Below are 103,850 nucleotides of genomic sequence, written 5' to 3' on the forward strand. Positions count from 1 at the left end.
CTTATTATTATTATTATTATTATTATTATTATTATTATTATTATTATTATTATTATTATTATTATTATTATTATTTACTCAAAGAGTAACAATGAACATGAAATGGACTAATGAAATCTTTAACTGGTAAATGAGTCCAACTCGGACCTTATCACAAGGCCTAGAAATCGACTGAAGATCATCGTAAGATGTAAAATGTCTGTAAGAGAGAGGTTTTCTGGAGTTCACATGATGTTATATCTGGGAGGCCCAGCTTTTCCATTTCATAAATGCTCTGGACATTGCTCCTAGAGCCTTATGACAATTGGAATTGTTGTTGTTATTTTTATTCCAAAGTCCTTGAATTTCAATCTCCATATCTCTATACTTGGCTAGTTTTTCATGCACTTTTTATCCCAAAGTATTGCTACATCTAAACTAAACGTTGTTATTCGATTAGAGTGATTTCTTATGCGATTATAAAACGTTGTCAGCCTAAGGTACTGACTTAAGGCTGTTTTCTATTTCTTAATTATTTATTATTTATTTTATTTTGTATTTTTGTTTATTTTTACATAGTCTGGAAACCATACTGTACAGACCAAATGTGGACCTTTTTCAATATCTTTCAGGCCACTAATAAGCAGGGCTGTAGTCTACATTGGGTAATTAAATTGGAATTTCACTTAAAGATGTCTGATATATTATGTTCCTGGTGGCTATCTGGCTGAATTTGTAAGTTCAACATATCGTTGTATTTTTTTTCATTCATTTTCAACTGTTTGTCTCAAAGAGGGTTTTGCAAGATTGGAAACAATATTTCCTACAGAATCTCCATGTATCCCATCAGACTTTTGTTTATAGTCTGTACAAGCAATCTTGCAGGAAGTAACTGGGTCCGCTCTCTCTTCTTTATCTCTGCGCATTTGGCATTTCCTATAGTGATAGACGGTTTCAATCTTCGCCTTTATTTCATTCCTCACAGCAGCAAGTATCCGACCTTTCGAATTTTTCTTGCTATTACACTATTGAAGCCATCGCCAGGTTAAGCGGCTGAGAATTTTCTTTTCAATATCTTTCAATCATCGACCATGAAAGTGCTTCATTTTCCCAAACTTTTGCGCTTTTTGCCACATTTGTTCAAAAGTAGATTTTCCTTTTTTTTTCCCTTTTCAATCTGTTTGTGGTCATTATTCTTGTATGTTCGAATTTCAGAAGGATAATGTCTCTGCTGGTGACATCTGATAGCATGAGATCGAAATGCATGCTATGACGATTATCAACCGTTATGAACACACTCTCTCTCTCTGCTATAGGACGAAAATGCTGCAATCAGTGGCAGCACGGCTGCAACCGGGCGATAACAAAGGTTATCAAATGGTAGACAAAGGTTCTTTGTGTACCATACCATTGTTTTGTGCCCCTTGCACTGGGCTGTTAGTAATTGTGAAAGTTACAAGGAGTATATATATTGTGACTAGTGATATTAAAGGCATGATAAAATTTGGATAGACATAAATTGGCAGCCGCTGCTCGCAGTTCAAGTTAAGATGTTACATCATTTTTTATGAAACATTCAAAAGGGAAATTAACTGATGAAAGTAAATGTCTTGCAGCTCAAGAAGGGCTGTCTGCGTTTCATGCAGCGAAACATAAGGTCAATGGACTGCACCTCTGCAATAGTTAAAAATTCATTTAAAAAAAATTTATATGTGGGCAAACAAAGCGCCAATTAATTTTAGTGAATGTCCGTACGCAATGCGCGAAAGAGCAATTAAATTGAAACAAGCCAAATGTGTCAGTTGTGGTAGACACATCAAACCACAGAAATTGGAAATCGGCACTTCATCCCGAATAAAGGTATTCAGGTTAAAGTGATGGATTTTCAGAACATAACAGGAGAAACAGCAGAACTGCTTGCAAATCATATATTGGATATTCTGCAAAATGTCCAATATATGATTTAGCAGCTGGCTGAGAAAATTATTGAATTTTCTGCGGATAACTGCAACACCAATTTAGGTGGGTATAAACGAGGTGGTTCCAACAATGTATTTTCATGACTTAACAAAGGATTAAAAAAGAACATTCATGTTATTGGCTGTGCCGCTCATGTTGTTCATAATAGTGTTCATAATGGTGTACTATCGATATCGAAACAATTGTAAATAAAATATTTCAGTGTTTTCACATTTACACTATGAGAGTAGAGGGATTGAAGAATTTCTACGCATTTATAGAAATTGAATACAAGAGTGCTCTAGGTAGTGTACAAACAAGATGATTATCATTACTATCAGCTGTGAATAGGATTCTTGACATGTATGATGGACTCAGATCTTACATTTTTTTTTTTTTTTTTTTATCACAAGTGCCCTACATTGTTAAAATCATTTTTCAGTAACCAACAATCAGTACTTTGGCTCCATTTCATGTAAAACCAGCTGAAAATATTCTCAGCAACAATAACGAAAATAGAAAGGGAAAGTATTTCGGCAACTGAAGTGGTAGAAGAATTACAATTGCTTAGACAGAAAATTACAAATAGGAAAGCTGAGAACTTTCAAACATTTAAAATGTCATCAATTATTTCACAGTTCAAAGATGAGAGCGTCTCTGATGAAAAAGAATTTTTAGACACTAAAAAAATTAATTTTATGATACTTTCCTTGAATATTTATTTAAGTAAATGGACTTATCATTTCCAGCCATTGAAAGCATTTCACTGGATTAAGTTGCAAACTCCACTAACTTGGAGTGAAGTTGAAAGCAGTCTAAAAGCAATCAGTGATGTTGACAGCAAAATATTCAATATTGTTCATGAAGACGAATTATTCTATAACGTTAGTCATATAAATAATGTTGTGAACTCCAGGATGGAAGAAAAAGAAGAAGGATACAAACGCCGAAGTGGACAAAAATGCGGTGTGATCTATTTAAGGTGCTCCAAGAAAAAAACAACCACTACAAAAATCATACTGCCAATTGTTGCATTTGTATGGCGATCCCAGGAACAAACGCAGATGTAGAGGAAATTTTTTCTCTCACGAGTTCTTTGTGGTCTGATGAAAAGAACCACTTCAACACCAACTGTGAAAGCAATAGTTAATATCAAGACACACTCTGACATTTCGTGTATTGACTTTTATGAGTGCATCTTGAAAGAACCAATACTTTTGGAAGAAATAACGTCTTCATATAAATATAATAATACTGTAATGATAATGCTGATACTCCATAATTATAATGCACATTTCAGTCCTGTGTACAGTAATTATAATTATATGTTATTCCATTTTTATGTAGAGCATACTAGAAGTGTCCCGTTTTTGTACTTTTTTTTAATTGCTAAAAAATACAAAATGTCCCCTTTTCTTGGTTTTGAAAATCTGGTCACCCTATGCTAACTAGTAAGAGAGATCAACTAACCTACCTTAAGTTAAAAATAACTTATAAAGAGTTTGGCATATTAGAAGCCAGGTTTTCAATCAAAGGCATTTAAATGACAGAATTTTGAACAAGACAGGGGACACTCTCTTTAAATCTTTAATTTAAAAATTTTTGCCTTTGTGTGAAAGACGTTTTCTGTACAGAAGTAGAAAAGCAAAATATACAAATAATAAAGTGCCAAATTAGCTCTAGAAGTGTAACAATATTGTATGTGGGTGTGTACTGTATATACATGTTTTTGTGTGCCACTTTGACATTTTTTTCAATATGGCCAACTTCATTTCCTGTCAATCAATATCACCATACACCGGCCTGATCAATTTAAAGCAAATGAAACTCAGCCAGTAGAATATACAGCTTGCAATTTTTTCAACCTCCCAAGCGCATGCTTTACATTTTGCTACGTTGATTTCATGCGCGACTACTGTAATCTGATAACTCACATTTTCTTGAATAGAATGGCAAAAATGTTCTAATGAAATTATTATTATTATTATTATTATTATTATTATTATTATTATTATTATTATTATTATTATTATTATTATTATTATGTGACGCCTCCAGGAAGTCAAAAGACTCATCGAAGGAGAGCGTGTCAACAGCATCGAAAGATTGAACCCCTTCCAACTACTAACCGTGCTTAAACTCGCTTCATTTTTGCGAGCCATTAGTAGCAGAGGCTCTACCAATGGCTCTCAAACCTTTGTTCATCAAATCTCCAAGGCCTGTGTAACTCAGTCGAAGTTGTGCTTGCATCCTCTGCACTTGGTCGCTCAAAGTTAGACATAAGTTCAAGTCTAGTCGCCGACTGGAGAAACTTTTTCTATGCCTTTCTTCGGCTGGTTCCCGAATTATTAGATCTCTGGCACGCTCAAGGGGGTTTTTATCTTCGGAAACTCGAGTTTTTCGTCCCGTAAACTCAAGTAAATCGACTGTAAAACCCACATCATTTCAGACAATAGCATATACTGTTAGAGTTAGGTACCAAGAGATTGCACTTCTTTGTCCGTCTCTTCATCGGTGGTCGCCTATAATTACTGACACACACGGGAAGCTATCTCTAATTGCTACTGGTGGAGATGGAACTACCATTCAGTCTTCAAAAGCTAGAACAGGATTTAAAGGCCTCGCCTGCTTCCTATAAGGGAATAAAAATTGTGTTAGCTTATTTTTATTATTTTTTATCAAACCTCTGTGGAGCCAAGTGACTCATCGCGAGAAAATTCACTCTCACACGCACATCTCATCATACCTTGACTTAAATGCATTCACTGTCTTTGCACTTGCAGGAATTGCATTCCAATCATCCACCACTCGCCATGAAAGAATTTATTGCTCACACTCTCCTTATACAGCTTTCAGGGATGACCTCTTGTTTTCCCTCTGTCTCCAGAGATTCTATGAAAAATCTCATCCACATTAATATGATAATGCCCTCTTACCAACTTATATGTTTTGATCATGTCCCACCCATCTTCCTTGTGTCCACTAGTCTCTGCAATTTGCATTCTCGAAATCTATCTTCATACATACCTACATTCCAGAGATCCAAAACCGACTTAACCAGTTTTCTCTGAACCATCTCTAATAACCCATCATCTTTTTTAAAACCAGGTGGCCAAATTTGTGCACAGTGAGCCATATGCAGTTTGATCAAAGCCTTGTGCAATGGAATAATACCAATTTACTTCTGCATGTCAGTAGATTATAGAAATTCATTTCTATAATCCTCTGTGTTTTCTTCACAATTTTAATAAAATGTCGTGAAATTTCAAGTTCATATCCACCATCACCCGAGATCTTTCACATCCCCCTCTTCTAAGATATCCTATGAATCCTATATGCTGCATCCTATCTTTGCTTCCAAACTTTAAAACCTTAGTCTTTGCAACATTAAAATGGCAATCCCACACACAGTCGCATTCAGCCAGTTTATTTAGGTCCCACTGCAAAGCTACAACGTCTGCACTACTTCTCATACCTCTTCACAACTGAGCATCATCTGCAAACATCTGTATACTACTGGTTAAACTCCTTCCGATATAATTTGCATAAAAATTAAACAATAATGGTCCCAAAACACACCCCTGTGGCACACCAGTATTGCCGTTTCACTTCTTGGATATTATTCTCCCATACACAACCTGCTGATACTTATCAGATACCCAATCTTCAATCCAACACAGTAATCTACTCTCCAACCCCATCTGTTCCAATTTAACCACTAGTCTGTCATGTGCCAATTTATCGAAATTCTTTGAAAAATATAAATATACTACTGCATAATGCATCTCCATTGCATAATTTATTCGTCACCTTTTAATAACAAATAAGCATATTGGTATAAACAATCTTCCTTTAGGAAACCGATGCTGTCCATTAATGAGAATTCTGCTGCTGTCAACCAAGTTCTGAATCCTTATCTACACTAGCTTCTCCAACACCAGGACCACAACCCCAGACAAGCAGCTTGACTTATAATTCAAAGCCTTAGTCTTATCACCTCCTTTATGAAGCAAAACAATTTTGCCATATTTCCATTACTTTGGCATCTGGGCTAATGGAAGACTCATGTCGAAAATGTACATTAAAGTTGTTCTTAACTCCCTGGAACATTCCCTCAAGACATTCGGTGATATACCATCAAGTACCATGCCTTGTTGACATCAAGTTTACTCAATTCTTCATATACCTCCCGTGACACACCATCAGTGGTTCCTTCCCCGTTCCATTCTCTGAAGTTATGCATTATGTTACAACCACAAGGATGAAATTCTTTAACGAACTGCTCATTTAACACCTCCGCTATATTCTTCTCATTGTTTATCAATCTTCCATTATCCCTATCATCATCCTCTCATCACCATTCTGTCTTTTATTGACTACATATTGAAAAAACTTGCTAGGATTTCTTTCAAGTTCATTTACTAACTGCTGCTCAAACTGCAATTTTGTTGCCCTTACCAAGCAAGTCACCTTCATTGCTTGCGCTTAATACTCCTCATGTAACTGATTATTGCCACTTATCTTGTGCTGCCTTTTTCTTCAAGATTGCATGCTTCACCTCTTCAGTCATCCATTTTACGCCTACCTTATTTAATCATCTGACCTCTGGAATACACATTGGCTCTGCCAGATAGTTTCTGAGTAGAGATTAAGCAGTATTGATTTCTTTCACCTTCCAACTGGAGGAAAATGTGACACTTCATTGACAATAATATCTTCTGATGAGATAATCAAATCCAAGACCCTCGATCCACGTGTAGCCTCTGTTGTGTACTTCTTAAGATAATTATTACTCACAAACTCAAGGAATTCATTCTCTTTGATTATATTCATTTGTCTTTATTAATCTATATTACTATAATTAATGTACATTACTATGATTGAAATAGCCCATAACGATCACTCGAAATCTGTAAATCACATAATTGTATAAGTTTCAGAGGGCGCGTATAGAATACCAGTCTGCAGAGATGTGCTTAGTCTGCACTTGACACTTTTGTTGACATTCACGTTGTGTGAATGATTGATTTTTGAAAGGTGTTATGCTGCTCCCTATGCAGCGCAATAGTTAAATATCCAATTTATCAATATGCGAAATAATTTATGGGTTTATGAGGCAGGTAGGAACTTCGGCTGTTTTCAGTTTGTATTAGAATCTATAGAAAATTTGTAAACATCTATGTAGTTAGCTGAAAATTTTTAGATTAACCTTTATTTATTTATTGCGGTGGGGTGAAACTAGTGAAAACTTCGTTATTTCAATTATTTTTATTCTCAATCACTCCCTTTATTTATTCTTGTTGACCAACCATTAAAATGATGTCTTTAATGCTTGGCCAGTATAGAAATCATTTTGTATTTCTTAGATGAGTGCTACAATATGCATTGCAGTAATCTATTGTAGTAATCATTCTATCGTAATCATGCTCCCTAACTGTATGTTATTCCTATCATTGTTTAAACTACTGTACTGATGATGTCCTAAGATACTTAGGATGAAATATGTACATTAAATAATTTTCACTGTGGTTAATACGTATGTTTCTTTTAATTATGATCTCACCACAGGTTTCGTTATTTATTATTATTATTACGGGCAACTCCAGGGAAGCCCCAAATCATGTCCATCACAGCTATTTGACATTCATACAGTATCTATCATACCTTGCCTTAAACTCATTCACTGTCACAGCACCTACTACAGACTCTGGTAGCTTATTCCACTCATTCACCACTCTAAAAGTAAAGAACTCAGCCCTAACACCCTTATTAACCACATTCTTGCCCAGCTTCCATGGATGTCCCCTAGTCCTCTCACCATCAGCCCTGTTCTCAAAAATTTCCTCTGAATTAATCCTATAGAAACCCTTCAGTAATTTGAATGTCTCAATCATATCTCCCCTCCTCAACCTATCAACCAATTTCTGCAACCCACAAATCCTTAATCTGTTCTCAAAAGGTTCATTCCACAGACCTGCTATCATCTTGGTCACTCACCTCTGGATCCTATCAACCTCTTCCCGTTCAATAAGAAACTTAGGTGACCAAATCTGGGCACATTAGTTGAGATGGGGTCTTATCAAGGCTCGATACAGAGTAACAATAACATGCTTGTCTCTGCTCGTCAAAGTATTCTTCAGCAACCAAGTGATTTGATGAGCTGATTTGGCCACTTTTTGCAATGTGCCCACTAAACTTCAACTCCTTATCCACCAACACTCCCAAATCTCTGGCCTCATCAATTTCCTGGAGTATAGTTCCACCAATGTAGTAAGCTGCTGCTAATCTTTTCACCCCACAATGTATAACCTTACATTTTGCCACATTAAATTGACATCCATTCTCCTTAGCCCAGACCTCCAATCTGTCCAAATCATCCTGCAAAATTTTGACATCATCTGCATTCATTATTGCCCTACCCAACTTTGCATCATCCACGAACAAATGAACTGTGCCTCTCAGATCCTTTCCTATATCGTTAATGAACATATTAAACAGCAGTGGTCCAAGAACAGATCCTTGCAGCACACCACTAGTCACAGACCTTCTTTTGGACTCTACTCCTGAATAAACCACTCTCTGATATCTCTCCATCAACCACCCTCCTATCCATCTCACCAACCCTATATCCATCCCCATATGCTGCATTTTACTGATTAGAATTCCATGTGGTATCCTGTCAAAGGCCTTAGCAAGGTCCAGTAGAATCACTGTAAACCCATTACCCTTATCCAGTTCAGCTGTCACTGTGTTATAATACATGAGCAAGTTACTGAGGCATGACATACCCTTCACAAAACCATGCTTTCCCCAATACAGTATCCCATTTTCATCTATCCAATCTTGTATTTTCCTCTTGACTATTTTCTCCAAGACCTTGATAACGATTCCTGTTATGCTAATCGGCTGGTAATTTTCAACAGCAGCCTTGGAACCAACTTTATGCAGCGGAACTATTTTCCCCTCTTTCCATCCCCTGGGGACTGACCCACACCTGAGGCTCAAATTAAACAAAATGGTCAAGGGCAATGACAATTCTTTAGCTGCTTCACGTACGACACGAGCTGGTATACCATCCAATCCCACACAGATGTATTGACATTGAGGTTCTGTAATAGATTATTTACCTCCACTTCATTCATTACAATTCCAGTATAGACTGTTGGTTCTTCCATTCCTGCAAAGTCATCACATGGATGATATACTCTTGCAAAGTGCTCGCTCAGTAATTCCACTATATCGTCTGATTCGGTTACCTCCCTACCCTCAGCATTTTTGAAAATCATTCTGCCATGAACATTTTTTCTTTTACTTGCAACATATTGAAAAAACTGTTTGGGATTGTCTTTAGCCTGCATGGCCAATGTTCTTTCATAATCCGCTTTTGCTTTACTTACCACCCTTGTTACCTTTCTGGCCTGAGCTTTATACTGTTCCTGCACCTGCAGGTCACCTTTCTCTTTAAATTCCCTCCACAATTGTTTCTTTTTTTGCAGCTCAAGCTTAATGGTGTTATTCATCCATTTAACCCCTACTTGATTTATTATTCGGACTCTTGGTATACAGTCAACCATTGCCTCCTGCAAACACTTCTTAACCACTTCCCATGCACTATCAACATCGAGCCCTTGCAGTTTTACATGCCATGGCACTGAACCAATCAAACTCCTAAGCTTGTCATACTTACCAGCCCGATAATTCCACATGTACCCTGTCTTAATTGTAAATTCCACTCCTTTAGCCACCTCCGAAGTAATGACCCTATGATCACTCTCACCAATTGGTGGCAACATGGTCATGTTTGTTACAGCCACATTCTCTGATGCGATTACTAGGTCAAGCACTCTCGGGCCCCCCTAGTATTTTCCATTACATGCTGTCGCAGATAGTTGTCCTTTAATAGCCGCATAAAATCCAATTCCTTCCTCCCATGCGCCCACTCCTCCTTCCAGTCAATGTTACCATAATTGAAATCTCCCATAATAATTTCCCTCCTTCCACTCATTTCTTCTATTTGCCTATGCGTACTATCCCCACCATCTATTCCATCACCTGGTCTATAGCAGCACCCAATTGTATATTTTGTTCTGCTAGCCTCTATCTCACACCAAATAGCCTCAAATGTACTCTTTTGTCTATCCTGCAGTTCAACTTCTATTCTCCTTGGCTGCAACTCATCAGCTATCATCAATAACACTCCTTCCCCCATTTTATTCCCACTGTCACCTGGACACACTATACCTGTCACATTCAATCCCACTAGCTTTATCATCTTCTGTCAGCCATGTTTCACTAATACCAACAACCTGTGGCCTGGAAGTACCAACCAGGCCATAAACTCCTCCTTCTTGTTCCTAATTTAAAAAAAAAAACAAAAAAAAAAACAATACAATGTGTATATTGGTGAAGTGCGAATGAGCATGCGTTTCTTTTATATATGCATGCATAAAACCCCCTTCAAAGTTCATAGTGTCGCATTCTATAATTGATTCTAAATTAAATCGCAGATTTGATTTTTATCAGCTAAGATTTCTGTTTTGAATACTTATTTTTAAACTCGATTAGTTTATAATACTTATTTTTAAACTCCATTAGTTAATACATCCTGAATTTTATAATGTAGATCTGCTGCATGTGAAACATTTCTTTAAAAGGAAGCTTATGCTCTGCGAAATATTTTCTGAATGGCACAATCAAGGTATTAGAGGGTGTATTTCTTTACATCAATTCACTTCCCCTCACTTACGTGTTAGACTATGTGCTAGTGTCTCTTGATTGCAGAATTTGATGACCTTTGCAGAACAAGGAATGAATGGTATATTGCCATTCAGGTGAAAATCAGAGGCAGATATAAGCCCAGATTTCATTAGAAAAATAGAAAGAATCATGTACAGTATAGTTGAAAAATATAGTCCACATGGTTAGCCTAGTGGCTGTGCACTTCGCAACCATATGCCTGGGGAAGGAGTGTCCTGAGTGTCCTGAAACTTATGCTCTGCGAAATATTTTCTGAATGGCACAATCAAGGTATTAGAGTGTGTATTTCTTTACATCAATTCACTTATGTGTTAGACTATGTGCTAGTAATGTCTCTTGCTTGCAGAATTTGATGACCTTTGCAGAACAAGGAATGAATGGTATATTGCCATTCAGGTGAAAATCAGAGGCAGATATAAGCCCAGATTTCATTAGAAAAATAGAAAGAATCATGTACAGTATAGTTGAAAAATATAGTCCACATGGTTAGCCTAGTGGCTGTGCACTTCACAACCATATGCCTGGGGAAGGAGTGTCCTGAGTGTCCCGTCGTCAACATGTGGAGCTTAAGGATCTTTCTCAACCATAGCCAAGTTGGCCAGTCTTGGGCGTGGACAGCAGAGTTTTTTCCTCAGTTTATCTGGGGTTTTTCATCCTGCAAACAGGCAAACCGACCCCATGAACACACACTGCTACAGTCAAGAAATACATTTTCTCCTCGCCGACAGGCTGGCTGGCGATTGTACTAACAAACGTATCTACGTAACACACGGACCCTGCAATGGCAGTGGAAAAAAGCACAGAGGAAGAAGAAGATAGTTGAAAAATATAGATATGTGGTTAGGAAACTGATAGTTGAGTGTGGTAAGTGGTTTTGAAGAGAGAAGGTAAACTTCACTGTAGCTGGAAAGACTGCATGTATTAGAAGAATGATATGGAATATGAAGTTATAGATTTTTTTGCCAGGGTGGGGGAAGGATGCATTAGATATGAGGGTATCAAATTTAACCCTTTGTATGTGCAGCCTTGGCAATATCGCTTGCTGTGTATCACTACAAACAACTTACAATAAGTCCTGGTGAAGAAATGGGCAGTGAGAAAGCACTCGCCCAGAAACATCTGCAAAGCAATACTTGCTACTTGAGTTTGTCCTAAATAACATATTAAATATCAGTACTTCAAGGACTTAAACATTTTGTGGAGATGTTCTTTATGATTTGAAAATGCAATAATTTTAAAAATAATTGGAAATGTTAAGGAAATTAACATTCAGATTAAGCCAGTTATAAGTTATGTTATACAGATACGCTGCTAGTAATCAAACAATACAAAGACGACTTTCAAAAATTACTAAAAAATTATGAGTACATTGATATTAAAACTAAAATGTATTTATGGAATAGATCTTGTTTCATTATAACTTAACCACTAATCTATGCACTGCATTCTGGCCATATGTAGCAGCCCGTAGAGCATATTCCATGATGTGTAAATAACTTGTTCTATTCTGCATTCTCATGTTGGTTTTCCTTTTTGCAAGTGATAAAAACCTTGCTATCTCTATTTGAAACTGGGTAATGTTTACTTGAAAAGTCCTTTCATTCCAAAGAAATATTGCTATGTTAGCAAATCAAACTCAAGTCTTTTTCAATTGAAGGACACATACCACATAAAGTCCAGCTGTTAACTGACATCCAAAGTACTCAAAATTCACAGCTATATCAGCCACCTCCAATCACTGCATCCTTTTTTTCCCATTGAAAACATAATTCTAGGTATATAATTAGCCATTACTATCTTCAAATATTTTTTAACTAGTTCTCAAACCTGCTGATTGGCATCAAAGATGCCCAGTGTTAACCTACCCCGAGCCATTCTGTTGAGATTACCTAATCGCCTGCATTATAGTTCTACACATATGCTGTTTTTCTTTAACCTCTTTAAGCCAGAAGATGAGCAGATCACATGATAATTTTCCCCACCTACGAATAAGTTGATACCGCATTTAATAATAATCAGGTTCTTCGATGATTCACAAGTCCAGAATCTCTTGACTAACATTGTTACTTCTTACATACTTCCCATTTTCCAGCTGTGTATAATTTAATAATAAAATAAAATAAAATAATAAATTGCAGTCCTTATTCTTCAGACTTGTTCAACCAATTTGCCTCTTTAGTATCTTTATCCTCATCTCTATTTTGTACCATATGCTCTCAAACTAAATTCTGCCATCACCATCTTCCTTAATGATAACTACCCTGAGCAGATATAGCTTCTGTTTGTACTAACAATATACTCATACCCATTTTATCCCAGTATGCCATCCTCTGTCAGCTGTATTTTGGTCAGCAAAGCTATGCAACAATAAGATGGACAGGTAATAAACTTTGTTTTTCACAATTTGTAACAAAAACAAAAGTTTTTGTTACAAATGTGAGTGATATCTATAAAATGTATCTGGAATTTTTTTTTTACATTTTGCAAAATAATGAAAAAAAAATATCCCTGGAATATGCTAATGTTATCACATTGAAACATCAATTCATTTACTAAAATTCTAATTTGAAAATGAGTTACTAGATTTGCTGTTGACATTCTTAATGAAAATAACATTAAATCCTACAAAAACATGTCAATTGATAATGATTTCTGGAGCAATACAATATAAAATCAAAAATCTTGAACAGAAAAGGATAGAAGATACATTCTGGAAGAATGAGTGATAACAAATTTATGAAGGTTAGAAGAATCAACAAAGCTTCTTCTAGGTAAGAATGGTAAGAAGTCAACTGAATAAATTTATATGGAATAAGAGAGAAATTAGTTAAAACACTAAATTAGCTATATGCAAGACAGTGTTCAAACCAATTTTAATTTATGAATCTGAGAGCTTGGTCAGAAGTAAAACACTTGACCAAGCTCTCAGATTCATAAATTAAAATTGGTTTGAACACTGTCTTGCATATAGCTAATTTCAATGGCAATATCATATTAAAAACAAGGATATTAGGAAAGAACTTGACATTGTCAGCATCCAGGAATGCATTAGCAGAGCTAATATCAGGTGGTATGGTCACTTAATGAGCGAGGGAAGATTAGCAAAACAAGTGTTATCTGCCAGGTTGGCAGAAAAAAGACCCAGAGGAAGACCAAGATATAGGTGGATTGTTCAGTAAAAAGTGCCTTAGAAGATAGAAATATAAGATCTGTTAATGTTGGAGTCTTGACAGGTAACAGACTGATTTGGATGAAAATTATAGATAGGAAGTTAGTAATGATGTAAATTTTTCATGTAGTACTATCATATCCTCTACACCCCCCTTGAAGCTACATGGCAGGAATTTGATGATGATGATGGAGAATTAAAAAACGAAGAGAACAATGAAAGAGAATCGATGGACAACCAAAGGAAGTGTAAAATTTTTCACTCAATAGATACTACCTGCTGTTTGAAAGAAGAGGAAGAATTTGTAACTAAATGTTACATAATTTGAAAAAACATTGTTACAATGCAGTGAATGTTACTCATGCATAATGTGTTACCTCATACAAGATCAACGCACTTTCCATTTATTAATTTTTAAATTTTGAATATACACATATACAGAGATAGTGCTTCTAAAGCCAAAAAAAAAAATGTTAGAAGTGAATAGATGCAGTTATCAGTTAATATCTTTCTGGAAGTATCACATATGCACACAGCTTCTTAAATAATCACTATTTGGATTATTCAGGAAATTATACCATCTACCAATAATTGTCCGGACACTAGCAATTTACAGTTAATACCAGCAGGCAAATTCTAATAGCAGGTATGTCTGCCTTTGGTTTTGATCACCTCCTGCACCCTTTGAGGGAGGCTTTCCACCAATGTGCGGCAGACATCAGGTGGAATTTGTCACCATTCATCCATCAAAGCAGCACTGAGTTCAGCGACAGATCAAGGACATACTGCTCTGGACCTCAATTGCCACTCCAATTAATCCCACAGGTGTTTGATGGAGTTCAGGTCAGGACTGCGCAGGCCAGGGCAATCGTTTAACACCGTCTCTTTATACCATTTCATAACAGCTGCAACTTTGTGGCATGAGCCATTGTCATCTTCATGGTGACATGGGTCTGTTCCTTAAAGGCAGCTCAGCACCTGATTATTGAGAATATCAAGGTACTGATCTGCCTTTATGGAACCACGAGCACCAGTGGTCCCACTCCAAACCAGCTGACTGCACTCCACCACCAAACTTTACTGTGGGTACAACACACTGCACTGTGGTAACTAGCATTACCAGCCTGCCTCCACATCCTGTCATCAGACTGGACACAGGTGAACTTTGATTCATCGCTCCAGAGTACCCGTTTTCCACTGGTCAGTTGTCCAGTTCACACGCTCTTTGCACCAGGCCAGACGAGCTGTTGTTGTGATGTTCGGCTTGTGTGCTGCTACTCTTCTGTGGAAACCCAGTAAATGGAGTTCTTTTCATACAGTATTAGTGTTTACCATGGTATTACTAGTGCTTTGGAACTCATCGTGGATGGTCTGAGCCGATTGTAGCTAGTTTTTGCATGCCATCCATTTTAACACCATCCTGCCTCTCTCAGTCAGTTTTGGTGGCTTCCCTGGGTGTTTTCCTGCACTAGTGATGCCAGAATGTCTCCATTTGTTGATCACATTGCCAACCATTGATTTTGGATGCTCCAGTTGAGTGGCAATGGCACGTATGGACATGCCACCAATGTGACAGTCCATGATGACACCTCTCTCAAAGTCACCGAGTTCATGTCATGTTGCCACACTGTCTGTTCAACTGCTATGATGAAACACTGCTTCCTACTATCTGTACAGTGGTTTTTATGTTATTAAATTGGAATTGTTTTATTACTTCAAATAACAGGGGTGTCCAGACAATTATTGGTATACATTATATAATGAATGAGTGGATTTTCTATCTAAACTCCATAGAGTAAATGGTCTACTATTGTAGTGATTCATATGAAATGGGGGGGGGGGGGGCAGGTTTTTATTTTATTTATAAAATCTGTTACATGAAAGGTTATAAACTCATCGCATATTAGCACCATGGATTGGCTAAGGCTACAACCGCCAATGTTTTAAAAAGAATATTATCGATTCCTTCTTTCTTAACCCCTGCCTACATACAACATCAATTGCTATAAGTTCTGCAACTTCTTATGTATGGGATTTTACATATATATGGGGTACATCCAATAAGTAAGATCCATTCAGAATTTACTGCCAAATTAGATTTGGGGGTCACACGTGTGGTAGTGTAGTGTGACTTGTTAACTAACTGTTGACCATTTTACTTTTCTTTTGTTATTGTTGTCTTCTGCAAATAATTTATATTGAACTCGCTGATAAAAAGTCCTGCCAGTTGCAAGGTTCGTTGTGTGATAGGGTTTTTGTTGGCTGAAAACAATAGCGCTGCAGAAATTCACTGACAACTGTGTAAGGTTTACGGGCCTAATGAATGTGTGACAGTAAGGTTAGGCAATGGTATTATTTATTCCAAAAAGAGCACAGTGACTGGCCAAGTGTGGCGACAGACAATTTATTGGAATGAGTGAACACAATTTTTTTTTAAAACTTTTGGAGATGATGAATGGCACCACTGCATCATTGATTGTTGTTTTGACTCAATGCATGTGTATGGAATCCATGTTTTGTCACAGTCAGGATACGAGAAAAAAATTCATCTTATTCATTTTCGTAATGATCCAAAAATTTCCGAGCTGATTCCACTCGTTTATGCATGTTGGTCAGCAGTTTTGGAATTCATCTGGCACACAATTTCTTATATTGCAGCTTTTCTGTCACAATTTCATGAATGACTGGAATTCAAAAGAAAGTTCTGAAATTTGGAAACTATGATTTTCTCACAAATTTTCGTGTTCATTCTTTCCACCAAATTATCTATCACCACACTTAGCCAACCATTGCATTCTTCATTGTGAACATTATTGCATCTTTCTGTAAACAGATGACACCATTGCCTATCCTTAGTTATCAGTGAATTTTTGCAGCACCATTGTTTTACGCCAGTGAAAACTGTATTGCACCACAAACCTCACAACTGACAGGAATTTTTATCACAGCACTCAATATAAATTATTCATAGAATACAACAAACAATAACCGAACAAAAGTAAAATGGTCAACTAACAGCTAATGAGTCACTCTATGCTACCATGCATGCATGCCCCCCCCCCCCCCTTCGTATCTTATTTGGCAGTAAATTCTGGCTACAGCTTATATAAAATCTCTTACCTAACTGGACTGTTAATGAATAAATGTACAGGGATGGGCTAAAAAAATAACTTCTTAAATGTTGCTCTTCTGTATGTATCATATATTTTAATGGTGGCCAGTCCAAGGATATATAAAGCAGCATAGCAATGTTTAAAGTGCTGAGAGAAGAGACCCATATGGATATTCATCAAAACTGTTTAGTGGACACGATGCAGAAATTATCCGTAGTGTCTGTGTCACTGTGAAAGAAATTAAGTTTTAGGTCTTCTGGAATCTAAATATAGGCTCTAAGTGGTGATAGGAAGGCTACAATACTGGAAAATGTGTTACAGATGGGTACCACAGATAATCTGGAGGTGGGGTGGGGAGAAGATTTTGATTAAGATTTACTCTTATCTTTTAGATGCCTATTTCAAATAGTACTTCATATTTCACAAAGGTGCCATCACTGCCAATGAGAATCAAGTCACTTTGAGCCAGAATTCCAGAGCCAATCCTTAGAATGGAAACAAACCATCCCCTTCACACAGGGATTCAAATGTCTAGTGCAAAACTGTGTGATCATCTTTTAGGAGAGCAGAGGCAAGTTGACAATTTTCTTTAAATCTAGATAAGTATTATAAGAAACCAGTATTTAGGCATAGGTGCTGGTTTACACTCATAATTAGGTTTAATGGAATTAATATAGCACCAGAAATTAAACACAAGTTGAATCATTCTTATATTTGTCTTTCATAGAAATATCAACAGTGATACAATATTAAAATTGTAATAACACAACAATAAATGAAGCAGTTAGGCTAGAAGCCTAAAGACCTATTAGGGATTCCTTCCATGGGTGCTGTTGGCAGGTTTGTTACCTGTCAAGACTCTAACATTATCAGATCTTATATTTCTCTCTTCTAAGGCACTTTTTACTGTATCATTCTGCCTATATCTTGGTCTTCCTCTGGGTCTTTTTCTCTGCCAACCTAGCAGAGAACACTTGTTTTGCTAATCTTCCTCTTCCTGTGAGATTAGTTCTGCTAACACATTCCTGGATGCTAACAATGTCTAGTTCTTTCCTAATATCCTCGTTTTTAATATGATATTGCCATTGATGCCATCTGTTCACTACTCTTTCTCAGGACTCTCATCTTATTCCATATAAATTTATTTAGTTGACTTCCTACCATGCCAACTTTGTTGATTCTGTTGTCTATTTCCATATTTAAATTACCATCTTCACTAAAAATCGTGCCTAAGTAGCTGAAATGTTTTACTTCTTCCACAGGTTCTCCATTCACAACTCAGTTGACATTTTCAATGCTTCTCCCTGTTTTCATTATCTTTGTCTTGTTATTGCTGACCTTCATATCATATCTATTACAGCAGTTATTCAATTTAGTCAGGGAATCTTGCAGACTTATAGCAGATTTATTTAGAAGTATAACATTGTCTGCATAAAGCAAAGAGCTGACATCTCCAATTTTGATATCACGTTTAATACCACTTTCCTTCATAATGTGATCCATATAGATAATGAATAACAGAGGGGATAATGTGGGTCCTTGTCTGACACTAGATTTAACATTAAATCATCTTCCTGTACTTCCTTCAATTCTAACTGCTGACTTACAACTCAAATAAAGACTGAGTATTGCTTGATATAATGCCCCATTAACACCATAAAACTGCAGCATTTTGAATAGCTTTTCTCTTTGCATTTATCATATGCCTTTTCCAGATCTACAAAACTTAAATACAGATATTTGTTATATTCCCATGATTTCTCAACTATTTGTCATAAATCGATTATCTGCTGACAGCCTCTATTTGGTCTGAATCTAGCTTGTTCTTCACCAAGCTTCCCTTCCACAATCCTGAACCGTTTCTCAAGTGTACTTGCATAAATCTTACCAGGAACACTCAGTAGAGAAATACTTCTGTAATTCCCACATTCACTTTTATTTCCCTTTTTATGCTTTTTATTTCCCTTAGAGCTTCTGAGAGCTCTACTCCAATCATCTGAAATTTGTCCCTCTGTCCAGGCTTTCTGAACTATGCACTGCAGCCACTGTAAGACTTTTATACCTCAATACTGGAGCATTTCTGGTTGAATATTATCTACTCCAGCTGCCTTTCCACATTTCAGGCTTCTGGTAGCTTTTTCTACTTCAAGTATGGATATGAATTAATGATTGCATGCCTGTTGAGTGTTTTTTACCACTGTGCTGTCATTGGTGAGGGTAGCTAAAGAGAGGTATGAACAGCAGTTAGCTAATGAAGCCAAAAAGAACCCTAAGGAGTTCTTTCGATATGTAGCCAGCAAAAGAAAGAATGATTATGGAAGGATGACATTGATTGGATAAAATGGTATAAAGACAGCTGTTGTGGAATGTGTGGTGGAGATACTTAATGAGCAGTTCATACAGGTCTTTCAATTTTGTGAATGTGACTTCATGGAGAGATTGAGAGCAGTAGATGATGGGGAGGAGAGACTGACTGTAAGTGAGTAAGAGGTGTATGGGGGAGTTGAGTAAACTAGATGTTAATAAGGCTGTGGGACGTGATAATATATCACCACGTATTCTGAAGGAATGTGCCAGGGAATTGACACCTGTCTTGACATATTTTTTTTAATACGAGTCTTGCACTCGGTCAAGTCCCTAAGGAGGACAAGATTGTGCCACTTCATAAAGGAGGTGATCGAACTCAAGCATTAAACTATAGGCCTATCTCTGTGTCAGTTGTTGTGGTTAAGTTGTTGGAGAAGCTTCTGAGAACTAGGATCCAGAGTTGGGTTGACAAAAATGGTATCATCTTTGATGGACAGCATGGATATGCTAAAGGGAGGTCATGTTTTAGTAATCTACTTACTTATTACAATAAAGTGACTGCTTCCTTGGACAGAGGAGAAGGATACACAGTGATATACTTGGATTTCGCAAAGGCTTTTGATAAAGTACCTCATGATAAATTGATAGTCAAACTGGAGCGGATGGGGTTGGATATTAGATTGGTGCATTGGATTAGCTGCCTGATAGGTATCAACAAGTAGTGTATGGGAGAGCGATGTCGAGGAAAAGGAAAGTCACTAGCAGAGTGCCTTGGGATCTGTTTTAGGGCCATTACTGTTTAACTTGTTTTTTAATGATATAGGTGAAGATTTGGAAGGAGATATTCAGTTGTTTGCAGATGATGCAAAGTTGGGACGAACCATGAAGAGTAGTGAGGATGTTGTGACCTTGCAGGAAGACTTGAATAAATTGAGTGATTGGACACGGAAATGGGGATGTGAGCTCAATGTTGCAAAATGTAAGGTTTTAAAATTTGGAAAACAAAGATGGGATGCAGAATTTATGCTTGGTGAGGATACATTGTTGGAGGTGGAAGAAATAAGAGAGCTGGGGGTGATAGTGGATAAGGATCTGAAATTTAGGGGACACATAGCCAAAATTGTGAAGACAACACAAAAGCTTCTGGGAATGATGCGGAGGACACTGCCGTGTAGAAGTAGGGAGATTCTTGTTCCGTTGTATAAGGCTTTGATTAGACCACACATGGACTATTGTGCCCAGATTTGGTCACCTGGTTTTCAGAAGGATGAAGAAATGTTGGAAAAGGTCCAAAGCGACTGACTAAGGTAGTTTCTTACCTCTGGAATGTTGAGTATGAGGAAAGATTGAGGAGATGCAATTTGCAGAGTCTGGTGGACAGGAGGAAGAGGGGAGATATGATAGAGACCTACAAGTTGGTAAGGGGTTGTTATTGCATCAATGCTGGATTAAGTTTTACAGAAAATAGTTGGAGATCAGGGGAGAACCAGAGGTCATCCATGGAAACTGTATAAAGAAGGTGTGAGTAGGGGAGTGAGAGGCAGGTTTTTTTTGTGCAGAGTTGTAAATGATTGGAATGCCTTGCCTGTGAGTGTGGTGTCTGCATGGAGTTTGAATGTGTTCAAAGCACGGTATGATGAGCTGTGTGTGTGATAAAAGAACCTCCCAGATGACTCTTTGACTCCATTATTATTATTACTCTTTGAGTAATAATAATAACAATTTAGCAACTTTTCTAAGTAATTATTCCATACATCCAGGATATCTTTTTCTCCAGTTTTCATGTCACCTTTATCATCTCTAATTCCTTTTACAGTACTCTTTCCTCCATTTCTGAGGTTTTTCAACAACCTCCAGAATATCTTTCCACCTTGATATTTATTTTCTATGTTCTTATCAAACCCTTCCCATGACTTTTGTTTAGCTTTCTTACATTTGTAACTGTATTCTCTAAGAGCACAAGCTGACTTATTTGCCAGGAACTTTCAATATGCTTTCTGCTTTTCCTTCACTTCCTCATTATCTTCTTGTGTCCACCATGGAGTTCTGATTTTTTTTTTTGTATCCTTACAGACAACCTCACCACATGCCTCTCTGGCTGAATTAGTCAGTGCTTTCTTCAGGGCTTGCCACTGAATCTCCAAGGTTTGGTTCCTGTTCTCAAACTCTTTTATTTTTTCTTCAATCATGTTTGTGTATTTTAGTGTACAGTTAACATCTGAGAGCTGCTCAACTTTTATTTGCTTTAAAACTTTCTTACATGTTCTTCTTTTCAATATGAAATTCAATTTTATCCTGCTCAAGACTAAATGGTGATCACTTCCAATTTCAAATCCTCTGTACACTTTGATGTCCTGCATCAGGGAGAAAACATCACTATTGACAATAACATAGTCAATGAGACTTTTCTTATTCCTTGCCTCTTCTCTCCACATGAATTTGCGCAAATTTTTTGTTGGAACATTGTGTTAGTAATAGCCAGTCCATGTCCTGAGCAGAAATCCAACGGGTATTTGCCATTTTTATTAGCTTTGCTCTTTCTCCAAATTTTCCCAATAGCATATTGATCGCTCCATAACACAGCGTTCCAAGCTTTTACATCCCACTGTACACGCTCTTTCCACTATGCAGACGATGTTGCATGTTGGTTCTGGTAATGTGCTGTCATCACTGATTGTTTCATTTAGCAATTTTTCAAAGTATTTACTCCATACTTCAAGGATATCTTTTTCTCTCAATGTCATGTCGCCTTTATCGTCTCTAACTCCTTTTACAGCATCACTCTTTCCTCCATTTCTGAGCTTCTTCAACAACCTCCAGAATATCTTGTCATCTTCTTGATATTTATTTTCTATGTTCTTACCAAAGTCTTCCCATGACCTTTGTTTAGCTAGTTTTACACAGTGTTTAGCTTTCTTACATTTGTGTCTATATTCTCTAAGAGCAAAAGCTGACTTATTTGCCACTAACTTCTGATATGCTTTCTTCTTTTACTTCACTGCCTCTTTAACTACCCGTGTCGTCCACCATGGAGTTCTGATTTTTCTCTCCTTGCAGACAACCTTACCACATTCCTCTCTGGTTGAATCAATCTGTGTTCTCTTCACACCTTGGCAATGAATCTCCATGGTTTGGTTCCTGTTCTCAAACCTTTCATTTTTTCTTGAATTGTGTTTGTGTATTTTAGTCTACAGTTCATATTTGAGAGCTGCTCAACTTTTATTCGCTTTTAAACTTTCTTATATGTTCTTCTTCTCAATATGAAATTCAATTTTATCCTGCTCAAGACTAAATGGTGATCACTTCCAATTTTAAATCATCTGTAAATTCTGGTGTAATGCACAAGGCAGAAAACATCACTATCAACAATAACATAATCAATGAGACTTTTCTTATTCCTTGCCTCTTCTCTCCATGTGAATTTGTGCACATTTTTATGTTGGAATATTGTGTTAGTAATAACTAGTCCATGTCCTGAGCAGAAATCCAACAGGTATTTGCCATTATTATTAGCTTTGCTCTTTTCTCCAAATTTTCCCAAAATATTTTTGTATGTCTGACAATCATTTCCTACTCTGCTATTTACATCTCCCAACAAGGACTAATTTTTCATTGTGTCAGTTGCTTTCTCTAAAGCCTTAAAAAAATTCCTCCACTTCTCCCTTAATAGAACCTTCTGTGGGACCATAGACACAAATAAGTCTCATTATCCAGTTCCCCATTCTGATATTTGCCTACCATCATTCTACTTGATATTGTTTGCCATTCAAAAAGATTAGCTATGTATTTAGTGTTGCATAGTATAGCTACTCCTTCTTTTCCCTGATTTTTCCTTGTTATTGCCTGAATATAGCATTTTGTATTTATTGCTTAGAAAGATCTCACCAGTTTTTTTGTCTTTTTTGTTTTAGTCACCCTAATTATGTCAATCTGCTACTTATCCATTTCCTCAGCCAGTTCCATTTCTTTGCCATTCAGACTTCTTATGTTGATAATACCGATCTTGAACTCTGATGTTGAGTTGGGGTGTGTTTCAGGATTTGTTCCAGTAACTGACTTTTTGCTTCACTTTGGTTTCCTGGCGAAAACAACAGGAACCTTGTTTAACTGGGCGATGCCCCCAGCATGAAATTCTGTCTTCTTGTACTATCATATTATATTGTGGTTTGAGCCGATAAGAATACAATTTTGTCGGCTAAATCCCAAATTGCCAGCCATCCTCGTTTGTTCAGTATCCAGGCAGATCTAATAGGGTGCATCATGAGAAGGTGAGAATTGGACATTAGGTTAAAAGCCCTGGTCAGTTCTCTGCATTCCTTTAAAGGCTGGAGGTCTCCTCTCAGTTATACAGCTTTGAACCTTAAGCACCCTGGCACTAATGTTTTTCAAATCTTGAAAAGTTTAACACAATCATAATTATTTAGATATTCGAGTAGTTTTTTCAGTTTTGTCATGTGCTAGGTATTCAAGGCATGGTCATCTAGAACTGACTGACCATGGTTGTGGCAATAGATGTATTTCTTGTGTAGTCACCAGATCTTCCAGTGTGACCATAATATAAGCTGCTCCGTGTTATTAAACATTTGGAACATAGAGAGTGGAGTAAGTGGACCTTTAGGAGATTAGATAAGGGCAGCCTAGCCAGCTTCAAATGAAGTGTAAAAACAGTGTAGAGATTGTATTTCTTTAAAGTCTTGGTCTTGGCTACTTCTTCTGAGATGCTTTTGATATAGGGAGTAGTAATAGCATTACAAATCTGTGTGTTGAGAGGGATGTGAGGAGATTAGAGAAATATAATTTTGTTAATACTTTTGACATTGTATCCATTGGAAAGGAAGGTCTGATGAATAAAGGAAAGTTCAGCTGTTAGGGAAGCCTGGTTGAAACAGAGGTTTGGCAGCTTTATTGACAAGGGTTTTAATAATAATATATGTTGAGAGGGATGAGAAAGTTTATCTTTACCTATGTGAGTAGGATTTTTGTAAACTAAACTGAAAAAAAAAATGGTGCATTGGGAAGATGTGTGATTAGAATATCTAGAAATAGGCAGGCTTTTAAAACCTTTGTTACTAGATCTTCCAACCCCTGTTCTAACGTGGTTTCCCTCACAGCTGAAGTCTCCTTTATTTGCCAGACCTTCTTGTCCAATAGCTATGATACCAAAAAGAGTAACAAATAATTTCGTTGCATCTCTTCACATCCCTCTCAACATACAGATTATAATAATGCTATTTCCTATATCTAGGGGACTTCAGAAAAAAATAGTCAGAACTTTAAAGAAATCTCTACACTGTTTCTTCTTACATTATGGACAAACTGAGAGATTTGCCACAACTATGGTCAGTCAGGTCTAGCTGACCATTCCTTGGATACCTTGCACAGGATCAAATGGAACAAAACTATGCTTCATTGCAACCAATACAAACTTGAAAGACTATATTTAGAATAAGTAGTAAGTTTTTAAAAACTAGCCTAATCTAAATAAATATGGTTTTTGAACTTTCCAAGATTTAGGAAACATTAATTCTTAGGCCTCACATCCAGCAGCTAAGGCTAGCTAATAGCACCTGTAGAGGGTATCAAAGTCCTATGATACCCTGTAGAGGATATCATAGGACTTTAGGCTTTTATCCAGTTTCTTCCACTTATTGCGTGTGTGTGTCTCATTACAGTTTTAATGTTGCATCCCTAAAGATGTCTTTGTGATAGACGAAATAGAGGAACAGTTAAACTTTTTTAATTATTTCCATCTGCTGTATTCATCAACTGGGAAAATCATGGAAGCTATTCCATTGGTCCCACATGCATTATCAGATGACAATAAACTTCAAAGGTTATCAATTCGTTCTTCACTTTTTTCACGTCATAAACACAAGCCATTTTTGGATTACTCACGTGTTATGAAAAATGGATCTTGTACTCTAACAGGAAAGCAAACTTATCATTGGTTGTCACTAAATGGTCCAGTACTGCATACTTTAAAGGCATTGCTTCATCCCCATAGTCTTCATCCAGAAGACTATGCTTTGTGTGTGGTGAACTGGAGCTGGTATTGTCCACTATGAGTTTCTTGCTGCAGGCTAAACAATTACAACTGAGATCTAGTCGATGCAACTTGAGCATGTGCAGGGTGCATTACTTCAGAAACAGCCAGGACTAGTTAATCAGAAGAAAGTACTATTCTTACAAACAGAAAACCTCATACTGCAAAACTTACCTGTGAGAGGATTTGTGCTATAGGGTAGGAGGTATTCCCTCATCCTCCATATTCTCCTGACATTTCTCCAAGTGATTATCACCTTTTTTTTGGCACTAGACCATCACATGCAAAATGGGCAGTTCCACAATAAAACAGAGATTGAAGTGGAAGTTGCTAGGTTTATTACTTCTAAAGACAAAACATTTTATAAAAGCGGAATTTACAAACTTGTATCTCTTTGGGAAAGTTGTCGAAAAAAGAGTTGTAGGTTGTGAAGGTGCTTATTTTAATGAAATAAACATTTTATGACAATTTCTGTAGTTTAATTTTTATTATGAAAAACTGCATGAACCTTTTTTGGTTACCTGATACCTATAGAACAGGCACAGCCCTGAAACAGAGTGCCTATGATAAAGTGACTGAAGGGAGTCAGTGAGGGAGGCTCATCTGTTAAGTGGATTGCCCTCTTCTGAATATCATCAAGAATTCTTAGAGAGGTGAGGTCTTGGGTGCCATCCCAAATGTGGGAACAGTACTCCAAAGTTGGATGGATCTGAGATTTATAAAGTGATAGGAGTTAGGAAAAGTAAAATGAAAAAGAACCTCAAATTTTTCTTAGTCTATGGAGGCTATGTAAGTAATATGTTTATGCCAGGATGTGACAGTCAACCCAAGAAGAAGTTGATCTTGAAAGGAAACTGGAACATTATCAAAAAAGAGAGGGGATGAGGTAGGATTTTTCTTGTGGGTAATAAGGCAGGCTTGAGTTTTTATGTCATTCAAACTTACTAAGTAATCTTCACCTCATTTCAGGATGTGAGGAGGTCAATGTTCAAATTACTGGTTATGAAATATCTTGAGGCATCTAATATTAGGATGCTGCAGGGTTTATTAAATGAAGAGGAATGAAGAGAACTGTCATCACTGAAACTGTGAATAGGATTTGAAGTCAGACAAAGGAAGTCATCGATGTAAAGGATTCGAGAAGGTCATCGAGAAAAGATTGACAATGCATGGAAATTCACAAGGCAGTATCTAACACAAGCAATGTATAACTGTGTATCAAGAGTTAAGTGAGTAAATAGAATAGGAGTGAAATGGATGAACAGTAAAATCAAGCAAGCTGTATTGGAAAAGAAAATGCTATGGAGGAGGTACAGGAAAGTCGGTGGTGATTGGATCCATGAAGAGTATCAAGTGCAGGCTAGGAAGGTGAGGAGCATAGTAAGGAAAGAAAAAGGTGCAGTATGAGAGGAGATTGGCTGGTCAGGCCAAGGTTAACTCAAGGGAATTTTACTGCTATATGGTGAGAAAGAGTAATTATGGCAGGCTGATTGGGAAGGGATGAAACAAGAAAATAGGGTATTATAATCTCAGTGGTGGATAGTCATGGCAACAGAATAACAGTTACAAAGGATATAGTGGAATTATTGAATGAGTGCTTTATCAATGTATATCATACGGTGTAAATGATGAAATGGTGCAATATATAGAAGGTAAGCAAGTATGAGGAGAATTAAAGGTGAAAGAATCATTTGTATCGAGTATTGATTAGGTTAGATGTTAATAAGGCTCTGGGAATGGATGACATATCACCACTTGAGGGAGAGGGGGAAGGTCTGATAAACACCTAGAACAAAAATTATATTAAAGCAACTGATATAACCACAAGAAAACATATACTAGCAGCAGAGTTATGAAGGTAACTTATGTTCTTATATCCTCATTTGTTATATTAGTTGCTTTAATATCATTTTTGTTCTAGGTGTTTATCAGAACTTTCTAGCCCACCTCCTCGTATTCTTAAGGAATGTGCACAACAGTTGACTATGCCCTTGACCTGGTTATTTAATGAAAGTCTTGCAGTGGGTAGGGTTCCTAAGGAGTGGAAAGAAGGCAAAATAGTAGCATGGTTCTAGGACAAAAGTTTCCAATTATAGACCAGTCTGTATAATTGTAGAGTTGTGGTCAAAGTGTTGGAGAGATTGGTTAGAAATAAAAATGACTATAATGTATTGTAACACCTTTACAATGGTAGCTTAAAAAAAAACAATCTTTTATCTGCAGTGAAAGTATGCTACTTAAATATTACACTGTAGGGTATAAATTTGCTTTAGCTGAATAAAGGGGCATCGTTTGAAATGCTATCTCTGTTTGTGCATGCTTTGTCTCTATTAAAAAGATAAGTTATTTAATTAAGAATTTATCATTAATATATAGTCATTGGATTGAAAGTTACTCTGAAGTAGATAAATTAATCAGTAATGGCAAATGGAAATAATAAATACCATAATTGAATAACTCGTTAATACTTTGTAAAAAGTCTAAAACAGATTTGAAAGGTTTTAGACAGAATTAAAAACAAAATATATTACATAAAGTTGAAAAACTTCTTGATCTTCATGATAAATACTACGAACATGTTAAGTGTTTCATTTATCAGAACATTTCGAGGGTTCAAGGATAGATAGTGGTTGGTCAGCGAATTTAGTGCTCCTGTAAAGTTGGTGATTTTTGTCTGTTTTTATTGTGTTTTCCCTTAGAAAATTAGTGTTTTGTAGTATAGATTTTAGTGTTTTATAGTGTATTTAGTATTTTATCATATATTTTTATTAAGATATTTTAATATTTAGTATATGTTTTAAAATGGCACCAAAAAAAGGGCAAGAAAGGTAATGCTAAAAAAAAGCACTGCAGGCGAGAACAAGAAGGTTAACCCTGCCAACACGGTTATTGTGCACATGGAGGAAGTTAACAAAAATGAATTAGCTGCCAAAATAGTGAAGTTGAAGCAGATCATCAGGGAGACAATGCAGGAATTGCAAAAAGTTGAGACATTTAAATGAGCATAGGGAGAAACAGAAAAATGAACAGGAAAATAAGAAACAACAAAGCAAGGAAACAGGTAAGTCAAGAAATAACTAAAATCAGTAAGTGACATTGTTAGTAAAAAGAAAGAAGTTATTTGGTATGGTGACTATAATAAAACATGCTATAGATGAGAGAGTTATAACATCGAGTTTTCCTGGAGTGAAAATTAAAAATGTAATTCAAAATCAGAAAAGAAAAGCAAACAAAATCGTAGTTGTAGTAGGTATGAACGATTTAAATGGCGATAAGTTCAGTATGAGAGAGGACATGAAAGGGTTGCTGGAAGAGGCAAGAGTGAGAAAGTGAAAATCGTTAGTATTTTATCTCGCTATGATAAAAATGAATTAAAAAGAAGGGCTATGATGTCAAACAATTCGATGTGCAGGCTGTGTAGAAGGAATGGATGTGAGTTTTTGGATGTGTGGAGTGAGTTTGAGGGAAGATTGGATTTGTATAAGAGGGATGGCCTACACCTGAATGCGTTTGGTATCAGGAGTCTAGAAAAACTAATAACTAGTATGAGACCTAACACAGAGAGTCAGGGAAACTAAATTATAAAGGGAGGAATGGTGTGAATGTGAGTGTAAGAGTGACAATGGTATATAACTGTGTTAATGACAGGAGTGGGCTTTGTCATGGAAATGCTGACGAGGCGAGAACAATTTCGGGTTTGTGTTCGTCCGGTTCGGACCCATCATATGTGTGCAAAGATGTCTACATGTGTAAGGCATTAGAGAAGAATAGAGATCTGCAAGTTGTTCAACTGTATCAGGCAGACTGCAAACAAGAGTATACAAAAGAACATGCAAGTAGATTATTATGTCTGTACACGAATGCTAGGAGTATCAGAAACAGAGGAGTAGAGTTTGTGCCTTAGTCAATATGTTGCAACCACAAATTGTAGGAATTAGTGAGACCTGGCTATCAGAATCAGATGTACTAACTGGTATCGAGTGTCGTGGGTACAGTATATTTAGGAAGGATAGAGTGGATAGGAGAGGAGGGGGGACGTGCTGCTGATGATAGTGGATCACTTAAACCCAGTTAGAGTTGGGACCTATGAATGTAGTAATACTACTAACAATATTTCATGTGGCAGTGAGTTTGAAGCCATCTGTTGTGAGGTGGAATCTAACAAGACAAATTACATAGTGGGGTGTTGTTACAGACCTGGTGGATCGTTTGCTGGTGATGAAGAAATGCATCACCAAATAGAAAAGATGAGCACGAAAAGAGTAATCATAATGGGAGACTTTAATTATCCAACTATTGATTGGGATAGCAGTAGAATCTCATGAGAAGAATGAAAATGCATTTATTGAGCTGTTGCGGGACAACTTCCTCAAGCAGCATGTGACAGAAGGAATTCGAGTTCAAAGAGCGTTAGATTTGATTATAGTGTCAGAGGGCATTTCAGTTTCAGCAGAATAGTTACGTCTTAACTGTTCTGCCTTCAGTTAACTGGAGGCAGAACAGTTAAGATGTAACTATTCTTCCTCCAGTTGGTGACAGTGATCATGCCGCACTCACTTGGGAAGTGACTAAGTTTATGAATGTTCCATTCAGAAAAGGTTACATACTGAACTACAAAGCAGGAAATTATGACCAACTGAGGAGTATACTGAGTTCAGTGGGATGGGATCGGTTGCTAGATGGGAAGAATATTGACAGTGAATGGTAAGCATTTAAACAATACTTAAATGATGCATTATCGGAATGTGTCCCAAGAGTTCAAAGAATAAATAGAGTAGGAGTCAAATAGATGTGTAATCTTATTAAACAAGAGATTCATAAGAAAAGGATGATGTGGAAGGAATACCGTTTGCATAAGGATGATGTCCGTTATGAACATTATGAGCAGCAGGCTACAATAGTTGCAACTGTTGTACAGAAAGCGAAGTCTGATTATGAAAAGAAACTGGCTCTGCATGCTAAAGACAACCCATAAGAATTCTATCGATATACTGCAAGTAAAAGAAAGAATGAATATGAAAGAATAACTCTTCTAAATCCAGATGGCTTGAGAATTACAGATGCAGAAGAAGTTGTTCAGTTAATGAGTGCCCATTTCGTTAAATGCTATCAACCTGGTGAACACAACATTGAGCCCACTGTTACCTCTTCAATAGATGAAGAAACGCAGGTGTGTGAGGCCAAGGTATTAGATCTGTTGCACAAACTGAATAAGAATTCAGCAATAGGGACTGATGGAATATCAGCACGTGTGCTAAAAGAGTGTTCGGCTGAACTGGCCATTCCTTTGACCAGGATGTTTAATATGAGTCTCAGAACAGGGAAGATTTCGTAGGAATGGAAGGAATGTATGGTAATTTTATTGCACAAGGGTGGTGCAAAGACCGATGTATCCAACTATTGACCAGTTAGTATCTCAGGAGTGGTGGTGAAGATTTTGGAAAAATTAGTTAGGGCCCGCATTCAGAAATGGGTTGACAGTGAATCTCTACTTTGCAATGAACAACATGGGTTTACTAAGGGAAGGTCATGTTTTAGCAACTTGCTCACATTCTATAACAATGTTACCATTGAACTAGACAAGGGGAATGAATACACCATGATACTTTTGGATTTTGCTAAGGCTTTTTACAGAATACAGCATGGCAGACTGCTGCATAAATTGGAGAAAATGGGTTAGGGTTATACAATATTAGCATGGATAAGAGGATGGCTGACTGACAGATATCAAAAAGTGGTTTACAGGGGATCTGAGTCTGCAAGGTTTAAGGTAACAAGTGTACCACAAGGATACAAGGATCAGTGCTTGGTCCACTGTTATTCAATCTGTACATTAACGATATTGTGTAGGATTTGACAAGCGACGTACAGTTATTTGCTGATGATGCAAACATAGGTAGGGTAATCAAGAATGCTACTGATATGCAGCTTTGCAGAATGATTTGAATAGGCTGGAATTGTGGGCATGGGAAAACGGGTGTCAATTCAGTGTCAGTAAGTGTAAAGTCATTCACTTCGGCATGATTAGATATCCAATGTCATATTATATTGGTGGGATTAGGCTAGAAGAAACAGATGAGGTTAGGGATCTTGGAGTGTTAATAGATAGGAAGTTGAAGTTTAGGGGCCATGTTGCAAAGATTGCAAATACAACTTAAAAGATAATTGCAATGCTGAAACGAATGTTCACATGTAAAGATAAGGATGTTATTTTGCCTCTTTACAAGGCCTTGATAAGACCTCACTTTGACTATTGTGCGCAGGTCTGATCTCCTGGTTTCCATTGTGATTCTGATATATTGGAGAGAGTACGAAGGAGAGTGTTAAAAATTATATCAGGATTGTGGAATACTGATTATGAAGACAGACTGCAGACACTAGCAAACAGGAGAAAGAGGGGTGATATGATTGAGACTTACAAACTTCTGAAAGGGTCATACAGCATTTCAGTTGATGGAATTTTTCAATTTATGGAGGGTAGGGAAAGGAAGAGAGGGCATTCTTCGAAGCTGAGAATGAAGGCTGCTAAGAAGGGTGTGAGGGCTAGATTTTTCTCTCAGAGGGTGGTGCATGATTGGAATGGATTGCCATTGGATGTTGTGAGTGCAACCAGTGTGAATGAATTCCAGAATAAGTATGATAGCTGGTGCATATAGTATGTGGCCTCCCTCGATGAGTCTCTGACTCCCTGGTGGTCTCTCTTAATAATAATAATAATACATGATATATTCTGCTCATCTTTGGTAAGTGGCTTCATCTACTTTAAATTGATCTTAACATTTTGTTCATGTAACTTGTACAGTAATGATGTTTACATTAAAAAAAATGCTTTTTTTGTTATCATAAAACTCCCTTTATCCCATGATACAGTCGGTAGCATGTTGAAATAATGTACTGTAAACATCTTAGTGTGTATTATGGCCATCGTTAAATTTGATACATGAAAATTTGAAGATTCATCACCAAAGTCCCACTATCCACACACAGTTCATGCCTTAAATTCATTGTTTTCCACTGACCATTCTCATAACAATGCATTCCATTCACCTGCTCACACTCCATGGAAAAAAAAACTCGCTTCTTACTCCCTTCCCACACCCTCCTAGTACAGCTTCCAGAATGGCCTTGTTTCACACCTCGCTCCATGAAAATTCCGTATTAATTCAGTGACAATCCTTACCAACTTATGTCTCAATTATATTTCCTGGTTTCAACCGTATGTCTTCGAATTGCATTTTCTCAATCCTCCTGCACACCCAGTATTCAGAAACAAGAAACAAACCACTTTAGTTGTGTCTGGACCATTTTCAGTATACCCTCATCCCCTTTGAAAATCAGGTGACTAAATCTGTGGACAGTTATTCATATGTAGCCATCTTGTCTAAGGGAACCATAGCCTCCTTATTTCTACATGTTATTTTTGGCATCATTGCCATAATTTTACACCCTCCATGGAGTCAACAGACTCATCATGAGAGGCTCATTCAACTGACAACATATTTATCATATAGAATCTTAAAGTCCTTAACACTCCTTGCATTACAACACATTCTGGTAATGCATTCCATTCACTGATAATTTTCCAATGTAAAAAATCTACTCCTCACACCCTTCTTCACCACACTTTTACACAATTTCCAGGAATGACTTCTAGTTGTTCTCCTCTCACCTTCTACGCTTTTTATAATCCCCTCTGGATTAATCTGATAAAATCCTCTCACTAACTTAAATATCTCTATCATATCACCTCTCTGCCTCCTATCCACCAAACTCTGCAATCCACGTCTCTTCAACCTCTCTCCATAGCCAGCATTCCAAAGTCCCATTATTCTCTTAGTCACTTGCCTCTGGACATTCTCCAATGTCTCCACATCACATTGAAAACCAGGTGACCAGATCTGAGCACAATAGTCCAAGTGTGGTCTGACTAGTGCCTTATACTGTGGCACAACCACTTCCTTATCCTTGCATGTTAGAGTACTTCTTATCATAGCAGCACTACGATGTACAACCTTTGCAACCCTAGCAATATGCCATCTAAACTTCAGTCTACTGTCAACTCAACCATTACTCCCAAATCTCTAATCTCATCCACTTCCTGCAGTACGGCATCATTGATATAATACACAGTCTTATATTTCTGCAATCCAAAATGCAATACCTTGCACTTATTGATATTAAAACTCCACTCTTTTGTCCGAGTAAAAAGTATTCAAATCTTCCTGAAGGGATTCAGTTTCGGCAGTGCTACTTATAATTCTTTCCAACTTTGCATCATCAGCAAATAACTGAAGATCCCCAGTCAGTCCACATGATATATCGTTTACAAACAAGTTAAACAGCAGAGGCCCATGAACAGAACCCTGGGGCATGCCACTGGTTACCCTTTTTTATTGAGACACTGCTCCATCATACACAACCTGCTGGTATCATTCAGAGAGTCAATCTCTGATCTATCTAACCAATATACTGTCTATTCCCATCCTCTGCAACTTGTACACCAACTTATCATGTGGTAATCTACCAAATGCTTTTGCAGAGTCAAAGAATATCACTGTATATGATTCTCCCTTATCTAACACATTCGTCACCTTATCATAAAATGCAAGTAAATTACTTAAACAGGACCTACCCTTTACAAATCCATGCTGACCTTCATAAAGAATGCCATCTCCATCAACCCAATTCTGAATTCTATTCCTTACCAGTCTCTCCAACACCTTGACCACAACTGCAGTTATACAGACTTGCCTGTAGTTGGAGACATCTGTCTTAGAACCATGCTTGTGGAGTGGTACTATTTTGTGCCCTCTTTGTTTAAATAACCAGGTCAAGAGTATAACCAACTGTGGTTCACATTCCTTAAGCATGCGTGGTGATATGTCATCCATTCCCACAGCCTTATTCATATCTAACCCAACCAACATCTGATACACCTCTGTTTTTTTTCACTTCGAATTCTCCTAATACTTGTCTCTCTTCTATATATTGTACCGGATGATTTATAAGAGTAAGATATACACTGATAAAGTGCTCATTCAATAATTCCACTATATCCTTTGCAGACTAACCAATGTTAGTCTGCCATAATTATTCTTCCTTTTGCTTGCCATGTAACGGAAAAATCCCTCGAGTTAACCTTGGCCTGACCAGCCAATCTCCTCTCATACTGCACCTTTTCTTTCTTTACCATGCTCATCACCTTTCTGGCCTGCACCTTTTCTTTCTTTACCATGCTCATCACCTTTCTGGCCTGCACCTTATACTCTTCATGGATCTGATCACCACCAACTGTCTTGTACCTCCCTCCATATCATTTTCTTTTCCAGCACAGCTTGCTTGATTTCAGTGTAATGAACCCTTTTCTTCCATTATTTCTATCAACAAGACACCCAGATCTCTGGTCTCAGCAAAATGATTTCCTCTTCCTTCTTGGGATAATTATGTCGGCCTGGTTGCCCGAGTGGGTAGCTTATCCGCTCTCCAGCCAAAAGGCACCAGGTTCAAATCACGGCGTGGGCATGGATGTTTGTGATTGTCTGTGGAAATACCAGTGGTGGTTGGCGGTAGATGGTGTTGGTGCACTTGTGGTCAGTTGGTGATTGACTGGTGGAAATGGAGTTGAAGAGCATGTGTCCTCTCTCGATGTATCCTTGGACTCCCTGGAGGTGTCAAATAAGAATAATAACAAAAAATTCTACTTCAGTGTTCCTTAGCAGGAACAGATTATGGATATCTCCTCTTCAGCATAATCCATTGTATTATCATAATTTGCAGTTTGTTCTTTAAATTTTAAGCTCGTACCTACCATACCCTTTATCTCTTCCACTTCCTGCAAGATATCCCCTATCAGTTGTATATTCTGCATTCCATCTTTACTTTCTTAAAATCTCATGTCTAATTTCTTACTGTAATGAACCATTTTCTTCCATGCTTACTTTCAACAAGATACACAGATCTCTGGTTTAGCAGGAACAGATTATGAATATCTCCTCTTTAGCATCCAGTAAACTTGATTTTTTTTTTCCTTTCATCCAAGGTGTTACTTTACCTCAGAATAGCTGTGAACTCTCTACAAATTGCAGATTCATCCAATCAGTACCTGCTTCCGAACAGTTTTGTTGTTTTTGTTTGTTGTAATGTTCCTTTAAAAAAAAATCAGTCATCCTTCTCTTTGGAAAAATCTGCCTAGCCACTTTTCCATTAAGTTGCTGATTTTATACTCACAGGTAACTAAGGTACTGTACATTAAAAAAATAAAAATTGTCTACATTATATATATATATATATATATTCATTATATGGTAAATATATCGTAAATATATATATATATATATATATATTCATTATATGGTAAATATATCGTAAATATATATATATATATATATATATTCATTATATGGTAAATATATCGTAAATATATATATATATATATATATATTCATTATATGGTAAATATATCGTAAATATATATATATATATATATATTCATTATATGGTAAATATATCGTAAATATATATATATATTTACCCACCTTTACAATGAGTTGCCCTGGTGTTGTACCATCTTTAGACTTGAACTACGTTTCAGCCGCAAACTTAACTGTTTGCTTACTTGGGATTAGGAGTAAAAATAACCAAGCTTATAAAATTACTTAGTTATCCTAATACACAATATCCCCAAGTTAAAAATTCATTTTCATTCATATATATATTCAGTGTACATAGCAAAAAAAGGGGGGAAAAAACATAATTTGAGTAGAACAAATTATTATTTCATTTCTAGTTACAGTAGTACTTACTCCTTCCTCTTTATTTTGTGTCTGTTTCTACAATTGTATTTTAAAACCTGTTTTAGTTGCTGTTATATAGTAGTTTCTTTTTATAATTTCAGGCAAAATTGAAATGGATCTTCACCAAATGTTCATTCATATTTAGCTGTAAAACTGGTAATTATTGAATTTTGTTAAGCCTATGAAGATAGCAGCAAAGAAACTTAAACTATTCAGTATGAAAATTATAATAAGGCATCCTTTACGTGTAATGACCCCTTTGGGCACAACAGGCCCACATACAGGCAACCTTAAAGTGCAAGGACTGGTTCTTGGTAAGAGGAAACCTTTTGTCTGTAACACCTGTGGTAAAACATTTCCAAGAGAAGAAACGCTTAGAAATCACAGAAGGATCCACAGTAATAAGAAACTTTTCACATGTGAAAACTGTGGCAAAACATTTTCAAAAGGAAGCAATCTTAAAACTCATAAGAGAGTGCACACTAAGGAAAAACCTTTTACATGCGAATTATGTGGGAAGTCATTTTCAAGAGCAGATATCCTTAGAATACACCAGACAGTTCATAGTAATGAGAAACCTTTTAGTTGTGAAACATGCGGAAAAAAGTTTTCAGTATTAGGAAATCTTAGGCGACACAGAATAGTTCATACAAGAAAGAAACCTATTACATGCGAAACTTGTGGAAAGACATTTTCGAGGACTGATAGTTTCAAAATGCACAAAAGTGCAGTTCATAATAATAAGAAACCTTTTACATGTGAAATTTGCAAGAAGACATTCTCACGATCAGGCAATCTTAAAACACACCAACGAATACATAGTGTAGATAAACCATATACATGTCAGACTTGTGGAAGAGCATTTTCACATGCAGGAAATCTTAAAAGGCATGAAAACATTCATAGTAATGCAAATCCTCTAACATGCAATATCTGTGGCAAGTCTTTTATGCAAATGAATAGTTTTAGATTATGCAAAGGTAGTCATAATAAAGACAAACTTTTTACCTGTGAAGCATGTAAGAAAGCATTTTCACAAACAGTAGATCTTGAAGGAAACAGGATAATCCAGATAAATGAGGAGCCTTTTACTTTAGAAATTTGTCAAGATATTGTCATTGTTGGAAATCTAGAAAAAACTGAATAGCTTGTAGCAAAAAAAAAAAAAAAAAAAAGTCATTGTGTCATACCAAAGAAGTATTTTTTCTTTCTTTTTTGAAGACTTAAATAAAACAAGAAATGTATTTTTCAAAATTTTGTTCAAACAAAATCTTAATGAATACTCATAATGAAAAGGAATGGAAAAACAACTTTTCACATGGTAAATTAAAGTGTATGTTAATTGCAGTAGCTGGTTTGAAGCAAAATAGATATGAACTAAACTCCCTGTAACAGTAAAATGGTATACTAAGAAACCATTTCCTTAACAAATATTAAATATTCATAGTTGGATACACTTCATAATATGACACTACTATTTTGAGACACTAAACTTTACTTATGGCAGAAGAACACTCCATTTCTAGACCTCTGTAATTGATTCTAAATAGCTAGGATTCCAACAAAATGAGCATTGTATGATGCTTAGGTAATGAACTCTTATAGAATGGTAATATGAATTACCATAAATTTTGCATTGGAATTTTAATGCAGGATGACTTAATGTTAGATAACTTGTGCTTTCTTTTGTGTGTTTGTGATATTTTTGTTTATTGGAAATATATGAATTGAGTAAAAAGTACTGGAAACTACCACTGTGTGATATATATTAGCTTGTACAGTTTTAAAATGTTTTCTAAATTGTATATAGATGAGAGATTTAGCATTGGCTATATGCATAGTATAGTATTACTACTATAGTCAGAAAGAGTGAATATTATAATAGCATGTGAAAAGAATTTAACTGACAAATTTTGTTGTTTTAATCCACTGTTAAATTCATTATAAATGTTTTGTTTAAAGTCATTCAAATGATTAAAGTACTGTATTTTTCAGAGAAAATTAATCATATGCCATATGACAATAATATTCTTTGAAATGCAGCATTGTACAGAAAATAAAGATGTTATGTACATTAGAAATTAATGTGAACAAATTTTATTATGTATCACAGTGCATGTCTAAGTTGAAAGTACAGTGGTATCTCTGGAAAAATGGAGTAAAACCAGGTTTAAAATTGCTTGGTATCTTTAACATAACTATACCCAAGTTAAAAATACTTTCTACTTTCTACAGTGGTATCTCACTAATCCGAACTAATAAAAACGTGATTGTTCAGATTAGCAAATTTTCCTCTAAGAGACAACAATAGCTAGTGTTTAAGACAGAAATAATCAGATTCTAATGGTACATCAATTTAATTCTGTTAATAAATGAAGTAACTGATAGAAAAAAGCTACTGTACTGTAATGTAAAACTTAAAAAATAATATAATGCACAAGTTTATTTTAGTAAAAAATTTATTTTGTATGTACCTGTATTGTTGAGGATTCTGATTTAATAAAATTGCTTAGTTTAGTACATAACTTAATTTAGATAAAAAATATCACTTTCTTGTACACAACACATAAAAAAACGTTTCACAAAATAACACACAAAAAAGTTTTTTTTTTTATATTTTTATTATTATTATTACCTTACACCTCCAGGTAGTCCAGAGACTCATCAAGGGAGGACACCTACTCTACATCTCTCTCTGTCTCCACCACTCAATCCACCAACCTCCCACCACCGGCAGGTGGTTGGTATTTCTTTGTAAAAAAACTCGCTGCTGATTTTCTTTTGATTCTTGGAAGCTAAACTTTTTTCGAATGCTTCTTCTCAGAGCTGCATTAGCAATAAAACTTTGTGGAATGGTGTATCATTGTGCTTAGCCCATTCTATACACACATTAAAACTGTCAACTGCCTCTTCATGTTTCACTTTTTTTTCTTCGAGTTCTTTATCGTCATCATTTGATTTCGAATTCACTTTCGGTTTTACCTCTGATCCATTCCATAACATCTGTTTGTGAAATTTCAACATCTGGATTTATATTTTTAACCAAATTATGCACGTTTTGAATTTCCTCTTTTTGTGTATCATCGTAGTTATCTTGGTAAATTCTAGAAGGCCACAGTTCTTTCCATGACCCTCGAATTGCTTCAGGTTTGACGGTTTCTCAAGCAGCAGCAACTGAGAATGCTACATGCTTCAAATTTATATTTTTTATCGATGTGGTAACGTCATAATTGCAGGAAATTACATTTATAATAATAATAATAGTTTAAATAATTATTAAATAAAAATAATAGTACACAAAATAATAATACGTAATAAATAAAACTTTTTTTTTTTTTCAAGCCACAGTTCGGATTACCGGAGGGTTTGGATTAGCAAGATATCACTGTACTGTAAAATACAATCTTGGTTATTCTGAGATTTAATGGCAATTCATAGCAAGTACTGAAATGGAATAAATCTTTTTTTTTTTTGTCTTTCTTTCTTTTTTTTTTTTAACCAGTATTTTCCATTGTTGCTATTGCGTTTAAACTGAAGGATATTGGTACATAGCTATTTACTATAGTTCAGTGCATGCACACACCACATTCTGTGTTGACTCTGCATTATTTACAAATAATCCAATACTATTCAGCAATCTCCCAAATCTTTGGATTTATAAAACTGCTGAAAAAGTTGGCTCATCTGTATTTATTAAGATTAGGCATGTTCTCAATAGCTCAGACTCCAGGGGCGGGGGGGGGATCCTTTCTACTGTTAATTTGCTTCTTCAAATGTGTGCTGTTCATTTTGTGGTCAAACTGCCAATAACACTAGCAATGATGATTCCTTTGTGGGTAACTATTTTAAAAAAAATTACCATCTAGCTCAGGGGTCGCCAAACTTCTTCGACCGTCGACCCCTTCAAGAGTTTCTCGACTTTTTATCGACCCCTTTATTTTACTATTACGTAATTATAATAGAACAAGGAAAAAAGACGCTTATGTGAGTTTTTAGATTGTTTATTTTATAGTTACAGTATTCATTGTATGTATAATATAGTATATATTATTATATTGGCTTAACGTCAAAGGGATATGTTTTTGACGTCCTTCTTAACATTACATATTTGATAGGAGGATAAATAATATATAAAATTTAATTTAGATAACAAAATAACAATAATACAATCTTCCTTACATATATGAAAATAAGACTTTTATTAACTTAGTATACAATTTACTAACGTTGTCAATGTTAAGGTGTGCTTTGTTGCCAGGCGGGAACCACCGACATCCGTTTATTGGTAAATATGTTATTTTGGCCTACTCGATTGGCTTCCGTAACTATTTTCATGACCTTTCTCCATCTTACAGGTCCTATTCATGTCACTGTTCCCACGATTCACTCTTAATTGCGTTGTCATTCAGGATGGAGGTAATCCAAGTTAACCGAATTAAATATTACCCGTAGATTGATGTCTTATATTTTTCTATCGAACCCTGAGCCTGAATCGACCCCTAACAATGTTATATTGACCCCTGGGGTCGATATCGACCACTTTGGCGACCACTGATCTAGCTGGTGGGCCAAGTGGACAGCATAGTCACTCTCTGATCAACAGGCTGTGAGTTCAAATCCTACTGTGGGTATAGACTTTTGTGAATATCTTTAGATGGTAGATGAATGCCACCGTGAGACCACCACCCTGCTTATTTAAAACCTGATGTAGCTTGAAAACTTTCTGTGTCTATAGAATAAGGAACCAGATTATCTACCTTTCATAGGTAGGGATCTAGATAGAAAGGAAAGGGGGAAAAATTAAATTTTTTTGCATACTACTTACGAAATATCTATGTATATATCATACTTACTACATTTTATATAATATGTTTTGCTTTTCTTATACTGTAGATGTCTCAGATAGGACATAGTAATGACTGATTTGCAATGACAAGGAACTTTACGAATATGCAAAACGGATTTAACATAATTGGGGTGACCTAAATAAGTTGCTAGCTTATCTTCACTTACTTTCCAAAAATGGATAGCTGCTTATTGGTAGGGGAAGTGGAGACTTTAGTGAGATTAGGTCTTTGATCAGAACATGGTTGTATGCTTCCTTCATTTAAGATATTTGGTCTCCTGATTATCTTTCTGCAGCTCTTGAGCAACTTCATTAAACATTGTATTATCAATCCTTAATTCATTACATTCATACATTTATATGTATTACAACATATAAACTACAAAATGCAAGAATTTAAGACCCACTTCAGTATATATCTATAAACATTAGATATTTTGTGAGTAGCATGCAAAAAAATTTTAATTTTTTTCTTTCGTTTCTTTCTAGATCCCTACCCACGAAAGGCAGGGTAGATAATCTGGTTCCTTATTCTCTAGACGTGGAAAGTTTTCAAGCTACTTCAGGTTTTAAATTAGCAGGGTGGTGATCTCACAGTGACTTCAACTACCACCTAAAGATATTCACAAACATATATGCTCACAGTAGGATTTGAACCCACAGCCTGTTGGTTGGAGAGTGGCTATGCTGTCCACTTGGCCCACCAGGCTAGATGGTAATTTTTTTTTTTTTTTTGTTTTAAATAGTTACCCACAATGGAATCATCATTGCTGGTGTCATTGGCTTGAGTTGATAATCTGTATCTACTCAACAGATCCAAATTCACTATGAAAAGTCTTAAATGATATTTGACTTTCAGTGCCTGAAGTGGCTGAAAAACTTCTGTATTTGGTCTCTAGTGTTCTTATATTATCTAACTCCTTGTATATACATATCTAATATAAGTTTCAGCCTTTATTGGGTGGTTATTGCATTAAAAAAAAATAATTCAGCATATTAATTTACAAAGTTGTTTTTTTTTTTTTTTTTTTTTTTTTTTTTTTTTGTCTAAATCTTTCTATAGCTAAACAACTTACATAATTTGGTATTCCTAAATCTAATTTTTTTTTCTGGGGGCTAAGAGTGAGCTAGCATTTAACTAACTACAGAGCCTTTTATGCTAGTTTTCTTTTTCTTTTTTTTTTTTTTTTCAGTTGGGTAGGATAATTTTCTGGGAGGAAACTCTTTCTGCCTCTGACAAGGACTGACTAACTGATTTTACTTGAAAAGTCTGATTAACATTCCTTGCATCATTAATGATAAGATTCAAATGCAAGTTTACCAAAGGATATGTGTCATGCCAATTGTGCAATGGAAATATCATGTGGACATCTTCATGAATCCCAAATCTTGAAGTCTGAGTCCTCAGATTTCAAGATTTGGGATTATAACATTAATCCTAAATGCTTAGAGCAGTCCTAAGGCCTGCTCTAAGCATTAATGACACAAATTTATTACAACTTTATTACCTCTTCTTAAACTCATTGAAAACTCACTCATGGCCACCAATGGCAAACCCATTCCATTCATTCACTACTCCAAGTTAAAAATTTGTCCTGAAGTTGTTTGAAAAAGTTTCATGTGTGGTCTATAAGAGGGTTTCTGAACTACATAAAAAAAAAAATAAAATAAAAATAAAATTGTATTTTTATGTAAAAATTCCTAAAGCCACCTGTAGTAGTATACAGGTGTTTACAGAGTGGGCGAGACAAAAAAATTCCATGGTTACCCCCCCCCTCCCACACGCATGCATTTATTCTCATTTATGGTGTGTAATTTATCAATACATTTATTAAGAAAAAGTCTTAATAAAAGCAAATACTAATAAATTTATTGTGAAAAATGGCATTTTTAAATTGTATAATTTGAACCATGGATTATTTATTATAACATTTGCATATTAATTTTCTTAATCTTCCTATTATGTAAAATTTTGAGTTAATAGAATTGAAACATTTACAATTAAAAATTCATAAACATTTCAACAGTTTCATTAAAGTAAACAATATGAAGTTAAAAAATAATACGATTTGCACAAAAAGATGAATCTTTTTACTAGTGCAAATATAATACATGCAGGTGTCTGTGAAGCCTTGTGCTATTTGAATTTTTAATAACTTCTGTATGAGATATAAGCAATCTGCAAAATGCAGTGTAATTGGAGGAAAGTTAACTATCCTATCCATCATTTCTGGATGTAAAGCATAGTGTTATTTTGTAGTATCCTGAGTACATTCTGCAGTTGTGTTTGAGTTATGGCATTAATTGCATTTGTCATCCTAGCATGAAGATTGTTTATAGAGTGAAGTCTTGTTGAATAAACAACACTTTTAATACATCCCCATAGGAAAAAATGTAATGGCGACTTATGTCCTTATATTGCTATCTCTCAATCTGGTTGCTTACATAAGCTTAGATGCCGGCTTACATTCAGTTAAATTTAATGGAATAAATACAGAACAGAAATATTAAACAGCAGGTTTAATTGTCCTGATATTTTGTCTGTCACAGAAACAACTTCACGAAGTTGTTTATTAAAATTTAAATAACACACACAGACACAAAACTAAGTAGAAGAAATAGGCTGGATTAAGGAATGGTTGGCTGATGAGATAAAGGACTGTTTACTGATATTTCACATATTGATTGACCATGATGCATGAAATACTAGAATTCCAGGAGAAGATGTTATTGTGGGAGACCATATACCACTTACCCATCTGCCATACCCTCTTTTAAACTCATTCACTAGATCAGGGGTCGCCAAAGTTATTTGCCCGTCGACCCCCTTCAAAAGTTTCTTAACTTGTTATCGACCCCCTATATTTTACTATTACATAATTATAATAGGACAAGCAAAAAATGATGCTTATGTGAGTTTTTAGATTGTTTATTGTATGTATAATATAGTATATATTATTATATTACTACTACTATTGCTATCACTAGTAATATCACTGGTATTACTAGTGATATTAATAAACTACTGGTATTAATATCACTGGTATTACTACCAGCGCTGCTCAACTCTTCAACATAAAGAAGTTTAGTTCTTGAATGAATAACGATTGAATTATAATATGTATGTTGATGAATTTTAGAACATTAATGCTCACTTGTATGTCGATGCGCAAAACTGAGACTGGGATCGAATACTTGTATCAGTAAATAAGAACCACGCACGTGTTGCAATCTTGCTCCCACTGCGCCGGCCGGCAGGAAACACCATCAGTTTATTGGTAAATACGTAATTTTGGCCTACTTGATTGGCCTCAGCCTCAGGTACTGATCCCACGATTCACTCTTAATTGCGTTGTCATTACTTCCATGTTTTTTGTCATAGAGATAATCCAAGTTAACCGAATTAAATATTACCCATACAATGATGTCTTATATTTTTCTGTCTTATATTCTTATATATTTACCTGATTAAAACCAAGAACACATATCGACCCCTTTCGCAGCCACTGCACTAGATGCAGTCACCACTTCAACGGGGCTCATAGCCCTGAGAGAGAAAAATCTAGCTCTCACTCCTTTCTCAGTTCCAAACAAGCAGTTCACATAGATTTGCCCTTGTACCATCCTCACTTTCCATATAACGAAAAATTTTCGTTATATGCGGGTTCAAAATTACAACAGAGCCACTAAAAAAAGAAAGCATCGGCAGGACAATGCTATAGATGCCCAAAAGCTCTGTAAAGCAGCCTACAGAGGTCTAAAATGTGGCGAAGAACATTAGACAAGCACCAAGCCGAAAACAACACCGGCACTCTGTGCTAACTGCGGAGGACCTCATCCCGCCAACTACATAATGCACATACAACTACGTATTGCACAACTCTGCCATCGTGGTTGGACCTACCTATCCCACCCATCACAGCCCAACAGGAAACCCAGATGTTCTGGACATCGCAATACTCAAAAATATCCCATACCAATATCAACTAAAAAAAAATGGAACTTTCATCAGACCACAACCCCATTCAGTTCAGGCAAGCAAGACCAACTCTCACCCCAGCGCTCCTTTATAGCATGGGACAAACTAAAAAATTCTATCAGAATACATCGGCCGACCGCCCCAAAAAAGAAGAGATAGATATAGTCATAAGCTAACAAGCCAAATGCAAAAATCCGTAACCTCAGTAACGCAAAACACTGTCCACCACTCGACCAATAGGTTTCCAGAAGAAATCATGGACCTGATTAAAACCAAGAACAAGCAAGAAAGAGATATCACAACTCTAGAGCCCCACAGGACAAAACAATACTAAATCATCTCAACAGAAAAGTCAGAGAAGCTCTACAAAACCGCAGAAATCAAGAATGGGAAACCAAATTAGTCACAATCAACTCAGAAGATCACTCATGGAAATTCCTAAAAATCCTACGCACCAAAAGTCAACCTTTACCTCCTGTACTAACCAAACAAGGAACAACACACACACACACAAGGAAAAGGCAGAAGCTCTTATAGATAACCTGGAGGAGCAGTGCAGCCCATCGAACAAAAACCTAAACATTAACTTCATCCACAAAATTCATCGCCAGGTCAGGAAAACAACTTTAACAACCATTCCCAATATATTAATTGGTCTGTAGTTTGCAACCAGGCCAAGACCCAGGTTGCAAACTACAGACCAATTAATATATTGGGAATGGTTGTTAAAGTTGATGGCAGTTTTTTCGCTTGGCTATGCTACCAATTATATATTTAGTTTAATCCTTTATCCGATTGTAAGCAAACAAAGTTTGCACCTGAAGTATTTTCAGGACTGGACGCCACGAGTTGCCTCAGTCCTGAAAATACATCAGATGCCAACTTTGCTTACATTTGGATTAAGGATTAAACCAAATATATAGTTGGTACTATAGCCAAGTGAAAAATACTTCCATCAACTTGTCTCTAATCCAGAGAATTTTAATAATAAGGTGCGACACCATTTGGCAACTGATATATGGAAATATGACTTCTCCATTACTTCTACCTTAGTATCACCACCTCTGGGTCTTGCTCCCACTGATGAGACCTCAATAAAGGTCGAAACCGATCTGGGTAGTGACCTTTCCCTTAATGCATAGTATTATACATGTCCACAAGGAGATGTGCTTTGCATTACGGAATGCTAATGCTAAGGCAAGGGATGAGAAGTTATATCACCTTTGCCACGAGTTGTCCCAGTCCTGAAAATACTTAAGGCACAAAGTTTGTTTGCTTACACTTGGATAAAAGATTAAACCAAATATATAATTGGTTGTTAAAGTATTTGAAAAGTTGGTTAAACGTAAAATCTAACATTGGGTGGATAGGGATGCAATATTTGTGGTTGCCAGCACAGTTTTGTAAAGGTCAAGTCCTGTCTTAGTAATTATTCATATTTTATAATAAAGTGACAGCAGAATTGGATAAAGAAAATGTCTACGCATGATACTGCTGGAGTTTAAAAAGGCATGTAACAGAATACCACATGGAAAACTATTACAAAAGATGGAGCAAAAGGGAACGGAGGCGAGGCTAATACTATGGATAGGACAGTGGCTGACACACAGGCAGACACTAAGAGAGTAGTATATGGTGGAGTGGAACCTGGGAGAATGATGGTGATTAGTGGAGTACCTCAGGGTTTGGTACTAGGGCCACTACTCTTTAATTTCTGTAGCAATGACACAGAAAAAGTTTTAAGAGGGGATATTCAGTTGTTTGCTGATGATGCAAAACTGGAGACAGCCATAGCAGATATCTGTAGATAGATATCTTGCACGATGATTAAATAAATTGGCATTGTGGGCAAAGAATATTTGTTGTCAATTTAATGTTGCAAAAATATGCAATTCGGGTTGAAAAGGTTGCATATGGAGTATGATATTAACAATTGACATTTATGTCTTTAGGGGTGAAGCAAAATGCTTTTCATATTCCCCGCTATCTGTTGTGGTTACAGTGAGAGTAAAATTTACGAGCAATATGCTCGCCCTGAATGGGCATGGAGATTATGCATCGTTATAGGAGGCTAATATAGCTTTGGTCTTCTATATTTGAAAACTGTTCTTTAGGGAGGATGTTTAGGTAATTTGCTGAGGTTTGGAGTCCGTTGGCTCGTATGCTGCAGCTTGCTGAACCAAATCGTTGGGATGTGTGGACGTCTTTAGGAAAAACTTGGGTGCTAAGGATTGTAGAAATGAGAAAATATAGAGAATATTTGTGTCTCTATGGAGTTGATTGTTTCTAACATACCACAGGGCGTTCAGAATCATTCTCAAGCACTTGATCTGCACTCCCTGTCTTTTGATAATGTTAGCATTAGAGGTGTGGCTCCAGGCCAGAGAGGCATAGGTGATTATAGGACGAATCGTCATCTAGTATAGTTGCAATTTGATTCTGTTGCTGAGCTTGCTATTTCTATTAATTAGCGGATAGATCTGAGCAAAGGCCTTAGATGCCTTTGCGCACGTAGACTTGATGTGTTGGTTGAAAGATAGCTTTTTTGTCGAGAATTACACCCAGGTAATTTGTTTTTGTCTGCCAGGGAATTTTAGTATTGAATAGTAACACATCTCCTGCAGGAGAAATTGGCCTTTTTGAGAAAAGAACGGCTGAGCTTTTCAGGGGGTTGACTTCCAATCTCCACTTGGAGAACCAACCCTCCAGCTTTAGAAGGTTTTCTTGAAGCTTTCTGTAATGAAATGGGGTCTGAGAGATCTGGTTAGTATTGCCGTATTGTCTGCATACAGGGCCAAAATGGAAATCATTGGATTGTGTGGGATGTCTGACATGTATACAGAAAACAGCAATGGAGCCAGTAGAGATCCCAGCGGCACTCCAGCAAAGATATGGCGCAGGGACGATGTAGAATCGTTGATTTTAACTTGCATTGATCTATTCTGAAGAAATGAATGGATTAGATGAACTATTTTTAGTGAGGTACCTGCTGAGATAAGTTTGTGCAGGAGTTCAAAATTTCAGATTTTGTCAAATGCGTTGGATAGGTCTAGGAAAACAGCTCCTGTACACTGGCGCCAGTTGTAACTGGTGGTGATGTATTCGACAATTCTGTGGATTTGCTGGGTAGTACTATGGTGTTGCCGAAAACCAAACTGTTCTTTAGGGAGGATGTTTAGGTCATTTACTGAGGTTTGGAGTCGTGAGAGGGTGACTTTCTCTGCTACCTTACCCAGATTGGAGATGAGACTGATTGGATAATTTTGTGGTAAACGTGGGTCTTTGCCTGGCTTATGTATATAAGAATTACATCAGCCAGTTTCCAGGTGGGAGGAAAATAGTGAAGTCTTAAGATTGCATTTATTATACTGGTCAGGTGCACTACAGCTTTTCGAGGCAGCAGCTTGGTCACCCTGTTTGAGATGCCGTCTGGTCCAGGAGCTTTATTGTTCTTAAGTTTTTTAATAATATCATATAAATCAACAGGTGATGCGGGTGCAATATGGTCCGTACCGATTTCTGGGAGATTTAATGCATGCCTGACCTGTCTGTGGATTTTGTACAAGTGATTGAAATTTAAGTTGTTATAAGAAGGTTTGCACTGCTCCTCAAGATTCTTTAGTATTGCTTCTGCCTTATCTGCATCTGTGTGGACTAGGTCCTGGTTTGAGATTATGGGGAGAGGGATCTGTTTTAATTTTGTTTCTCAGTAACCCCCAGATAGAGTGATCAATAGGTGAGATAGAGGCTAACCTTTTCTCCCAAACTTGGTTTCTGTGAGTTTTAAGTGCACCTCTTACTGCTACATTCAATCTATTAAGCACTGTCTTGTCCTAAGGAGCGAGAGTGTTACAAAATCTCTTCCTAGCTCTGTTCTTCTCTCTGATCAGGTCCATAATATCCTCTGGTAAACGACCAGGCTTGGGAACAGGTTTCTGGAAGGTTGCAACCGTTATAGCGGACTTAATCTGTTGTGTGCTTAGGGATTAAGTGCACTTTAGACAGCACTTAGGGATTAAGTGCTGTCTAAAGCACTTAATCCCTAAGTGCTTTAGACAGTCTCTCCCACGATATGCCTGAATGAGAGTGAGGAGACAGGCATTCCTGTTCTCCCAATTGCAGTAGAATTGGGTTGTGATCCGACAACATCTCGTTTAGTGATTTAAGGCTGTACTGTACTTTAATGTCTTGCAGAATAGCTATATTCAGGATGTCAGCAGTGCCAGACATCCTGAGTCGAGTTGGTTCGGTGGGTCCAGCCACAACAGCATAGTTTGATCCTGTGTAGCGAGAAAGGATGCGACCATTTTTATTGGTAGTTTTACTGTTCCAAGCAGGATGTTTTGCATTGAAGTCTCCAGATGACGACCTTTCCTTTTACTCCAAGGATGGCATCCAGATCTGAGGTTAATAATGTCTTTAATGGAGGGTTTTAAGCAGAAAAAATTTTTAAGTTTCCAATTGAGTTTGTGAGGACATTAACTCCTGTGATTTCGAGATTAGTGGTTGTAGGGTTGGTTATTGAATGATGACTGATATAGTTTTTGATAAGGGTGGCTGTACCTCCACCTCTATACCCAAGTCTGTCGTTTCTGTAAATCTGATACCCTCTGATGTTTAGGGTGTCAGCAGGCTTCAGGTGGGTTTCATTGATTAGTAATATATCTGGGTTGTATCTATTATTGAAATCCTGAACTTCTAACAGTTTATTTTCGATACCGTTGGCAAGCAATAATCCTAAGAGAATTTTGGGCGACTTTTTTTCCTATTCATCAGAGAGTGCAGATAACATGGCTTGGGTTTGCTGTAAGAATCTTTTTGTAACACTTAGTGATGGATTTGAGTTGCTGAAATCCTGCAGCATGTTTGCAAGAGAAGAGGTGATAATAGCTGATAGATTCGAATGTGGATTATTCACATTCGAATTGGAGCGGACCACATCAGCATATGTTCTCGCTTGATGTTGAAGATTCATTTTCTTAAGGGGCTCAGTTAATGATGGGTGAGCACCTGTTGTCATGATCTCACTCTTGGAGGACTGAGGAGCCTGAGCTTCAGGAACTCTCGCACTAGATGACGAGGTAGACCGATGATCTGGATCGCTTCATCTGTTTTTGCGGTGATGTATACACCCTCTATAATTAGCAGGGTGAGGACCCCACAATTAGCGCACTTAGCCGGGGTTTATTTTGGCTTAGCACAGGTGTTTGTGGGGTGCTTTTCACCACATTTTAGGCATCTGAACTGAGCTTTGCATAGCTTCTGGGCATGGCCAAATTTTTGGCATCTGTGGCACTGCCCAGAAGATTCTTTCTTTCTCAATGGTTCTGGGGTTATTTTGAGTCCATAGATTGATTTTAGATTATAGATGTCTTTATAAATGTTATGAATTTCTACTAAGACTAAAGGCATAGGTGTCTTATATGATCTAAACATTCTATTGACCTTTATGGGAGGTAGATCCTGTAAGTTAAGGTCAGTAACTATTTCATCCATGTCAATATCCTCGGAGACTCCTTGTAGAATACGTTCAGATATTTTTGGAGGCAAGTGAAAATGTGTGATATTGAGTTCCTCTTGCGTCCAGTTCCTTTGTAAGATTTCGATAATCAGCCACCATGGTGGGCTGAATTTTTATGCCTTCGTCTACATTTTTAGCAGATCTATAACTTATTTGTAAGTTAGCCATGATGGTTCTAAGTGTTGTCCATCTTTGCATTTCCCTCAGGATAATCGGTGGCACCTTTTCATTGGGAGAAGCAGAGGGATCTGTAATGGGAACGTCCTCGTCCATACCAACATCATTTGTTGGCTCAGCAGCGAGAGTTTTTCTCTTCTTACGAGCGTGGATTTCTCCTTGATCAGAAGGATTAGAGGTAGAGAGAACTAGATTGAGTTTTTCCTCCATTTGAGGAGAGTCTTCATTTTCCTCAACGTCGACTTCAGGTGAAGAATATAAGTTTAAGTAGCCGGGCCAATCCCGTTCAAACTGTTTGAGAAGCTTTTTAATAAAAGTGAGTGCTAGCCTTTTATCGAGTGACTTGATAATGATGTCGGGGTCGATCATGCTAGTAGGCCATGTCAGCCTGAACTTCTTTTGGAGTTTATCAATAAGTATAAGAGCTGGCTCTTTATCGAGCAAATCAGTAAATATGTCAAGGTCAGGTACGCTCATATCGTTTTAACTGCGTATGAGTGTTAATAAAAATCTCGCAGTTCTAAAGACCTGCCAGCAGAAATTTTTTATAGAATATCCTGCAGCTGCAAAGGACTACCAGCAATACCAAGCATAGGCTAAAGAAAGCATCTAATTGCATCTAATCAAAGTCTTACCTTTATATTTCATAAAATGAAGAACGCTTCGAACATTACTAAAACAACTTATCCATGGTACGAACGCGAGTTCTAAACTCTTCCTCCTTTTTACATTCTGCTCCTTGTTTACTCCCGCCTTCCGCTTATATACCTTCTATAATACTGTACTTCTTTCTCATTCACATTTATAGTACTTTATATCAGCACTTCCCAAACTGTGGGACATGACATGTGGCCCAAACATGGCCCCCTTGGGGCCATAGGTTTTGTTGAGGGGGCCATGAAATAATGAAAACAAATATAAAATGTTTTAAGACTAAGTAGATTTTTTTTATTTTAAAAGAAACGTATTTAACTATTATTATTTATTATTTCTTTTTTGTTATTTTTTATATTTTAATGGAAAAATTCACACGTTGGTGTTGGTTCACAAACTTTGCTTCCTGCGTATTTCGGCGCTTAATGAATATTAGTAAATATTGCTTATTCATATGTTTCATTTCAAAGCAGTGCTTAATTGTATTTACTTCGAATGCTCTCCAGGGAAGCTCCGTCATCACGCGTTCGTAATCAGGGACTGTTGATATTGACTTTATATACATATCAAAACTCGTTTTATATTATCACTGTCACCCGAGCTAGTTTTCTGTTAGCAATAATCGCATATACTTCACACATGAAAAAAAAAGCAGGATGGAGGATGGTGTCGAGGCTAGCTGGTGAAGGGACGTACTGTCAGAGAGCTCCCGAAAGATTTGTGATTTTTGTTGATTTATTAATATTTTGTTAGATTTAATTGTGTAATTTTAGTAAATTATTGTAGTTTTATTAGTGTAGTTAGTGTTCTAAAGTGTTTTATAACATAATCTATGTCGGGAAGTCGTCGCTAGAGGGATTCGTAGTGTGTAGTGTTCGTGAAAGCTCCTCATAAGATAAGCGTTATTTTCAGTTATCGTTGATAAATTTACTTTAATATTGCGTAGTTTTGTTTGCCTTGCGTATCTTAGTGCTTCTGTTTGTGTGTTTTTGGTGTTTATAATTTATAATTTGATAAAATACGTTACTAGTAAGTATGGCTTCAGTACGAAGGAAAATGGCGGCCAGTAATGATGGTTCGCCATCTTCTTTCAAGAACGGTAATGTAAAGGAGATGATTCAGTGTACTATCTGCGAAATGTACGCTTTGCAGAGTGTGGTTACATGATAATAAAGGAGTGAATGTGTGTAGAAAATGTAGGGAGAATGAGGAATTGAAGTGTATTTCGGATCATGAGTGTGATATTTTTGTCAAACTTCAGAATGAAGAAAATAGGGATATGACAAGAAACGGCGAGGTTGTACCAGAGAATTGTGAGAGTGTGAATGTAGAAAGTGTGAATGATAGTATTAATGGTTTTACAGAGAATAAAAAAGATGAGATAGATGCAATGGGTGAGATCGCGTTGTTGAATGGTGCGATACAAAGGGCAAAACAGCAGCTAGAGCGTATGAGCAAAAGTCAACTGAATGAACCAGCCAATAATAAAAAGTATGACAGGAAAAATAGGCGTATGAGTATGAACATGAACAAAATGAAGGATAGAGTGCTGTATGGAGACTCGTTAGTACGAGGTGTGTTAGTAGAGGATTTCACAAAATCGTACCAACCTGGTGTGACCGTAAAGGATGTAACTGAGTCTATTAGAGAGCAAAAGGAAAGGGTGAAAGAAATGATTGTTGTGGCAGGTACGAATGATTTGAAAGGAGATAAAATGGAAATGATAGAAGACCTGAATGAATTATTTGAGGTAGCAAAAGAAAAGAGTGAGAGAGTTAGAATGGTTAGTCTTTTGGAACAGTATGACAGTGAAATGTTTAAAAGGAGGGTCGTAATTGCGAATGACTTTATGCGTGTGTTATGTATGACGAGTGGTGTGGAATTTGTTAATGTGTGGAGTGAGTTCGATGGGCGAAAGGATCTATATAAGATGGATGGCTTGCATTTGAATGGTTATGGTGTAAGGAGACTTGAGAAAGTGTTGCTGAATGTAGTGGATGTGCAAATTCAGGGAAACTAGATTTATTAAGGGGGGAGGGTAGATATACAGTCCTTAGGGAGGCAGTTGAATGTATGAATGAATATAATATGCCTGAGCGAATAAAGACAACAAATCAGAGTGGGACAGTTAATATAAGGCATCAAGGTAGGGTCGGGGCTAATGGGGGTTCTTAAATTCATGTACACTAATACTAGTAGTATTAGGAACAAGAAGGAAGAGTTTTTGGCCATGGTTGGCACTTCCAGACCACAGGTTATTGGTATTAGTGAAGCATGGCTGACTGTAGATGATATAGCTAGTGGGATAGAATGTGATGGGTATAGTGTGTTCAGGAATGACAGGGAGAATAAAATGGGGGGGAGGAGTATTGTTGATGATAGCTGATGAGCTACAGCCAAGGAGAATAGAAGTTGAATTGCAGGATAGAGAAAAGAACACTTTTGAGGACATTTGGGGTGAGATTGTGGCTAGCAGAACTAAATATACAATTGGGTGCTGCTATAGACCAGGTGATGGAAAAGATGGTGGTGACAATATGCACAAGCAAATAGAAGAAATGAGTGGAAGGAGGTTAATTATTAATGGAGATTTCAACTATTGTCACAAGGAATTGGATTTTATGCGGTTATTAAGGGATAACTATCTGCAACAGCATGTAATGGAAAATACTAGGTGTCAGAGAGTGCTTGACATAGCAATTGCATCTGAGGATTTGGCTGTAACAAATATGACCACATTGCCACGAATTGGTGAGAGTGATCATAGGGTCTTGACTTGGGAGGTGGCTAAAGGTGTGGAATTTTCAATTAAGACAGGGTACATGTGGAATTATCAGGCTGGAAAGTATGACAAGCTTAGGAGTTTGATTGGTTCAGTGCCATGGCATGTACAACTGCAAAGACTAGAAGTTGATAGTGCATGGGAGGCAGTTAAGAAGTGTTTGCATGAAGCAATGGCTGACTGTATACCTAGAGTCCGAATAATAATAAACCAAGTAGGGGTTAAATGGATGAATAACACCATTAAGCTTGAGCTGCAAAAAAAAAAAAGAAACAACTATGGAGGGAATTAAAGGAGAAAGGTGACCAGCAGGCATATGAACGGTATAAAGCGCAAGCCAGATGGGTAACAAGTGTGGTAAGAAAAGCAAAAAAGGATTACTAAAGGACATTGGCCATGCAGGCAAAAGAGAATCCTAAACAGTTTTTAGATATGTAGCAAGTAAATGGAAATATGTACATGGCAGAATTATTTTAAAGAATGCTGATGGTAGGGAGGTAACTGAATCAGTTGAGTTACTGAGTGAGCACTTTGCAAGTATATATCATCCAGGTGGTGATGTTGCAAAAATGAATAAACCAGTAGATTGTACGGGATTTGTGGTGAATGAACTGGAGGTGAGTAGTCAATTGCATAACCTCAATGTCAATACATCCATGGGATTGGATGGTATACCAGCTCGTGTCGTACGAGAAGCAGCTAAAGAATTGTCAGTACCCTTGACCATTTTGTTTAATTTGAGTCTCGGGTCTGGGTTAGTCCCGAGGGGGTGGAAAGAGGGAAAATAGTTCCACTGCATAAAGGTGGTTCCAAGACTGCTGTTGTAAATTACCAACCGATTAGCATATCAGGAATCATTGTCAAGGTCTTAGAGAAATTAGTCAAGAAAAGAATACAGGATTGCATAGATGAAAATGGGATATTGTATGGGGGACAACCTGGTTTTGTGAAGGGTAGATCATGCCTCAGCAACTTGCTCACGTTCTATAACACAGTGACGGCTGAACTGGAGGGGGGTTTACAGTGATACTACAGGACCTCGCCAAGGCCTTTGACAGGATGCCATATGGAACCCTAATCAGTAAACTGGAGCAGATGGGGATAGATATAGGGTTGGTGAGATGGATAGGAGGGTGGTTGAAGGAGAGATACCGGAGAGTGTTTTATGCAGGAGTGGAGTCTAAAAAACGGCTTGTGAGTAGTGGTGTGCTGCAAGGCTCTGTTCTTGGACCACTGCTTTTCAATTTGTTCATCAATGATATAGTAAAGGATTCGAGAGGAAGTGTTCACTTGTTTGCTGATGATGCAAAGTTGGATAGAGCAATTGTGAGTGCACATGATGCCAAAATGTTACAGGATGATTTGGATAGTTTGAAAGACTGGGCTAGGAAAAATGGATGTCAATTTAATGTGGCAAAATGTAAGGTTATGCACTTTGGGGTGAAAAGAATAGCAGCAGTATATCGCATTGCCAGAACTGTACTCCAGGAGATTGATGAGGCCAGGGATTTGGGAGTGTTGGTGGATAGGGTATTGAAGTTTAGGGGGCACATTGCAAAAGTGGCTAAATCAGCTCATCAAATCACTTGGCTTCTGAGAAATACTTTAACATGCAGAGAGAAACAAGTTGTTGTTCCGTTGTATCGAGCCTTGATAAGACCCCATCTGGACTACTGTGCCCAGTTATGGGCACCAAGGTTTCTTCATGATGGGGAGGAAGTGGAGAGGATCCAGAGACGAGTGACCAAGATGATAGAAGGTCTGTGGAATGAACCTTATGAGAATAGGTTGAAGATTTGTGGGTTGCAGAGATTGGACGATAGGCGAAGGAGGGGTGATATGATTGAGACATTCAAATTACTGACGGGTTTCTATAAGATTGATCCAGAAGATATTTTTGAAAATATGACTGGTGGTGGGAGGACTAGGGGCCATGCATGGAAGCCTGGAAAGAGCGTGGTTGACAAGGGTGTTAGAGCTCTGTTGTGGGTGCTACGACCGTGAATGAGTTGAAGGCAAGGTATGATAGATACTGTGTCAATGTTGAATAGTTGTTCTTGACATGATGTTAGGGCCTCCCTCAATGAGTCTGTCGACTCCATGGAGTTGCCCAGAACAATAATAATAACAAGTTCATGTGGGGAGATAGTAACTCGCTTGCAGTGGTAAACAACACGCCCTCCCTAACAGCCACTATACTGCAGAGGCAATAAAAACAAGTACTTTTATTATGCCAGTGAATAAGGTATGAGGAATCTGTGTAATATATTTCTCAACAAATAAAGCAATTAGAGACAACTGGGATAAAAACACACTAATTAATGAATCACATGTTCCCTCATACAGAAACTATGCTGTATAGTTTCTGTATGAGGTTATAGCTTATATATATATATATATATATATATATATATATAAGGGGGAAAAGTCACAAAAGAGAAAAATGTTCCTGGTCTGGGGATTCCCTTATTCAGGTAATATTCACTAATTTCATGTTATCAGTCTGTGGTGTGCCTGTATCGGTAAGTGGTGATATTATTTGATCTATTGTACGTTAAAAAATTTAACCCTGAGATGGATAAGTGGCTGATAAAAAATAAAAAAAAATCCTGCGAACAATCAGAAGAAGCAGAAACAGACTCAAAAAAAAAAAAAAAGGAACAGTATTTCATATTATTATTGTATTATTGTTATTATTATTATTATTATTATGATTATTATTATTATTATTATTCCTGATACCTCCAAGGAGTCCGAAGACTCATCGTGGGAGGACATCTACAACTGTCTCTGCACCTAACCTCTACTACGAATCATCTCTATCAACGCCATCTGCCGCCCACCTCCAACACCACCACAACTAGTAATTTTTGTCTGTAAATTGCGTGTGTTCTGAAGGGCCGATTTGTATGTATGCGGGATGAAAAACCCGAGTTTCCGGGAGAAAAAACCCTGCTACCACCGTATGAGATCGGCTAATATGTAATATATGCATTTGATTTTTGCAATATTCGCTGTGTATGTTTTGTATTGAATATAAATACAATAAATATTATAATAATATATCTCTCTATTACGATTTTTTTCGAGGGGACTCTGACATCCAGAAGCTTGGGAAGCACTGCTTTACATGACAGTGTCTCTATATTATCTATATTTTTTCATAATGTATTTAATACAAACAATAGTAATTTATTACCCTTGTTAACTAATAACAACTAGAAGGACCGTTGTAATAAAACTAGTTTAAGTGTTTTTTAAAATGTAGATAGTGAAAAATAATTTCTTAAATATTGCTTAGGCTGTAGTATTGGTACGATTTTGACGTTTTGTAATTACGTGTGTTCAGAGATTCAGTATGAAGATGACAATGCCGCTGTGAGTATCGGTGAACTTCGTTCAATTTCCCACGTATAAAGCTGCGAAAATAATTATATAAATGGACTTTAGGATATTACAATATTTTATTTTTTTCTAGAGATACCGGAAATTATTTCAGCTTCTTCCGAAATGCATTATCCCTTTTACCTGTGGACTGTATGTTTACTGCTTGTCCACAAATCACTTTCACTTTTACAGATTTTAAAAATCCTCGCCCTTACCCTTTATTCTATCTCATTTACAAAATAGCACCCCCCCCCCCACACACACACACATAAAAACGCAATATTTGTTATATGTTTATGGCAAAGAAAGATTGAGAGGTTAGATTATCACAAGAAGAAAATTCTGTTCTTTTCCAGAGATTTGGGTGTTTTGAAAAATTCTAACTGGATTGTAACCATAATGAGAGAATTGAGTGACACTAGTTGAAATCAACAAGGTTATCAGATGCCCATTGAAGCAGGTTTTGAAGCTCAGAATTTAAGTGTTCTCTAAGATTTGTTGATTTGCATACTACAAAATTTGACAGATTATTATTATAATAATAATATGTCAAATTTTGTAGTTTCCTACAAAATTTGAACCCATTAACAGACAAAGCACTTGCAAATGACTCTGGCAACCCATTTCACTCATTCACTACTCTCCAAGCAAAAAATTTAGTCCTCACACTCCTACTGACCACACCTTTATTCAACTTCCAGAGATGACCCGTGTTCTGGTCCCCCTAGTCAAGCGCTGAAATATTTCCCCTGCATCTATCCTATAAAATCCTTTAAGCAACTTACATGTTTCTATCATATCCCCTCTTTTTTCTCCTATTAACCAACTTCTGCAATCCACACATGTTCAATCTATCTTCATAGGAAACATTCTGCACCCTCTTGGTCACTTTCCTGTGAATCCTCTCCACAACTTCCTCATCCCCAAGAAACCCAGGGGACCAGACGAATTACAGCTTCCTTATTTCTACTTGTTAATGTTTTCTTCACTAGCCAAGTAACCTTATGGGCTAATTTAGCAACCTTAGCAATATATCTTCTAAACTTTAACTTTTTGTCTGCCATCACCCCTAAATCTCTAGCTTCATCTATTTCCTGGAGTACAGTACCATCAATGTGAAACACAGCTTGTGATCTATTTATCCTGAAATGCATAACTTTACATTTCTTGACATTAAACTGATACCCATTAACTTTTGCCCATACTGACAGCCTATTTATATCTTCCTGCAAGCTCTCCACATCGCCTTGATTAACTATTACTCTATCTAATTTTGCATCACAGCAAACAACTGATTATTTCATTTCCTATATCATTTATGTACCAATTAAACAACAAACCACTAGTCACCTGTGTTTGCCTCAATTCTGCTCCCCATATACCACTTTTTGATAGCTGCCCATCAGTCACCCTCCTATCCACTTAACCAGTGTCATATCCATCCCAATTTGTCCTAATTTATATAACAGTGTTCCATGTGGTATTCTGTGAAATGCCTTTGTAAAATCATTGTATAGCCATCTCCTTTATCCAACTCAGCTGTTACTCAGTTATAAAAAGTTTGTAAATTACTAAGGCATGACTGACTCTTCACAAAGCCATGTTGACCCTCATGCAGTATCATATTTTTATCTGCCCATTCTTGAATTGATGAATTGAAAAACAAAAAGAGAGCAAAAGAACAGGACCTTGTGGAACCTCAGTATTAGTTGCAGAGTTTGAATATAAAGATCCATCCACCATCACAAATGTGCAGCTGTAGCGAAAGCTGACAACTCAGTCTCAGAAATTAATATCCCAAGCATGCGGAAGAATCTTACTTAATTGGCATTTATGCCAAATGTAATCCATTTAAGATTTCTCAACCACTACCATGACATTTGAAAAAAAGTTCGATGACATAAGAAAACAGATCCTCTGTTAAATGACAATGACAGAATCCATATTGGCAGTTTGGTAGCTGAGGGAGTTTTACACATAACAAAAAAGTTGAGGGCAAAAAAAGAGGAGTGTTAGTTTTTATTTTCTTTATTACTTTAAAATTAATGAAATTTTGGACAGTATTATATTATGGATTTGTCACCCTTCTTGGGAACGGTATGAAAATAGAATAAAAAAGGTAACACAGAATCAACTGTAGAGAACAAGCCTTCAGAAAATTTCAACATGATTCATGCCTGTATGTTTGTTTTGAGGACAAATGGCATCCACACTATACTTGGAGGGTCAGTGGTCAGAAAGAGATAAAGATTGTTTGGAGAGTTTTGCAGTTTAGTTATTCTGGTAGGCATGTGCAAATTTGTAAGATCATTGGTGATAGCAAGTGCCTTGGCATCTATACATGCTGTATCATTGCAGTTGGAAATCTAGTTGGTATGTGAACATTAAAATCTCATTTAAAGAAAGGAAATTGAAAAGTTCAGAATAGTTGGTGCATTGGGAAAGTTTGTCTGTTTAGCAGGAAGAAAACTTTGCCATTTCTGTTTATGCCAGCTAACTTACCTTCAGTTGAAAAGTCCTTATACATTTTTTTGTAATTCTAGATGGGATTTGAACCTAGGTATTTCCATTCAAAGGGCATCATTGAGCATGCAGGCACTTCATGAGTGAGATTGAAAATGAGAAACAGAGAAAAATCTTTGATCCTGAATTGCACCACCTACTGGGCTTGATTGAATGTTCTTGGCCTTTGGACTGATTGTCTGTGAATGAGAATTTTTTATGTGCAACCATACTTGTTAAGATTGGGATACTTTGGGAGGATAGAGGCAGATTAAAGGAATAGTGTTTCATATTTATATTTACTTCAGTGAAGTTAGGTGGCTTTGTTCCAGTGAATCCTTTGGTGGGTGTCCAAGGTGTAGTGTGCTGGTCCTGAGTGGGCATAGTGATGGGATGTAGTCTAGGTGTTCTGATATCCTGATGTTTACTGTCTTGCCTGTTTGGCCATATTATGATAGATAGCAGCTGCAGGGTACTTGATAGGCTCCAGGCAAATCCAGCAGTCGTAGGTGGTCTTTAAGAGAGCAGATAAAGAATGCTCATTTCCTGTGTTGGTTTGAAGGAGGTCACAAGATTGTATTCTTTTAGAATCTTGGCCTCCTTTTTAGAGGTGACATGGATATATAGGATGGTGATAGTTTAATTAGCTGAACATCCAGATCTACAAATAAATGGCATGAATATCAACCACATTAAATCTAGAGACGATATTGTTGTCTTTCAGAATCTAAAGAACAATCGGAAAAGACAATATAAATTTTAAATGAAGAGTGCAAAACTTTTGAAATGAAAATCAATCTAAGCAAAACTAAAACAATGAAAATAGGAAGAGATGAGGAAAATATTTTAATAAACTTAGAAAATCACATGCTTGAACAAGTAAAGTAATTTACATATCTTAGCAGTCACACTACTCACCACCTTGATAACAGAAATAGTAAAATACAGACTTAACAAAGGATGGTCTAATGTGAATAAATTAAACAAAATATGGAAGAATAACAGCATTTCAAAGAGCCTCAAACTAAAACTATAAAACCTTTATTATACCTAAAACAGTCTATGGATCCAAGACTTGGACACTCAATCAGAAAGAAATACAAAAAAAAAAAAAAAATCAGTGCATTTGAAATGAAATGTTTAAGAAAAATAAATAATACTGGTCAGAACACAAAACAAATAGCAAATCAAACACACATTAAACTATAGAGAAAATATCATAGATATAATTCTTAAACAGCAATTAAGCAGGTTTGGACACCTCCAGAGAATGTCCTTTCAAAGATTACCAAATATAGTATTGAATGGAATCATTGGAGGAAGATGATCAAGAATTATGACATTTGAAGAAATGTCATAATTATTGAGCTTCTGAGAAATGACAGAAATGGCCATAGATAAAACCAGATGGCAAAGATTTGTACATAGGGGACTCAACCCATCATCTAATGGATGAGAAAGAAGAAATAGTTTAATTGTAGTCTTATTTATTATAGTCTTTATTGCAGGGGGAAAGGAGGATGTGGGATGTTAATATTTTTTGCTCTGGTAGTCATTGTAGCTCTTGGCTAAAAAAGTATTGTTTATGTGATGTTGAGTTCAGAATTGAATGCATTATTATCAGAGAAAATCTATTTTGCCCTATTGATCAGAGTTTTTATAATGCTGAACTCGTTGGGAGAGCATGGTGATGTGACCATTGTTCGATATATTTACCAGTGTGTGTGAGTGTGTGTGTGCATGCATGCGAGTTTCTATAGATGGTAAAAGCCAAGAATCCATCAAGTAGTCATTTAATCACTAATTAGAAAGGGCCAACTATTGTTTTATGTTTTTCTAGAGTGAACTAGAACTAGAATCCTAGAATGTTGCTGTTCAAATGGAAAAGAAAATTGTTTAGTGTCTGGGCCACGTGGCCAAACAGTGAACCCAGAACTTACATGGCATAGCCAAATGGTAGATCTGAATGGGCAGAATTTAAAGCCATTATTTTTCGTATGCCTGCATAAAGTAGTTGTCTATGGGGGAAAAAATATAGAGCCTAGGGTTGTTACTCTATTTGCCTTGCTAAATAAAATAGTGAACTAATGGGAGGACATAGTTGAATACATTGGAAGGAAATTAACTTGGATTAGTTCAGAGATCTTTAAGTAGAACAGTGGTGAATAGTGAGAAGATGTCTGCTGCAGAGGATGAGATCTTCTATTCTGGACCTAAATAGAAGGTCCAGAAAGGGGGGGGGGGGCACCAGTAATGAGAGCACGTTGGCAAAGTGTTTGGCTAGTTTGTAGGTGGATTTTATTATTATTATTTGGCACCCCCCAGGGAGTCCAAGTTCATCGAGGGAGGGCACCTACTCTATAGCTCTGTCTCCACTATTCAATCCACCAACTGACCGCAACTACACCAGCGCCATCTACCGCCGACCACCAATAACACTAGCGGTGGTCGGGGGTAGATTAGTTCCACAGACACTCAAAACATGTATGCCCACGGCGGGATTCGAACTCACAGCCTTTTGGCTGGAGAGCGGATATGCTACCCACTCAGCCAGCCAGGCCGGCATAGATGAATCTATGCCATCCACATTATTATTATTAACATCTGACCTCCATGGAGTCAGGGACTCATAATGGGAGGTAAACACTGTTGCACACAATGCTCATACACATTGCTTATCACAATGTGTCTACATTCACAATATGCTCAGACAATGCATTCCACTCACCAGCTATTCTCCATGCAATGAACCTTCTCCTCACTTCTTTGCTCACATCCTCCTTATACAGTTTCCAGCAGTGGCCTCTTGTTCTACCCCCCCCCCTCCTATTCTATGAAAAATCTCTTTGATCTCAACCTGATAACAACTCCCTGACCCACTTATATGTCTCTCAATCTGTCCTCATACTCCACATTCCCGGTGACCAAACTGTGCACAATAATCCATATGAAGCCTGATCAAGGCCTTATGGAATGGCATCATAACCTCTCTATTTCTGCATGTCAGGGTCTGCATCATTGCCATTATCTGATGTGACGTCTTCACAACTTGTGCAATGTGGTCCCTGAATTTCAGGTCCTTGTCTACCATCACTCCTAAATCTCTCATCTCCTCTACTTCCTTTAAAATTTTCCTACCAAGTGTATACTTTGCATCCCATTGCTTGCTTACCAATCTTAAAATCTTACACTTTGCAAAATTGAACTGATAGTTTCACTTACCTGCCCATTCCTGCAATCTATTCAAGTCCTCCTGTAAGACCATAACATCCACTTGAATATGCATTGCTCTCTCCAGTGTTGCATCAGCAAACAGCTCCGTGTCGCTAGTTAAACCTATCCCAATATCATTAATTTTTAAATAATTATTAATTACTAGTGACGTTCCTCTTTCAGGAAGGTCGCTAGTAATTAACTGCACCCCCATATTGAACTTTCTGATACCTATCTGACAGCCAGTCACTGATCCAACTCAGAAGTCTGTTATCCAATCCCATCTGTTTCAATTTAATTAACAGTTCATCATGTAGCAGTCTATCAAAAGCTTTTGCAAAATTCTTTTATACATCTCCCCTCTCCAAGGTATTTGTTACCTTGTTATAGTACATAAGTAAGTTAGAAAAACATGATCTCCTTTTAACAAATCCAAGTTGATAACCACAGAGAATACTGCTGTTATCAATCAATTTCTGTATCTTACTTTTCACCAATCTCTCCAATACCTTCACTACAACTCCAGATATACAGATTGGCCTGTAATTTGAAGCTACAACCTTATCACTGCCTTTATGTAGTGGAACAATTTTTACCCTCCTTCCACTCCCTTGGAGCTTCTGCTGTTGTATGACTCTTATTAAACAGGCATGCCAATTCCCTAGAACATTTCCTTAAGATGTGTGGTGATATGTCATCAAATCCTATCTCCTTATTGACATCAAGGTTATTTATTTCCTCATGCCTCCTGCTCACTAACAATTGAGCCATCAATTGTTAGTGAGCAGGAGGTGTCCTGTGTCCTCTATACCTTAGTTCCTTATGATTCCACCCTGATCAGGATGAAACATCCTTATAAATTGATCACTGAATACCTCAACAATGTCTTCTGCAGCAGTTACCATTCTACCACTTTCATCCATTAACATCATCTTACCATGATCATTCTTTCTTCTACTTGCCACATATCTAAAAAAACACTAGGATTTTTCTTCACCTGATTTGTCAGTACTGCTCATTCTGCACTTTTGTTTTCCTTATTAAATGAGTCGTTCTTTATACTCTTCATGTAACTGATTATTCCATTATTCATTTGTATGTCCTCCAAATACCTTATTTTTCCAGATTACATGCTAAAGCTCCTCGTTCATCCATTTTACACCTACCTTATTCAGCCTTTTGAACTTCAGAATACATTCACACGTTGATCCTGTTATGTATTTCTTTGTCAGTTCCCAAGCAGCATTTATTTCCTTGCTTCTCAACTCCTTGTTCCATTCTGTAGTTCCAAGCTGTCTCCTAAGCTTATCATCAAAAATCATCAGCTAACACATTTTTATTCCCATGCAGGGAGTATGCAAGATCATTTTAGCCCTGTCTATCTTTTGGAGACTGAGTGGACAGTTCAATCTCCACTGGTAAGCCAATCAGAGAAAGCTGACTCAAGGCAATCACTAATTAAGTGGCACACAGTGAAGAGATGGCTAACAAGTGCTGCCATCTTGTGGTATTAATAATAACACAATATTTTTAATGTCTGTAAATAGTGTTGGTTCTACAGTCAATTTTCTTGAGTTTACAGGATGAGAAACCTGAGTTTACACGAGAAAAAACCCTCTTGCCATGCCAGAGATAGACTAATTTGGGAACTGCTGAAAAAAGGCTTATTAAAAGTTCCTTTTGTCTGTGACCAGAATCGAACTCGTCACACTTTCTTCGGGGTGGTTTAGAGCTGAGGAGTGTAAACATCACTTCCACTGAGCTACACAGGCACTCTGCTTGTCATAATTACCAGCCTTATAATTGGAGGAAAGTGTGAAACCCAACTCACAATTACATCCTCTGATGAAATGATCAGATCTAAAACTCTCGATCTTTGTGTGCTCTACTTTACATACTACCTGAGATAATTATCTCTCAAGAACTTGAGAAATTAATTTTCCTTATTCCCAATAGCTATCTCTGCATTCCAATCTAGCCTGCCATAATTAAAATCAACCATAATAATTACCCTTCCTTTGTTTGCTAATCCAAGTTGTTTACACATTTCTTCAACACCATCCTCCACATTTCCAGGACTATAGCAGCATCCATCTAAATATATCTTCCTGTCAACCTCCATGTTACACTACACTACACTACCTTATAACCATTGCACTATATCTCTCTTTCATGTCTGTTTTACGTGGACATAATTACCCTGTTATCATCAGCAGCACTCCCTTCCCTTGTCCTTTCTATCCTCATGAAAAATACTGTATCCACTCATTTCTATTCCTGCTAGAACAGGGGTTCCCAACCCTATGCCTGCGGGCACCATGGCGCCTGTCAACCAATTTGTGTGTGCCCGCCGCTGTTCAACCGTGTGCCATATAGTTTGAAATAATCACGCAACAATTCATGGCATGCGTTAATGACACATGACGAGTATTAAACGCATACAATGTAAAGTAGACGCGCATTCGAAGTTGTTCATTCCAGTTTAAGAACTGGAATATCATCATATTCTCCTAATTATGAAGCACTGGCCAATGAAATGCAATGCCAAAGATCACACTAACTTACATATATATATTTAAATTTTTATATAATATAAACTTTTAAGTAATAAAACATTTGAATGTAATGTAAACTTTGTATGTATTCATTCAACAAAAGAATTCAAAAAATTTGCTTGAAAAAAATAGATGGCCCGTTGCCCTATCGGTATTTTAGAATGTGCTCTAGGAAACAAAAAGGTTGGGAACCCCTGTGCTAGAATATCATTTTCATTCAACCATGTTTCACTTATTCCAATGATTTTTGGGCGAATAAATGCAATCAGTGAGACCATTTCATCTCCCTTATTTCTGATACTTGTGACATTTGTAAACAAACACAGTAATTCATTTTTAGGTCTATAACAGTCCTATCCAAGCCACTTGTTGGTTGTGATTTCCCCACCACACTTGCCCAATCATCTTTATCACCACTTACCACACATATATCTGCTCAGTCTCAATTCCCCACCAACATTGCAATATACTCCATCTTTATACACACACATTCACTGCCACTTTCAACCTTCAATCTCTCTATGACATGTCTCCTTGTCCATACAGATTCCCTCCCCCATTTCCCTGTTCCTCTTGCATTCCTGTTTTCTCTTCTTCTTTCACACTACTACTGTTTTCACTGCCAAGCACTTTTGTCTCCTCAATACCACTCTCCTGATTTTTCGCTGAGCTTCCATAGCTCAGTCAGTATAGACGAAGCCCTTTGGTTAGAAACACTAGGTTCGATTCCCATCTATAATGTGAGGAACCTTTATCCAATCTCTTTCGACTAAAAGTGAGCTAGCTGGTCTCATATGGAGATAGAGGATTTTTTCACCTGGAAATTCAGGTTTTTGTCCTTAAGAACAGGCAAACCAACCCAGTGAACACATACGGATCTACAGTCACAAATAGTTACCCTTAGGGGATACATCAGAGGAGTGGCGAGCTGGCTGCATTAATTTGTCATAAGCTCCTCATTAGGGGACTCAACCTGTCCAAAGGGACGGATGGGAAGGATAGGATAGAATTTTTCACTTCATCTCTTGCTTCTGATCCTTTACGTGCATCACTCACTGTACTTCCATCTAGCAACACTTTCTCTGGTGCACTCACTCCAAAGCATTCAAATGCAACCCATCCACCTGTATAATTTCATTCTTCTTTCAAATTGTGGAAAGTTCACTAAACATAAGATTCAATAAATGTATTTTTCCTCTCTTAGTGTTGTTTATACCATCAAGTGTTATTATGAATATGCCATCAACAGTTGAGCTTTATGCACAATGTCTTTACTGAAAATAATGTTTTTAACTCTCTCCCACTGAGATTTATCATTTGGCCATGGCATGTAGACAGTATTTTCACTATATACATATGTGCTCGGTCTCTGAGCATGCAGTTAAGGCATAGCAGATTGTAGAGAAGGAATGCTACTCAAATGTATATTATTAGTCTAATATAGTTCACTGTCACATAATATCAGATACTATTAATTACATTATTAGTATATGATTTTATGTTAATAATTTGTTTTCCTATACATTTTAATTTATATGAGTAATGTCATTATTAGTATAATTGTTTTAATATGCCATGCCGATAATCTTATAATGTAATTTGCTTATTTATTCATTTTGAGAAGTATCTGATGAATACTCAAAATTGTTTTCTCTAGTTCAATAGGTAGTTTGCTGATCATATATCACATTTAACAAAATTATACTTGTTTTCATCTGGATTATTATTATGAGTGTTTCTATGGAGTCAGAAGACTCATCATGAAAGAACCGCTCTAACCTTTAGACACACAATACCTATTATACCCAGTGGCATATGTAGGTATAGGCCGTATGGGCCCGGGCCTAGAGCAGCAAATTTTGAAGGGTGCCAAAAATTTCCGGGCTCTCATTTTTGTAATTATATTTATATTACGAATTTCCGATATAAATAGGTTATGCATGTAAATCAACATGTTCATTAAATATGGAGGGCGGCACTTTCTATGTGCCTAGGGGTGGGAAATACCTAAATATGCCACTGATTATACCTCTCCATAAATTTATCTTTACATACACACTGCTCATCATACTGCACTATAAACACACTCAAATTCTCTGTAGACAGCACACTCTCAGGCAAGGCATTCCAATCATTCACAACTCTGCATGCAAAAAAACTGCTTCTCACTCTCCTGCTCACACCCTCTTTAAACAGTTTCCAGGGATGACCTCTGGTTCTTCCCTGATCTCTGACTGTTTTCTGTTGAACCTCTCCAACATTGATCCTATAACAACCACTTACTAACTTGTAGGTCTCTATCATATCTTCCCTCTTCCTCCTATCCACCAGACTCTGTAAATTGCATCTTCTCAATCTTTCCTCATATTCGACATTCCAGTCAGTCTACTCTGGACCCTTTCCAACATCTCTTTGTCCTTCTGAAAACGAGGTGACCAAATCTGGGCATAGTAGTCCATGAGTGGCCTAATCAATGGAACAACAGAACAAGAATCTCCCTACCTCTACAAGTCAGTGTCCCCTGCATCAGTCCCAAAAGTATTTGTGTTGTCTTCACAATTTTGGCTATGCGTCCCCTAAATTTCAGATCCTTATCCACTATCACTTCAAGAGCTCTTATTTTCTCCACCTCTGACAGTATATCCTCACCAAGCATAAATTCTGCATTCCATCTTTGTTTCCCAAATTTTAAAACCTTACATTTTGCAACATTGAACTCACATCCCCATTCCTGGTGCCCTTCTTCCCAACTTTGCATCATCTGCAAACAAATCTTCGCCAATATCATTAATAATCGAGTTAAACAGTAATGACCCTAAAACAGATCCCTGAGGCACACTGCTAGTGACTTCCCTTTTCCTGGATATTGCTCACCCATACATAACTTGCTGATACCTATCAGATAGCCAGTCTCTAGTCCAGTGCACTAATCTAATATCTAACCCCATCTGCTTTAGTGTGACTATCAACTTATCATGCAGTAATCTATCAAAAGCCTTTGCGAAATCTAAGTATATTACTGTGTATCCCTCTCCTCTGTCAAAGGAAGCAATCACTTTATTGAAAAATTTCTTTGGTGTCAATCTTATAGAACCCTTTTAATAACATAAGTTTCTATCATATCCCCTCATTTTCATCTGTCAACTAAACTAGGCAATCCGCATACCTTCAATCTATCCTCATAGGGAGCATTCCAAAGATCTCTCACCAATTTGGTCTCTTGTCTTTGAATCCTCTCTGCCACCACCTCCTGATCTGCAAGAAACCCAGGACAACCAAATCCACAAAGTAGTCAAGATATGGTTAAATCATAAAGAGAGATGATAACTTCCCTGTTTTTACTTGTTATTTGGTTTTTCAACTTACAAGTAACCCTTTGAACTATTTACAATTTTGTCTAATTTTGCAATATGCCCTCTGAACTTCATCTCTCTCTCTCTCTCTCTCTATCTATCTCACTAATCAACACCACCCAGATTTTAGGGGAACTTCCATATAAATTGAAGTGTGCCAAACCAGATTCCCACATACAGTGGAGACTATAGCATAACATCTTGCCGACCTCCTTCTAAGCTCTACAAATTTAAACTTAGAGAAATGGATCTGTGTCTATTCCACAGAGTTTCAGGTACATTGGAACACATATCTCACCTGTCCTTATAACAAAGGGATGATCACCTATGCTCTTAACACTGCCTCTAGCACTTGTAACTACACACACAGCCAAGAAGACTACTGGAATTTAGTCCATACAGAAGAAAACAGACACAGAATATGCAATTTCCTCTTAATCTGTGCTAAGGCCTTCATCTACAGCTTCTACCTAAAACACACAAGAAATAACCAGCACCCATCCATCACTGAATTGGCACAAACTCTCATATATAGCTTATGTCAAAAACTACAAAGCAGGGTTTCACTGGAACTTGATTACTACAAAGAAACAAGAACTGTTGCGAAATTCATAGAGGAGTGGAATCCAACTGGTACCCTGTTCTGGATTGCCGATGACAATACACTTCATCTGAATGATAACTAAGAGTGAAACTGAACTGTAATGTTGATTCATTTATTGCATTCTCTATTGTATATCCGAAAGGGAAATCTTTCTTTTTCTGTAATATATATACTTATATACTAATAATATGTAAATAGTCCTTTTGTTACCTATCTTCTAACGTATATTTTAACAAGTTAAATAAAAATAAAAAAAAATAATCAACACTGATTGCAAAATCATTTCCAAAGTTATAGCAAACCGAATAAAACCGACACTGCGTGACGTTATTGGCCAACATCAAACCTATTCTGTTCCAGTAAGATCAATACGTTATCACGTATTGATCTTACTGTTCCATTTAATAAGAGATCTCATCCACGTTGCAAACAGCCACAATGAAAACCTGGCACTTGTCAGCCTTGATCAGGAGAAGGCTTTTGACAGAGTAGAGCACGAGTACCTTTATGAAGTCCTAAAGGCATTCGGTTATGGTCCTCCCATTATCAAAACAGTGCAATTGCTATACAGAGATGCACTTTTCTATTTAAAAATCAACAACAGGCTCACCCGCACTTTGTCATACTCTCGAGGGATCAAGCAAGGATGTCCTCTCTCTGGCCAATTATACACACTGGCCATTGAACCCTTCTTAAAAAGAGTACACAACACCATCATCTCCAAACGAACCAGCATAATAGAATCACATAAAAAAATAACCCTCTCAGCATATGCCGATGACGTCACTGTAACAGCCTGAAATGAAGAAGAAATGACAGTAACTGAGGAAGCACACAGACTATATGCACAAGCCTCAGGGGCCAAATTAAACTCTGCAAAAACCATTGGCTTGTGGTCAGGCAGATGGAAGTCTAGAACTGATTCTCCGATCGAATGCACCCGGTCAAATGAAGGACAAACATACTTAGGTGTACACCTTGGCAACACCAAAATATATAATAACCTGAATTGGACACAGCTGCGCAACCATTTTAAACAAGTATTAGAAAAATGGAACAGCATTCGTTCAATGTCTTCACTTAGAGGAAGAGTACTAATAGTCAACCAGATGGCTGCGAGTGTGCTATGGCATACCCTCAAAGTACTCCCCCCCCCGACGACTTTCTCCATCACATTCAAAAGGAAATCATACGTTTCCTCTGGAACAATAGTAACTAGACAACATACTCCGAACTCTGCAAGCCACTCAGTAAGGGAGGTCAAGGCCTGATTTCCCTTGAAAACGAGATTACATACTTCAGGATAATCTTTCTCCTAAAGACACTTCAGTCCCATCACACTTATGTAACCACCTTCAATTACATCATGAAATCATCCACCAGAGGACTCACCTTTCCACAGTCCTATGAATGGCCAGATCTGCACCATCACCTCCTAAACTATATCATTTTTACAGAGATGCTCCACAGCAGTGGAAAAATACAGAACTTCATCACACACTGACAGGATCAACAGAGTTAGCTGTCCTTACAGAATCTCTGTTTTCGAACAGAAACATAACAAGTCTCGCAACTGGCCAACCCTTGCTTTTCCCTACATGGAACTGAGCAGGAATAAGAATCATAGGAGACCTCCTGACCCAGAAGCTAAAATGGAAAAATTCATATGCCTACCATTGAAAAGCAATATCAAACAGATACAAGCTGCTATTATAAAAGCCTATCCAGACATTGCTACACCTCAGGGAATCCGTATTCTTTCTAGAAACTGCATGGAGCCGATCTTTCATCTTGTATCACCTGAAGCTTCACTTCCAATGCTTCTCTCCAGCTACAAGAAAATATACCACCTCCTATGTCGGGGCCTCCAACTTTGTCCTGCGTGTATTCATTCTTAACCCTCTCATCCACAAAGCTGTACATACCACCCAGATTTCAATGGGATCTTCCATATAAATCGAAGTGTGCCAAACCAGATTCTGACATACAGTGGAGACTATGGCATAACATCTTGCCAACCCCTTCTAAGTTCTACAAATTTCAACGTAGAGAAACTGATTTGTGTCTATTCCGTGAAGTTTTAGGTACCTTGGAACACATATCTAACCTGGCCTGCTAACAAAGCATTGATCATCTATTCTCTTAATACTGCCTCTAGCCAAGAAGACTACTGGAATTTAGTCCATACAGAAGAAAACAGACACAGAATATGCAATTTCCTCTTAAACTGCGCTAAGGCCATCATCTACGGCTTCTACCTAAAACACAAGAAATAACCAGCACCCATCCATCACTGAATCTAACTTTTAATTTTTTTTTTTTTTTTTTGCCTTCTACATTACACAAAAATGGCATCACGTCATCCAAGCAGTACAAGATTTTTCACTATTTTTCTCTGTTGTTGTTTATTTCACGCGAATGTTTGTATTTATATACAAAAATGCACTTTTGATTTCTCCTTTTCTGTATATATTACAATTCATATTTTCTTTTTATATTCCTCTAAAATTCATGGACAACTTATGCACAAACCCTCATATATAGCTTATGTCGGAAACTACAAAGCAGGTTTTTTCACTGGAACTTTGTAGTAATTCCAATTACTACAAAGAAACAAGAACTGTCATGAAATTCATAGAGGAGTGGAATCCAACTGGTACCCTGTTCTGGATTGCCGATGACAATACACTTCATCTGAACGATAACTAAGAGTGAAACTGAACTGTAATGTTGATTCATTTATTGCATTCTCTATTGTATATCCGAAAGGAAAATCTTTCTTTCTCTGTAATATATATATATTTATAATATGTAAATAGTCCTTTTGTTACCTATCTTCTAATGTATATTTTAACAAGTTAAAAAAAATAAATAAATAATACATATATATATATATATCCACCATTTCCCCAAAGTCTCTAACCTTATGTGATGCACAGTATATAAGCTTTTCCCACTCACAGTTCATAACCTTATATTTTGCACCAGTAAATTGATAACCATTATTCTTTGCCCACAATGTCAATAAATTTCAATCTTCCTGCAGGATATCTACATCACCTTTATTAACTATTTCCATCCCCAGGTTTATTTCATCAGCAAACTAACCGAGTATCCCACCTTAAATCATTTCCTATAATATTAATATACAAATTAAAGAGTAGTGGCCATATTACAGAGTTATGAGGCATTTCACTACTCCTCTTCATTCTCCTAGATTCCACTCCACTATATATTACTTTACTCTCTGGTGCCTGTCTATTTGTCTGTCAGGCTACTGTCTCCTATCCATGCCACAAGCTTCATATCCATTCCAATTGCTCCTGCTTTTGTAAAAGTTTTCCATCTGGTATTCTGTCAAATACCAGATTCTGTAAAAATGTCACCTCAAGGGCTCACTTTAGTGGGTACGGGCATGGCAAACCCGAGGTACCTGATGCTGGACCATGCCTTACTTCATGTAATATACATCTGTTATATTATCTGTAGACTGGTTCCTCCCCTTTTTTCTTTCTTTTCCTCTTGCTCCTTCCCCCAATGCTATTAGAGTATTCAAGGGCTAGGAATGAATCTTTCCTATTTTGCTATTTCATCTCATCTTATGTGGAAAGGGCCTCTGAAACCCTACCACTTTCTTCTTGCAGTGACTTCACTCCAAAATGCTATGGTTGTGCCTTATAACACATCTCATGATGCATCGACTGTTGCGCAGAATAATCAGAGCCACGTCCAGGGCTTAGGCAGAGGGTCCTGTTCAAGAAGTATATTACATTCTCCATCAAAAGTCAGTGATACTGTGAATGAGCAACACAAAAGGTATAAGATTAATCTTAGAAGGGAAGTTTACATAGGTGCGTTTTGGGGTCTACAGATGGGTACTCTTGAGATGTCTGTAAAGAGATGGATAGGTATAAAATTGACATCCTGGGAATTACAGAGACCAGATGGAATGGAGAAGGTCCCTTCAAAAGACAGGATGGTAAGCTAATTATTAATCAGATGGCGACTCAAAACATCATAGGTAGCTCTGATACTGAAGACAGCTCAGGAAAGAGGCCTTCTTGGTTATAACCCCATTAATGATAAGATACTTTCTATTAGATTTAAGGCTCAGTCTACCAATGGATCAATTGCAGTAGTTTATGTACCCCACATGGATAGGCCTGAAGAAGAGAGTGAGGAATTCTATGGAAACTTACAAACTGTTTTGGACTGCCTACCAAGGAGAGACATTTTACATCTTAGGGGACTGCAAAAGTGGGAAAGAGTATGAGAGTCAGGCCAGAGTGTAGCATGTTTGGTCTGGGTGAACGTAACATCTGTGGTGAAAGATTGTTGGAATTTGCCTGTGCTAACAGATTAGTTATTACCAATACCTGCTTCCAGAAACATCCACAGCAGACCTATACTTGGACATCTAACATTGACAGGTGAAGGCACCAGATTGATTACATCCTGGCTCTCCAGCAGTGGAAGACAAGCATCTCTGATGTGCATACTTATCCTGTAGCAGATTGTGGCACAGACCATCAGCTAGTAAGAGCCAAAGTAAGACTAAGACTCCGAAAACTTCCAGGTCAGGCACATCCCATTAGCCATTCCTTTGTTCCCATGGATCTATCTCCATGGGAACAAAGTTGAGGATTTTGGATGCAGTTGTTTTTCCAACAGTGACTTATGGATGTGTGCGACTTGGAACCTAAAGAAGTCAGATAAGAATTGGATATCTGCTTTTGAGATGGTGTTACAGAAGGCTGTTTAGGATAGCATATACTGAAAGATGTACAAATGAATGGATGTCAAGAAAAGATCAGTAGAACTTTAAGACTCCTTAAGGATATTGACAGAAGAAAGTTAAAATATTTTGGACACATAGAAAGGATGGAAGGGAAACTTCTCAGAACAGTAATAGAAGGTAAAGTCCCTGGAAAAAGAGGAAGGGGTTAGACCATCAGTGAGATGGATGGATGGTATGTATGGAGTGACTGAACTTCAGAGAGTTGAGGCCACCAGAAAAGCAAACAACAGGACTACATGGAGAGGCCTGGTGTGGCACATCACCGAGCGTCAGAGTGACCATACGACATCTGTAGATGCCCAGTGAACATAGAGAGAGAGAGATTCTGTGACATGTCTTTGCAAAGTCTTCCATTATCATGCTGTAGCTATTTCCCTTATCTAATTCTGCTGATGCTATTATGAAATGTGAACAATGTGTAAATTAAATGTGTGTTGTGTGTCCGAGGAAAGGTAGTGTGTTGCCTCAGTATGATAATGCAAAGTAGAGTAGTGATAGTGAGAATATGTAGGAAAAGAGGCCATCCTCTTCAGTTAACAAAGTTCAATTACATTTGAACTTTGTTAACTGAAGAGGATGTTTGAATGGGGATAGAAACTGAAGGGTATAGCATATTTTGGCAGGATAGGGAAGGTAATGGTGGTGGTGAATTGTGTCCACTCAGGGTAGAGAATTCCTGTGGAAATAACAATACTGGCTTTGAGGGTATATAGTGTGAGATAGATATGAGATAAGATATTTAGTGATATGTTATTATAGAACCAGAGAATATAGATGGTGATGAGTGGGAAATGTTTAGGCAAATTAGTTTGGCAAGTGCAAAGTGAGTGATCATTATGGGGGACTTCGACTGTTGACTATAAACTGGGAAGAGAAGGCAGCATTTACTCCAAAGGAACTGAATTTTTCGATTTCTTAAAGCATGTGGAATTTTACCACATGTTTTAAGGGAATGTGCTGTGGGGCTGACTGTGCTATTGCTTGGCTGTTTAATGAGACTCATTCTGGAGAGTGAAATTCTGGGACCATTACTGTTTGATCTTTATGTCAGTGATATTGCCACAGGACTACAAGAAGATATTCAGATATTTGTATATGATACAAGACTTGGGAGGGTTATTAGTAATAGTGATGATGGGCTGGCTATTCAAGAGAATTTGAATAAGCTGGAAATTGGGAAAATGAATACGGATATCAGTTTAATGCAACTAAATGTAAGGTTTTGAAATTTTGGATCATAGATGGGATGCTTTGTACTCACTTAGTGGAGTTATGTTGGAAGAAGTGGAGGAAGCAAGGTCTTCTTATGCAAATGTCTTCTTATATATCCTAAAAGAAAAAGAACAAATTATTACAATTTGATGAAAAATGGGAGTTAAAGGGTTTTAAGATATGTTCTTTCTTGTGGTTATATCAGTTGCTTTAATATGAATTTTTTTCTAGGTGTTTATCAGAACTTTTCAGCCCTTCCCCTCCATGCATATCTTGCCTTTTTCCTGCATTCTTGGAACCTTACCAGAGCTGAGACAGATTAAACAACTTCATCAGAAGCACTGTCAATTTGCTTACTTGTTCATGTAGCATACAGGCCACCATGCCATCCAGTTCCACTGCTGTATTCATGTTGATATTTTTCAATATGCTTAGCACCTTCTGTTTATCTGTCTAAATTCTCACATTAGTCTCAATCACTTTATCAGCTCCAAAATCTGCACCTGGATGACACACCCTTGCAAAGTGATCAGCAACTCAACTATTTCTTCTGCTTCTGTCACCTTCTTACCATCAACAATGAATAGTCATTCTTCCATAATTATTCTTCCTTTACTTGTTACATAAAAAAAAAAAAAAAAAAAAAAAAAAAAAAAAAAACGTTCGGATTTATTTTGGTAATTTGGTGCTTAGCTAATTTTTCCGCATAATCTGATTTGTCCTTTCTTTGTATTCTCTCCTCCACAATGTTTTCTTTATTTTTTCTTTTTTTCAGCTCTTGCTTTATATTTCTGCTCATCCACTTAACCATTACTTGCTTTATCCTCTTGACTTTGGGCATACAGTCTGATACCACTTCTATCAAACAATCCCTGACTACTTCCCATGCACTACTAACATTGTTTCCTTGTAGCTTTTTTAGCAATGGCACTACTCCAAGCTGACTTATAAGTCTGTCATAATTACCATTATTCTAGTTCAATATAAACTCTCTTGGCAGAAAATTCCATGTTTAGCAACTTCTTGGAACAAGACTGCATGGTCACTTTCTCCAGTTTGAGGCAGTGTCTCCCTTGGTTATGAATACTTCTTCTAATGCTTTTACCAGATATCCAGCACTCTCAAACTACTTCCCTCCATGACATGCTGTTTCAGGTGGCCCACAATTAGCAAACAGATGTTTTTATTCGAACAAGAGAATGTAATGAAGTATCTTCATTACATTAGCTTAGTAATGAAGATACTTCACATGCTTATGCTACAGTTAAGATTTGGATGAAAACAAGTATGTAATTTCTTGTCAAGTATACTTTCAATCCAGTGAAAATACCTGCTACAAGTATTTTATTATTTATATAGTTTATTTTTTTCTTGCAGATGGTATTCATTTCTTGCAAATAAAGTGACAGTGAAAAAAAAGCTATCATCAGTGGGAATAGCAATACAGATAACTTTATCCAAAAGAAATACAGGAGTATGTGTAATGAACAAAATACAAAACTTTTAATTATATGAAATGCACTTTCTAATCCTTACCATGGAAGAACATGTAATTAATAACTATGGAAAAGAAAAAGAAATTTTGGCATTCTTTCCACTGAGTGATACTGGAAACCCACACAGATGTGAAACATGTGGTAGAGCCTTCCTAAGTTCAAAAGCTGTTATAGAACATGGAAATATTCATAGTGAAAAAAAGAAATTTCCTTGTGAAATCTGTGGAAAGCCATTTTTCAGACTAGCATGTCTTAAACGACACTTAAATGTTCACACAAATGTGAAACATTTTACTTGTGAAACATGTGGGAGAGCATTTTCACAATCAGTAGATCTTAAAAGACACAAAAAACTTCATACTAATGACAAACCTTTTACATGTGAAATGTGTGGAAAGAATTTTCTACAGTTAGGAAATCTTAAAGCACATATAAGAATTCACACCAAGGAGAAACCTTTTGAATGCGAAGTGTGTCATAAAGCATTTACTCAATTGGATCATTTGAAAGCACATGTAAGAATTCATACAAATGAAAAACCTTTTAACTGTGAGTTATGTGGCAAGGCATTTTCATTCTCAAGTAACCTTGTTACACATACAAAAACTCATACTCGTGACAAGCCTTTTACATGTCATATATGTGGAAAGGACTTTCTGCTTTTAGGAAATCTTAAAGTCCATATAAGAATTCACACTAATGAGAAACCTTTTGAATGCGATGTGTGTCATAAAGCCTTTTCACGATCAAATCGTCTGAAAGCACACATACGTATTCATACAAATGAAAAACCTTTTAAGTGTGAGGTGTGTGGCAGGGCATTTTCACTCTCGTGTAATCTTAAAATGCATACAAGAATTCATACAGTTAAGGGAACTTTTTCTTGTGAAATATGTGTTAAGGCATTTGCAAATGCAGCGAAACTGAATAAACACATTAGAATTCATACTAATCAGAAATGTTTTCTGTGTGAAGTGTGTGGCAAGTCATTTGCAGAATCCAGAGATCTGGAAAGACACATCAAAATTCATGCTAAGGAGAATTTTGATATGAACTGAGATATGTAACACACAAAAATTTACATAAATGAAAACTGTTTAAAATGAGAAATGTTACGTGCATTTTCACTCTCATGTAACCTTCATGAAACCAGAATTCAGAATACCATTTGCATGCGAAATATGTGTTGACATTTTTATGCTCATTGGAACTGGATAGGCAGATAATTTTATGTGAATGGTACTTTGTATAATTTCAGTTATGAAACATGTGATAAATCATTTTGGTGATTGGCTATGAACCCATATCTGTTAAATCATGTGAAGCCATTCTTCCATGTGAATTTTGAGTTTTGATATTTAGTAATTATATAAAAAATTGTGAGGAAGCTTCTTTGAATGCTGTCATTAGTAATATGCTTTTTTAAGTAATGGAATGTTTTTGGAATTTGGTATTATTACTAGTATTTTTATGTGAATTCCTATCCACAGAAGGTTAGAAATTAATGAATTAATAGTACATTAGTATTGTGTGTGTGTTTTAATAGTGGGATAAACCAGGAATCCTGCTCTAGAGACCAAACTTGGAACTTTTTTAAAATTTCAGATTTCCAGTAAACAGGGTTGTTTCATATTGGGCAACAAAATTCATCTCCCACCTAATGGCTACATATCCATACTATACTGGGATTCAAACCTGCATCCTGTGTGAGTCAGAGCTGTCACTCACTTTTAAAAGGCTGTTTTATGAGTGCAGCTAACATAATGTGATCATAAATTCTAGAAATTAAATATAAAATTGGAACCTATATCAGGCTTCTAATAAATTGGGTGGTAGTCTCACATGGACAGTTAAAATCAATGAAGGCTTTCAAAAGCATCCATGCCACTTGGAATGCGAATTCACTGGTTGGGGATTTTAGTTGGAAAGTGGGCATGTCCTCCACTTGGCCAACCAGGCTGGCATATAACTGGATCGCTATCTCTGTCTCAACATCATTCAGATCATCACAAAAATTATATAAAATTTGAAGGATGATGAAATGCTGTGACATTTTTTTCTCCTTTTTTCCCTTTTTTTAAATATTTTTCCATGCATAAGTTTTATTTCTGTCAGATACCAGTCTGTTGCATGTCTTCAACTCCCTTAACTTAAATAATGTCACAGTTATAAACATTCACATATTTTGGTAATACAGTCTTCAGATTTTCTATTACTTGTAGTATTAAGGAGATTGTTAACATTTAATGTGATCATAACAAATAGAATAATCAGTCCTCTTTTTCAATGTTTTATTTCTTGAATACATGTGTTTGTGATTGATGTGATTTTCCAGCTTTATAGGAGGATAAATGAAGGCTAGAAGAGAAATCCTGTATTTTTCATCTGATCATCTTACTTATTCCTCTTTGCCCCATTGATATCATAGTATCTGAATAAGAGTTATTCTTTGGTTATATTTTTCTGTGGTCCTGGTTTCCATAGCAGCTATTGCTATGGGGTGCTAGCTCTTTGCTCAACTCTTACCTGTTTACCTCAGGCTGAGACTGGCATGAGATTGCATAGCTGCATCCTGGCTGGTTTATCTGGTCACCTGACTTATCCTAATATATAAAAGATTAAACTCCTTTTTTATTTATTTATTATTATTGTTAAGAGAGACCTCGCAGTCAGGGACTCATCGAGGGAGGCCACATACTACACTCACTGGCTATCATACTTATTCTTGAATTCATTCACACTGCTTGCACCCACAACATCCAATGGCAATCCTTTCCAATTATACACCCCCCCCATGAGTGAAAGATCTAGCCCTCATCTCCTTCTTAGTGGCATTCATTTTCAGCTTCCAAGGATGACCTCTTGTCCTTTCCCCACCTTCCATAAATTGAAATCCTGTATGACCCTTTCAAAAGTTTGTAAGTCTCCTGTTTGCTAGTGTCTGCAGTTTACAAATTCTCAATCTGTCTTCATAATCAGTATTCTGTCTTCATAAAAAGTGAAAAAACCTAGAAAGGTTTTGAGATACAACATATTAGGTTGGCTTGACCCCATTTGCTGATCTCAGTCATATTTTAAGACAATCTTTTCAAGTGTTTCACTTAGATTTCATTTGCCTACTTTTGTTTGTATTAGTAATACAGGGATGTATGATGGTTTGTCACCAGACTCATATATGGTGACTGGCACTTTTTTTTTTTTTTTTTTTTTTGGTCTGGAGTAATTTGACTTTTATTATAAGGATAAAAACTATCAGTAGAGATAGAATGATCATTTATGATCATTCTAAAAGCACTTGAGAGGACTGTTCTTGACAGCATTTTTTTGTTTATTTTTTTGTTGTGTATGGTGTGGGAGCATTATCCCATAAGAGGAAAGTCACTAGTTGGTGTGCCTCAGGGGTCTGTTTTAGATCCATTGCTCTTTAACCTATATGTTAATGATATTGGGGAAGATTTGGATAGGGATATTTTTAGTTGTTTGCAGAAGATGCAAAGTTGGGGCGAACTATGAGGAGTGATCAGATGTTCTGGCCTTGCAAGCAGATGTGAATAAGATTGAGTAAATGGGCACAGGAGTGGAGCAAAATGTAAAATTTGGCCTTCTTGCCAAATTTCTTTGTTTTCCAAATTTTAGAATTTTAAAATTTGGGAAACAAAGAAGGGATGTAGAATTTACACTTGGTGGGGATATATTGTTGGAGGTAGAGGGAATTAGAAGTCTTTGGGTGGATAAGGATCTAAAATTTAGAGGACACATTACCAAAATTGTGAGGACAGCATAACATTCTGGGAATGATGCAGAGCACACAGACTTGTAGAAGTAAGGATATTCTTGTTCTATTGTATGAGTCCTTGATTAGACCACATATGGACTAGTGTGCTCAAATTTGGTCAGCTGGTTTTCAAAAAGATGAAGAGATGTTGAAAAGGGTCGAGAGGTGATTGACTAAGGTAGTTTCTGATATCTGGAAAATTTTGAATATGAAGAAAGGTTGAAAAGATGCAATTTATGGAGTCTAGTGGATAGGAAGAAGAGGGATGATGTCATAGAGACATACAAGTTGGTAAGGGGTTGTCATAGGATCAATGTTGAAGTTTTTCATAAAATGGCAGGAGATAGGCGAGAACAAGAGGTCATCCGTGGAGGCTGTATAAGGAGGGTTGTGAACAAGGGAATGAAAAGCAGGTTTATTGCATGCAGAGTTGTGAATGCCTTGCCTGAGAGTGTGTTTAAGGCAAGGTATAATGAGCTGTGTGTGTATGACAAAAGAACCTCCTAGATGAGTCTTTGACTCCATGGCATTTTAGGATAATAAATAATAATAAAATTGATCCCGTACATGAGAAGTTGAGGGACCTATAGGTACATTAACACCGTGCAGAGGAGGATTGGGAAGTTAACTTTTTTTTGAAGATTTGCAGATTTAGTTTTAGGAATACTACTTGAGGAAGTCTCTTCTAGAGGATAAAGGTGGATGGAATAGAAGTAGGTTCAGTGTGTTTGCATTTACACAGTAAAGGGTGCTGCACAGCTGCAGCACTTGTAATAATAGTGCAATAACTTGTGCAACAGAAAGTGGTGAGGAGAATGATGGTTGCCAATTCATGGGAGCAGTGACCATTGGAAGCAGTGACCTGTAAATGGAAGTTGAAGTGAGTCTGTATGAGAGGGATCATCTGTGAGTCTAATTGCATGCCTCTGGATGATGTCAAGGATTTTAAGGGAAGTTTTAGGTGCACACACCCCAAACATGTGAGCAGTATTTTATACATGGACCAGTTTTTGATTTGTATATGGTGAAGAGTTTGGTTGGGTAAAATGAACAAGCATGAAGCAGCTAACTTTCTCTCATCATAGGAATCTATCAGGCTGTCTTATGAGCTAAATCACCAGGCCATTTTGATCCTACAAGTTGGCTACTCACTTTCAGAAGGGATCCAGTTTCTTAGAATTTCAGACTGATGGTTAAAAAAAATCTGATATCTAATTCTTAGTGATGTGTGTTCTAAATTTGACACCATCATTCATTTTTGTTTATAAAGTAAGTTGTTTGACATTTGAATTTTTTGTACTAATGCCAGTCTGAAAAAGTTCCAGTTAGAGGTTTCCAACAATTGTATATCAAGACAAAGAATTATTGTTAAAGTAGTTAACAACAGCTCAGATCTTGGCAGCAAAAGAGGAAAGTTTAACAGACTGTAAACTTGGCAATTGCAAATTTACAGAATTTTATTATGTAAATTTAAATTATTTATTACATAATCTTTCACAAATATTCATGCCAGTGGAATTCAAATCCATAATCTGTTACATGGAGGTCAGAGATGCTAGCAAAATTTTCAAGAACTTGCAAGACTTAATGCTGGTAAATATGGCACAAAGAAAGAGCATTGCTTTGGATGTAAAAAGGAATATACATCATGTTCATTAGAATCATTATACAGAATATGGAGAACGTTGAAGCTTCTTTCAAACCATAACTCTAGGATTTGATGACATATTACCATGTGTCTTAAGGGAATGTGATATCAGGCTTAACCTATCCTTGTGAAAAACAAGTCCTGCAACAGCACAAGTCCCAAAGGAGTGGAAGGAAAGTAAAATTATTCCACTTCATAAAGGTGATGACTACAAATTATAGATTGATCTGTATATCTAGGATTGTACTTAAGTTACTGGAGAGGCTGATGAGAGATAGGATACAAAAGTGGGTTGATAACAGTGGTATTCTTTGTGCTTGTCAGCATGAGTTTGTTAAAGGGTGGTCATGTTTTACCAAATTATGTACTATAACCAGTGGCACACTCAGGATTTAATCTTGGAGGGGGCCAAGCGCTCAGAATTTAATCTTTGGGGGGGGGCCGAGTTGAGTAGACGTTTTGCGAACACACACTGCACATCACATATGACCTATAACTGAGCATCTGCAGTGATCGTTAATTCATAAGTAGCACACAACATAAATAAAAAAAAAGAATTTTAATTAGGAAAAGATTTCTGGAAATTTTTCTAGTGTTTTTTCCTTTTCTTTGGGGTGGTCCTTTGGCCCCCCTCTGGGTGCACCACTGACTATAACAAGGTGATAAATGTATTGGACAAGGGAGATGCATATACAGTGATATACTTAGATTTTGCAAAGGCTTTTGATAGATTGCCACACTACAAGTTGGTAACTAAGCTAAAGCAGATGGGATTGGATGATAGATTAGAGAGTTGAATAGGCAACTAACTCTCGGGTAGATATCACCAAGTTGTATATTGAAGTGCAGTATCTGGAAGAGGAAAGTCAGTAGTGGTGTATCACAGAAGTCTGTTTTGGGACCATTGTTATTTAATTTTTATATATTAATGATGTTGCAATGAGTTTATCTAGTGATGTACAACTGATTGCAGACAATGCAAACTGGGAAAAGTGATGGGGAATCAAGCAAATGTGGTCTTACTGGAGGAATTGAATAGATTGTATGAGTGAGTAACAATATAAACTATCCGTTCAATGTTGCAAAGTGTAAGGTTCCAAAATTTGTTAGGCAGCAATGGGATTCAAAATATATACTAGGTGGGAAAATTTTGGAGGAAGCTGATGAGACAAGAGACCTTGAAGTGGTAATGGACAAGGATATGAAGTTCAGAGGTCACATTGCACAAGTTTTGAAGTCAGAGAATGGCAATGATGCAAAGGACCTTGAAATGCAGAAATAAAGAGGTTATGATTCGATTGTATAAGGCCTTGATCACGTCTCATGGATTATTGCGCACAGATTTGGTGTCCTGATTTTCATGGTTTTATGGATATATTGGAAAGGGGCCAGAGACGACTAAGACTGGTCTTTAGGATGTGAAATATGAAGATAGATTGAGGGGAATGCAGTTTGCAAAGCTTTGAAAATAAGAGGAAGAGGAATGATTGACACATTTAAGTTAGAAAGATTGTAATCAGTGGTGAGCTATAAGGGGCTCACGCGAGCCCTTTGTTAAATTTTTCTCAAATTTGCGAGCCCTTATTCTTCCTGTTTACTTTTTTATTTTTTCAAAAAAACATTCTTTTTTGAAACATATTAAGCGATAAACTCATACGATAACCTAACAAAAATTAGTCTTTTCGGCAGTGTATAGGTTATTTCGAATTATTGTTTCAACTCCTCTATAACGAATGCGCCCAAATTTGAAAATAAAATAAGCGCATTCGCTATCATTGCCCTTCTGGTAGCCAATTGTATGGTAAAACCAGTAGCCAGTCAAATGTTTTATAAAAGATTTCATTTTTATCATATTTTGATAGTTAAAAAATGTTTTTCTTATGTAAGATAAATTAACACAGTTGATTGTGTGCAAATATTTCATGTTTAAATCATGAAATATTTGTTTAAAAAACTGATAGCCTTTAGAGGATGATTGTCCTCTTTGATTGGAATTTGTACACAAGCTGTATTAATAAAAGTCATAGAGCCTCTGCTACTAATATGGCTCAGTTAAGTAAGTTTGAGTGCGGTTAGTAGTTGGAAAGGGACCAATTGTTCGATGTTGTTGGCACATTCCCTCGATGAGTCTTTGGGCTCCCTGGAGGTATCAAATAATAAAAAATAATAATACGGCTTTTTTTTTTTTGCTCGACGATATGAGCCCTTCGTTAAAATTTCCATAGCTCACCACGGGTTGTAATTATAAAATAATAATAACCTAACCCCTTTTTAGCCCCTTATAGGCAGTAGGCGAGGCCTTTTAACCCTATCAAGCTTTTGGGTTAAAAGGGTTAAAAGGCCTCGCCTTTTAACCCTATCAAGCAGTTCAATTTCCACCGGTAGCCAATCAGAGATAGTTGGCTCGTGTCTATTGCTAATTATAGGCAGCCACCGATGAAGAGACCAGCAAACAAGTGCTGCCATATCTTGGTACCTAACCCTAACAGGGTATGTTATTGTCTGAAATAATGTGGGATCTGCAGTTGATTTTCTTGAGTTTTCAGAACAAAAAACCAGTTTCCAGGAGAAAAAAACCTCACTTGCCCGTGCCAGAGATCAACTAACTTGGGAACCGGCTGAAAAAAGGCTTAAAAAAAGTTCCTTTAGTAAGTGACTAGACTTGAACTATAATTCCATCTTCAGGTGGCCTGGTGTAGAGGATGCAAGTGCCACTTCCATTGAGCTATACAGACCTTGGTAAATTGTTGTTACCGAGTTAATGTGAAAGAAATTTTTCATAGAATGGGTTGGGGGGAGAACAATGATACATCCCCAGAAGCTGTGTAAGCAGGGACAGGTTCTTTGCAGAAAGTGGTTTGTGAGTGGAATGTGTTGCCTGACATTGTGGTGAATGCAAATGCACTGAATGAATTTAAAGCATGGCTTTGATGGGCTTTGTGTGTAATGGTGTGTGTCTCCTACAATGAATCTTTTGACTCCATGGATGTCTAGTGTTAATAATAACTAACACTTAACTTATTCAAGGAGAAGTTCATCGTGAGAAGATAAGATACAGTACTATTAATCCAGTTTATCAATATGGAGAATATAGAGAGGTCATCCATTGCAGTAACAAGAATGCAAGAAATTCACAACCAAGTGAGGATGTGTGATCAATTGAGATGCTGCACCAACTCTCACATCATCAGTGGTTTAAAGATATCAATATCAGGATCCTGCAGTATAAAAAGTGTGGATTTATTGAGCACATTATTAAGTTCTATAGCATATGCAGGAGATTATTAAAATATTTTATATGTCTAAGCTATAGAGGCTTCTGAAAGAAGCTGCAAGTAGTAATGAATGTTCTAGCTATGCTGATACAGTTCAAATGAACAAAATCAAGTCAGTTCTCTTAAACCACTAATTTTACGAATAGGTGGATCAGTTTGGCTAAGTTGACTTGTTCCTGTGTGTGCATCTTGTCAGTATAATATATTCACGTTGCATTATCAATATGAATACATTATACTGAACTTTCATCATGCAAGTTTAAACCAGTGCATATTGATGTTTTAATTAAATAAATAATACTTTAATATCCACTGTTCATATCCAACTGAAGTCCTCACATATATCAGTCATAGGTAAGAAATCATACTATTAGAAATGCATCTCCATACATACATTGTAATGAGCTGTTATCTCAGATTCACTTAATTGTATGTGTTCAAAGAATATATTCTGGACACTGAAAAATGGTATAGTCAGGTAGTTCAGGATAGGTATCATCCAAGGTGAGGTATGACAGACCAATATGATTTCAAGGTGAGGTATGACAGATCATGTGCCAGCATGTTTTGGATTCTTAACAGTTTATGTTCCATATATTATTATTATTATTACGGGCAACTCCAAGGAGTCGACAGACTCATCGAGGGAGGCCCTAACATCATGTCAAGAACAACTATTCGACATTCACACAGTATCTGTCATACCTCACCTTGAAATCATGCACAGTCATGGCACACACAACAGACTGCTTATTCCTCATTTACCACTCCAACTAAAAAACCTAGCTCTAACACCCCTGCTAACCACATTCTTGCCCAGCTTCCATGTATTCCCCTAGTCCTCCCACCACCAGTCCTGTTATCAAAAATATCTTCTGGAACCCTTCAGTAATTTGAATGTCTCAATCATATTACCCCTTTTCTCCCTATCGACAAATTTTTGCAACCCACAAATCTTCAACCTGTTCTCATAAGGTTCATTCCACTGACCTGCTATCATCGTGGTCACTTGTCTCTGGATCCTCTCCACCTCCTCCCCATCAAGAAGAAACCCTGGCGCCCATATCTGGGCCCAACAGTCTAGATGGGGTCTTATCAAGGCTCGATAGAGGAACAACAACTTGTTTGTCTCTGCTTGTTAAAGTATTTTTCAGAAGCCAAGTGATTTGATGAGCTGATTTAGCCACTTTTGCAATGTGCCCCCTAAACTTTAATTCCCTATCCACCAACACCCCCAAATCCCTGGCCTCATCAATCTCCTGGAGTACGGTTCCATCAATGTTATATACTGCTGCTAATCTTTTCACCCCAAAATGCATAACCTTACACTTTGCCACATTAAATTGACATCCATTTTCCCTAGCCCAGTCCTCCAAACTATCCAAATCATCCTGCAAAATTTTGACATCCTGTGCACTCACAATTGCTCTACCCAACTTTGCATCATCAGCAAACAAGTGAACACTTCTTCTCAGATCCTTTCCTATATCATTGATGAACAAATTGAAAAGTAGTGGTCCAAGAACAGACCCCTGCAGCACACCACTAGTCACAAGCTGTCTTTTGGACTCAACTCCTGAATAAACCACTTTCTTGTATCTCTCCATCAACCATCCTCCTATCCATCTCCATCTGCTCCAGTTTACTGATTAGCGTTCCATGTGGTATCCTGTCAAAGGCCTTGGCAAGGTCCAGTAGAATCACTGTAATCCCATTACCCTTATCCAGTTCAGCCGTCACTGTGTTATGAAACGTGAACAAGTTACTGAGGCATGATCTACCCTTCTCAAAACTATGTTGTCCCCCCATACAATATCCCATTTTCATCTATCCAATCCTGTATTCTTTTCTTGACTAATTTCTCTAAGACCTTGACAACGATTCCTAATATGCTAATCGGTCGGTAATTTACAACAGCAGTCTTGGAACCTCCTTTATGCAGTGGAACTATTTTCCCCTCCTTCAACCCCCTCGGATATAATGTAATTCCACATAATGTATTGATATAAATGTGTCAAATTTTATTATTAATCATTAATTTATTTTAGTTCATCTTATTATCATCAAACTTCAACAGTTTCAGGGCTTTTAGGAGATCCTTCATCATTATTTATCATTATGTGTATCATATTTCACTTTAAACTCATCCACTCTTTGTGTTCTTGCTACACTATCCAGCAATGCTTTCTGCTCCCTAGCATAATTATGCATATCGAAGCCAAAAACAAAAAATTCAATGTCGTTATTTTGAAATTTCCAAAGGAAAATGGAAAAGCATTAAAAGAACACATCATCAAATTAGCAGAAGAATGCAACGTCCATTCTAAAAATATTGTTAGGTGCCATTGTTTCGGACCCATTAACAAAATAAAAGATGGAACGAACTTTCCATGCTTATTAAAAGTGACTTGTGACACACCAACAACCACATCAAAACTAATAACAGCATTCAACAAGTTCAAAGACACTTAAACCTAATCGTGCATACCTGCTCGACTAGATTTAACATTTGCACAAAGGGAACAAGAATACCAGTTTCGAAGACAACTCAAAGAAAAACGTTAAAATGATGACAACAGTTGGATCATCGTCTACAGACAAGTTAAATTGGTGAAAAAACCAAATGATGCCACTAGCATATGCAGTACACAAGCACTGCATAGGAAATGTGCAAGACCCTTGTGGTCAAACATATGACTCACAATACCCTCCATACCAACATCTGTGGCTTAAACTCCAACCTTAATAGTGTCCACTACCACCTTCAGTCTACCAAACCCCACCTACTCCTGGCAGAAACTCAAATCTTCCCCCAGCACTATTCACCTCATCCTTCCAAACTATACACTTTAATTCGTTTCAGTCCAAGGGTGGCGTCTGTGCATACATCTGCTCCGACACCCAATTTTGACCTTCTTTGGATGAAAACGTCCCTTCCCAACTCAGTCAAATTCATATACTGTCTCCATTGCTACCCTAATGCAACCAAAGAATCCGGTCCCACTTTCCCAACAGTGAAATCATTCTCCTAGGAGATTTTAATGTCCACAACGCTAATTGGCTTTCCTCCTCCAGCTGTACAAATCTTGCTGAAACATTTGCCATCACAAATGACCTTGTACAACTTGTTCAGATGCCAACCAGAATACCTGATAACCCAAACCTCTCTCTCCAAATACCCTAGATCTCTTCCTGACCAATAACCCTTCCAAATACACAGTGAATGTAGAGGGGGTTGCCCCCTAGGCAATTCTGACCACAACCTAGTGCTCATCTCCTCCCCCATGCAACAACACTTACACAGCCACTCCCATACAAGAGTGGTTTGGCGTTATAACAGTGCCAAGTGGGACAGCCCCCGTAACTTCTATGTCTCATTCCCATGGTTGGATTATTGCTTCCGAACTTCCAACCAACACATGCACACCGAAGTAATCCTCATTGGCATGGAAACATACATTCCCCACAGTACTCTGACCTGCCATTCCCTAAATAAATTCTGGCTTTACAAAATATGTGCCAAGGCTCTTTAAATAAAAAACCAAATATACCATAACTGGCTCAATCAAGAACTCCATCCTCCTTTAGAGCTTATATCCAATCCTGAAATAAATGCAAAAAAAAAAAAGCTTCCAAAACAGAGTTTGAAAGAGCAAAAAGTAGGAAATTAGCAGCCAAGCCTTTTGGTCTATCATACCTAGATGGCTCTATTGCATCATCACCTACAGAAAAGGCCAATCTCCTGGCCTCACACTTTACTTCCAATGCATGCATAATTGACAATGGCACATGTTCCCCAACCTTTCCAGATGCCCAACATACAATGTCCACTATATCCTTTTGCCAGAAAGAGATCAGTAAAATATTGTCTAAATTAGATACAAAAAAAAAAAAGTCTCCTGACCCTGATGGCATTCTTCCAATTGTCAATTGGAGGAATGCCATCAACTTCCACACCAATAAATTCCCAACTCCTATACTACCTTGAACGTACCCATCTAATAATCGACTGCCAGTATGGATTCTGTTGCTGCCAATCAACAGCACATCTGCTCACATATGTTACCAACCTCTGGACAAATGCCATGGAGAAGTTTGGTGAATTTCAAGTGGTTGCACTTGATATCTCCAAGGCATTTGACTGAGTCTGGTCTTACTAAGCTTACTAAGCAATCTGCCATTGTTTGGTCTATCTCAAGACCTCTGTAGTTGGATTGTCAGTTTTCTGTCTGGACACACATGGTGTGAGGGTGGATGGTCCCTTATCCTCTCATCATTCTACTAATGCTGGGGTTCCACAAAGTTCTGTGGAACCCCGGCATTAGTTGTCGGCCTAATTGGTCAGTCCTCTCACCAGCCCTCTTCCTACTATATATCAATGACCAATTTCAGTTGACCTCCAACCCAATACACAGTTTTGCAGATGACAGCACATTACACTCCTCCCTTTCTTTTGATAAAGCTTACTCCACACAACTCACCTCAACCTACAGAACATCAACCACCACTGTCCTCAATTCTGATCTCCAAGCCATCCTCCAATTGCTTGATAACCTAGTCAATTCCAATGCTAATAAAACCCAGTACTTATTTCTCATAAACAAGAACCATCTCCCAGTATTATTTTTGACAACACCCACATTTTCAGACAATTTGAGATTTCTTTTTTGGAATTACCCTGACATCACGCCTCTTCTAGCATAAACACATCACAACCATCGCATCCTTAGCTTCTAAAAAACTAGGATTTTTCTTTTGCTCAAAACGTTACTTCACCCCTGAACAGCTGTTAGCCTTATACAAGTCACAAATCTGTCCAACATTGAATACTGCTCTCACATATGGGGTGGGACCCCCAAAAGCTCCCTCAAAATGCTTGACTCACTACAGAGGAGAGCAATCAGACTTATTAATGACCCATCTCTTACCAACTCACCTCCCCTACTTTCGCACAGACAATTGATCTCTGCACTGTGTAAATATTTCCGTGGAAAATGTTCATCTGAAATAGCATCAATAATTCCCCCGCTTAGTACTTAGCTTGTTAGAACACATGCTGCTGCTCAACATCGCTTGTTCTGTGGGTTTCAAGGTGCAGCTTGAAACCCACAAGTTTCTTCTCATCGCAACTGCTGTACTATGGAACAGTCTTACCCTAGATGCACTTCCCAAGGAATACAATATACAGACTTTTAAATCCAATGTGAACAAGTACCTTCTCTCCCAACCCACCACCCATACACAGTATAATGTACTGTAGGCTGACCAACCAATCTCTCGTGTATGGCTCAATGTTAAAAAAAAAAAAAAAATTCAGGCCTCCATGGAGTCAAAAGACTCATCACGGAAGGTCCTTCCTAGAACACAGTCATTCATACCGTTCGTTCTCTCACCACTATCAAGCAATGCATTCCATGGTTCATCCACCCTCTATGCAATGAAACCACTCCTCACCCTCTTGCTCACAGCTTCCTTTCATAACTTCCATGGATGGCCTCTTCCCCTTGCTCCTACCCCTGTTCCACCAAGCAAAAGAACTCTCCAGTGTAGTTCTCAACAGTTTAAAAGTCAATCATATCACCTCTCCTTCATCAACTGAATATTCCTCTGCAATCCACTGACAATATCATTGATATAAAGATTAAACATACAGGTCCGAGTCCTGTGGGATTGGCTTCCATTCGAAAGGTTTTTCCCTCATCTTTTCCATTAAATGCTCTCATTGTTTTTTCTCGATTACTATTACCTGAATTATTGAGAAATATCGCGTGTTTCCTTCTTCGTGTTGCTGCCTGTGTCTTCAATTCAATTGAATTTGCAGTTATTGGAATATATGACTTTTTGCTCACAGTTTGGTCCAGAATGAAATCAGTGATACTGTTTAACTGGATGAAGTGTCAGCAATGACATTCTATTCTGTAGTACCATTTTACTGTAATGTGTGGTTAAACCCAGTCTGGAGTCAGCACAATTTGGGATTTAGATGGCCAAATGCAAATTGATAAGTTGTTTCGATTGCTATCTCAGTTGATGTATATTACCAGGATGCAGTGTGGATACATAGAACTAGTCAGAATTGATAAGTTGTTTCGATTGCTATCTCAGTTGATGTATATTACCAGGATGCAGTGTGGATACATAGAACTAGTCAGAAGCTTATTGCAGTTATTGGAATATATGACTTTTTGCTCATCAGTTTGGTCCAGAATGAAATCAGTGATACTGTTTAACTGGATGAAGTGCCAGCAATGACATTCTATTCTGTAGTACCATTTTACTGTAATGTGTGGTTAAACCCAGTCTGGAGTCAGCACAATTTGGGATTTAGATGGCCAAATGCAAATTGATAAGTTGTTTCGATTGCTATCTCAGTTGATGTATATTACCAGGATGCAGTGTGGATACATAGAACTAGTCAGAAGCTACAATCTGTTTTATGAATTTCCTGTGGCAAGTGTGGACTGTCCCTCTTATCTAGTTTTCCTAAACATTCCCATATAATTTCTATAATACATCTAGATATATTTTGGCTAGTATGACAGTTCCTCTATGTGTTTTCCTACAAAGTTGATCTTTTAGTGTGAATATCTTTGCCTGGTGAATTAACTCTAAAAATTTGGTTTCAAGGAATTTTGTTTCTTGATCTATAGAATATACATATATTTATACAGTATACCATTCTCCTACACATTGAGGATAGTTACTCTTTTGTCATTCCAAAGTTATAAAAGGATAGTGTAATAATTATTGTCATACTTCGTGTTTTTTTGTTCCACCCACTTCTTTTTTTTTTCTACTAGTTTAACCCTTATTAAAGGTAAGGGCTTGCTATCTGTGATTAAGAATGGAGTATGGCTTCATTCCTCCCTCCAATTGTCAAGCCTCATCTATTCCCTTTGGGGATAAAGCGGTAAACAGATTTATCCTTATTCTGAGAGTGACCATTTACACCGCACTGAGTACTTCCTCATCATATTTTATCACCAGGGATATTTTTCATCTGTAGGGAAAATCTCGTCTGAAGTTCCTGTGTTGGAGATCAGCTACTGTTTTCTTGCACTCCTCTACTTGTGATTAGAATGATAGACTAAATCTTTTTGTTTTACCTGTCTTTAACTGAATTGGCTTATCTCAGGATTTTGTTTATGACAATCCCGTCCAGGTGAATTTTTTAGACTTATAACACCATAAACTTCCCTTGTCCTTGCTCTTTCCACCCTGTTCCACCAAGCAAAAGAACTCAGTGTCAACCCTACCTCTGAACAGTTTAAAAGTCTCAATCATATCACCTCTCTTTCCATCTACCAAACTCTGCAGTCCACACTCCCTCAGCCGAACCTCATAGCTAACATTATACAGTCCTGAAACCATCTCCATCTTTTTTATCTGCCCTTTACCCTTTCCGCAGTTAATTTATCCCCTTCAAATCCTGTGAACCAAATTTGAGAACAATAGTCCAAGTGTGGTCTGATCAGGGCTTTATACAATGGAATGACAACTTTTATCTCTGCAGGTCAGCATCCTTCTCAGTATTGCAGCAATCCTCTGGGTTATCTTCACCACTTGTGCAATATGTTCCTTGAATTTTGGGTTTATATCTGTCATCAAACCCAGATCCATTCAAGAAATTAAATCTGGTGTGTAAGCTGGGGACATCATGTATCCTCCATAATGACATCTACCACACTCCTCGTCATTCATAACAAATTTGCATCATCATCATTAAATTCCTGATATGTACCCATAGGAGAGTTGTACAGGATATTATAACACTACATAAAAAGTTTAAATGATTACTAACTTCCTATCAACAATTTTCTTTCAAACTGTAAATCTGTTACTCTCAGTAATGCACTTAGATCTTGCTTTTCCTCAGGATCTTTCTTGTGCCATTCTGGCAAAAGTTTGTTTTCTAATCTTTTTTCTCTTTTCTCCAGTTCTGTTTACATGACTTGAAGGAACACCAACATATCCCATAATAGTTTATCACATCTGTTTAATGTGTACAGATTTTCGATACAAAACAAACATTGGATATCATATCCAAAATTGTGGAGTTGCGATCAGACCAGTGCCTCAATACTTTGGTCTATCATGCAACTACTCCATTATCAGTATGCTTCTGCTTCCAGCACAGAGAGGATGCCATCATCAGATGAAAGCATTTATCAAGTAGTGAACAAACTCTAATCGGACAGATTAAGAGATCTTATGTTCCATTTTTCTCAAAATGATCATCTGTGTTATGCCTTAATTCAAATGGCCTTTTAAAAAATGGACATAAGAGAAAAACCTAATGATTGCTTGGGTTCTTCAAAAACAACAGCCTTCTATATTCTATTTTAATAATTGAATACAACCCAAGCTTTTCAAGAAATTGCTCCAGGATTTCTACTTTCTCCCGAATCACTTACCTATAAATAGCACAGCCGTTAAAGGTTGTGCGACATCTGATATGTAAAAATTAAATCGAAAATAAATCATCTAATGCCTTTTATTCCCTGATAGGGAGTAGGCAAGGCCTATATACCCTATCTAGCTTTTCGAGACTGAGTGGGCATTTCAATCTCCCATGTCTATCACTAATTATAGCAGTCACCGATGAAAAGCCTGGCAAACAAGTGCTGCCATCTCTTGGTACCTAACCCTAACAAGATATGTTACTGTCTGAAATAATGTGGGTACGACGGTCGATTTTCTTGAGTTTACTCAAGAATATCTAATATAACATATATGAATATATATATATATATATATATATATTATAAATGTCCTTCCTTTCTCTTACGATCTTTTGTATTCTTTGCCTATATACTTATATATTGTAAATTTTACTCTCCTTATATTTCTTGTAAACCGTTTATTCTCTACTAAATTCTTCTCCCCTTATTAATAAGCAGTCCTATTGGCCTCTCTATAGTTTAATCGCACAACATTCTTAAAGAGTTCACCCGATAAGCATTAACAACATTTATTTTTATGACTGTGATAAAACTAGGATAGATGGGACTCTTATCCAGGATGGCTCTCTCAGAATGATACATTATGATTAGACTAAAATAATCTTTATATCACTGTTCACTAATCTCTTTCATACAGTCGTGGCTCGCTTTGTTTATTCATATACGTGGGTTCATCGCGCTAAGTTCGTCAATCTTTTATGAGTGGCTGTTTGAATTCATAAGATAAAAACCAGGTCAGGCAGGTACTTAAAGGAAACATTTTAATAAACTTGAGAAATTGTACTAGTAAGCATTACTAACATAATATCTGAAAAAATTCTCAAGTAAAGTCATAGATTCAATACTAATTCTACTAAACACACAAATTAACTTGCTTGGACCACTACTATGAGCAAATGAACATTACTTCTTAGACAACTGCCATTCCTTCTATACACACATGGTCATTAGTTATATTACTTTACACATTACTATTAGCTCAAACAGAGATAAACCTGTCCTTGTTGGGCAGACAATTCTTAATTAAAAGGGCCTGAGCCAAATCTTAGATAATTCTTAGAGTTCCATAACGTTAGTCCATTTCACAAAATTCTCTTAGGGGATTACATTCTTTTATGACTGGAATTCACATAAACAAAGTCTACTTTACCGTCCCTGATTGGATGCTATGTCTTTCTTCTTGCCTTGTCTGGTCATCAAGGCCTTCTCGCTTAGCTTACTATTTGATTACCTTTGATCGGCCATACGAACGGAGTTTCAGTGGGAAAGAAAGGAGGTAGCACAGGAACATCGCCTGATATGGACGGCTCTGCTTGGTTCCTCCGTCGCACGACAACACACAGCTATCCTAGTCCAAGGAAATAGCTTGGCCCATTCCAAACGCTGCGACAGATGAACCAATGCCTTCCACGGCCAGCCAGGGACTTCTCTGACAAATCGGACTGGACCTATGTCCGAGAGAGGTCAGGAACCAAAAAAAGCCTCAAATGGGGTTTGCATGGCCTTTTTGTTTTCTTTCTCTTCTCGGTATTTCTCGGCCATTGCGACGCCCACTAATGTGGTCACGTGGATTTCGTCATTCGATTCAGCTCCCTCTATTTCATCGCATGTGCACTTGTTTTGCTCTTCTTGGAAAGTGCTATAGTTTCTCTTTCCAGTAACTACCTTCCCCCCGTAATCTTTTTATTCTACTGCCAACATACCACATTCTCTGCCTAAGAAAAATTAAAGTTGTGTCCTGAATAATTCGTTTTAAAACATTTCTTAGTTTATTCACGATACAACAATATATATACATATATATAAATTGCCATTACTGTATGTCCAGTGGAACCATTTATCCTCTTCATCACTCTACTTAGATTTTCAGGAAGAAAAAATGTACACGAGTATGAATCAAATCAATCATACCATGCCAGCCTGGTTGGCTGAGTGGTCAGCGCATCCACTCTCCAACCAAAAGGCTCTGGAGTCGAATCCCACCCTGGGCATGGATGTTTGTGAATGTCTCTAAAAATACTAGTGCTGATGATGGGTGATAGATGGAATTGGTGAAGATGAAGATGATAGTTGTGGTTCATTGTAAATGGATTGAGTGGTAGAGACAGAGAGCTGTAGAGTAGGTGACCGCCCTCGATGAGTCTTTGCACTCCCTGGAGGTGTTATGTAATAATAATAATTATTATTATAATTATAATATAATATTGTTGAAAGTTTAATTTTTACTTCGTTAGACTATAATAAACTTAGTTTAATCCTGTATCCAAGTGTGAGCAATCTAAGTATGCACCTGAAAGAATCTTCAGGACTCAGGTAAAGTAGTACAACACCGGGCAACTCGTTGCAAAGGTGGAGCAAGCTAACATCTCTCCTATCTCAGAATCTCCCATAATGCAACTCACACCTCCTTGCGGATATGTATAATGTAATGCATTAAGGGGAGGGCCACTACCCAGACTAGTTTCGACCTTTATTGAGGTCTCTTCAGTGGGAGCCAGACCCAGATGTGGGGATACCAGGCAGAAGCAAGAGCAAGAGTATCTGTACCTATAGGAGTTGTCAAAAGGTACGCCACCTTTTTATTAAATTACTCTGGATTTAGAGAAAGATGATGAAAGTTTATTTCTCACTTGGTTAGACTACAATAAGCTTAACTTTCATAAAATAAACTTCAAACATCTTTCTCAAAATCCAGAGTAATTTAATAAAAAGGCTACACACCATTTGGCAACTCCTATAGGAAGAGATGACCTTGCTATTGCTTCTGCCTGGTATCTCCATCTCTGGGCCTGGCTCCCACTGAAGAGACCTCAATAAAGGTAGAAAGTACTCTGGGTAGTGGCCCTCCCTTTAATGCATAACATTATACATATCTGCAAGGAGATGTGTTTTGCATTATGGGAGATACTGAGATAGGAGTGATGTTATCTTGCTCCACCTTTGCAACGAGTTTCTGGGTGCTGTACTACCTTATGCCAGTCCTGCAGATACTTTCATGTGCAAACTTAGTTTGCTCACAATTGGATAAAGGATTAAACTAAATTTATTATAGTCTAACCAAGTGAAAAATAAACTTTCAACATCTTTCTCTGAATCCAGTGTAATTTAATAAAAAGGTGGCACACCTTTTGGCAACTCCTATAGGTAGAGATGACCTTGGTATTGCTTCTTCCTTGTATCTCCACGTCTGGGCCTGGCTCCCACTGAAGAGACCTCAATAAAGGTCGAAACTAGTCTGGGTAGTGGCCCTCCCCTTAATGAATAACATTATACATATCCGCAAGGAGATGTGTTTTGCATTATGGGAGATACTGAGACAGGAGTGATGTTAGCTTACTCCACCTTTGCAACGAGTTTTTCGGTGTTGTACTACTTATGCCAGTCCTGCAAATACTTTCTTGTGCAAACTTAGTTTGCTCACAATTGGATAAAGGATTAAACTAAATTTATTATAGTCTAACCAAGTGAAAAATAAACTTTCAACATCTTTCTCTGAATCCAGAGTAATTTAATAAAAAGGTGGCACACCTTTTGACAACTCCTATAGGTAGAGATGACCTTGGTATTGCTTCTGCCTGGTATCTCCACGTCTGGGCCTGGCTCCCACTGAAGAGACCTGAATAAAGGTAGAAAGTATTCTGGGTAGTGGCTAATCCCTTAATGAATAACATTATACATATCCGCAAGGAGATCTGAGATATGAGTGATGTTAGCTTGCTCCACTTTTGCAACAATTTACCTGGTGTTGTACTACCTTTCACCAGTACTGAAGATTCTTTCAGGTGCAAACATAGTTTGCTCACACTTGGAAAAAGGATTAAATTAAATTTATTATAGTCTAACCAAATGAAAAATAGACTTTCAACATCTTTCTCTGAATCCAGTGTAATTTAATAAAAAGGTGGCACACCTTTTGGCAACTCCCATAGGTAGAGATGACCTTGCTATTGCTTCTTCCTGGTATCTCTTGGTCTTGGCCTGGCTCCCACCGAAGAGACCTCAATAAAGGTCGAAACAAGTCAGGGTAGTGGTCCTCCCCTTAATGCATAACATTATACATATCCGCAAGGAGATGTGTTTTGCATTATGGGAGATACTAAGATAGGAATGATGTTAGCTTGCACCACCTTTACAACGAGTTGCCCATTGTTGTACTACCTTACCCCAGTCCTGAAGATACTCTCAGGTGCAAACTTAGTTTGCTCATACTTGGATAAAGGATTAAACTAAATTTATTATAGTCTAACCAAGTGAAAAAATAAACGTTCAACATCTTTCCCTAAATCCAGAGTAATTTAATAAAAAGGTGGCACACCTTTTGGCAACTCCTATAGGTAGAGATGACCTTGCTATTGCTTCTCTCCACTTGGGCCTGGCTCTCACTGAAGAGACCTCAATAAAGGTCGAAAGTAGTCTTGGTAGTAGCCTTCCCTTTAATGCATAACATTATACATATCTGCAAGGAGATGTTTTTTGCATTATGGGAGATACTGAGATAGGAGTGATGTTAGCTTGCTCCACCTTTGGAACGAGTTTCCCAGTGTTTTATTACCTGAGTTTTGAGGAAAAACAAAAAAACTTCTTGCCCATGAGACATTGATTAACTCTGGAACCGGTCGAAAAAAGCTTAGCAAACGTTCCTCTAGTTGGTATCGAACTTACAACACTTTCTTCAGGCTTTTTTAGCACTCTAGATGGCACATGCTAATTCCACTGAGCTACACAGGAGCTCCAGTGGTCTACAGCTGGAGGAACTTTTTTCTAAGATTTTCTTCGACCAGTTCTCGCGTCAGTTGATCTCTGTCACGGCAAGCGGGTTTTTCGCCTCGGAAACTGAAGAAATCGATCTTAAAACCCACATTATTTCAAACGGTAACATATCCTGCTACGTACAAGAGATAGCAGCACTTGTTTGCCCATCTGTTCATCGGCTGCTGCTTATAATTATTCATAGTCACGGGCCAGCTATCTCTGATTGACTATCCATGGAGAGTGAACTGCCAACTCAGTATGCAACACCTAAATATGGTTAAAATAAGGCCTTGCCAACTACCTATAAGGAATAAAAGGCGTTGGCTGATTTTTTTTTTTTATCATTATTCTTTTTATTGCAATTCATCACTTGCCATGCGAAAATTCCTTTTGCTTCTTTAATCACTTGAATTTGTTTTATTTCGAACGATAACACCCATGACTTATTGGATTCTGCAATAACTTCTCTATCTCCATTAGATAGTCTCATCTGACCAACTTACGGGGATTGTCTGAAAGGTTTACGACCTCGACCATAGATGGCAACTATCGGGAAGATTTTTTTTTTCTAAGTTGGCTCATCTGTCATAAGCATTCATGTTAAATTGCAAGTCATTCTATCAAGTAGTTTGTTTTATACAGCTGTCTGAAGCAAAAGATTTTGTGTCCCTTGAAATGGACTTGACTACATTCACAAAACATTCTTTGCCAATCGCTACAGTTCCCGCTATTAAATTCAAGAAGCCAAGGAATTACACTCTTATTGACTCCTTTATTATTATTATTATTATTATTATTAAACACCTCCAAGGATGAAAGGCTCATCGAGGGAGAAATCTACCTACAACTTTCCATTCCCACCCCTCCACCAACCGCGACTACCTTCATCAATTACACCAAACACTATCTACCACCGACCACCACCACTATTATGTTCACAGACAATCACAAACATCCATGCCCACGGCGGGATTCGAACCCGCAACCTTTTGGCTGGAGAGGGGACATGCTAACCGCTCAGCCAACCAGGCCAGCAAAAACACAAGTTCCACCGAGATCCAAGTGTATGCACACAAAATTTCCATGTTAAGTGTCTTCATAACTAAGCTCCTTATATATAGAATAGTGACCTCACATTAATTGCCTCAGTAGTCCATAATGCAGTGTACACATCCTTTTGAATGTGTATAATGTTAGATGTTATGTGAAGGGCCACAACCCAGACTGGTTTCAACCTTTATTGACGTCCCATCAGCAGAAGCGAGACTGAGAAAAGATACCAAAGTGGAAGTAATCCACAAGTGGTGAAAAGATCTAACACCTTATTAAAATCAGTGGCGGCTCATGGCTTGAAATCGTGGGGATGCTGCAACTTTCGGAATATACATACACACTGTACACTGTAAGTAGAGTGTATACGTGTTTGGATAAAATATCAAAATTATGGTAAAAATTAAAAAAAAAAATTAAACATGAAGAAATATTGTTTATTATCGATAAAATTATAGTTTCGTATAATTCAAAATTACTTAAAAGTAAAATATATTCTTGTTTTGTTTCGTGGAAAAATATTTTTTATTATCGATAAAATTATAGAGTTTAGTATAATTCAAAATTACTTAAAAATTCTGAGGTCATAATTATCAATACTCCAATAATGTTCTAAAATAAAAACTATAAAAATGTTATGTCTTTAATTGTAATGTCCAAATATTTTAAGAGACGGAGTAAACACGATAAGCACTCTACTACTGGCGTAAATGCATATAAACAACAGTGGAACTGTGAGACGGACAGTACTGCATTACGCTAATCTTTAATTTAACAATGGTAATCTTTTTAATATTACTATACTACTACTACTAATAATAATAAAACGTATGTAACTGTAATACTAATTAAGAACTTAAGGGATTAATAACTCCTGGGTTTAAACAAATAGACCAAGATTTTCACTTTACAACAGCAGTTGCAAAATCATGGGAATATAACAGGATCTGGATTTAAATTTTGTAGATGGTTACAACAGCCCACTCGAAATTGCGGATGGTTTTAATTATGATGGCGGCTCGCGTGTTAATGTTTCGTGTATTATTGATGGTGAATTGTCAATTTCATTTATATGTTTTTAAGCGATTTATGCTTATTCACTATTAATAGTAGTTAATTGCTTGCTACCATAAACAGACACTTTATTTTTCCATAGTGGTTTATCCAGGTAAGGCAATTGAAATTACACGGGCGATACGCTAGGCCTACTGCCGCTAGTATTGCCATTGTTTCATATCTTGTAATCATAAGCAACTGTCTATTTGCTATCGTGACCAGGGCAAGGCATATCCTGCCCCATAGAACATACTTTGGGGCCAATCATGGAGGCACCATATGAAGAACTAAATTTCAAAGAACTTCTGGCTATCTTCAAGCATGTAGGCAATCTACTGCACACTAAATGGCCAGGTAAAGTCATAATTCATCAAATAAAAGAGATTGATTCAGATGACCCTCAACTCTCTGAACTTCTTCCCAGTATCCATCAAGATAGCGCCAGTGTAATAGAAACAACTGCTGATGAAAATTCCATTGCAGATCACAACGATTATCAGGATATTCCCGCTCGCAAAAAACGCAAAATTTCATCCTCTGAACCACCCAAAGCGGATCGAATGGAAGAAGACAGTCCTGACCCGGCTCTCCTACCTCCTCAAGAGAAAAGATACCTCCGATTATTCTGCGAGAAAAGAAAAAAATGGATGTCCCTAAGGACTATGATGCCCAATTTAAAGATTTCATACAGTCAAGCAAAGAATGTCACAGAAGGTATTAAAATACAGCCCTGCTCAGTGATGGATTATCGAATGTTGACTGGTGAATTGGATGCCAAAGGTATAGAGCATCACACTTTTTCACTAGGATCAGAAAGAAACCTCAATGTAATAATCAGAGGTGTCTCTCGGAAGACGTATCCACAGAAGAAGTGGTTGCGGAACTACACCAACAAGACCTACCACCCGTTAAGGTCAGTAGAATGAACAAAAAAGACAAGACTCCAATGCCGCTGGTTCTAATTGAGATCAGTCAAGCTTATAAGCACATATACGATCTGACAGCCATCTGCGGACACCAAAAATTACAATAGAACCACTAAGAAAAAGAGCTTCAACAGGGCAGTGCCACAGATGTCAAAGATTCGGCCACGCCCAGAAGAAATGCAGGGCTGAATTCAGATGTCTAAAATGTGGGGTCGCCCACCCAACAAATACATGCACTAAACCAAAATCTACCCCGGCTAAATGTGCCAATTGTGGCGGTTCTCACACTGCCAATTACAAAGGATGCGCTCACAATCCAAGAAATAGAAAATCAAAAACAGAAACATTTTCTTCCTCACTCAGCACACCTGTGTCAGAGATTACTTCACAGTTTCCTGAAGTTCAATATAAAAGGTCAGACGCCCTTCAGACGAAGCCAGAGGTTCCTAAAAGAGTTCTGCAACAACAACAATCTGGGACATATGCGGATATAACTCGTCCTAAACAGTCATCCCGTGAACAGACAACACCACACAAAAATCTGACAGCTATCATTGCCTCTTCTCTCGCAAATATGCTGTTGGATTTTAGCAGATCCAACCCTTCACAAAGTTCTACTAACAGATTTTTAAAGGACACACAAGCCATTATCTCATCGCTCACTAATGAACAGTAACAAATTAAAACCAGAATCTCTAGAGATCATTGCGTGCAAAGCGAACGGCCTGAGGAGTAAGATTTTAGAACTTCAAAATTCCGTCCAAAGACATCAGCCAGATGTCCTTTTACTAAATAAGACGCACCTAAGACCTTCAGACAACCCCAAAATTTGTGGATACCAACTATACAGAGCTGATAGACTATCCCACAGAGGAGGCACATCCATTTTCATTAAAAATTTCATATCTCATCACTCCATAAATATACCTCCTACCACCAACCTCAAGGTTACCGGCATTGAGATTCTCACGAGTTATGTCGGCAAATTAAAAATCTTTTCAGCATATCATCCTCCACAAAAAACATTACTGTTCTCGGATTTGAACGCCTTATTCGATACAGGAGAGCCTATCATTGTGGCAGGTGTTAAATGCCAAGCATTTAACCTGAAATAGTCGTTCCACCAAAAATGGACAGATACTACAAAACTATGCTGGTTTCAACAAACTTCATGCAATAGGTCCCGCTGACCCCACCCATCACAACACTTATGGTCAGGCTGATGTGTTGGACATAGCCATATTGCAGCACATCAGACTCCAATACAATTTAATGACGATTAACGATCTGTCATCAGACCATATCCCAATACGATTAAAATTGGGAAACTTGAAAAATTATCGCCTCCCCCCTCAGTTATTCATTCCTTGGGAAAGGCTCTCCAAGGTACTTCCAAAATATATTGGTCCTGTTCCTATCATTAACTGCTTAACATACAAAGATCTGTGACACATCTTTTGTTTATTGCACCAAAATTGATTTTGAATTTTGGTTTCATATATAAATACAACCGAATATAGACGCTAGACAACTTTGGGCCTATTTCCTTTCAGCCAAGAAAAGTTGCCAACGCCGTGTATCGGCTATTTTGTTTGCGTTTACACAAATTCATCATTATTTTTCAAATAATGATGAATTTGATCCAGCAAATTACCCTTGCCCAAAAAATTGGCTGAAAAACGACCACTTTCTGATTTTTAATTGGTA

At 37.2% G+C, this 103,850-nt stretch overlaps 2 protein-coding genes across 2 annotated transcripts; both read left to right on the forward strand.

Moving 5' to 3' along the window:
• Positions 1-6,909: 6,909 nt before the first annotated feature.
• LOC150098657 (uncharacterized) lies at positions 6,910-38,201 on the forward strand. Its single transcript, XM_090405341.1, has 2 exons — positions 6,910-7,058; positions 36,222-38,201. Exon 2 carries the CDS (start codon positions 36,302-36,304, stop codon positions 37,265-37,267), a length of 966 nt encoding a protein of 321 aa, XP_090261467.1. The 5' UTR covers positions 6,910-7,058; positions 36,222-36,301; the 3' UTR covers positions 37,268-38,201.
• Positions 38,202-57,335: 19,134 nt separating this feature from the next.
• On the forward strand, positions 57,336-78,525 carry LOC150098658 (uncharacterized). Its single transcript, XM_090405618.1, has 2 exons — positions 57,336-57,457; positions 77,081-78,525. Exon 2 carries the CDS (start codon positions 77,220-77,222, stop codon positions 78,255-78,257), a length of 1,038 nt encoding a protein of 345 aa, XP_090261744.1. The 5' UTR covers positions 57,336-57,457; positions 77,081-77,219; the 3' UTR covers positions 78,258-78,525.
• Positions 78,526-103,850: the final 25,325 nt, after the last annotated feature.

This window comes from Typopeltis vanoorti, chromosome 15 (genome assembly GCF_054136105.1).
Source record: "Typopeltis vanoorti isolate ZY-2024b chromosome 15, IOZ_Tvanoo_1.0, whole genome shotgun sequence".
Classification (NCBI taxonomy): Eukaryota; Metazoa; Arthropoda; class Arachnida; order Uropygi; family Thelyphonidae; genus Typopeltis; species Typopeltis vanoorti.

Bases quoted from the DNA above. Each gene is read 5' to 3' on its own strand.
- LOC150098657 (XM_090405341.1), top strand. From the start codon at position 36,302: ATGAAGATAGCAGCAAAGAAACTTAAACTATTCAGTATGAAAATTATA.
- LOC150098658 (XM_090405618.1), top strand. From the start codon at position 77,220: ATGCACTTTCTAATCCTTACCATGGAAGAACATGTAATTAATAACTAT.